This window comes from Phyllobates terribilis, unplaced genomic scaffold (genome assembly GCF_046119375.1).
Source record: "Phyllobates terribilis strain yellow unplaced genomic scaffold, ASM4611937v1 Scaffold_5__5_contigs__length_657084704, whole genome shotgun sequence".
Classification (NCBI taxonomy): domain Eukaryota; kingdom Metazoa; phylum Chordata; class Amphibia; order Anura; family Dendrobatidae; genus Phyllobates; species Phyllobates terribilis.
In genome coordinates this window covers 549,124,072-549,268,250 of record NW_027362765.1, presented here as the reverse complement: position 1 = coordinate 549,268,250, position 144,179 = coordinate 549,124,072, and the positions used below count along the sequence as shown (strand labels likewise).

The window sequence follows — 144,179 nt, the reverse complement described above, 5'->3', positions numbered from 1 at the left end:
GCCGGGCTGCAGCATACTTTTTATGTGGGGCTAGGATACATAGCCCTCTGGAAGGTGGCTGAAGCCCCCTGAAGTCCGAATGGCATCCGAGTGTATTGGAAGCACCCATCAGGTGTCGAGAAAGCCGTCTTCTCCTTGGCCGTCTGGGACATGGGGATCTGCCAGTAGCCCTTCATCAGGTCCAGAGTGGTGATGTATCTCGCCGGTCCTAGCCTCTTGATGAGTTTGTCGACGCAGGGCATCAGGTACGTGTCACACTTGGACACCTCATTCAGCTGACGGTAGTCATTACAAAACCTCCACTCCCCATTGGGTTTTGGTATGAGGACAATTGGGCTCGACCACCCACTCTTTGACTCTTCTATCATCCCAAGGTCTAACATCTTCTTCACCTCGGCCGAGATCACCTCTCGGCTTGCTTCTGGAATCCGGTACGGCTTCAGATTCACTTTTACATGTGGCTCTGTTAGCACGTCATGCTCTACCACCTGAGTATGCCCCAGCAACTCTAAGAACAGCTCCCGATTCTGCTGCAGCAGTTCTCAACACTGTTGCTTCTGGGCCGGCGATAGAGTTTCTGCTATAGTGACTACCTCCACCTTCCCTTCGGGAACGTCTCCCAGGCAAGGAGTTTCCCTATCCTGCCACGGCTTGAGCAAGTTCACATGGCATATTTGGTGCAGCTTTCTTCGGCCAGGATGGTGGACTTTATAATGAACTTCACTGATTTTCTCCACCACCTTGTACGGACCTTGCCATTTGGCCAGGAACTTGCTCTCGACTGTAGGGATTAGCACCAAAACACGGTCCCGTGCTGGAACAGCCTCAGCCTCGCCGTTCGGTTATAGACCCTTCCCTGGGCGTCCTGCACCTGGAGGAGATGCTCTTTCACAATCGGCATCACTCTCGGTATTCTTTCCTGCATCTGGGCGACATGTTCAATGATGCCCCGATGTGGCGTAACCTCGGCTTCCCATGTTTCATTAGCAATTTCCAGGAGGCCTTGCGGATGTCGTCCATACAGAGGCTCAAACAGAGAAAAGCCGGTAGAGGCTTGCGGAACCTCCCTTACCGAGAAGAGCAGGAATTGCAGCAGGTAGTCCCAGTCACGTCCATCCTTCTCTACGACTTTCTTGCTTTCAGGGTCTTATTAAAGCGCTCTACTAAGCTGTCTGTCTGGAGATGATAAACAGATGTTCGCAGCTGGGTAATCTGGAGGACATTGCACAGCTCCTTCATTACCTTGCTCATGAACGGGTCCCTTGATCCGTTAGAATTTCCTTTGGCAGCCCGGTCCTGGCAAATATATGAACCATTTCCCTGGCTATGCATTTGCTCGAAGAGTTTCTTAGCGGTACCGCTTCTGGATACCGGGTCGCATAGTCCATGATTACTAGAATGTATTTGTGGCCTCGGGTTGATTTGACTAAGGGCCCTACTAGGTCCATAGCAATCCTCTCAAAGGGGACCTCTATCACAGGTAGTTGAACTAGAAGACTAAGGAAGTGGGAGGAGGGAGCGGTTATTTGGCAGGTGGGACAGGACCTACAATAGTTCAGAATTTCTCGGTAACATCCTGGCCAATAAAAACTTCTTAATATCCTCTCCTGAGTTTTCTCGACCCCTAGTTGTCCCCCCAGAACATGTGAATGGACCATATCTAGTACCATCTGGCTATATGGCCCGGAACAAGCAGCTGTTCCACTATCTCACTGCCCCTTAGTTTGGCTACCCGACATAACAACTCCCCTTGAACTGCAAAGTGGGGGAACCTGGGTCGGCCCCCGGCTCTTGGGCAACCCCATTACATACAGTAACTTGGTCAAACGCCCCTTTTAATGTCAGGTCCCGAACTTGAGCAGTCCCAAAGTTCTCTCTGGACACATCTAACTCAGGGAGGTCGGCCTCCTCGATCACCTTCTTGCCTTCATCGCTGACAAGGATGCACTGTGGGAACTAATCCACTTGAGATTTCGTTGGGGGTTCTTCTCAAGGGACCTGGCATTTGCTCAAACTTAGTCCGGTTCCCTTGACCCACAAGTCCCAAAACAAAGAAAAATCACGGCCCAGTATGGTGGGATGTATCAGGTCCTTAACCACCCCGACCTCGTGGGACTGGGCACCACAGCCTGTTCCCACTGTCACTGTGGCCATGGGGTAGTGCTTAGCGTCTCCATGGATGCACCGAACGCCCACAGTTTTGGAAGGGAGCAACTGGTGGGGAAGGGTAGCTCTGATTAAAGTCACCAGACTTCCAGAGTCTAACAGCACAAGCACCTTTACGCCATTTATGGACACTGCACATGCCTGCGGCCCCTCGCCGGGTTAACAGTCCCCACTTAATTTTGGATACACATAATAGGAACACCGTCTGCCTAGGCTGCAGTCCATTGGCTCAGGGGACATATGACAGCGGGCGGCTATGTGTCCAGGGTTGTGACACCACCAACAGACTATATCCTTAACAACAGCCATTGTGGCACCTTCAGTGGAAGTTGTACGCCCCCCAGTGGTTGCTCTAAACCCATTCCGTGGTGAACCCGCCCCCTTTTGGGTATCCCAGTACGGAGCAGTGATTATATCTGGTTTCCCAAGGGATTTCTCGACCACCTGGTACCTCTCTATCAGGCCAATGAAGTCATCTGCGTTATGGGGATCACCCTGGGCAACCCAAGTCTGTACCGATTTGGGAAGGGAGTGCATGAATCTATCAATCACCACCCGCTCGACCATCTGGGCCGGAGTGGTGGACTTTGGCTGCAACCACTTCTGAACGAGATGCAGTAGGTAAAACAACTGCGAGCGAGGGAGTTTGTCGCTGGCGTATGTGCAGTGGTGGACTCGTTGGGCTCTCACAGCCATATTCATTCCCAGGCATGCTAAGATCTCTGTCTTTAGCTTGGCATATTCATTGCATCCTGCAGTGCCAAGTCATAATAAGCCATTTGGGGTTCACCCGACAAATATGGCGCCAGAACCTCTGCCCACTGTTCTGGTGGAAGTTTCTACCGATCAGCCACCCTCTCAAAGACTGTCAGAAAGGCTTCTACATCATCCCCGGGGGTCATCTTCTGCATGGCCCATCTTACCGCCTTCCGAACATGTGAATCATCAGTAAGGCCCTGGGGGTGGGGCACTCGCTCTGCCCTGGATGGTGTCCGCCAGAAACTGTATCTGATGTTGCTGCTGCTGTGCCTTTGCTGCAACTGGATCTGTCGTAATAACAGTTCGGTCGTCTCTTGTTGAGCTTGCTGCTGCTGCAGGATCTGCTGCTGCTGTAGCTTCCGGTGTTTCTGTAATTGTTGCAGTTGCTGCTGATGTTGCTGCTGCTGACTCTGGACGAAATGCTCAATAAGCTCCTCCATGTTGCCGGACATCTCTGGCTGGCTGACGGCCTTCACTCAGCACTCTCACACCAACTGTGGTAAAGCGACTTGCTTGGCTCTTCAGAGGTAGACACAGGACACATGGTTTGGGTTAACTTCCTGCTGGTTTATTCAGTGGCATAAACTCCAGCAGTGTCCCATAAAAATAAACAAACCCTCTTGGGGTTAAAGGGAAAAACAAAAAGATAAGGTATGACAGAGTCCAATAGTAAGCGAGGCTCTGCTCATTGCAGTTAGCACAGTGAAGTCTTCAGCAACACCAGTCCTCCGGTGTTGCTCTGTGGTTTCACCCAAACACAGCATGGAGACTTCACTCTCCAGACCACATACTACAGATAAACAAAGCTGACTGAGTATTTAACCCTGCTCAGCCACACCCTGAGGGGAGGTAGAGGAATGACTTTCCTCCTATCTCTACGTCATTCCCATAAAACCACACCCTTCCAAAGAGTTAACGTCCAGCATATAACATGCTGGCAGAAAGTTTATTGGTTTTAGTTCACACAGGCTAGCAACCTGTGTGACACATATCTCCCCTCATATATTATACCAGTGACTCTGTCACTGCTGCTTCTGCCCACTCTGCCAAGGAAATGAGCACACCAAAGCCAGCTCAAAGGAGCTCGCTGGCGTGGGCTTTCTTCAGGCCGTGTCCTGATGACAAGCGACAGGTGGTTTGCAAGCTGTGCCAGCAGAGCCTAAAACAAGGCATAAATCTGAACCTGAGCACTAACTGCATGATTAGGCATCTGAAATCTAAGCATGAGCTGCAATGTAGTACACATGTTAAAAAGCATGACAGATCAGAGCCTCCTCCTGTTCCCTCTTCTACTGCAGTCTGGGCCTCTTCCTCCCACTCACAATCAACAGGGCCACCTGCCTCCCCGTGATGTGACCACGACCACCACCAGTCACCGAGCATCTCCACACCATCCCATGGAAGTATTCAGCTTAACATCCCCCAAACCCTGGAGAGAAAGAGGAAAGACCCCTTACCCACGCACAAGCCATGGTTCTGAATGACAGAATCTCAAAATTGCTCGCCTTTTAAATGTTTCCATACTGGCTGGTGGAGACAGACCGTTTCAAAAAACTGTTGGCGGTGGCTGTCCCACAATATGTTGTTTACATCCACTAAAACTGTTCCAGGAAGGCCATCCATGCCCTGCACACACATGTGGCAGACAAAATCAGGTGTGCACTGTGCACTGGATAAATCTAGTGGTGGCTGTGCAAGAGGCGGAAGGCGTTGCAGCGCTCACCTCACCACTGAGGATTTCTGGATGTTCCTCTGTCCAGGTTGCCTCTTCCTCCTACTCCGCTTCCTCCACCACCTCATCATTCACTCACAGTAAGACCTGCACGACCAACTTGAGCACAGCCAGCGCTGATGACACCATCATCAGTGTAAAGATACCACTTGTATGCCTGCTGGAAACAACACTTCAGGCAATGATGCATGAGGTAGTGGCAAAAAAGGAACAGGGACCATTTTCAAATTTATCAGACCTGTCGTCCACACATGGCTCGGAGGGTGGGTTGTTGTACCAAGAGCGGCCAGGTACACAACTCCAGTCAGGGGACAGTTTTGAAGGAGGAGGAACAGCCGTGTTCACAGCAGGGTGGCTCTCAGAGCAGCTCACAGGCATCACTGGAGCGTGGCTGGGGGGATAGTGAGGACCCAGACGATACACCTCACACCGAGGACAGCTTGTAGTTGCCTCTGGGTAGCCTGACACACATGAGCCAGTATATGCAACAGCACCTACGCAATGACAGTCAAGATTCCCGTATTGTTATCAGTGTAGATTACTGGGTGGCCACCCTGCTGGATCCCCACTACAAGGACAATGTACCATCATTGCGTCCATCACTGGAGAGGGATCAAAAAATGCATCAAAACAAGAACGCGCTGGTAGAGAAACTAGTGATGGCTTTCCCACCTGACAGCGGTGACTCAGTGGAAGCAGAAGCAGCAGTATAGTTTGAAGGATAAGCAGGTTGCGTAGGCAGGAATTAGCCAGAGGTTGGTACATAGGAGCAGCAGTATAGTTTGAAGGATAAGCAGGTTGCATAGACAGGAATTAGCCATAGGTCGGTACACAGGAGCAGCAGTATAGTTTGAAGGATAAGCAGGTTGCGTAGTTAGGAATTAGCCAGAGGTCGGTACACAGGAGCAGCAGTATAGTTTGAAGGATAAGCAGGTTGTGTAGACAGGAATTAGCCAGAGGTCAGTACACAGGAGCAGCAGTATAGTTATGTACAAGCAGCAGGTGGAAGAAGAGCTTGCCTAAAGTCTGGGAGCTCAATAATCTCACCAGAAAGGAAGTGCAATGCGAGGTTTAAGTAGAGTGTTCAAGTAGGAGATTACAGGGTGGAGCCAATCAGGAACTCAGGGTGGAGGGAATCAGGAACAACACTGGTACTAGTATCTGGGTTAGCAAGGAAATGTCCAGCGAGATGAATAGCTCAAATGGAAGAGCTGCCGTCTGGTGCACAAATGCTGATAGGTTTGAGTCCTGACAGTAGTCCCCTCCTTCCAGGATGGCCTCTTGACATCTCAGGAGCTGGCTTTCCTGGATGCCTCTGATGAAAGGCTCTTGTAAGCCTGGGTGCATGAACGTTGCACTCCGGCTCCCATGATTTATCTTCTGTAACCCCTCCATTGCTCCAAATATTGTAATTTTCCTCTAAATCTTCTAGAGTCCAGAATTTTATCCACAATGTACTCTTCTTCACCATTGACTTTTTCTGGTGCAGGAGGTGGCTGAGTTCCTCCTGGAAACAAGTTCTCACTGAATGGTTTGAGCAAGGAAACATGGAACAAAGGGTAATTTTTCAATGTTAGAACGTTTTAAATGGAAAGCAACTTGGTTAATTTGCGCAGAAATTTGAAAAGGTCCTATGAATTTTTGACCCAATTTAGAAGACATAATTAGTTTTCAGATTTTTTATACATAGCCAAACCTTGTCACCGACTTGAAGAGTAGGAGGGGCTTTGCAATGCTTATCTGCTGCTTCTTTGTAATCTTCTTGGGCCTTTTGTAACATCAAAATTAGTTCTTTCTGAGATTTCTACAATTTTGTAGGTCTGTCAGTAACAGCAGGAACCAAAGCATTAAATGGAAGATTAGGAATAAATACTGGATGCAAGCCATAGTTAGCAAAAAATGGACTTTGGGATGTAGAACTGTGTTTGGAGTTATTGTAGACAAATTCTTCTGTTGGTAAATAGTCCACCCAGTCATCCTGCAGGTAAGAAATAAAACAGTGCAGGTATTGTTCGAGAGTTTGGCTAGTTCTTTCATTCTGGCCATTGGAGTGTGGAAGGTAGGCAGTAGATAAATTGACAGTAACTCCTAAAGCAGTACAGAAGCTTTTCCAAAATCTTGATGTAAACTGAATACCTCTATCAGAAATTACATTATCAGGAATTACATGCAGACTAAATATCTCTCAGATCATTAATTCTACGGTTTGTTCAGCGATATGAATACCTTTAGTTGGAATAAAGTAGGCCATCTTTGAGAGCCGATCCATCACAAAAAGGATAATAGTCATTTCTTTAGGTGGAGGTAGGCCCACGATAAAATCCATTGATGTTGATCCCCAAGGCCTGGATGGAACTGGAAGAGGTTGAAGGAGTCCTAAAGGAGAAGATTGGGGCGTGTTATTCCGTGCACATGTTAAACAGGAGGAAATATATTTTCTCACATCCTTCCCACAATTAGGCCACCAAAAAGAATGAAGCAGTAGTTCTTGAGTTTTCATGACTCCAGTGTGTCCAACAAGTTTAGAACCATGTACTAGTTTGAGGACTTCAAGTCGAGCAGATTCGGGGACATATATTTGGTGGTTCTGCATCAAAAAATCCTCCTGAAAAGAAACATTAATGTCTTTAGAAGGATGGTTAAGAAAAAAGTCAGTTTGGTATCCCCAAGAAATATTTTGCATGTAGAATGGTACAGTCAGTGTTAGACCTCTCCTGAGATTCGGTAAACATCCTGGACAGAGCATCAGCCTTGTCGCTTCTTGAACCAGGCCGATAAGAAATTATAAAGTTAAACCTGGAGAAAAGTAATGCCCACCGTGCTTGTCTTGCAGACAACCTCTTAGCTGTACAGATGAATTCTAAATTTTTGTGATCAGTAAGGACAGTCACTGGATGATTGGGTCCATCCAAAAAATGTCTCCAACCAGAGAAATCAACTTCAATAGTTAAAAGTTCTTTATTTATAATGTCATAGTTCTTTTATTCAGATGACATGGTATGAGAAAGAAATGCACATGGATGAAGCTGCATCTCCAAATCGCTTTGATAAAATGGCTCCCACCGCAGAGTCTAAGGCGTCTACTTCGAAACAAACGGCAGTTCAGGATTTGGATGGACTAGTAATGGTGTAAAAGTAAAAAGAGTCTTTAGTTTGTCAAAAACCACTTGTGCCTCTGGAGACAAGAAAAACACTTTTGTTTTTTTTTTGAGTGAAGTAATTGGTAAAATAATGTTTGAAAAGTTTTTAGGAATCTTCTGTAAAAATTTGCAAATCCTATAAAGCGCTGAACATCTTTTAAATTTCTTGGTGTAGGCCAGTCAACTACTGCTCTGATTTTAATAGGATCCATGCTCAGACCTCATCGAAATTGACTCCTCTGGGCAGCTATATTCCATGTGGTATCTGCCACCAAGCGGCGGAATTCTGAAGTATATTCAGCTACAGAGTGCCGCCATTGACGTAAATTATGCAACTTAGTTTCAGCTGTAGCACAACGATTCGGGTCATCAAACACTTGATCCATAGCTGTGATGAAGGAAACTAAGTGATTTAGGATGTCACAATACTTTTCCATATTAGGTGAGACCCATGCAAGAGCCTCATCAATTAGGAGATTAATGATGAAAATAACCTTTTTCCTGTCACTGGTAAACAGAGAAGGTTGCATCTGGAAATAGATATGACATTGATTAAGGAATCCACGGTAATGATGACGATCCCCACTGAACTTTGCGGGCAGGGGCATGCATGCATTTGATTCCAAGCCTGAGTTTGCAAATCCAGAAGTTGCCTCTGTAACTCAATAATTTATTTTTGCTGATCCAACACCAGTGTTTGAGACACCCCCATTACTAATCCCATAGTCAAAAGTAATAAAGACACACGCAGAGAAAAGTTCTTTAATTGAAAAAACACTCTCCCACAATAACCCTCTTTTAGTCATTTATTAACAATAAAATAAAAATAAAAAAATCAAAGTATTCCTGAACTGTCCGCCGATAATCCATACTGCATATGTTCCACGCCAATCCAGATGGTTTGATGAGCGGTCACATCAGTGATGCGATCTCTCACCATGCCAGCCGGCTCACACTGAGCCGAGTGTGAGAATTGCTGCCTGTGAACACCGGTAACCTTAAAGACATCACTGCCGGTCACACGCAGCGGCTTTCTCACACTCAGCTTAGCGTATCCTGCATGCAGGGCTGAGCCATCGCATCATGCCACCGATCAGCAATGCATTCAGATGTAGTAGAGTTGGAGGACGTCAAGGGACATATGGATTATTGGCAGATAGGTGAGGAATACTGTGATTTTTTATTTTTACATTAATAAATGGGTAAAAGAGGATTTATTGTGGAGAAGTGTTTTTTTTTCATTTAAAGGACTTTTTCTGTGTGCGTCTTTCTTAGTTTTGATTATGGGGTTAGTAATAGGGGTGTATTATAGACACCTCTTCATTACTAACCACTGGGCTTGGTGTCAGCGGACATAAAACAGCTGACATCAACCCCAAAACTATTACCCCACTTGTCACAGCACCAGGGCATGTCCAGTATAACTATAAGAAATTCAGCTGTACCACAATATTCCTGAACCTCATCATGTTACAGGTTTGTATTATAAGCATTGATATGCCCTTTTTTTTATAACAGAACTTCTGTAGTTAACGTGAAATTTTATGTATAGACAATCTGCAAAAGGTTATTCCCCTCTTAGCAAGTTATCACTTGTCTAGAGGATAAGTGGTAACTTGCTGCTGGAACCTCCACCTTATCCAGTAGACTATTGAGTGCGGAACCTAAGGGGTTTAATGACCAGGGTAAAAGTTCGATCTTAGCTGTTGCGATCATGATTACTTACAGATATAGCAATCTCCGGCAAGCAGATGTAGCAGATGACGTTACATTTTATGCCAAAGGGATAAATTAGGTGTCCCATGAAGGCAACTCTTGTTTGAATAGAAACCTGCAGGTGGTGACACAGTGTATTGAACACTGACAATCAGCAGTTATCGGCAGGAGAAGGTAAACAAACCATCTCCTTTATCAGTGTAAGGCTGTGTGCCCACTATGCGTTTTTTAAGCGTTTCCGCAGCAGCAATTCCACTGCAGAAAAGCTTAAAACACACTTGGTAGAAGGTCTGCTATGTTCCCCAATGATAATCCGAATGTGCTGTGCACAGGTTGCGGAAATTTCCGCTGCGGAAAAATCCGCAGCACTACCAATTATTTTGCGTAATCATGGTGTTTTCGCCGCCATTGACTTGCATTGAATCGCTTAATATCTGCATGACTACATGTTCACATGCAGATATTAAGCGATTCAGTGTGCGGATGGTACCCGGGTCTGGAGAAGAGGAGACTCTCCTCCAGACCCGGGTACCATAGTACTTGTAAAAAAAAAAGAATTTAAAATAAAAAAATACATTATACTCACCTTCTGATGGCCCCCGGTCTCCATAGGGATGCATCCTGGCTTCCCGGCGGCTCGCGATGGTCTAACGTCGGCGGTCGCGTGACCTGTCACATGAATAAATGACGTCATGGAAGGTCTTTTTAGACCACCGCGAGCTGCCCAACACACCGGACGCACCGGAGGAGACTGGGGGCCACCGGAAGGTGAGTATAATGTTTATTTATTTATTTTTTTTACCATTCTTTTACTATAACTTGGTCACACTATATAAATTCATGCCGGTTGCATGGATTTATATAGTGTGACCAAGTTGTCAAGCACTTTCCAAGTGATGCTAAAATCACTTGGAAAGCGCTTGTCAACCCGCATGCGGAAATCGCATGTGAAAAACGCTTCACTTACGCTTGTCCCTGACAGGAAAAACGCATGTACAATCCGCATGTACAATCCGCATACGTTTTTTCTGCCAGGTAGATGCAGAAAGGCTCAGGAAAAATCCGGAACATTTCTGCATCGTGGGCACATAGCCTAAGACTGGGTTCAGATGAGCGTATGTAAAAAAAAATTAGATTTTTACATCCGTATTGCCTCAATAAAACCATTTCTTATGTCTGTGTGCTATCTGTATGCTAGTTTTTGTCATCTACATGGTACATGTATTTTAGATGTGTTTTAAAGAAAATCCTCCCACTTTGGCCCAAAAACTGTTAAAAATCCCCATTCAAGGTCACCTGATTGCATAAACACCATTTTTTTTTGCTATAGAGCATTTAATAGCGTTGTTTATTTGTATGAGAAAATAACTGGCACCAGGAGCTGGGCTTAAGTGATAGCCAAGATCCAGCTTTCACAGCCAAGAGCAGTGCCTGCACCGACCCGGGCCATTTACACCCTTAAATGCCACGATCAATAGAGATCCCAGCGTTGGAAGGCTGGGAGAGGGAGGGGGCTCTTTCTCCCACGTGTCATTGCAAGTGCCCGATCGTCATCATGGCAACCTGAGGTCATCATGACGACCTCCAAGTCTGCCAGCTATGAAGGTCTGCATAGGCCGTGCCCTTAGCATGGTCTAATAGGCTTCTGTCAGTGCAGCACTGACTGACAACTATAATGCATTGCAATGTACTATACCAGCGATCAGAGTAATAAAAGTTAAAGGACTAATAATAAAAGTTAAAGGACTATGTGTAACGGGTCTGGGAGGTGGAACCTCTGAGCAATGATACAAAGGGGCAGTCCTTGTAAGGAAGCGGGTGGCTCCCAGGGTAGGCGGGCAGGTAGTCACGGCAAGTGACGGGGACAGTCACTGGGTAGAAGGGCAGGAGGTCACGGCAAGTGACGGGGACAGTCTCTGGGTAGAAGGGCAGGAGGTCTCGGCAAGTGACGGGAACAGTCTCTGGGTAGAAGGGCAGGAGGTCACGGCAAGTGACGGGAACAGTCTCTTGACAGGCGGGTGGTCACGGCAAGTGACGGCTAAGCCTCCAGATAGGCTAGCAGGCAGGTAGCAGGTGGACGCTCCCAGGTGAGCGGGCAAGAGTCTCTGGACAGGCAGGTGGTCACAGCAAGTGATGGCTAAGCCTCCAGGTAGACTAGCAGGCAGGTAGCAGGTGGACGCTCCCAGGTGAGCGGGCAAGAGTCTCCGGACAGGCAGGTGGTCACAGCAGGTGACGGCAGAGCCTCCAGGTAGGCTAGCAGGCAGGTAGCAGGCGGATGCTCCCAGGTGAGTGGGTAACAGTCTCTGGACAGGCAGGTGGTCACAGCACGTGACGGCAGGGCCTCCAGGTAGGCTAGCAGGCAGGTAGCAGATGAGCGCTCCCAGGTGAGCGGGTAAGAGTCTCTGGACAGGCAGGTGGTCACAGCACGTGACGGCAGAGCCTCCAGGTAGGCTAGCAAGCAGGTAGCAGATGAGCGCTCCCAGGTGAGCGGGTAAGAGTCTCTGGACAGGCAGGTGGTCACAGCACGTGACGGCAGAGCCTCCAGGTAGGCTAGCAGGCAGGTAGCAGATGAGCGCTCCCAGATGAGCGGGCAATCAGATCCATACACAGACTGGCAGGGCTGGTAGGCAGACTGTAGGACTGCAGGAATGCAAGTAGATAGACAAGTATCAGGCAGGTATCAAGCAGGAATCTGGCAGGTAACTGGCAGGTATCTGGTAACGGGACCTGAGGGCTGAAGCAGAGTGATAGGCTATGCAACAACATTGCTCGGGCACCTCCATTTTGGAGGAGGTGCCTTATATATGGTGAGGTCCTCCGGCCATTGGCCGGGGACTCCTTAGGATGGCGCGCGCGGCCCCTTTAAGAGAGGGAGAGCGCGCGCGCGCCCTAAGCACAGTGGCTGGGAAGCAGCGCGCGCTGCCAGCAGAATGGGAGGAAGACGCCGGGCACGGAGCGGAGAGGTGAGGGGAACAGCGTCCCTGCCTAGCAGGAGGCAGGGATGCCGACGCTACACTATGTAAGAAGGACTAAGTAAAAAAGTTAAAAAAGTTGAAAAAAATTGTAAAAATATTTTTTTTAAATCACAAACTAAAGAACAAAAACAATGAAAAAAATATTATACCAACAAATACACATATTTATGTAAAAAAAAATAAACAAAACAAGTACACAGATTTGTTATCACCGTGTCCAGAACGAACTGATCTATAAAACTATCACACCAGTTAACCCCTTCAGTGAACACAGTAAAAAAATTGAATAAATAACGTGCCAAAAAAAACTATGCTTTTCATCATACCGCTGAACAAACAGTGGAATAAAACACAATCAAAAAAGTTGAATGGAAATAAAAATGTTATCACTGAAAACGTCAACTTGTCTCGCAAAAAACAAGTCACCATACAGCTCCATCAGCGGAAAAATAAGCTATAGCTATCAGAATAAGGCAATGCAAAAACAATTATTTTTTCTATAAAATAGTTTTTATTGTGTAAAAGTGGCAAAACATAGAAAAATATATAATGTGGTATCGCTGTAATCGTACTGACCAGAAGAATAACGCTGCCTTATCACTTACTTGCTGGATTTTGTTCCAGCTGCCTCGCAAAAATCTGAATAGAAATGAATCAAAAAATGTCATGTGCCCGAAAATGGTACAAAAAAAGTCAACTTGTTTGATAAAAAACAAGCCCTCACATGACTCTGTCGGCAGAAATATGGAAAAATTATAGCTCACAGAATATGGTGATTAAACAATTTTTTTTTGCAATATAAAGCATTTTTTTTAGTCTGTGATAGCAGACAAACATAAAAAAAGATATAAATCTGGTATCATTGTAATCACACCGACCCAAAGAATAAAGTCATCTATTCACTTATACTGCATGAGGAACAGCGTAAAAAATAAATTTGAACCAATTCTTCACCACCTGTTGATTTGTTCACTCCCAAAGATCGCAGTAAGGCTCTGCACACATTTATCCTGTGCTCTGCACTGAGGGCTTACACCGGGGTTTCCGTGTAAATCTCTAAAATACATGATTTAGACGGAACATCCGACAGAAGATTCCCTATAAGGAAGCAGATAGAGACACTTTGGTCAGTCCTATGATTCGGCTTTGTCCGTCTTTTTAAGCGTGAATAAAAGCGTGGTCGGCCACAGTTTTGTGCACCTCTGAAAAGAAAGATACTGCTAAACAGAGGCCAGACAGAGTCTAGAACAGTGTTTCCCAAACCCCATCCTCACAGGTCATGTTTTCAGGATCTCCATGGTATTGCACAGATGATTGAAGTATCATCAAGGCATCAGGAATTCTCTCACCTGTGCAATACTAAGGAGATCCTGAAAACATGACCTGTGGGGGGTCGTGAGGATGGGGTTTGGGAAACACTGGTCTAGAGTAACTCTGCAGCCTCATTATAGTGAATGGATCCCTCAAGGGTTTCATCTGAATCATGTCATTTGGAGATTTAGATGGAAACCCCGATATAAGTGCTCAGCGTAGAGCGCTGGATAAATGTGATCCCAAATGTTATGTAAAATGTTCCCAACAAAAGCTTCAACTCAATCCGTAAAAAAGCATGTCCCCACTCAGGTCTGTCATCTGTCAATGGAAATATAGGGGGCTTCCATGTTACTGGTAGCACAAAGGCTCTGGAAAAGCGAAATGGCTCCTCACGCCCCAAAAAAGAATAGATCAAATTCTGCGCTCCCAAATCCTAAAGCCCCTCTCTCTTCTGATCCCCAATATGCCTAACCCACATTCAGTGTCCACATGTTTAGCATTTCTGTAGCGATGAGAGCCCGCTTAATTTACAAAGTCTTCAAAAGCACGAGCTGGGCACAATGTTTTCACTCAGCAACATCCACTGCTGCTTGTTTCTAGACAACACACATGGAGTCAAAATCGTCACTACACCTGTAGATAAATTCCCAGAGGGGTGTCATTTCTAAAATGAGGTAACTTGAGGGGGGATTCTGCTCTTCTGGCACTTAGGGGCTCTGTGTATGGAGTCCGCAAACTATTCTACAATAATTTGTTCTTCAAGAGTCAAATAGCGCTCCTTCCCTCCCGAGTCTCTCTATGTGGCTAATCAGTACTGCACAGCCACATATGGGGTATTGCCACGTTCAACAGAAATTGTGTGACAAATTTTTTTGTACGTTTTACCCATTTCCCCTTGTGAAAATTTTAAATCTGAGGCTAAAGCAACATTTTTGTGGTAGAAATGTAATGATTTTATCTTCACTGCCCAATGGTATAATATTCTGTGAAACACCCATGGTGTCAATGTGATCACTGCATCCTTAGATTAATTAATTGAGAGGTTTAATTTGTAAAGTAAGGTCACGTTTTGGGAGTTTTGCTGCTTTGCCCCCTCAGGGGCTCTTCCAGTGAGTCATGGCAACCGCAAACCATTACAGCCAAATCTGCACTATAATATGGCGCTCCTTCCCTTCTGAGCTTTCCACTGTGCCTGAAATGTATTTCCCGATTACATGTAGGGTATTAGCGCACTCAGTAGAAATTGCACAACAAACTTTAAGGTACATTTTTTCCTACTAGCCCTTATAAAAAATAAAAAACTTGGGACTCAAACAACATTTTAGTGGTAAAAATGTAAGTATTTTTTCTTCACCGCCCAATGGTATGAAATTCTGTGAGGCACATGTGGTGTCAATATGATCACTGCACCCCTAGATGAATTCATTAAGATCTGTAGTTTGTAAAATGTGGTCACTTATGCAAGGATTATGCTGTTCTGGCACCTCAGGGGCTCTACCAATGTGACATGGGACCCTCAAACCATTCAAGCAAAATCTGAATTCCAATATGACACTTAATTCTTTCTGAACTTTCCACCGTGCCTCAAAAGTAGTTTTCGACCACAAATGGGGTATTAACATATTCAAGAAAAATTGCATAACAAATTGAATGGTTAATTTTCTTCTATTATCCCTTTTGAAAATTAAAAACTTGAGGCCAAAGAATCAATTTAGTGGAAAAAAAAATTAATTTTCCATTGATTGAGCCCAATGTTATACAATTCTGTGAATCTCCGGAGGGTTAAAAATGCTCACTACACCACTAGATGAATTCCTCAAGAGGTGTAGTTTCCAAAATGGGGTAACTTGTGGGGGTTTATGATGTTTTGACATGTCAGGGGCTCTTCAAATGTGACATTGCACCTGCAATCTATTTCAGCCAAAATTGGCGCTCCTTCCCTGGCGACCCCTGCTGTGTGCACAACAGTTATTTTCCACCACATATAGACTATTGGTGTACTCAGGAGAATTCGCACAACATATTTTGCTGTCCATTTTCTCTTGTTGGCCTTGTGAAAAGGAAAAATATGGGTCTAAAGAAACATTTTTGCTGAAAAAATGTAGTTTTCATTTTCACGGCTCAATATTATAAAATTCTGTGAAGCACATGTAGATTCAAGGTGCTCACCACACCTCTAGATAAGTTCCGTGAGGGGTGTAGTTTCCAAAATGTGTCGCTTCTTGGGGGTTTCCACTGTGTAGGTACATTAGGGGCTGTGCAAACACAACATGGTGTAAGCTATCTATTCCAGCCAATTTTGCGCTCCCAAAGTCATTAGTCCTCCTTCCCTTCCAAGCTCTGTCATGTGCCCAAACAGTAGTTTTCCACCACATATGGGATATTGGTGTACTCAGGAGAAATTGCATAACAAATTGTATGGTTCATTTTCTCCTGTTACCCTTGTGAAAATGAAACATTTGGGGCTGAAGCAACATTTTTTCTGGAAAAATGTATGTTTTCATTTTCAAGGCTCAACGTTCTAAAATTCTGTGAAACGCCTTAGGGTACAAGGTGCTCACCCCACCACTAGATAAGTTCCTTGAGGGGTGTAGTTTCTAAAATGGGGTCACTTGTGGAGGATTTCCACTGTTTAGGCATATCAGGGGCTCTGCAAATGGGACATGGTGTCTGATATCAATTCCAGCCAATTTTGCTCTCCAAAAGTCAAATGGCGCTCCTTCCCTTCAAGCCCCCCCGTTCGCCCAAACAATAGTTTTCCACCACATATAGGATATCGGTGCACTCAGGAGAAATTGCACAACAAATTGTATGGTCCATTTTCTCCTGTTACACTTGTGAAAATGAATAATTTGGGGATAAAGCAACATTTTTATGGAAATAATGCAATTTTTTATTTTCACTGCTCAACATTATCAAATTCTGTGAAACACCTGCAGGTTCAAGATGCTCACTAAACCTCTAGATAAGTTCCTTGAGGGGTGTAGTTTCAAAAATAGGGTCACTTGTGGACATTTTCCATTGTTTAGGCACATCGTAGGCTCTGCAAACACAACATGGCATGTGCTATCTATTCTAGTCAATTTTAAACTCCAAAAGTTGAAGAGTGCTCCTTCCCTTCCGAGCCCTGCTTTGTGGTTAAACAGTAGTTTCCCACCACATATGGTGTATCGGTGTATTCAGTAGAAACTACACAACAAATTCTATGGTCCATTTTCTCCTGTTATTCTCTTGAAAATGCAAAATTTAGGGCTAAATCAATATTTTTGTGGGATAAAGTAAAATTTTAATTTTTTCATTCCACATTCTTGAATGTGGTTTTGAGCACTTGGAGGGGTGTTGTTTTTAAAATGCTGTCACTTTTGGGAATGTTCTATCACAAAGAACCCTCAAAGTCAATTCAAAAGGGATGTTGTCCCTAAAAAAATTGGTTGTGTAAATTTTGTTGGAAAAATAAGAAATTGCTGATTAAATTTTAACCCTTCTAACTTCCACACAAAAAATTATGTTTTAAAAAGGATGCTTATATGAAATAGAATGTTATTTATTATTTAGATTATGTATTATAACTATCTGGTTTAAAGCAATAAGAATTCAAAGTTTGAAAATTGCTAAATTTTCAATTTTTTTTTTCAAATTTTCGATATTTTAATAAATAAACGCAAATCATATCAAACTAACTTTAGCAATAATATGAAGTACAACATGTCATGAAAACAACAATCTCAGAATCACCGAGATATGTTGAAGCGTTCCAGAGTTATTAAGTGATCCTGGTCAGAATTGAAAAAATGGCCTGGTCAGGAAAGTGAAAACAGACTGGGGTGTGAAGAATTTTTTTTTCATTTCAGAATACCCCTGTCTCTTCGCTACAGTTTGTTAAAAAAAAAACTGCTTTACTCACTGTCCTCTGATCCAGAGCGGAGTTCCCACCACTGCTCCTCGTATCTGCTATTATATGCAGCGCTGATGTCATGTCAACAGAGCTTCACATAATGAACACCCATCACTAAACGACAGTATGAATAAGACCCTGGCAGGGTCGAAACGTTGTTTATAATTTTTGTCTCATATTTACTGCACCTTTTCTATATCAGTGCCTATGTCTTACTCACTATATGTCAAATAAATTATCTGCAAATTTCATCGAGAGTCTGCGGTGATTCATTGCTTACGAATAACAGAGCTTCAGCCAACAACTAAGCTGAGCAGCTCTGAGAGACTTGTGCTTTCAACTTGGGTATAGCCACTGAGCTTAGTGTTTGGCTGCAGTGCCATCAACGTGATGTCAGTGCTGCAGACAATAACAGACATTAGGAGCGGTGGCAGCGAGGCACAGCACAGGACTCAGGGAGGGTGAGTAAATCACAGTTTGTCTATTTACAAACTGCAGTCCGGGGACAGGTGTTTTCCAAAACCTCAAATCCAATTTCAAAGTTTTAGAAAGACATCGTTAAAGGCTTTGCAACATGTCGTTTAAAGTATTTCCCTATCATAGGTTATGGGACAAATTATTGATCTCTGGTAGTAGTAGTAGTAGTAGTTAATACAAAACAAGGTATTGAACATAACAAAAAATCTGAAAGAAACATAAAATTAATTTGTAAATGTAAAAAATGAGAACAGTACAAGATTTATAAAGTCAATAAAAAATTGCAAAAAAAATCTTCATTTTTGTTCACAGCTTTACTGCGCACGCGCGGGGAGGCGATGCACAATGCGCAAGCGCGGCTTAAAAATACACATTGCGCAAGAGTGGACTATGGCACACACACTGCGCAAGTGCGGAATTTGAATGCGAGGATTCAGGTGAAATCGCCGCAAACACGGGGAGAGAATTCAAATTGAGCGGGCGGTGACCAGCATGACTGAATGCAGTGAAGAACACCCCTATGACTACAACGAGCAAGTAAGATATAACTATATAAAGAGGTTTTGACATATGATTATAGCGACGATTTTCAAGAAAAAAGAATGTTAGTGATGCACATTGCAGCACTAATTATGACCTGGAGACAGTTTACATTATACAAATGACATGACAGGTTTCCTTTAATGAATTTGGCACAACTGGCTCCAGGGATCCCTTCATTAAAAAAGTAGTAGATCAAACCTGTTAAGGGAATGGATAGAATAATAAAAAAAATGTCTGCTTTATTCCAAAAAGAACACCACTTCAGCCTATTGTATTTGATATTGTAGCTCAGCTCCATTAAAGTGAATCTGTCACCACATTATGTGGGTAGACAGGCTATAGACAGCTGAGGAGAGTGATCCCTGTATGTCTCATATCAGATTATCATCTTTTATCACTTTCATGTAAAATAAGCTCTGGAGGCAGAGTTCTCTTCCAGACGGCATTCTCCCCAGAACCTGGAAGTTGTCCTTTATATAAAGTGATAAAAGATGATTTCCCAAGAACAAGGCATCTGATGTGAGGCATACAGGTATGGCCTCTTCAGCAGTCTACAACCTGTATGCCCATATTAATAGATTAGATAGGTCAAATGTGGTGACAGATTCCCTTTAACCACTTCACGACATCCGTCGTACATGTACGGCGCATGTCGGAAGCGAGACCACCCCATACCTGGCAGTAGATGGCTATTACCTGCGATTGGTAACCTGTTAAATGCCACTGTCAATCTCTGACAAAAATTATATCAATGGGGGAAAAAAGGGGTTTATTTGAACTTTTAGTTTTTTTTATTTCTTTCACATTTTTTTTAAAAAACATTTTTTTTTACTTTTCACTGTTATTGTTAGAATATGCGATTGTCCGATCGCTTGTGCTTTATACAGCGATACCACAGCATCTCTGCATATAGTAGAAATGATGGTCTTCTTTGAAGCCCTGCCACAGGCAGGGTTTCAAAGGATCTCCATGTTAGAACCCTCCTGTTTGTTTTTTCCATCTTGTGCTTTGCGGGCACTTGACCATCTGCCTTTATATTCCAGCTCCGCCCTTTTGGCTGTGCTGGACTTCAGTGTTGTTTGACTATTTTGCTAGCCAGGTGCTTCTGTGCCTTTCTCTGTCAGTTCGCTTGGTCCTTCTGGGACCTCTAGTACCTTTTTGTCAGTTTATCTTTTGGTGTTCTGCAACAACTTTCACGTGTTGCTGGAGCTCGGCCACCTCCAGAGACAATCCCTGCAAGCGTTGAGCCAAATCCCGGACGGAAGCCATACTGATCCCCGAATTTCTTTCCTTTAGTTTTTTTGGGCTGGACTTACTGTTATGATCTGCAACAAGTACTAAGGAAAGAAAGGGGAAAGCTATCCCTACAGTAAGACTAAGCTGAATCTCTACGATGTAGCGGGCTGCCTGTTCCTTGCGAACAGACCCGCCTTAGTCCTCGGCTAGTCTGAAAGGAGACCTATAGCATAAAGGGAAGGGGTCCCTAAAAGAACTAAGGACTGGGACAAAAATGGGACACCTCCTAAACAGAGAAAGTTGTTGCAGAACACCAAAAGATAAACTGACAAAAAGGTACTAGAGGTCCCAGAAGGACCAAGCGAACTGACAGAGATAGGCACAGAAGCACCTGGCTAGCAAAATAGTCAAACAACACTGAAGTCCAGCACAGCCAAAAGGGCGGAGCTGGAATATAAAGGCAGATGGTCAAGTGCCCGCAAAGCACAAGATGGAAAAAACAAACAGGAGGGTTCTAACATGGAGATCCTTTGAAACCCTGCCTGTGGCAGGGCTTCAAAGAAGACCATCATTTCTACTATATGCAGAGATGCTGTGGTATCGCTGTATAAAGCACAAGCGATCGGACAATCGCATATTCTAACAATAACAGTGAAAAGTAAAAAAAAAATGTTTTTTAAAAAAAATGTGAAAGAAATAAAAAAAACTAAAAGTTCAAATAAACCCCTTTTTTCCCCCATTGATATAATTTTTTTAAAAAAAATAAACATGTGGTATCGCCGAGTTCAGAAAAGTCCGATCTATCAAAATATAAAAACAATTAACCCGATCGGTAAACACCGAAACGAAAAAAATTCAAGAACGCCAAAATGATGTTTTTGTGGTCGCCGCAAAAAAGGCTGTAACTAAGTAATAAAAAATTCACATATATTCCAAAATGGTACTAAGAAAAACCTTGTCTCACCTTGCAAAAAATAAACTATTGCACAGATCCATCAGCCGAAAAATAAAAGTGTTATGGGTCTCGGAAAATGGCGACACAACCCAAAAACCTTTTTTTTTGCAAACTTCAGATTTTTTTTTCACCACTAAAATAATAAAAAATCTGGACATGTTGGGAATCATCGTAATCGTATTGATGAGGAGAATCAAATTCCAAAAATGGAAATTGGTCTTGGCGTGAAGGGGAAGAAGTGCGCGGGACTAAAATGCAATGCCGCATACAACCAGAGGACAGGTGGGCACTGCATATGAAAGAAAGCAGCTACCATTCTCTAACACTACAACTGCCTACATATATTATAAAATAATATAATCTACAAATAATGGAATCTTACTGACATTTCTCCTTTAAAATACAGGGTCATTCCAAGGCTGTTATGCAACTGGCTTACTTCTCATCAGACTCAATGATCCAATCATTTATCATGCTTAGTGGAGGAAAACTTTCATTCCAAGGGTCCCTGATCCAAAACATTAAGGTTCCTATCAGGCTGTAGAGCAGAACAGGTGTGCGCAACCAGAATAACATTTACTTGAAAATATTTCCTATGATAAGAATTAATATATTAAAGGAAAAAAGGTCAGTGAGTTTATAAGTTCATAGGTTTGTTAAGATTTCATGTTTCTTGCGCTAGAAAAGGTTATAGCAATAGCGCTGCACTGTACATAAGGAATGCAGAATGTGTGAACTCTTCTTACTTAGCTACCTGTAAAAATGAAATATGATGTTAAATGATAACTTTGTGGGTGATCATCTATACTGTACAATTACTTGCTAATACAAAATCAGCCAATCATGCAGTAGAAAAAGTAACAAAGCCGATGTACATCAGACCACTCACCAGAATAGGAAAGAAATGTGAGCTTCAAGACATTACCCATAGAATGACTGTGGGAGCCAGTGAATGGCATACAGCACACCACACCAGGCTTCACTTGGATCAGAGCAAGTTAAAGATATTTTAAGCATTGGCCAAGCAACACTGGTCAGTAAAAATTGGAAATGTTTCTTTCAACCGGATGGTTCAAGATAAATCACATACACCCTTATAACCCATCCTGCCTTTGACAATTTTCTGTCGGCAAGTAATGCTGAGAATATTTTCTTGTACTAATACCCTTAATGACTGGGTGATTTTCATTTTTTTCCTCCCCCTCTTCCAAGAGTCAAAACTTTTTTATTTTTTCCTCAATATGGTGATACCAATTTTTATTTATTTTTTATTTATTTTGAACTGACAAAAGTGTGTGTTTTTAGATTTTTAAAAACATTTTCATTTCACTCCCATGGATATAAGTTTAACTGAGTCTTACTCTGCCGTACAAACTTCATGTGAATGTTGTTTCTATATACCGTATTTTTCGGACTATAAGACGCACCGGACCATAAGATGCACCTCAAATTTTGAGATGGAAAATAGGAAAGACAATATTTTTTATAAGATGGGGGTCCGTCTTATAGTCTGAATAAATATCTTACCTGGGGGGGCGGTGGAGCGGGGGTCATAGGAGGCAGTGTCCTTCAGGAAGCCGGCGGAAGTGGAGGAATGCTGCGGACCCTGGATGCGAGAAGGCGGTGCTCCAGCAGCGGGGAGTTACGGTGGTGATGAAGCAGGATCGCAGGGCCCTCCGTTCCCTCCCTCAGGAACCCAGCGGCTGCAGCAGAAGAGTTGAGATGCTGCGGAGCCGGTGCCTGGCTGGGGGCCGTGTCTGGCTGGTGCCTGGGGACCTGGTGCCTGGGGCTGGCGGCCTGGTGCCTGGTGCTCGGGGCCTGGCGCTGGGGGCCTGATACCTGGGGGCCTGGTGCCTGGCGCTGGGGGCCTGGTACCTTGGGCTGGGGGCCTGGTGCCTGGCGCTGGGGACCTGGTGGCTTGGTACCTTGGGCTGGGGGCCTGGTGGCTGGGGGCTTGGTGCTGGGGGCCTGGCACTAGGGGTCTGATACCTGGGGTTGGGGGCCTGGTGCCTGTCGCTGGGGGCCTGGTACCGCGCCGGCTCTGGCCATTTTCCTGTAGATCACAGCTTCAGGAACATGGCCGCGGACACCGGAAGCCGCTCACGCCACTCTGCCAGATTTTCCTGTGGAAGAGGGTGTGTGGGAGTGGGAAGATATCTCCATTGTTGATTCATCAGGCCCTAACAAGGCTTGTATGCTAGTCTTGGGGCCTACAGATCTCTTCACCTCTAAATGGCATTAGCAGTCACATAGAACAGAATATCACAAGAGGCCATAATGTGCTGAGATGGGTGTAGAAGCCATGTCTTCTTTTTTTTTTAATTTTTCAGCAGACCACCAACAAATGCCACAGGATTGTTTTTTATTGCAGGCGTAAGCCACCATATACATGTTGTTATGCACACGCCCGGGCTAAGCGGCGTGTGCGTGTGATTGGTAGTGATTCCACTGGACCGTGCCGGAGAGTGAATGCCTGGAGGGGCGTGACTAAGTATTCACCCGATCCGACCAGGGTCGCACGACGGCATACGACGCCAGTGCACCAAGGAGGAACCGAGCAGAGGGACCAGGTGCTACTCCAGGACAGACCCCGGACACGGCTGTTGACCCACACAGGGGAATACAGGAACAGGCTGGTAGGCTGGCACACAGACTGGTGGGTATAGGCAGGCACGACTGGTATGCAGGCAGGCGGGTATGCAGGCAGGGGGGTAAAGGCAAGCACAGCTAGAGTGCAGACAGGGAGGCACTAGCAGGTAGGAACACAGGCGGGATAGGACCCAGTACACACCGGGACTCAGGAACAATACAGGCAGAGGGTTACAGGCAAGCACTGCTAGAGTGCAGACAAGGCTGAGCAGGGAGGACAGGGCTCTGTTCACACGGAACAGACAGGAAGGGAAAGACAGAGCCAGATACTCACACAGTACTTGCAGAGAAAACAAGCAGGAGTTAGGTACGAGTTCAGACTCTGCAGAAAAAGGAAGGGAACGGACATAGAGGCAAAACAGGTAAAGGACAGGAGAGTGTTCAGACTGGAACTGAGTGTACGGAGGAGACCGACACTGCAGCGGGATACAGGAGCGGGTCTGGGAATACGGCCCCCAGAGAGGCGGAACGAACAGGCAAGGAGCGTGTTCAGACAGGACAGACCAGAAACAGGAGCGGGTCTAGGAAAACGGCCACTAGAAGGCGGAACGAACAGGCAAGGAGCGTGTTCAGACAGGACAGACAAGAGAACACAGAAAGGACTCAGTTCAGACACGGGAACTAATACCGCAAAGCAGGAGACATACAGGACTTAGTTCAGACACGGGAACTAATACCGCAAAGCAGGAGACATACAGGACACAGTTCAGACACGGGAGCTGATACCGCAAAGCAGGAGACATACAGGACTCAGTTCAGACACGGGAACTGATACAAAAAGCAGGAGACATACAGGACTCAGTTCAGACTCGGGAACTGATACAAAAAGCAGGAGACATACAGGACTTAGTTCAGACACGGGAACTAATACCGAAAAGCAGGAGACATGCAGGACTTAGATCAGACAGGCCTGGAAATACAGCCTCCAGGAAAGGCAGACAAGGAAACACAGAACGGGACCTGGCACCTTCAGAGTGCAAGCACACACTGAAAGAAACACTTATGCTCAGGCAGGGATAGAAGGGAGCTGCTGAGCTATATACCAAGTGACAGACAGCAATAGGCTGAGGACGCACAAGGGGAGTGACCCACAGCAGGTACAAAAGGCAGGAAGTGATCGGGCGCCGCCCTTAAGCAGCAGAAACAGACACAAACAGACAGCATGGAGGGAAGCCAGAGAGACATTCTGGACAGGAGATCAAGTGCGCCCTCTTGCACAGTGGGAGATGGACCACTATGCAAGGACGCCGCCAGGTATGTTACAGTACCTCCCCCCTTACGCCCCCTCTTCTTCAGACCTGCCAGAATCTTCCGCAGGGAATTCGAGGACCAGTCGTTCACTGGGTTGGAGGGGGACAGAGACTTGAGGGTAATCTCTGCTTCGAGGTACATCTTGTCAAGCTCACAGGAAAAAATAGACGGGTTATCAGGTACATAATGAGGAAAAGTCACTGTCTCTTTGTTATCTGGTGGTACCCCGGAGGATTCAGGAAACAACTGGAGGTCCTCCGCCGGGTCAGAAGAGTGCAGAGGCTCAGAGAAAACAACTGCTTCAGAGTACACTAGGTCGGACTCACTGGAGGAAGCAGGCGAGGTATCGGGTACCGAGTATAGGAAAGTCTCTGTCCATTCACCACCAGGTGGCACCCCGAAGGGTTCTGAACACAACTGGAGGTCCTCCGCCTGGTCGGAGGGGTGTAGAGACTCGGGAGTAACCTCTGCTTCGGAGTACACTAGGTTGGACTCACTGGAGGAAGCAGGCGAGGTATCGGGTACCGAGTATAAGAAAGTCTCTGTCCATTCACCACCAGGTGGCACCCCGAAGGGTTCTGAACACAACTGGAGGTCCTCCGCCTGGTCGGAGGGGTGTAGAGACTCGGGAGTAACTTCTGCTTCGGAGTACACTAGGTTGGACTCACTGGACGAAGCGAGCGAGGTATCAGGTACAGAGTATAGGAGAGTCTCTGTCCTTTCGTTACCAGGTAGCACCCCGAAGGGTTCAGGAGACAACTGGAGATCCTCCGCCTGGTCGGAGGGGTGTAGAGACTCGGAGGTAACTACCACTTTGGGGTACCCATTGTCAGGCTCACAGGACGAAGCGGACAAAGTATTGAGTACCGGGTGTAGAGAAGTCTCTCTCCATTTGTCATCGAGTGGTATCCCGGAGGATTCAGGAGGCAACAGGGGATCCTCCGCCAGGTAGTAGAGGTGCACAGACTCAGAGGTAACCACAGCTTTGGAGCATCCTTGGACATGCACACCGGTTAAAGAGAGAGAAGCATCTGATGCCGGGTGCAGGAAGTTCTCCTGTGTGGAGTCTGGATGGGCAGAAGTCTCTTCGGGCAGGAGAACTGGTGCACTACCCACGCACATTACCCATTGGGGTTTCTCCGGGATACAGGGAGATGAAGCTTCAGTAGGGACTTCAAGGTTGGGGTCAGGAGGTCTCAGGGAGGACAGACCCTGGCGTGACGGCTTGCCTCTACGTCTAGCACGTCTGGACTGCCTCTTGAGGTTGAGAGAAGTATTCCGGAAAGCGTAGTCACCCTGTGAGGATTCTGGGTGGGCAGTAGTCTCATTGGGCTGGAGGACTATTGCGCTACCCACACACATTACCCATCGGGGCTGCTCCGGGATATTGGGAGGTGAAGCTTCAGCAGGAGCCTCCGGGTTAGGATCATCGAAGACCATTAGAAAGGCCACCAGGAAGGCCATTAGGTCCCGGAGGATCGGATCCTGTGTTTCATATAGGGGGTTGATCCATTCCAAGGCATCACCCGCCAGGTAAGACATCATAAAGGCCACTTTAGCCCAATCGGAAGGAAAGTAGAGAGGGTAGGCCTTAAAGTGTAGCATGCATTGCTCCACAAATGCACGACACTGTCTTGGATCCCCATAGTAACGTGGCGGATCCGCAGGAACGAGAGCTGATAGATCCATCTGGACGGGTGCGTAACCCGCCTGGAACTCAGCTAAAGGGGGAAAAAAAATTATTTATTTATTTTAATGCATATATTCGCTGGAAAACTTCTCAGAGGGCGAAGGCCGTGGGGCTCAACGGGAACCATGGCCTGAGCATGCTGTTATGCACACGCCCGGGCTAAGCGGCGTGTGCGTGTGATTGGTAGTGATTCCACTGGACCGTGCCGGAGAGTGAATGCCTGGAGGGGCGTGACTAAGTATTCACCCGATCCGACCAGGGTCGCACGACGGCATACGACGCCAGTGCACCAAGGAGGAACCGAGCAGAGGGACCAGGTGCTACTCCAGGACAGACCCCGGACACGGCTGTTGACCCACACAGGGGAATACAGGAACAGGCTGGTAGGCTGGCACACAGACTGGTGGGTATAGGCAGGCACGACTGGTATGCAGGCAGGCGGGTATGCAGGCAGGGGGGTAAAGGCAAGCACAGCTAGAGTGCAGACAGGGAGGCACTAGCAGGTAGGAACACAGGCGGGATAGGACCCAGTACACACCGGGACTCAGGAACAATACAGGCAGAGGGTTACAGGCAAGCACTGCTAGAGTGCAGACAAGGCTGAGCAGGGAGGACAGGGCTCTGTTCACACGGAACAGACAGGAAGGGAAAGACAGAGCCAGATACTCACACAGTACTTGCAGAGAAAACAAGCAGGAGTTAGGTACGAGTTCAGACTCTGCAGAAAAAGGAAGGGAACGGACATAGAGGCAAAACAGGTAAAGGACAGGAGAGTGTTCAGACTGGAACTGAGTGTACGGAGGAGACCGACACTGCAGCGGGATACAGGAGCGGGTCTGGGAATACGGCCCCCAGAGAGGCGGAACGAACAGGCAAGGAGCGTGTTCAGACAGGACAGACCAGAAACAGGAGCGGGTCTAGGAAAATGGCCACTAGAAGGCGGAACGAACAGGCAAGGAGCGTGTTCAGACAGGACAGACAAGAGAACACAGAAAGGACTCAGTTCAGACACGGGAACTAATACCGCAAAGCAGGAGACATACAGGACACAGTTCAGACACGGGAGCTGATACCGCAAAGCAGGAGACATACAGGACTCAGTTCAGACACGGGAACTGATACAAAAAGCAGGAGACATACAGGACTCAGTTCAGACTCGGGAACTGATACAAAAAGCAGGAGACATACAGGACTTAGTTCAGACACGGGAACTAATACCGAAAAGCAGGAGACATGCAGGACTTAGATCAGACAGGCCTGGAAATACAGCCTCCAGGAAAGGCAGACAAGGAAACACAGAACGGGACCTGGCACCTTCAGAGTGCAAGCACACACTGAAAGAAACACTTATGCTCAGGCAGGGATAGAAGGGAGCTGCTGAGCTATATACCAAGTGACAGACAGCAATAGGCTGAGGACGCACAAGGGGAGTGACCCACAGCAGGTACAAAAGGCAGGAAGTGATCGGGCGCCGCCCTTAAGCAGCAGAAACAGACACAAACAGACAGCATGGAGGGAAGCCAGAGAGACATTCTGGACAGGAGATCAAGTGCGCCCTCTTGCACAGTGGGAGATGGACCACTATGCAAGGACGCCGCCAGGTATGTTACACATGTATATAAGGAAAATCTACAATAAATACGGAAGCATAATTGAAAAAAGCTGTGCACTTAGAAATCAGCAAAACAGGTCAATTTCTCGCTGAAAATAAAAGCAAAGTGTAGATTAGATTAGTTAAATCTCAACAATTTTGTTATGAAATTATTGCACTACAGATTATCCATCTGAAAATCTCTAATATGTCAACATACTTTTAGTATTTTTTTTTAGAAATTTTGAAGTGCCTTGTCAAACCCTTATATTAGCATAGGTATTGGAAATTGTGATAAGGATCACTTTACTGGGAACTAGTCCCAGAAAGATTTAAGAAATGTAATCACCAATGTAAATTTGAATAATTGGGTCAAGATTTGCATTGACTTCTATATATAAGCAACAATGTCAATGTTGTAGTCACACACAGCAATTATTCAGTCAGCTGTGAATTTTGGCTCCAGATTCCAGGAATGTGGCATCACAAAATTTTTTAATGTTAGATTCGCAAGCCATATTTATCAACCTGAAGAGATCCAACAATTCTCTTAACATATTGTTATTGAATGCAAAAGAAGAAAAATGCAAACCCGTCAAACAGGCTTGACCATACAGTAGCTTTTGGCAAATGAACTGATGGAAGCCTTTCAGCAGTAAAACTAGGTTAAAACTATATACGAGTATATCAGTGTAAGATTGAAATTATTTTGGAGGGTGGGAGAAGAAAACTGTCCTTCTCTGAATATCAGATTATCTGCTGTGCAAATAGAGCCAGAACCTGGGAGCCTTCTGACTGTGGTGCATGTGAGACACATGACCGTGTACTGCCAACACGGGTTCCATGGATCAACATGCCCCCACCTTCCAGCACTCACCTTCCCCCACCAAATAAAAACACTGCACCTGTATTTCTTTGGATAAATTTGGCCACAGCGGCCATTTTATTAACAAACAACATTAACATATTAACAGTGTTATAAAATAAATAAGAAGGGAGGGTTCTTGGAGTTAAAATTAGATCTGGCATAAATTAAACCGAACTCGAACCACCATATTACCCTCAGCCGTCCATCACCAGCTCAAGGGCACCAAAAGCTCCCAGGGTAAAACCCCGTCCAGAGCCCAAAACCAAATGCCAGATCACCCCGGTTAATCAAGGCACTGGCTGTGATTATCCAATATTCTTTCCACCGACACTTCTGTGCCAACTCCAAGAACCCCACCACCCGCCAAGCCACTGCGACAAACCCTCATAAAACTTTACATGTCCTTTTTTAATATAACCCATCGATAATACACAATAGTAATAACTCCTTTATCTCCTCTTCAGTAAAACCACCCTTTCACCATTAACTTCACAGAATACCAACAGAAAGAAGGGGTGGGTGGGTGGGAACTTTCCCCGCTGACTTCCTTCCTGGACTGACCGTTTTCCCGCACTTTTCCTTATTATATCTCCCCAGCCCCTTCCAATGCCCGCCCCTCCAGGCTTATAACCAATCCGGATATTGGGATTAAAATTACACCCTCCTGGCACATCCCGGTCATGTGGGGCTTCCTTCTAGTTACACTTGCTTCCAGCCCCCTTCTTGACCGTGTACTGCCAACACGGGTTCCATGGATCAACATGCCCCCACCTTCCAGCACTCACCTTCCCCCACCAAATAAAAACACTGCACCTGTATTTCTTTGGATAAATTTGGCCACAGCGGCCATTTTATTAACAAACAACATTAACATATTAACAGTGTTATAAAATAAATAAGAAAGGAGGGTTCTTGGAGTTAAAATTAGATCTGGCATAAATTAAACCGAACTCGAACCACCATATTACCCTCAGCTGTCCATCACCAGCTCAAGGGCACCAAAAGCTCCCAGGGTAAAACCCCGTCCAGAGCCCAAAACCAAATGCCAGATCACCCCGGTTAATCAAGGCACTGCCTGTGATTATCCAATATTCTTTCCACCGACACTTCTGTGCCAACTCCAAGAACCCCACCCCCCGCCACCAACGAACAGCCCTGACCACCTCAGGCTCGTGAGCGCCCCAACACCGCAAAAGCCCTTTCGATCCCCTCCTGTATGGCCAATGCCCATAAATCAATGCCAATATCATTCAAATGTACGCCGTCCTTTTCCCATAAATCTCCAACTCCCGCTTCCAGATCAAGATGCCGCACGCTTACTCCCCCGTTCCTGGTAACAAAAGCTGATATAGCTCTGTTCAACTTTATACGTGCCCTATTAATTCCCTTCAATGATCTGGCCTCCCTCCATTTTCCTCTGGGCACAATGTCAGACCACACTGTTAACACCTCAGGAAAAGATGTCCATAACCTTAACAGATCGATTCGAATGTCCCTCATCAATTCCCTGACCGGCCGAGCCCTCTAAATCATTTCCCCCCATATGCACCACCAAAATATCCGGCGCCCGATCCAAACGAGCTGCTTTATGGAATTCTGGCAGCACCCTTCTCCAAACCGTCCCTCGAAAACCCAACCACCGAACCACCGCTTGCTCCCTGCTAAAAAACCAATTGCCTACCGTCCGGCCTCAAGTCCGCCCTCACCGCTCCCAATGGACGAAAGAGTGTCCTAGCATCCAAACTAACAACGGGACGCCACCAGCAACAAGACAACCAAAAGGTATTTGAATCTCAAAAGGCAAATTACCTAAGACCGCATACCTAATGCCTTACATAAGACAGGTAACGATCAGAACTCCACCTCCCAATACGTTTTATCACATCCTTGCCTAACCCCAAGCCATCCGCTTCTGATGCCGCACTAATTCTGAATGAATGTGACCCGTATACCTCAGGGCTAAGGTCCAGCTCAGCAATCCCCTTTTTAAACACCGCTATGAATTGAAAACGTGACAAAAAGTCTCCATTTTCATGACACAATAATGGGCCCTTCCACCCTGACCAAACCTGCCAATAAGCCAATAAACATCTCCTAGGACAAAGAAAAGATCCCATAACCTCACCCAATATTACTCGTTTACCTTTGCCCAATTGATCCGTCTTTTCCCCCCCTAATCCAAAATTCAATACCCCCATCTCGACCACTCATATCCAAACAAACCCCCAACCTTATTTCTGCTTGGTGCCACCAATTCACCTACTCTCAGAGCGCCAAAAAACGCCAATGAAAAAGCCAACCTAAATAGTGTGGCTTCAAAAACTGAACAACAAATCTTATCCAATACAAAACCCAAACGTTCCAAAATACTAAAGGTTACCGGTCTCCGTTTATCCAACTCTTTACCTCTTGTCCTAAAGCCCTTGAGAGCTTGCTTCACTAAAAAGGACTTCGTAACATCCTTCATCCCCTGCAATTTAAAACCAAACGCTAAACCTGCAACAAACTTCCCAACTTTTGAAACCGACCAACCGCTCTCCGCTGCCCTTCCCACGAGAAACAACACCGCCATCTCTCTATCTCCATCACTCTCCATCACACCCCACTGCATAATCCAACTTTGCCATACTCGCCACGATGCCTCGTATGATGCCCAGGTCTGCCTTGTGATGGACTCCCGTATTAACCGTCCCGCTCTTCCATAACCAGCTGCCACAAACGCGAAGGGCATTCCTGTCCCACGTCCTCTGCCTCTGGAGCTAGCGTCCGAAAACGATCCCACTGAAAACGAGACAAGGCATCTGCTATGGAATTTTGTACACCTGGAACATGTACCGCTGTAATCCAAGTGTTCAGCTTAAGACAACAAAGTACTAGTTCCCTCAGCAGCCTAATCACAGGCGGAGACGAGGCCGACAAACTGTTGATGACAGACACCACTCCCATGTTATCGCAGTGAAACCAAATTCTCCTGTTGGCGAAACACTCTCCCCAAATAGTAACCGCAACAACAATAGGAAACAATTCCAAAAATGCCAAGTTCCTCGTAAGACCCCTCTCTTTCCACACCTTCGGCCACTCGCCAACGCTCCACCGCCCTTTCCAGTAGGCCCCGTAACCAGCACCTCCTGCCGCATCCGTAAATATCTCACAATCAAAACTGTTCAAGAACTCCTGCTGGATTACTGACCTGCCTTTATAACTTTCCAAAACAATTTCCAAACTTTTAGATCCTCCTTGTGGTCCTTATTAAGGCGAATGAAATGATGCGGCGCGCGCACTCCTGCTGTCGCTCCTGACAATCTGCGACAAAATAATCTGCCCATTGGCATAATCCTGCAAGCAAAATTCAAACGCCCTACCAGCGACTGTAGCTCCCTCAGGGTAACCTTGCGCAACTTCCTGATCCTATCAACCTCCTGCTTAAGCAAACTCAATTTATCATCCGGTAACCGACACTCCATTCTTTCGGTATCAATTACAATGCCCAAAAAACTTAAAATGGTGCCAGGTCCTTCCGTTTTTTCTTCTGCTAACGGCACGCCAAAATGCTCCGCTACCCACACCATAGTACCTAACAAATTCCTACACAACAACGATTGCGGGGGGCCTATAAACAAGAAGTCAGCCAAATAATGAATGACTGACTTAACAGAAGCCAGGCCCTTCACTACCCATTCCAAAAAGGAGCTAAACGTTTCAAACAAAGAACACGAAATCGCACAACCCATTGGCAAACACCTATCCACATAGTACTCCCCTTCCCAAAAAGAACCTAACAACGGGATGCTATCCGGGTGAACTGGCAACAACCTAAAGGCTGACTCGATATCAGTCTTAGCTAGCAACGAGCCTGGCCCATATCTCCGTACCCAATGCACCGCCGCGTCGAATGATGTATATTCAACCGAATACAACTCCTGCGCAATACCATCATTAACCGAAAGCCCCTTCGGGTACGACAAATGCTGAATTAAACGAAACTTATTCAGCTCTTTCTTGGGCACAACCCCCAACGGCAAGATAATCACCTTGCTAATAGGCAATTCCTGAAACGGTCCAGCCATCCTGCCCAATTCCACCTCCTTAGCCAACTTCACACTAACCACTTCCGGATGAAGGGAAGCCGACGTCAAATTTTTAACTGAAAAAGGGGACCTCATGATCAGGAGGAGGGATTCTAAACCCTTCCAAAAAAAAAAAAAAAACATCCGCAATGACCTTAGCCTTCAACTGATCCGGATACCTACTTAGAAAGGGGGCCATCGCGTGAACCCTCACCGGAGTCACCCCTTTGACCGGTACCCACTGTCGGCTTTCCCTTCTTAAAGCATTTTGATGCTCCGTGCGAACTTCCGTTACAATGGGAGCACACATGTTTAAATTTACAGGAGGTCCCGAACTTGCATTGGCCGTCATTAAATTGCCAGCAAGTTCCCGCTTCTTTTTTTTGTGCTGTGTGCCCCTTGACTACTTCCCCCGTGTCCTGCTGACTGATTCCCGCTACTGTTGCTCCCGTGAAAGGACTGCCCATACCTCAGTGGGGCCATAACCTTCAACCACAACCCAATGTCCTTTTGATCCCATCTGATCTCCGGGCGGACAGCTTTCCTCTGCCTAAATTGCTCGTCATATCGTAACCACACCTGACCCCCATAAGTACGATGAGCCTCCCCAATAGAATCAAGGTAGCAAAATAAACCTGAGCAATTATCCGGAGCTTTTTCCCCAATAACGCTAGCCAATATTGCAAAAGCCTGTAACCAATTAACAAACATCTGAGGAATCAACCTCCACCTACGTTTCTCTTCTTCCTCTTTTTTACTATCGTCCTTTTTACCCTTATCCAGATTAAACTTTTCCAGCGGAAGAAGGGAAAAAATTTCAACTTAGTCATCCCGCCAAACTTTTCCTTTACCTCTCTTTTTTTTTTTTTTTTTAAGTGTGCCCCCAACGGCCCCTCAAAGCACACATATACCTCCCCTTTTGCCCTATCATCCAGCTTTACGGTATCCGCTTTGTCCTTCTCTGTCTGTACGCAAACCGATGCCCCAGAAGGTGTCCCGGCTGCATTCACCGCCGACCTGGCCGACTCGCTCCCCACCTGCGACAACACCGGTTGACTAGGTACCCACGCCGCCGCAGGTAACAAACCTCCTTGATTAACTCCACCACCGTCTATTCTAGCCAAAATTTGCGATATGCTAAACAAAATGTCCCTAAGACCCACTACATCTGACCCACAACCTCCCCTAGTATTTTCCCCGCTGGGCCCAGCCAACTGCCTATCACCTCCCCCATCCACTAATGACCCAGCGGGCGACAAACAATACATGGACGCATGCTCACCAAGCTGCGCAGGTGCTGTGTCCCTGCCAGCCGAACGTCCCGAGTCCTGATGAATCCTGGATTCGCTTTGATCCTCGCCACACTCCGATTCGCCAGACTCCTGCTGCTGCTCAAGGCCCGCGCCCCTGGCCTCCTCGTCACCAGGGGGGACCTGAGCATGTGCCGATGTCCCCGCCGATCGTCCCCCGTCAGTCCCGGCTCCGGTCCTCCCCGCCATCCGTGGCACTCCGCGACTTCCAGACCCGGACTCCCTAGCCCGATCCGTGGTGGTCCGTGGGTGACTGCCAGGCAGCCCCATGCTGCTTCCCGCCGCTCCACCGCCCTGGATGTGCCGACTCAAGCCTGGCAGCAGGTCCTCGAATTACTGCTGCCTGCCCGTGCACCTGCGCTGCTGTATCCCTCGGCTGATGTTTCTGGCAGGCACCCCGACTGGTACATCGCCAGGTGCGCCTGCCGTGCTGGTGGTCCCTCTGGTCCCCTCATCTGCTCTGGCACTCCGTTTTCTTATGGGCAAGCGGTGTCGTGAATCGCCGACTCCTGCTGCGGGGGGTGTGTCCATGCGCCCACTGTTCACTTCCTGAACGCCCCTGTCACATGACGCCGGGGCCGGAAGTGACGTAGGCCGCACTTCCGGTGAAGCCCCGCCCCCCGGATGATGACGCGGCTGCAGCGTGGCCCGGGCTCTGGTATTGAAGCGCGCCGCCGGAGCAGGCCGCACTACAGCTGAGCGGGGCACTTCAGTCGCGGACCGCGACCCGATGCTGGAGGAGCCCGCAGGCTGGCTGGGCGGATTCCTGCCGCGGCGGGCGCGCTGGCGGGGGGTTCCGCCAGCATGCTCACCGGACGCAGGGTCCCATGAGGGGCTCCGCAGCCTGCGCCTGCTGCCCGTACTAACCATCTCCGGGGAAAGCCTCTCGGGGGGGGCTGCGTCCTCCTGCCGCTTCTTCCGGATCCCAACGGAGAATCTTCTGCTCCGGCATTCCCCAGCAATCCAGACAGCTGGGACTCAAGCCACCCTCCACGCCTGGATCTGGCAGCCTCCCTCAGCTTGGTGATCAGGGAATCAACGGTTTCCATAAGATTGGTAAGTGTACTCAAACAATGGGAAAGTTGTAGGTTTTTTTTTTTTTTTTTGAGTTCTGCAACTTTCCCCGCTGACTTCCTTCCTGGACTGACCGTTTTCCCGCACTTTTCCTTATTATATCTCCCCAGCCCCTTCCAATGCCCGCCCCTCCAGGCTTATAACCAATCCGGATATTGGGATTAAAATTACACCCTCCTGGCACATCCCGGTCATGTGGGGCTTCCTTCTAGTTACACTTGCTTCCAGCCCCCTTCTTTACTGTTTTCTTCTGAAGAAGTCGGCAGGCAAAATGGATTGCAGTATACCAAGTGAGTTGTTGTTGTTTGTTTATATGGACTTCATTTTGCTTTTATTTTGGTCCTTACTGACTGCTTGCAGTGCCCAACAAATACTTTCACTACCAATGTGTACAACCCCCAAAAGTAATACAGTTGAAAAAACATCAAATCCATCATGTTCAACCGAGGAATGGGAGAGGATAAGGGGGAGGAGTATATGTACAACCATAATGCATGATCCGGTCCGCCCTAAAAGAACTAATCCTTCCCCCTTGATCCCAATTGTTGACCTACTGGATCAAACTTTCAGAAAATAACTTTACATATTTATATCATTTATTTTCTTCTAAAAAAGTATTCAAACTTTTTTGAAGCCATCAATGGTTCACACTGTGACTATCTCCTGAGGTAGACTATTCCACAGATTAACCCCTTCACTGCCGAAGCCTGTTTTCACCTTCCAAAATGTTTAATTTTGACCAGTGTCACTTTATAAGATAATAACTCTGGAACGCTTCAACATATCTCACTGATTCTGAGACTGTTTATTTGTGACACATTATACTTCCTTTCAGTGGTAAATTTTGGTCAATATGATTTGCGTTTATTTATGAAAATTTTTATGCCTTTACACCAGATAGTTATACCACACAAAATAGTTCATAAATAACATTTACCACATGTCTACTTTACATCAGAATCATTTTTGAAAAATATATTTTTTTTGTTAGGAAGTTAGAAGGGTTAAAGCGTGTGTTGTTAACCCTTTCAGCGAGCACGCTTGGGTGCTCGCTGAGTATTTTCGACGTGCTCGGCATCTATGTTAATGCCGCCGCGGCTGCATGTGTCACGGCTGTTAACCCTTTTGCCCTCGAAGGTGGTTTGCACGTTAATGACCGGGCCAATTTTTACAATTCTGACCACTGTCACTTTATGAGGTAATAACTCTGGAACGCTTTAATGGATCCCATTCATTCTAAGACTGTTTTTTCGTGACATATTGTCCTTCATGATAGTGGTAAAATTTCTTCGATATGATTTGCATTTATTTGTGAAAAATCGGAAATTTGGAGAAAATTTAGAAAATTTTGCAATTTTCACATTTTTAATTTTCATGCCCTTAACTCAGAGATACATGTCACACAAAATAGTTAATAAATAACATTTCCTACATGTCTACTTTACATCAGCACAATTTTGGAACAAACATTTTTTTTGTTAGTAAGATATAAGGGTTAAAAATTGACCAGCGATTTCTCATTTTTCCAACAAAATTTACAAAACCATTTTTTTAGGGACCACATCACATTTGAAGTGACTTTGAGGGTCCTTTATGACAGAAAATACCCAAAAGTGACACCATTCTAAAAACTGCACCCCTCAATGTGCTCAAAACCTCATTCAAGAAGTGCTTCAGGTGCTTTACAGGAATTTTTGGAATGTGGAAGAAAAAAATGAACATTTAACTTTTTTCCCCAAAAATGTTACTTTAGACCCCAATTTTTTTATTTTCGCAAGGGTAACATGAAAAAATTTACCCCAAAATTTGTTTTGCAATTCCTCCTGAGCACGCCAATACCCCATATGTGGGGGAAAACAACTGTTTGGGCGCACGGCAGGGCTCGAAAGGGAAGGAGCACCATTTGACTTTTTGAATGTAAAATTTGCTTGAATAATTAGCGGATGCCATGTTGCGTTTGGGGAGCCCCTGATGTGCCTAAACAGTAGAAACTCCCCACAAGTGGCACCATTTTGGAAACTAGACCCCCCCAGGGAACTTATATAGATATGTGGTGAGCACCTTGAGCCCCCAGGTGCTTCACAGAAGTTTATAATATTGAGCCGTAAAAATAAAATTTTCACATTTTTCACACAAAAATATTTTTCAGCGCCCAATTTTGCATTTTCATAAGGATAACAGGAAAAATTGCACCATACCATTTGTTATGCAATTTCTCCTGAGTAAGCAGATTCCCCATATGTGGGGGAAAAACACTGTTTAGACGCACGGCACGATTTGGAAGGGAAGGAGCGTCTTTTGTCTTTTTGAATGTAAAATTTGCTTGAATAATTAGAGGACGCCATGTTGCGTTTGGAGAGCCCCTGATGTGCCTAAACAGTGGAAACCCCCCACAAGTGACACCATTTTGGAAACTAGACCCTTCAAGGATTTTATCAAGGGTTAGAATAAACATTTTGAACCCAGAGGTACGACACAGAATTTGATAACATTAGGTCAACATATTGAATAAGTTGTCATTAGTCTTGAGCACAAGTACTCGCTACTTGAGTTTGCATCAGGTACTCGGGTATGCACCTGTCACGGGTGTGTCAGAGGTGACAGACAGTTATCCTGCAGTTGGTTGCAGGAGATCTCTATGTTTGGCATTACAGATATCTTCTCAGAGGCTGTCTCTAGGACCCAGAGGCTACCTCTCTTTGGCTAATTATCTCCCTGGCCTGGGTGTATAAATGCCTGGTGCATTCTAGAGGGAGGCGCCGGCGATATTCATTATTAATTGTGAAGGCTTAGAAAGAGCAGCACCTTTTCCTCTCTGGAGCGTGAGGACGTGTTTGTACATTTGTCTGGAGTCATCTAATGCTAAGCACTTTTCCCCTGTTTGTCCTTCCTTGTTGTGTATAGTGTTTAGTAGATATCGACTAGTGCTCATCTCCTCCCTTCCGTAGCTTGAGCGAAATGCCAGAGAAAGATAGGGTGAGGTACGCATGCGGCGATTGGTTAAGAGCTAATGCAGGGACGTTAGGGGAGACAGGGTGACACTGGATCAACCTAGGAGGTCTCCACTTTCCCCCCTTTCCCTAGAGTCTGGGCTCCCTTTCCCTCTTCACTTTGTGTTGCAATAAGTCTTTCCCACACCTTGCGTGACAGCACCATATATCACGGGTACTTGAGTGACATGCTCGAGTCCCCACCCCGCATGTTTCACGGCTGTTAGACACCCAAAAAAACATGCGGGGATCGCTCATGCATGGCAGACAATCCTTGCAAGGTTTTTTTGGCCACAAAGCATATAGAGCGGAGACTCGAGCATGTCACTCGAGCATCCGCGATAGTCAGTGCATACCCAAGCACCCAATGCAAACTCAAGTAGTGAGCACTTGGGCTCAACACTAGTCACAATATCGTCATCATTTTTTTTTTCTTTATGTTTGAAAAAATCCCAACCCCACTGCAACCCTAACCCTAGCACACAACCCTAACTCTAACACAACCCTAACCCTAGCATAGCCCTAACCCTAGCATAACCCTAACCCTAGCATAACCCTAACCCTAGCACAACCCTAACCCTAGCATAACTCTAGCACAACTCTAACCCTAGCACAACCCTAACCCTAGCACAACCCTAACCCTAGCATAACCCTAACCCTAGCAAAACCCTAACCCTAGCACAACCCTAATGTCACGGGTGTGTCAGAAGTGACAGACAGTCACCCTGCAGTTGAATGCAGGAGATTTCTACATTTGGCATTACAAACACCTTCTTAGAAACTGTCTCTCTAGGACCCAGTGGCTACCTTCCTCTGGCTAAATAACACCCTGGCTTGGGTGAGTGAGGGAGGTGCCAGCGATACTCATTACCCTTTGTGAAGGCTCGGAGCAAGTGCATTACTTCATTCTCTCTGGAGTAATGAGGACGAGTGTTCATCCCTCTGAAGTTGACTAAAAGCTAAGCTATCTTCCCTTGTTTGTTCCCCCTTGTTGTCTTTAGTGGTCAGTGGGGATCGACTAGCGCTCATCCCCCTCCCTTCCCTAGCCAGGGCCAAACGCCAGGGAAAGACAGGGCGAGGTTCACGTGCGGCGATTGGTGAAGAGCCAATATAGGGACATTAGTGGAGACAGAGTGATATTAGATCAGCCTAGGAGGTCTCCACTTCCCCCTTTCCCTAGAGTCTGGGCTCCCTTTCCCTCTTCCTTTCGTGTTGCACTAAGTCTTTCTCACACCTTGCGTGACACCTAACCCTAACACAACCCTAAACCTAGAGTTTATTTTTTACGCCGTACCTCATGCAGTAAGTTATTAGATGACTTTATTCTTTGAGTCGGTGCAATTACAGCGATGCCAGATTCATATCGGGTTTTTATGTTTGGCAGCTGTCATACACTAAAAGAAATTTTTTTTTGCAAAGACTAGTTTTTGCAATCATTTTTCCATATTTCGGCCGACAGAGTCATGTGACGGCTTGTTTTTTTGCAGAACAAGTTCACGTTTTTATTGGTATCGCTTGCGGGCACATGACATTTTTTGATCACTTTCTATTCCGATTTTTGGGAGGCAGAATAAACAAAAACCAACAATTCAGGAATTGTTTTTTGAGATTTTTTTTAGGCCGTTCCGCATATAGTAATATTGATAAGGTAGCTTTATTCTTTGGGTCAGTACGTTTACAGCAATATCACATTCATATTTTTTTTAATGTTTGCCGATTTTACACAATAAAAACTATTTTATAGAAAAAAAAAATTTTTGCATCGCTTTATTCTGAGAGCTATAACTTTTTTATTTTTCGGCTGATGGAGCTGTATGGCAGCTTGTTTTTTGCAGGACAAGATGTCATTTTCAGTGGTACCATTTTTATTTACATTCGTCTTTTTGATCACATTTTATTCCATTTTTTGTTTGGCGGTATAATGATAAAGCATCGTTTTTTGCTCTGTTTTTTATTCATTTTTTTTACCGTGTTCACTAAAGGGGTTAACTAGTGCGACACTTTTATAGGTCAGGTCGTTCTGGACACGGTGATACCAAATATGTGTACTTTTATTGTTTTTATTTTTCCATAATAATAATTATTTATGGGTACAGTATATTTTTAATTTTTTTCTGATTATTTTTTTCATTTTTTTAAATAATTTTACAACTTTTGTTTTAATTTTTGTTTCACTTTCTCTATGCTATGCTGTGTGTCAGCCCTGCACAGGCAGAAGTTACTTTGATCGCGCACTGCTCATGATCAAAGTAACTTCCTGATGCCTAGTGACCCAACATCGGGTCACCATGACAACTACCGGGACCCGGCACAGACAACGCGGGACGATGGAGAGGAGGTAAGTAGGTCACGCTTACCTCCACTTGTTCCCGCTTGTGTGTGGGCACGATCGCAGTGCGCATAATAGTACGTACCTGGTCCAAAAGTACTATTACTGAGCACGTCAGAAAGGGGTTAAACAGCTGTGACACATGCAGAACTATATCCCTCAAGGAATTTATTTAGAGGTGTGGTGAGCATGAACCTGCAGGTGCTTCACAGAATTTTATAACATTGAGCTTTCAAAATGTAAAAATGCATTTTCCCACAGCAATGTTACTTTAGTAACAGGACAAAATGGACCATACAATTGGTTGTACGATTTCTCCTGAGTACACCAATACTCCATATGTGATGGAAAATTACTGTTTGGGCGCACAACAGGGCACGGAAGGGAAGGAGCACCATTTGGGTTTTGGAGAGCACAATTGGCTCGAATAGATAGCGGACGTCATGTCACATTTCCACAGCCCCTGATGTGCCTAAACAGTGGAAACCCCCAACAAGTGACCCCATTTTGGAAACTACACTTCTTGTGGAATTTATCTAGGGGTCTAGTGAGCATTTTTAACCTCAGGCAATTTACAGAGTTGTATAACATTGGACTGAATAAATGGAAAATTACCATTGTTTCCTCTAAAATGTTGCTTTGGCCTCAAGTTTTTAATTTTCAAAAGGGATAAGGATAATGAGAGAAAGTTAAATATACAATTTGTTACTCAATTTCTCCTGAGTACGCCAATACCCCATATGTTGTCGAAAACAATTTTGAGACACAGTGCATAGCTCAGATGGGAAGGAGCGCCATATTGACGTTCAGATTTTGCTGGAAAGATTTGAAAATGCGATGTCACATTGGCAGAGCCCCTGAGGTGCTAGAACAGCAGAACCCTTCCATAACTGACCCCATTTTACAAACTAAACTCCCCAATGAATTCATCTAGGGGTGCAGTGAGCTGTTGACACCACATGTACCTCACAGAATTATATACCATTTGGCTGTAAAGAAAGGATAATTACATTTTTACCACTAAAATGTTGTTTTAGCTCCAAGTTATTAACTTTAATAAGGGCTAATAGGAAAAAATGGACCTCACACTTTGCTGTGCAATTTCTTCTGAGTGCACCAATACCCTACATGTAATTGGGAAATACTTTTCAGGCACAATAGAAATCTCAGAAGGGAAGGAGCGCAATATTGTAGTGCAGATTCTGCTGTTATGGTTTGAAGGTGCCATGACTCACTGAAAGAGCCCCTGAGGTGCCAGAACAGTAGAACCCCCCATAAGTGACCCCATTTTACAAAGTACACCTCAATGAATTCATTTAAGTGTGCAGTGATCATATTGACACCATAGGTGTGACAAAGAACCTTATAACATTGGGCGGTGAAAAAAATAATAATAACATCATTACCACAAAAAAATTATTTTAGCCCTATTTTTTACATATTCACAAGGGGAAATGGGTAAAAATGACTTAAAAATTGGTCACACAATTACTGTGAAAAGTGGCAATATCCCATATGTGTATATCTGTACAGTACTGCTTAGCCATACGGCGAGGCTCGGGAAGGAAGGAGCGCTATTTGACTGTTGCAGAACAAATTTTTGTAGAATAGTTTGTGGACTCCATATGCAGAGCCCCTAACTGACAGAAAAGCAGAATCCCCCCTCCAGTGACCCCATTTTAGAAATCACACCCCACTGGGAGTTTATCTACAGGTGTTGTGACGATTTTGACTCCATGGGTGTTTTCCAGAAACAAGAAGTAGTGGTTGTTGCTGGGTGAAAATTGTAAATCTGTTATTATAGTGCCCAGCACATTATGCCCAGCTCATGCTTCTGAAGAATTGTACCCTGTACATTAAGTGGGCTCTCATCGCTACAGAAATGCCAAAAATGTGGATACTAAATGTGGGTTATGCACACTGTGGGGGTCAGAAGGGAGGGGAACATTTGGATTTGGGAGCGCAGAATTCACTTGGTTTCTTTTAGGGGGCGAGGAGCATAGCGCTTTTCCGGAGTCTTTTTTCTATCAGTAACATGGAAGCCCCCCTATATATTCATTGACAGATGATGGACCTGAATGGGCACTTACTTCTTTTGTGAATTGAGTTGAAGCTTTTATTGGGAACATTTTGGAACACGTTTATTCTGTGCTCTGCGCTGAGCACTTACATCGGGGTCTCCATTTAAATCTCAGAATGATGTGATTCAGATGAAACCCCTAAGGGATCCATTCACTATAATGAGGCAGCGAAGCTACTCTGGACTCTGTCTGGCCTCTGTTCAGAGGTGTCCTTTTCAGAGGTGCATAAAACTGTGGCTGACCATGCTTTTATGCACACTTAAAAAGACGGATGCTGCCATATCACAGGCCTCATTATAGGGAATCTTCCGCCAGGGTTTCCGTCTGAATGACGTATTTCAGAGATTTACATGGAAACCCCGGTGTAAGCGCTCAGCGCAGAGAGCAGGATGAATGTGAACTGAGCCTCACTGCGATCTTTGGAAAGCAAAATGAACAAATCAACAGCAGGTGAAGAATTGTTTTTATTTATTTTTTATGCTGTTCCTCATGCGGTATAAGTGATTAGACAACTTTGTTCTTTGGGTCGGTGCGATTACAGTGATACCAGATTTAGAACTTTTTTTAATGTTTGGCTGCTATCACTTTTTTTGCAAAAAAAAGTTTTTGCACAGCCATATTTTGAGAGCTACGATTTTTCTATATTTCAGCCGTCAGTCATGTGACAGCTTGTTTTTAGCGAGATGAATTGACATTTTTATTGGTACCATTTTCAGGCACATAACATGTTTCGATCATTTTCTATTTTGATTTTTGGGAGGCAGAATGAATAAAAGACTGAAATTCAGGAATTTTTTTAATGCCATTTATCATGTGGTAAAAATTGATACGGTAGCTTTATTCTTTTGATCACTACGATTACAGCGATACCACATTTATATAATTTTTAATGTTTTGCTGCTTTTGAACAATAAAAACAATTTTATAGAAAAAAATAATTGTTTTTGCATCACTGTATTCTGGGAGCTTTTTTATTTCTCCGCTGACAGAGCTGTATGGTGGCTTGTTCTTTTTGCAAGACAAGATGATGTTTTCAGCCATACCATTTTTATTTACATTTGACCTTTTGATCGTGTTTTATTCCACTTTTTTGGTGATATGATGAAAAACCATAGTTTTTTGCCACGTTTTTTATTTACTTGTTGTTTACGGTGTTCACTGAAGGCTTTAACTAGTGAGACAGTTTTTTAGGTCAGGTTATTCCAGATGCGTCGGTATGAATTACCGGTATATGTACTTTTTTATTTTATTTTTGTTTTTATAAAAATATACGTATTTATGGTTATGTGTTTTTTTTTTATTTTTTTATTATTCTGTGATTTTATATATATATATATATATATATATATATATATATACAGTACGGACCAAAAGTTTGGACACACCTTCTCATTTAGAGATTATTCTGTATTTTCATGACTATGAAAATTGTACATTCACACTGAAGGCATCAAAACTATGAATTAACACATATGGAATTATATACTTAACAAAAAAGTGTGAAACAACTGAAAATATGTCTTATATTCTAGGTTCTTCAAAGTAGCCACCTTTTGCTTTGATGACTGCTTTGCACACTCTTGGCATTCTCTTGATGAGCTTCAAGAGGTAGTCACCGGAAATGGTCTTCCAACAATCTTGAAGGAGTTCCCAGAGATGCTTAGCACTTGTTGGCCCTTTTGCCTTCACTCTGCGGTCCAGCTCACCCCAAACCATCTCGATTGGGTTCAGGTCTGGTGACTGTGGAGGCCAGGTCATCTGGCGTAGCACCCCATCACTCTCCTTCTTGGTCAAATAGCCCTTACACAGCTTGGAGGTGTGTTTGGGGTCATTGTCCTGTTGAAAACGAAATGATGGTCCAACTAAACGCAAACCGGATGGAATAGCATGCCACTGCAAGATGCTGTGGTAGCCATGCTGGTTCAGTATGCCTTCAATTTTCAATAAATCCCCAACAGTGTCACCAGCAAAGCACCCACACACCATCACACCTCCTCCTCCATGCTTCACGGTGGGAACCAGGCATGTAGAGTCCATCCGTTCACATTTTCTGCGTCGCACAAAGACACGGTGGTTTGAATCAAAGATCTCAAATTTGGACTCATCAGACCAAAGCACAGATTTCCACTGGTCTAATGTCCATTCCTTGTGTTCTTCAGCCCAAGCAAGTCTCTTCTGCTTGTTGCCTGTCCTTAGCAGTGGTTTCTTAGCAGCTATTTTACCATGAAGGCCTGCTGCACAAAGTCTCCTCTTAACAGTTGTTGTAGAGATGTGAATGCTGCTAGAACTCTGTGTGGCATTGACCTGGTCTCTAATCTGAGCTGCTGTTAACCTGCGATTTCTGAGGCTGGTGACTCGGATAAACTTATCCTCAGAAGCAGAGGTGACTCTTGGTCTTCCTTTCCTGGGGAGGTCCTCATGTGAGGCAGTTTCTTTGTAGCGCTTTATGGTTTTTGCAACTGCACTTGGGGACACTTTCAAAGTTTGCCCAATTTTTCAAATTGACTGACCTTCATTTCTTAAAGTAATGATGGCCACTCGTTTTTATTTACTTAGTTGCTTTTTTCTTGCCATAATACAAATTCTAACAGTCTATTCAGTAGGACTATCAGCTGTGTATCCACCTGACTTCTGCACAACACAACCCAATTTATAAGGCAAGAAATCCCACTTATTAAACCTGACAGGGCACACCTGTGAAGTGAATACCATTTCTGTTGACTACCTCTTGAAGCTCAACAAGAGAATGCCAAGAGTGTGCAAAGCAGTCATCAAAGCAAAAGGTGGCTACTTTGAAGAACCTAGAATATGAGACATATTTTCAGTTGTTTCACACTTTTTTGTTAAGTATATAATTCCACATGTGTTAATTCATAGTTTTGATGCATTCAGTGTGAATGTACAATTTTCAAAGTAATGAAAATACAGAAAAATCTTTAAATGAGAAGGTGTGTCCAAACTTTTGGTCTGTACTGTATATATTTTTTTTACTTATGCCCTCTATGGGACTTTAACTTTTATTTACTCTGATCGCTGGTATAATGAATTGCAATGTATTACACTTGTCAGTGTTACCTTGACAGAATGCTTCTTAGACCATGCTCCTGGCATGGTCTAACAGGCCACCGTAGCTGGCAGACCCAAAGGTCATCATGACAACCTCAAGTTGTCATGAGAACCTCGGGTTGTCATGACTTCCATGGGGCGCTCGCGATGACGTCACAGGAGTGCCATTCGGAAGGGAGCCCCATCCCTCTCCTAGCCTACTAAATGTTGCGATCCATATTGACCACAGCATTTGGGGGGTTAAACATCTGGAGGCGGTGCTGACACTACTCATGGCTGTGAGAGCTGGATCTCGGCTATCACTTAAACAGCTCCTGGCAGCAATCGCGCTTGCACAGCACCTGTGCTACACATGATCGCCATGACGTACCTATATGTCATTGGTCGGGAACCCTTTCCCACCCATAACATATAGGTACTTCAAATGTTGTGAAGGGGTTAATAGTTCTCTTGTTAAGGAAGGCATGTTTCCTCTGGAGATTTAATCTTTCTTTCTCAGAAGGTAGGATTGACCGCTTGCCTTTTGAGGGGGGGGGGGGTGGGTTACATGAAACAACTTTTAACTATTCTTTTTGTATGGGCCATTTATGTACTTGTACAAGTTAGTCATATCCTGCCCTTGATGTGTCTTCTGAAGATTAAATAAATGTAACTCTTTAAATTTTTCCTCATAACTAAGGATCTCCATGCCTTTTATCAGTTTTGTGGCTCTTCTTTGTAACTTTTGTAACTCCAGGGTATTTATTATATGACCTGTCCAGGACTGAACTGCATTTTGCAGATGGGGTCACGCTAATGCTCTGCAAAGTGGTAATATTACACCCCTATCCCACAAATATTTGCCTTTTTAATGATAATATCCTGCAGGCTTTAGAAAGTGCTGATTGACATTGCATGTTATTATTTAGTCTGTGATCTACATGTACACCCAGATCCTTCTCTACATATTTTCATACATATAGAGATGTACAAAAGCATGAACAACAAAAAGATGACAACATGATCATATGAGAGGAAACAGCATGACAAGCTACTTAGATGCGAACACAATATTCCCATCTGTGGTGTGCGCCTCTTAATGGATTCGGTGCATATTACCATGCCTTTCCTCTTAAGACTAAGACTGATGAGTACAGTGCTTTTCTTAATGAATCAGACCCTAAGGGCACGTTCCCATGATCAGGATCCGCTGCTGCCCCGACGCGGCAGAACATCCGCACCACTTCCGCCCCCATTATACAAATGAGCGGACACGCTTTTTTTTTTTTCACATGTGGATTTTCCTCATTGATGTTAGTCTATGGGGAAAATCCACATGCGGACCCGAAAGAGAAATTGACATGGTGTGGATCTGAAAGACGCGCCACATGTCAGTTTCCGCGGGTGATCCGCAGGTGTACAGAGACGCATAGTGGACAAGGGATTTCTAGAAATCCATCCACTATGCTGTAACATCTGGCCGCTGCGGGTTTGACGCTGCATAAATACACAACATCAAAACCACAGCAAATCCTGAACGTGGGAATGCACCCTTATTGTTATCGCATTTCCTTGATGTGGGTCAGCGGTATGGTGTAGTTGGCAACCTTCTGTTCATTATCAGGTGTAAGGTCTGGGAGAATCTACCCTGACACCATGTTGTAGGAGGCCAATGTTGCCGAGCCCTCCGTTTGGGAGAGGTGTACTGATCACATGCTTAGGGAACCGGTCAGCTCCCTCACACCTAACAAACCGCCACCATTGCTTTAGTATAATAATGCATCATGAAAGCATTGACAATGACTTTTAAAGAGATCCTGTGTGCACGATGTTGTAATGTAAAGACATGGCTGTAATGGCGATGTAATACTGAAATCTAATTATCAGAAAACTTCTAATGGTGATTACAGAAGAACAACAAAGCGGATTTCTTCACCAGAGGTACCATTGTAATCAGTATTACTGCGCCATTACAGCCATGTCTTTACTTTACATTACAAAATCACCCTGACAGGTTCGCTTTAAGTCAGGCTTGTAATACACAAATGAGGAAAGACTAGTCCGGTGGGGTGTTGATTCCTCCAGACGGGTCTGACCTCGGACCCTGTAATACCCCCATGACAGCAGAGCTGACATTCTCCGCACATTGCCTCCATTACCACGCAGCCGCAATCTCTCACATGCGCGTGACTTTGTGCCTGCCTGAGAACGCACAATGAATCCGGGTGTCTAGGGTTTCTGTAAGATGTCAACCCTTTAATGGAGATGACCGCCAATGCAGAATTCACAATTGCAGAAGACAATGGTGAAGTCAGGTGACTCCTATCAGAGGGCGATCGCTACTTTGGCTGAGAAATGGCAGCCTGTGGGTGTGAATGATGACGTGAGAGTCGGGAGAGTGGAAAGTAACTGTATAGTCTGAAGCAGGCCCTGAATTAAAGGGGATTTCCATTACACCAATATTGTTGGCCTTTCTCTAGAAGAGGTCATCAATGTCAGATACGTAGGTCGTAACACCCGACACCCCACCGATCAGCTGCAACCAGTTGCATGTTTTTAATGTAGAGTGGAGCTCCACCGCCCGTCACACTGCTTACTGGCCGCTCCACATTCATTGAATAGTATCTGGGCAGCATGGTAGCATCTGGGCAGCATGGTGGCTCAGTGTTTAGCACTGCAGCCTTGCAGCACTGGGATCCTGGGTTCAAATCCCACCAAGGACAACATCTACAAGGAGTTTGTATGTTCTCCCTGTGTTTGTGTGGGTTTCCTCCGGGTTCTCTGGTTTCCTCCCACATCCCAAAGACATACTGATAGGGAATGTAGATTGTGAGCCCCAATAGAGCGCCCACAATGTCTCTAAAGCATTGTGGAATTAGGGTATGTGCACACGATGCAGAAATGAAGCAGAAAATTTCTGCATCATTTCTGCATCTCCCTGGCAGAAAAAACGCATGCAGATTGTGCATGCGTTTTTCCTGCAGAATACATGCGGATCCACATGCAGATTCACATGCGTTTCCGCATGCAGATTGACAAGCGCTTTCCAGGCGATTTTAGCATCACCTGGAAAGTGCTTGACAACTAGGTCACACTATATAAATCCATGCAAACAGCATGGATTTATACAGTGTGAACCGAGAGAGTGTATATACTTACCTCTGATGGCCCGCGCTGTCCTGCTCACTCCGTTCTCCCGGCTGCCGGCAACTTTGAATTGAAAGACCTGCCGACGTCAGCGTCACGTGACCCGTCACATGACTCTGACGTCACCGCAGGTCCTACAACTCACTGCAAGTGCCGGGAACCAAGCGGGAGCGCTGCGCGGGCCGACAGAAGGTAAGAATACATTTATTTTTTATTTTATTCTTCTTTTTACAGCTTTTTTAATGGTACCTGGGTGTGGATGAGACTCTCCTCTCCTCCACACCCGGGTACCATCCGCACATTAGAACGCACCAATTACGCAAGTACAAATGCTGTCTTGCGGAATTGGCGCGTTCTAATGCAAGTCAATGGCGGCGAAATCGCCGCGTTTCCGCAAAATTAATTGACATGCTGCGGATTTTTGACCGCAGCGTTAACGCTGCGGAAAAATCCGCATCATGGGCACAGCACATGCGGATTTCCATTGGGGAACATTGCTGCCCTTCTACCATGCGTTTTTCATGCGTTTCCGCGGCGTTTACGCAACTGCAAAAACGCCGCGGAAACGCATGAAATACGCATCGTGTGAACACAGCCTGAATGGTGCTGTATAAGTGAGTAAAATAAACAAATAAATAAAATTTGATCTGCTGTGCCCAGGAGTGGCCCCTAAACTGTGACTGAGTGGGGTCTTCCACATTGTGGCCAAGTCGTGATCACGCTACATGGCAGTGAGTGGTGCACACACTGTCATGATTTCCCAGTATGAGCAGGCGGTTACATGACTGTCATATGCCAACCTGTGCTCATGTGCTCATGTCTTATTTGAAGAAGGATGAGATGTGTTGCCATGTAACCGCAGGTGTGCAAATCACATCCCCTGTGGCCCCCACTCGCACAAGAACCACAGGGGATCCTGACAGTGTGAGCGTTGCATGCTTAAAATGGAGGGTCTGCACACATCTCTCCAAGCCTGGACAACCCCTGGACGTTATCAGAGGTCTTCGATATAGGTCACAGCAACCTTCAAAAAGGCCCCTCCCTGCTCAGCACCACCTGTGGAGAACAGCTATGGGGGTCTTCACACACAAGTAGCATTTTTGGCTGGGAAGAAATGAGCCCTATTCCTTGTCCTCACAGTCTTATGACTGTCCTGTCCCCGGCTCTCACTGACACCATGAGACCGGTCACAGCGAGACCCTCGGGCCTGCACGACCCCAGCTGTGCGGGACTATAGGGCAGCTCGGCAGGTGGCAGACGAGCTGTGATGTGCGCTGTGTCCCGATGTGACATCCCCGCTGCACGGCCGCTTCCTGAGGTGACTGCACCGTGGGCCGCACCAGCCGCCGCTTCTCCGCCCAGTCTGAGAGGAAAACAGGAAGGAGGAGGCGACGTGAGGCCGGTACATGAGCACCGAGCTACCGACAGCGACAGCCGGCCCGGATATATGAGTCCTCCCAACGAGTAAGTACGGAGGAGCCGGCTCTGCAGGGCAGGCTGTGCGGTGTGTGCAAGGGATGTGTGCTGTGTGTTTCTGCGATGTGTGTTCATGTAGTGTATGTGTGTGTGTGTGATGTGTGTTCTATGTATGTGTGTACACAGTGTGTGTGTGATGTGTGTTCATGTAGTGTGTGTGTGTGTATGATGTGTGTTCTATGTATGTGTGTACGCGCAGTGTGTGTGTATGATCTGTGTTCTATGTATGTGTGTACGCGCAGTGTGTGTGTATGATGTCTGTTCTATGTATGTGTGTACGTGCAGTGTGTGTGTATGATCTGTGTTCTATGTATGTGTGTACGCGCAGTGTGTGTATGATGTGTGTTCTATGTATGTGTGTGTATGATCTGTGTTCTATGTATGTGTGTACGCGCAGTGTGTGTGTATGATGTCTGTTCTATGTATGTGTGTACGTGCAGTGTGTGTGTGATGTGTGTTCTATGTGTGTGTGTGTGTGATGTGTGTTCTATGTATGTGTGTGTGTGAAGTGTGTTCTATGTATGTATGTGTGTACGTGCAGTGTGTGTGTGATGTGTGTTCTATGTATGTGTACGCGCAGTGTGTGTATGATGTGTGTTCTATGTATGTGTGTACGCGCAGTGTGTGTGTATGATCTGTGTTCTATGTATGTGTGTACGCGCAGTGTGTGTGTATGATGTCTGTTCTATGTATGTGTGTACGTGCAGTGTGTGTGTATGATCTGTGTTCTATGTATGTGTGTACGCGCAGTGTGTGTATGATGTGTGTTCTATGTATGTGTGTGTATGATCTGTGTTCTATGTATGTGTGTACGCGCAGTGTGTGTGTATGATGTCTGTTCTATGTATGTGTGTACGTGCAGTGTGTGTGTGATGTGTGTTCTATGTGTGTGTGTGTGTGATGTGTGTTCTATGTATGTGTGTGTGTGAAGTGTGTTCTATGTATGTATGTGTGTACGTGCAGTGTGTGTGTGATGTGTGTTCTATGTATGTGTGTACGCGCAGTGTGTGTGTATGATGTGTGTTCTATGTATGTGTGTACGCGCAGTGTGTGTGTGAAGTGTGTTCTATGTATGTGTGTGTGTACGTGCAGTGTGTGTGTGATGTGTGTTCTATGTGTGTGTGTACGCGCAGTGTGTGTGTGATGTGTGTTCTATGTATGTGTGTGTGTGATGTGTGTTCTATGTATGTGTGTGTGTGAAGTGTGTTCTATGTATGTATGTGTGTACGTCCAGTGTGTGTATGATGTGTGTTCTATGTATGTGTGTACGCGCAGTGTGTGTGTGAAGTGTGTTCTATGTATGTATGTGTGTGTGTACGCGCAGTGTGTGTGTATGATGTGTGTTCTATGTATGTGTGTACGTGCAGTGTGTGTGTGATGTGTGTTCTATGTATGTGTGTGTGTACGTGCAGTGTGTGTGTGATGTGTGTTCTATGTATGTGTGTACGCGCAGTGTGTGTGTATGATGTGTGTTCTATGTATGTGTGTACGTGCAGTGTGTGTGTGATGTGTGTTCTATGTATGTGTGTATGATGTGTGTTCTATGTATGTGTGTACGCGCAGTGTGTGTGTGATGTGTGTTCTATGTATGTGTGTACGCGCAGTGTGTGTATGATGTGTGTTCTATGTATGTGTGTACGCGCAGTGTGTGTGTATGATGTCTGTTCTATGTATGTGTGTACGTGCAGTGTGTGTGTGATGTGTGTTCTATGTGTGTGTGTACGCGCAGTGTGTGTGTGATGTGTGTTCTATGTATGTGTGTGTGTGATGTGTGTTCTATGTATGTGTGTGTGTGAAGTGTGTTCTATGTATGTATGTGTGTACGTGCAGTGTGTGTGTGAAGTGTGTTCTATGTATGTGTGTGTGTACGTGCAGTGTGTGTGTGATGTGTGTTCTATGTATGTGTGTACGCGCAGTGTGTGTGTATGATGTGTGTTCTATGTATGTGTGTACGCGCAGTGTGTGTGTGAAGTGTGTTCTATGTATGTGTGTGTGTACGTGCAGTGTGTGTGTGATGTGTGTTCTATGTGTGTGTGTATGCGCAGTGTGTGTGTGATGTGTGTTCTATGTATGTGTGTGTGTGATGTGTGTTCTATGTATGTGTGTGTGTGAAGTGTGTTCTATGTATGTATGTGTGTACGTGCAGTGTGTGTGTGAAGTGTGTTCTATGTATGTGTGTGTGTACGTGCAGTCTGTGTGTGATGTGTGTTCTATGTATGTGTGTACGCGCAGTGTGTGTGTATGATGTGTGTTCTATGTATGTGTGTACGTGCAGTGTGTGTGTGAAGTGTGTTGTATGTATGTGTGTGTGTACGCGCAGTGTGTGTGTATGATGTGTGTTCTATGTATGTGTGTACGCGCAGTGTGTGTGTATGATGTGTGTTCTATGTATGTGTGTACGTGCAGTGTGTGTGTGATGTGTGTTCTATGTATGTGTGTGTGTACGTGCAGTGTGTGTGTGATGTGTGTTCTATGTATGTGTGTACGCGCAGTGTGTGTGTATGATGTGTGTTCTATGTATGTGTGTACGTGCAGTGTGTGTGTGATGTGTGTTCTATGTATGTGTGTATGATGTGTGTTCTATGTATGTGTGTACGCGCAGTGTGTGTGTATGATGTGTGTTCTATGTATGTGTGTACGCGCAGTGTGTGTGTGAAGTGTGTTCTATGTATGTGTGTGTGTGTGTACGCGCAGTGTGTGTGTGTATGATGTGTGTTCTATGTGTGTGTGAAGTGTGTTCTATGTATGTGTGTACGTGCAGTGTGTGTGTGAAGTGTGTTCTATGTATGTGTGTACGTGCAGTGTGTGTGTGATGTGTGTTCTATGTATGTGTGTGTACGTGCAGTGTGTGTGTGAAGTGTGTTCTATGTATGTGTGTGTGTACGTGCAGTGTGTGTGTGATGTGTGTTCTATGTATGTGTGTGTGTGATGTGTGTTCTATGTATGTGTGTACGTGCAGTGTGTGTGTGATGTGTGTTCTATGTATGTATGTGTGTACGTGCAGTGTGTGTGTGAAGTGTGTTCTATGTATGTGTGTGTGTACGTGCAGTGTGTGTGTGATGTGTGTTCTATGTATGTGTGTACGCGCAGTGTGTGTGTATGATGTGTGTACGCGCAGTGTGTGTGTGATGTGTGTACGTGCAGTGTGTGTGTGATGTGTGTTCTATGTATGTGTGTACGCGCAGTGTGTGTGTATGATGTGTGTTCTATGTATGTGTGTACGCGCAATGTGTGTGTATGATGTGTGTTCTATGTATGTGTGTACGCGCAGTGTGTGTGTGAAGTGTGTTCTATGTATGTATGTGTGTGTGTGTACGCGCAGTGTGTGTGTGTATGATGTGTGTTCTATGTATGTGTGTACGTGCAGTGTGTGTGTATGATGTGTGTTCTATGTATGTGTGTACGCGCAGTGTGTGTGTGAAGTGTGTTCTATGTATGTGTACGCGCAGTGTGTGTGTATGATGTGTGTTCTATGTATGTGTGTACGCGCAGTGTGTGTGTATGATGTGTGTTCTATGTATGTGTGTGTGTGATCTGTGTTCTATGTATGTGTGTACGCGCAGTGTGTGTATGATGTGTGTTCTATGTATGTGTGTACGCGCAGTGTGTGTATGATGTGTGTTCTATGTATGTGTGTACGCGCAGTGTGTGTGAAGTGTGTTCTATGTATGTGTGTACGCGCAGTGTGTGTGTGTGAAGTGTGTTCTATGTATGTGTGTACGCGCAGTGTGTGTGTGAAGTGTGTTCTATGTATGTGTGTACGCGCAGTGTGTGTGTATGATGTGTGTTCTATGTATGTGTGTACGCGCAGTGTGTGTGTGATGTGTGTTCTATGTATGTGTGTACGCGCAGTGTGTATGTGTGATGTGTGTTCTATGTATGTGTGTACGCGCAGTGTGTGTGTGATGTGTGTTCTATGTATATGTGTGTGTGAAGTGTGTTCTATGTATGTGTGTACGCGCAGTGTGTGTATGATGTGTGTTCTATGTATGTGTGTACGCGCAGTGTGTGTGTGAAGTGTGTTCTATGTATGTATGTGTGTACGTGCAGTGTGTGTGTATGTGTGTGTGTTCTATGTATGTGTGTACGCGCAATGTGTGTGTGTGATCTGTGTTCTATGTATGTGTGTACGCGCAGTGTGTGTGTGAAGTGTGTTGTATGTATGTGTGTACGCGCAGTGTGTGTGTGTGTGTGTGTTCTATGTATGTGTGTACGCGCAGTGTGTGTGTGTGTGTATGATGTGTGTTCTATGTATGTGTGTACGTGCAGTGTGTGTGTATGATGTGTGTACGCGCAGTGTGTGTGTGAAGTGTGTTCTATGTATGTGTGTGTGTACGTGCAGTGTGTGTGTGATGTGTGTTCTATGTGTGTGTGTACGCGCAGTGTGTGTGTGATGTGTGTTCTATGTATGTGTGTGTGTGATGTGTGTTCTATGTATGTGTGTGTGTGAAGTGTGTTCTATGTATGTATGTGTGTACGTGCAGTGTGTGTGTGAAGTGTGTTCTATGTATGTGTGTGTGTGTACGTGCAGTCTGTGTGTGATGTGTGTTCTATGTATGTGTGTACGCGCAGTGTGTGTGTATGATGTGTGTTCTATGTATGTGTGTACGCGCAGTGTGTGTGTGAAGTGTGTTCTATGTATGTATGTGTGTGTGTACGCGCAGTGTGTGTGTATGATGTGTTTTCTATGTATGTGTGTACGCGCAGTGTGTGTATGATGTGTGTTCTATGTATGTGTGTACGCGCAGTGTGTGTGTGAAGTGTGTTCTATGTATGTGTGTACGCGCAGTGTGTGTATGATGTGTGTTCTATGTATGTGTGTACGTGCAGTGTGTGTGTGTGTATGATCTGTGTTCTATGTATGTGTGTACGCGCAGTGTGTGTATGATGTGTGTTCTATGTATGTGTGTACGCGCAGTGTGTGTATGATGTGTGTTCTATGTATGTGTGTACGCGCAGTGTGTGTGTATGATGTCTGTTCTATGTATGTGTGTACGTGCAGTGTGTGTGTGATGTGTGTTCTATGTGTGTGTGTGTGTGATGTGTGTTCTATGTATGTGTGTGTGTGAAGTGTGTTCTATGTATGTATGTGTGTACGTGCAGTGTGTGTGTGATGTGTGTTCTATGTGTGTGTGTACGCGCAGTGTGTGTGTGATGTGTGTTCTATGTATGTGTGTGTGATGTGTGTTCTATGTATGTGTGTGTGTGAAGTGTGTTCTATGTATGTATGTGTGTACGTGCAGTGTGTGTGTGATGTGTGTTCTATGTATGTGTGTACGCGCAGTGTGTGTGTATGATGTGTGTTCTATGTATGTGTGTACGCGCAGTGTGTGTGTGAAGTGTGTTCTATGTATGTGTGTGTGTACGTGCAGTGTGTGTGTGATGTGTGTTCTATGTGTGTGTGTACGCGCAGTGTGTGTGTGATGTGTGTTCTATGTATGTGTGTGTGTGATGTGTGTTCTATGTATGTGTGTGTGTGAAGTGTGTTCTATGTATGTATGTGTGTACGTGCAGTGTGTGTGTGAAGTGTGTTCTATGTATGTGTGTACGCGCAGTGTATGTGTATGATGTGTGTTCTATGTATGTGTGTACGCGCAGTGTGTGTGTGAAGTGTGTTCTATGTATGTATGTGTGTGTGTACGCGCAGTGTGTGTGTATGATGTGTGTTCTATGTATGTGTGTACGCGCAGTGTGTGTGTATGATGTGTGTTCTATGTATGTGTGTACGTGCAGTGTGTGTGTGATGTGTGTTCTATGTATGTGTGTGTGTACGTGCAGTGTGTGTGTGATGTGTGTTCTATGTATGTGTGTACGCGCAGTGTGTGTGTATGATGTGTGTTCTATGTATGTGTGTACGTGCAGTGTGTGTGTGATGTGTGTTCTATGTATGTGTGTATGATGTGTGTTCTATGTATGTGTGTACGCGCAGTGTGTGTGTGATGTGTGTTCTATGTATGTGTGTACGCGCAGTGTGTGTATGATGTGTGTTCTATGTATGTGTACGCGCAGTGTGTGTGTATGATGTCTGTTCTATGTATGTGTGTACGTGCAGTGTGTGTGTGATGTGTGTTCTATGTGTGTGTGTACGCGCAGTGTGTGTGTGATGTGTGTTCTATGTATGTGTGTGTGTGATGTGTGTTCTATGTATGTGTGTGTGTGAAGTGTGTTCTATGTATGTATGTGTGTACGTGCAGTGTGTGTGTATGTGTGTGTGTTCTATGTATGTGTGTGTGTACGTGCAGTGTGTGTGTGATGTGTGTTCTATGTATGTGTGTACGCGCAGTGTGTGTGTATGATGTGTGTTCTATGTATGTGTGTACGCGCAGTGTGTGTGTGAAGTGTGTTCTATGTATGTGTGTGTGTACGTGCAGTGTGTGTGTGATGTGTGTTCTATGTGTGTGTGTACGCGCAGTGTGTGTGTGATGTGTGTTCTATGTATGTGTGTGTGTGATGTGTGTTCTATGTATGTGTGTGTGTGAAGTGTGTTCTATGTATGTATGTGTGTACGTGCAGTGTGTGTGTGAAGTGTGTTCTATGTATGTGTGTGTGTACGTGCAGTCTGTGTGTGATGTGTGTTCTATGTATGTGTGTACGCGCAGTGTGTGTGTATGATGTGTGTTCTATGTATGTGTGTACGCGCAGTGTGTGTGTGAAGTGTGTTCTATGTATGTATGTGTGTGTGTACGCGCAGTGTGTGTGTATGATGTGTGTTCTATGTATGTGTGTACGCGCAGTGTGTGTGTATGATGTGTGTTCTATGTATGTGTGTACGTGCTGTGTGTGTGTGATGTGTGTTCTATGTATGTGTGTGTGTACGTGCAGTGTGTGTGTGATGTGTGTTCTATGTATGTGTGTACGTGCAGTGTGTGTGTGATGTGTGTTCTATGTATGTGTGTATGATGTGTGTTCTATGTATGTGTGTACGCGCAGTGTGTGTGTATGATGTGTGTTCTATGTATGTGTGTACGCGCAGTGTGTGTGTGAAGTGTGTTCTATGTATGTATGTGTGTGTGTACGCGCAGTGTGTGTGTGTATGATGTGTGTTCTATGTGTGTGTGAAGTGTGTTCTATGTATGTGTGTACGAGCAGTGTGTGTGTGAAGTGTGTTCTATGTATGTGTGTACTTGCAGTGTGTGTGTGATGTGTGTTCTATGTATGTGTGTGTACGTGCAGTGTGTGTGTGAAGTGTGTTCTATGTATGTGTGTGTGTACGTGCAGTGTGTGTGTGTGATGTGTGTTCTATGTATGTGTGTGTGTGATGTGTGTTCTATGTATGTGTGTACGTGCAGTGTGTGTGTGATGTGTGTTCTATGTATGTATGTGTGTACGTGCAGTGTGTGTGTGAAGTGTGTTCTATGTATGTGTCTGTGTACGTGCAGTGTGTGTGTGATGTGTGTTCTATGTATGTGTGTACGCGCAGTGTGTGTGTATGATGTGTGTACGCGCAGTGTGTGTGTGATGTGTGTTCTATGTATGTGTGTACGTGCAGTGTGTGTGTGATGTGTGTTCTATGTATGTGTGTACGCGCAGTGTGTGTGTATGATGTGTGTTCTATGTATGTGTGTACGCGCAGTGTGTGTGTATGATGTGTGTTCTATGTATGTGTGTACGCGCAGTGTGTGTGAAGTGTGTTCTATGTATGTATGTGTGTGTGTGTACGCGCAGTGTGTGTGTGTATGATGTGTGTTCTATGTGTGTACGTGCAGTGTGTGTGTATGATGTGTGTTCTATGTATGTGTGTACGCGCAGTGTGTGTGTGAAGTGTGTTCTATGTATGTGTACGCGCAGTGTGTGTGTATGATGTGTGTTCTATGTATGTGTGTACGCGCAGTGTGTGTGTATGATGTGTGTTCTATGTATGTGTGTGTGTGATCTGTGTTCTATGTATGTGTGTACGCGCAGTGTGTGTATGATGTGTGTTCTATGTATGTGTGTACGCGCAGTGTGTGTATGATGTGTGTTCTATGTATGTGTGTACGCGCAGTGTGTGTGAAGTGTGTTCTATGTATGTGTGTACGCGCAGTGTGTGTGTGTGAAGTGTGTTCTATGTATGTGTGTACGCGCAGTGTGTGTGTGAAGTGTGTTCTATGTATGTGTGTACGCGCAGTGTGTGTGTATGATGTGTGTTCTATGTATGTGTGTACGCGCAGTGTGTGTGTGATGTGTGTTCTATGTATGTGTGTACGCGCAGTGTGTATGTGTGATCTGTGTTCTATGTATGTGTGTACGCGCAGTGTGTGTGTGTGATCTGTGTTCTATGTATGTGTGTACGCGCAGTGTGTGTGTGATGTGTGTTCTATGTATATGTGTGTGTGAAGTGTGTTCTATGTATGTATGTGTGTACGTGCAGAGTGTGTGTATGTGTGTGTGTTCTATGTATATGTGTGTGTGAAGTGTGTTCTATGTATGTGTGTACGCGCAATGTGTGTGTGTGATCTGTGTTCTATGTATGTGTGTACGCGCAGTGTGTGTGTGAAGTGTGTTGTATGTATGTGTGTACGCGCAGTGTGTGTGTGTGTGTTCTATGTATGTGTGTACGCGCAGTGTGTGTATGATGTGTGTTCTATGTATGTGTGTACGTGCAGTGTGTGTGTGTGTATGATGTGTTTTCTATGTATGTGTGTACGCGCAGTGTGTGTATGATGTGTGTTCTATGTATGTGTGTACGCGCAGTTTGTGTGTGAAGTGTGTTCTATGTATGTGTGTACGCGCAGTGTGTGTATGATGTGTGTTCTATGTATGTGTGTACGTGCAGTGTGTGTGTGTGTATGTGTGTTCTATGTATGTGTGTACGCGCAGTGTGTGTATGATGTGTGTTCTATGTATGTGTGTACGCGCAGTGTGTGTATGATGTGTGTTCTATGTATGTGTGTACGCGCAGTGTGTGTGTGAAGTGTGTTCTATGTATGTGTGTACGCGCAGTGTGTGTGTGAAGTGTGTTCTATGTATGTGTGTGTGTACGCGCAGTGTGTGTATGATGTGTGTTCTATGTATGTGTGTGTGTGAAGTGTGTTCTATGTATGTGTACGCGCAGTGTGTGTGTATGATGTGTGTTCTATGTATGTGTGTACGGGCAGTGTGTGTGTATGATGTGTGTTCTATGTATGTGTGTGTGTGTGATCTGTGTTCTATGTATGTGTGTACGCGCAGTGTGTGTATGATGTGTGTTCTATGTATGTGTGTACGCGCATTGTGTGTTCTATGTATGTGTGTACGCGCAGTGTGTGTATGATGTGTGTTCTATGTATGTGTGTACGCGCAGTGTGTGTGTGAAGTGTGTTCTATGTATGTGTGTATGCGCAGTGTGTGTGTATGATGTGTGTTCTATGTATGTGTGTACGCGCAGTGTGTGTGTATGATGTGTGTTCTATGTATGTGTGTACGCGCAGTGTGTGTGTGATCTGTGTTCTATGTATGTGTGTACGCGCAGTGTGTGTGTGATGTGTGTTCTATGTATGTGTGTGTGTGTGATGTGTGTTCTATGTATATGTGTGTGTGATGTGTGTTCTATGTATGTGTGTACGCGCAGTGTGTGTGTGAAGTGTGTTCTATGTATGTATGTGTGTATGTGTGTGTGTTCTATGTATGTGTGTACGCGCAATGTGTGTGTGATCTGTGTTCTATGTATGTGTGTACGCGCAGTGTGTGTGTGAAGTGTGTTCCATGTATGTATGTGTGTACGCGCAGTGTGTGTGTGTTCTATGTATGTGTGTACGCGCAGTGTGTGTATGATGTGTGTTCTATGTATGTGTGTACGTGCAGTGTGTGTGTGTGTATGATGTGTGTTCTATGTATGTGTGTACGCGCAGTGTGTGTATGATGTGTGTTCTATGTATGTGTGTACGCGCAGTGTGTGTGAAGTGTGTTCTATGTATGTGTGTACGCGCAGTGTGTGTATGATGTGTGTTCTATGTATGTGTGTACGCGCAGTGTGTGTGTATGATGTGTGTTCTATGTATGTGTGTACGTGCAGTGTGTGTATGATGTGTGTACGCGCAGTGTGTGTATGATGTGTGTTCTATGTATGTGTGTACGTGCAGTGTGTGTGAAGTGTGTTCTATGTATGTGTACGCGCAGTGTGTGTGTATGATGTGTGTTCTATGTATGTGTGTACGCGCAGTGTGTGTGTATGATGTGTGTTCTATGTATGTGTGTGTGTGATCTGTGTTCTATGTATGTGTGTACGCGCAGTGTGTGTATGATGTGTGTTCTATGTATGTGTGTGTGTATGATGTGTGTTCTATGTATGTGTGTACGCGCAGTGTGTGTATGATGTGTGTTCTATGTATGTGTGTACGCGCAGTGTGTGTGTGAAGTGTGTTCTATGTATGTGTGTACGCGCAGTGTGTGTGTATGATGTGTGTTCTATGTATGTGTGTACGCGCAGTGTGTGTGTATGATGTGTGTTCTATGTATGTGTGTACGCGCAGTGTGTGTGTGAAGTGTGTTCTATGTATATATGTATGTGTGTACGCGCAGTGTGTGTGTATGATGTGTGTTCTATGTATGTGTGTACGCGCAGTGTGTGTGTGAAGTGTGTTCTATGTATGTATGTGTGTGTGTACGCGCAGTGTGTGTGTGTATGATGTGTGTTCTATGTGTGTGTGAAGTGTGTTCTATGTATGTGTGTACGTGCAGTGTGTGTGTGAAGTGTGTTCTATGTATGTGTGTACGTGCAGTGTGTGTGTGATGTGTGTTCTATGTATGTGTGTGTACGTGCAGTGTGTGTGTGTGATGTGTGTTCTATGTATGTGTGTGTACGTGCAGTGTGTGTGTGAAGTGTGTTCTATGTATGTGTGTGTGTACGTGCAGTGTGTGTGTGATGTGTGTTCTATGTATGTGTGTGTGTGATGTGTGTTCTATGTATGTGTGTACGTGCAGTGTGTGTGTGATGTGTGTTCTATGTATGTATGTGTGTACGTGCAGTGTGTGTGTGAAGTGTGTTCTATGTATGTGTGTGTGTACGTGCAGTGTGTGTGTGATGTGTGTTCTATGTATGTGTGTACGCGCAGTGTGTGTGTATGATGTGTGTTCTATGTATGTGTGTACGCGCAGTGTGTGTGTGATGTGTGTTCTATGTATGTGTGTACGTGCAGAGTGTGTGTGATGTGTGTTCTATGTATGTGTGTGTGTGTGTATGATGTGTGTTCTATGTATGTGTGTACGCGCAGTGTGTGTATGATGTGTGTTCTATGTATGTGTGTACGCGCAGTGTGTGTGTATGATGTGTGTTCTATGTATGTGTGTACGCGCAGTGTGTGTATGATGTGTGTTCTATGTATGTGTGTACGCGCAGTGTGTGTGTGAAGTGTGTTCTATGTATGTATGTGTGTGTGTACGCGCAGTGTGTGTGTGTATGATGTGTGTTCTATGTATGTGTGTACGTGCAGTGTGTGTGTATGATGTGTGTTCTATGTATGTGTGTACGCGCAGTGTGTGTGTGAAGTGTGTTCTATGTATGTGTACGCGCAGTGTGTGTGTATGATGTGTGTTCTATGTATGTGTGTACGCGCAGTGTGTGTGTATGATGTGTGTTCTATGTATGTGTGTGTGTGATCTGTGTTCTATGTATGTGTGTACGCGCAGTGTGTGTATGATGTGTGTTCTATGTATGTGTGTACGCGCAGTGTGTGTATGATGTGTGATCTATGTATGTGTGTACGCGCAGTGTGTGTGTGAAGTGTGTTCTATGTATGTGTGTACGCGCAGTGTGTGTGTGTGAAGTGTGTTCTATGTATGTGTGTACGCGCAGTGTGTGTGTGTGAAGTGTGTTCTATGTATGTGTGTACGCGCAGTGTGTGTGTGAAGTGTGTTCTATGTATGTGTGTACGCGCAGTGTGTGTGTATGATGTGTGTTCTATGTATGTGTGTACGCGCAGTGTGTGTGTGATGTGTGTTCTATGTATGTGTGTACGCGCAGTGTGTGTGTGATGTGTGTTCTATGTATGTGTGTGTGTGATGTGTGTTCTATGTATATGTGTGTGTGAAGTGTGTTCTATGTATGTGTGTACGCGCAGTGTGTGTATGATGTGTGTTCTATGTATGTGTGTACGCGCAGTGTGTGTGTGAAGTGTGTTCTATGTATGTATGTGTGTACGTGCAGTGTGTGTGTATGTGTGTGTGTTCTATGTATGTGTGTACGCGCAATGTGTGTGTGTGATCTGTGTTCTATGTATGTGTGTACGCGCAGTGTGTGTGTGAAGTGTGTTGTATGTATGTGTGTACGCGCAGTGTGTGTGTGTGTTCTATGTATGTGTGTACGTGCAGTGTGTGTGTGTGTATGATGTGTTTTCTATGTATGTGTGTACGCGCAGTGTGTGTATGATGTGTGTTCTATGTATGTGTGTACGCGCAGTGTGTGTGTGAAGTGTGTTCTATGTATGTGTGTACGCGCAGTGTGTGTATGATGTGTGTTCTATGTATGTGTGTACGTGCAGTGTGTGTGTGTGTATGATGTGTGTTCTATGTATGTGTGTACGCGCAGTGTGTGTATGATGTGTGTTCTATGTATGTGTGTACGCGCAGTGTGTGTATGATGTGTGTTCTATGTATGTGTGTACGCGCAGTGTGTGTGTGAAGTGTGTTCTATGTATGTGTGTACGCGCAGTGTGTGTGTGAAGTGTGTTCTATGTATGTGTGTGTGTACGCGCAGTGTGTGTATGATGTGTGTTCTATGTATGTGTGTACGCGCAGTGTGTGTGTGAAGTGTGTTCTATGTATGTGTACGCGCATTGTGTGTGTATGATGTGTGTTCTATGTATGTGTGTACGCGCAGTGTGTGTGTATGATGTGTGTTCTATGTGTGTGTGTGTGATCTGTGTTCTATGTATGTGTGTACGCGCAGTGTGTGTATGATGTGTGTTCTATGTATGTGTGTACGTGCAGTGTGTGTGTGTGTATGATGTGTGTTCTATGTATGTGTGTACGCGCAGTGTGTGTGAAGTGTGTTCTATGTATGTGTGTATGCGCAGTGTGTGTGTATGATGTGTGTTCTATGTATGTGTGTACGTGCAGTGTGTGTGTGTATGATGTGTGTTCTATGTATGTGTGTACGCGCAGTGTGTGTTCTATGTATGTGTGTACGCGCAGTGTGTGTATGATGTGTGTTCTATGTATGTGTGTACGCGCAGTGTGTGTGTGAAGTGTGTTCTATGTATGTGTGTACGCGCAGTGTGTGTGTATGATGTGTGTTCTATGTATGTGTGTACGCGCAGTGTGTGTGTATGATGTGTGTTCTATGTATGTGTGTACGCGCAGTGTGTGTGTGATCTGTGTTCTATGTATGTGTGTACGCGCAGTGTGTGTGTGATGTGTGTTCTATGTATGTGTGTGTGTGTGATGTGTGTTCTATGTATATGTGTGTGTGATGTGTGTTCTATGTATGTGTGTACGCGCAGTGTGTGTGTGAAGTGTGTTCTATGTGTGTATGTGTGTACGTGCAGTGTGTGTATGTGTGTGTGTTCTATGTATGTGTGTACGCGCAATGTGTGTGTGATCTGTGTTCTATGTATGTGTGTACGCGCAGTGTGTGTGTGAAGTGTGTTCCATGTATGTATGTGTGTACGCGCAGTGTGTGTATGATGTGTGTTCTATGTATGTGTGTACGTGCAGTGTGTGTGTGTATGATGTGTGTTCTATGTATGTGTGTACGCGCAGTGTGTGTATGATGTGTGTTCTATGTATGTGTGTACGCGCAGTGTGTGTGAAGTGTGTTCTATGTATGTGTGTACGCGCAGTGTGTGTATGATGTGTGTTCTATGTATGTGTGTACGCGCAGTGTGTGTGTATGATGTGTGTTCTATGTATGTGTGTACGCGCAGTGTGTGTGTGAAGTGTGTTCTATGTATGTGTACGCGCACTGTGTGTGTATGATGTGTGTTCTATGTATGTGTGTACGCGCAGTGTGTGTGTATGATGTGTGTTCTATGTATGTGTGTGTGTAATCTGTGTTCTATGTATGTGTGTACGCGCAGAGTGTGTATGATGTGTGTTCTATGTATGTGTGTACGTGCAGTGTGTGTGTGAAGTGTGTTCTATGTATGTGTACGCGCACTGTGTGTGTATGATGTGTGTTCTATGTATGTGTGTACGCGCAGTGTGTGTGTATGATGTGTGTTCTATGTATGTGTGTGTGTAATCTGTGTTCTATGTATGTGTGTACGCGCAGTGTGTGTATGATGTGTGTTCTATGTATGTGTGTACGTGCAGTGTGTGTGTGTGTATGATGTGTGTTCTATGTATGTGTGTACGCGCAGTGTGTGTATGATGTGTGTTCTATGTATGTGTGTACGCGCAGTGTGTGTGTGAAGTGTGTTCTATGTATGTGTGTACGCGCAGTGTGTGTGTATGATGTGTGTTCTATGTATGTGTGTACGCGCAGTGTGTGTGTATGATGTGTGTACGCGCAGTGTGTGTGTGAAGTGTGTTCTATGTATGTATGTGTGTACGCGCAGTGTGTGTGTATGATGTGTGTTCTGTGTATGTGTGTACGCGCAGTGTGTGTGTGAAGTGTGTTCTATGTATGTGTACGCGCAATGTGTGTGTATGATGTGTGTTCTATGTATGTGTGTACGCGCAGTGTGTGTGTATGATGTGTGTTCTATGTATGTGTGTACGTGCAGTGTGTGTGTGTGTATGATGTGTGTTCTATGTATGTGTGTGTGTGATCTGTGTTCTATGTATGTGTGTACGCGCAGTGTGTGTATGATGTGTGTCCTATGTATGTGTGTACGCGCAGTGTGTGTATGATGTGTGTTCTATGTATGTGTGTGCGCGCAGTGTGTGTGTGAAGTGTGTTCTATGTATGTGTGTACGCGCAGTGTGTGTGTATGATGTATGTTCTATGTATGTGTGTACGCGCAGTGTGTGTATGATGTGTGTTCTATGTATGTGTGTACGCGCAGTGTGTGTGTGTGATCTGTGTTCTATGTATGTGTGTACGCGCAGTGTGTATGATGTGTGTTCTATGTATGTGTGTACGCGCAGTGTGTGTGTGAAGTGTGTTCTATGTATGTATGTGTGTACGTGCAGTGTGTGTGTATGTGTGTGTGTTCTATGTATCTGTGTACGCGCAGTGTGTGTGTGAAGTGTGTTCTATGTATGTATGTGTGTACGCGCAGTGTGTGTGTGTTCTATGTATGTGTGTACGCGCAGTGTGTGTATGATGTGTGTTCTATGTATGTGTGTACGCGCAGTGTGTGTGTATGATGTGTGTTCTATGTATGTGTGTACGCGCAGTGTGTGTGTATGATGTGTGTTCTATGTATGTGTGTACGCGCAGTGTGTGTGTGAAGTGTGTTCTATGTATGTGTACGCGCAGTGTGTGTGTATGATGTGTGTTCTATGTATGTGTGTACGCGCAGTGTGTGTGTATGATGTGTGTTCTATGTATGTGTGTGTGTGATCTGTGTTCTATGTATGTGTGTACGCGCAGTGTGTGTATGATGTGTGTTTTATGTATGTGTGTACGTGCAGTGTGTGTGTGTATGATGTGTGTTCTATGTATGTGTGTACGCGCAGTGTGTATGATGTGTGTTCTATGTATGTGTGTACGCGCAGTGTGTGTGTGAAGTGTGTTCTATGTATGTGTGTACGCGCAGTGTGTGTGTATGATGTGTGTTCTATGTATGTGTGTACGCGCAGTGTGTGTGTATGATGTGTGTTCTATGTATGTGTGTACATGCAGTGTGTGTGTGTATGATGTGTGTTCTATGTATGTGTGTACGCGCAGTGTGTGTTCTATGTATGTGTGTACGCGCAGTGTGTGTATGATGTGTGTTCTATGTATGTGTGTACGCGCAGTGTGTGTGTGAAGTGTGTTCTATGTATGTGTGTACGCGCAGTGTGTGTGTATGATGTGTGTTCTATGTATGTGTGTACGCGCAGTGTGTGTGTGATCTGTGTTCTATGTATGTGTGTACGCGCAGTGTGTGTGTGATGTGTGTTCTGTGTGTGTGTGATGTGTGTTCTATGTATATGTGTGTGTGAAGTGTGTTCTATGTATGTGTGTACGCGCAGTGTGTGTGTGAAGTGTGTTCTATGTATGTATGTGTGTACGTGCAGTGTGTGTGTATGTGTGTGTTTTCTATGTATGTGTGTACGCGCAATGTGTGTGTGATCTGTGTTCTATGTATGTGTGTACGCGCAGTGTGTGTGTGAAGTGTGTTCTATGTATGTATGTGTGTACGCGCAGTGTGTGTGTGTTCTATGTATGTGTGTACGCGCAGTGTGTGTATGATGTGTGTTCTATGTATGTGTGTACGTGCAGTGTGTGTGTGTGTATGATGTGTGTTCTATGTATGTGTGTACGCGCAGTGTGTGTGTGAAGTGTGTTCTATGTATGTGTGTACGCGCAGTGTGTGTGTGAAGTGTGTTCTATGTATGTGTGTACGCGCAGTGTGTGTATGATGTGTGTTCTATGTATGTGTGTACGCGCAGTGTGTGTGTATTTTGTGTGTTCTATGTATGTGTGTACGTGCAGTGTGTGTATGATGTGTGTTCTATGTATGTGTGTACGCGCAGTGTGTGTATGATGTGTGTTCTATGTATGTGTGTACGCGCAGTGTGTGTATGATGTGTGTTCTATGTATGTGTGTACGCGCAGTGTGTGTGTGAAGTGTGTTCTATGTATGTGTGTACGCGCAGTGTGTGTGTGTATGATGTGTGTTCTATGTATGTGTGTACGCGCAGTGTGTGTGTGAAGTGTGTTCTATGTATGTGTGTGTGTACGCGCAGTGTGTGTGTATGATGTGTGTTCTATGTATGTGTGTACGCGCAGTGTGTGTGTGAAGTGTGTTCTATGTATGTGTACGCGCAGTGTGTGTGTATGATGTGTGTTCTATGTATGTGTGTACGCGCAGTGTGTGTGTATGATGTGTGTTCTATGTATGTGTGTGTGTGATCTGTGTTCTATGTATGTGTGTACGCGCAGTGTGTGTATGATGTGTGTTCTATGTATGTGTGTACGTGCAGTGTGTGTGTGTGTATGATGTGTGTTCTATGTATGTGTGTACGCGCAGTGTGTGTATGATGTGTGTTCTATGTATGTGTGTACGCGCAGTGTGTGTGTGAAGTGTGTTCTATGTATGTGTGTACGCGCAGTGTGTGTGTATGATGTGTGTTCTATGTATGTGTGTACGCGCAGTGTGTGTGTATGATGTGTGTTCTATGTATGTGTGTACGCGCAGTGTGTGTGTGAAGTGTGTTCTATGTATGTATGTGTGTATTCTGTGTATGTGTGTACGCGCAGTGTGTGTGTGAAGTGTGTTCTATGTATGTGTACGCGCAGTGTGTGTGTATGATGTGTGTTCTATGTATGTGTGTACGCGCAGTGTGTGTGTATGATGTGTGTTCTATGTATGTGTGTACGTGCAGTGTGTGTGTGTGTATGATGTGTGTTCTATGTATGTGTGTGTGTGATCTGTGTTCTATGTATGTGTGTACGCGCAGTGTGTGTATGATGTGTGTTTTATGTATGTGTGTACGCGCAGTGTGTGTATGATGTGTGTTCTATGTATGTGTGTGCGCGCAGTGTGTGTGTGAAGTGTGTTCTATGTATGTGTGTACGCGCAGTGTGTGTGTATGATGTATGTTCTATGTATGTGTGTACGCGCAGTGTGTGTATGTGTGTTCTATGTATGTGTGTACGCGCAGTGTGTGTGTAATGTGTGTTCTATGTATGTGTGTACGCGCAGTGTGTGTGATCTGTGTTCTATGTATGTGTGTACGCGCAGTGTGTGTGTGATGTGTGTTCTATGTATGTGTGTGTGAAGTGTGTTCTATGTATGTGTGTACGCGCAGTGTGTATGATGTGTGTTCTATGTATGTGTGTACGCGCAGTGTGTGTGTGAAGTGTGTTCTATGTATGTATGTGTGTACGCGCAATGTGTGTGTGTGATCTGTGTTCTATGTATGTGTGTACGCGCAGTGTGTGTGTGAAGTGTGTTCTATGTATGTATGTGTGTACGCGCAGTGCGTGTGTGAAGTGTGTTCTATGTATGTATGTGTGTACGCGCAGTGTGTGTGTGTGTGTTCTATGTATGTGTGTACGCGCAGTGTGTGTATGATGTGTGTTCTATGTATGTGTGTACGCGCAGTGTGTGTGTATGATGTGTGTTCTATGTATGTGTGTACGCGCAGTGTGTGTGTGAAGTGTGTTCTGTGTATGTGTGTACGCGCAGTGTGTGTATGATGTGTGTTCTATGTATGTGTGTACGTGCAGTGTGTGTGTATGATGTGTGTTCTATGTATGTGTGTACGCGCAGTGTGTGTATGATGTGTGTTCTATGTATGTGTGTACGCGCAGTGTGTGTATGATGTGTGTTCTATGTATGTGTGTACGCGCAGTGTGTGTGTGAAGTGTGTTCTATGTATGTGTGTACGCGCAGTGTGTGTGTGTGATCTGTGTTCTATGTATGTGTGTACGCGCAGTGTGTGTGTGATGTGTGTTCTATGTATGTGTGTACGCGCAGAGTGTGTGTGAAGTGTGTTCTATGTATGTATGTGTGTACGTGCAGTGTGTGTGTTCTATGTGTGTGTGATCTGTGTTCTATGTATGTGTGTACGCGCAGTGTGTGTGTGAAGTGTGTTCTATGTATGTATGTGTGTACGTGCAGTGTGTGTGTATGATGTGTGTTCTATGTATGTGTGTACGCGCAGTGTGTGAATGATGTGTGTTCTATGTATGTGTGTACGCGCAGTGTGTGTGTGAAGTGTGTTCTATGTATGTGTGTACGTGCAGTGTGTGTGTGTGATGTGAGTTCTATGTATGTGTGTACGCGCAGTGTGTGTGTGTGTGTGAAGTGTGTTCTATGTATGTGTGTGTGTGTGTGATGTGTGTTCTATGTATGTGTGTGTGTGTGATGTGTGTTCTATGTATGTGTGTACGCGCAGTGTGTGTGTGATGTGTGTTCTATGTATGTGTGTACGCGCAGTGTGTGTGTGATGTGTGTTCTATGTATGTGTGTATGCGCAGTGTGTGTGTGAAGTGTGTTCTATGTATGTGTGTACCTGCAGTGTGTATGTATGTGTGTACGCGCAATGTGTGTGTGTGATCTGTGTTCTATGTATGTGTGTACGCGCAGTGTGTGTGTATAATGTGTGTTCTATGTATGTGTGTACGCGCAGTGTGTGTGTATGATGTGTGTTCTATGTATGTGTGTACACGCAGTGTGTGTGAAGTGTGTTCTATGTATGTGTGTACGCGCAGTGTGTGTGTATGATGTGTGTTCTATGTATGTGTGTACGCGCAGTGTGTGTGTGAAGTGTGTTCTATGTATGTGTGTACGCGCAGTGTGTGTGTATGATGTGTGTTCTATGTATGTGTGTACGCGCAGTATGTGTGTATGATGTGTGTTCTATGTATGTGTGTGTATGATGTGTGTTCTATGTATGTGTGTGTGTGATCTGTGTTCTATGTATATGTGTACGCGCAGTGTGTATGATGTGTGTTCTATGTATGTGTGTACGCGCAGTGTGTGTATGATGTGTGTTCTATGTATGTGTGTACGCGCAGTGTGTGTGTGAAGTGTGTTCTATGTATGTGTGTACGCGCAGTGTGTGTGTATGATGTGTGTTCTATGTATGTGTGTACGCGCAGTGTGTGTGTGATGTGTGTTCTATGTATGTGTGTACGCGCAGTGTGTGTGATCTGTGTTCTATGTATGTGTGTACGCGCAATGTGTGTGTGATGTGTGTTCTATGTGTGTGTGTGTGATGTGTGTTCTATGTATATGTGTGTGTGAAGTGTGTTCTATGTATGTGTGTACGCGCAGTGTGTGTGTGATCTGTGTTCTATGTATGTGTGTATGCGCAGTGTGTGTGTGAAGTGTGTTCTATGTATGTGTGTACGCGCAGTGTGTGTGTGTTCTATGTATGTGTGTACGCGCAGTGTGTGTATGATATGTGTTCTATGTATGTGTGTACGTGCAGTGTGTGTGTGTATGATGTGTGTTCTATGTATGTGTGTATGCGCAGTGTGTGTATGATGTGTGTTCTATGTATGTGTGTACGCGCAGTGTGTGTGTGAAGTGTGTTCTATGTATGTGTGTACGCGCAGTGTGTGTGTATGATGTGTGTTCTATGTATGTGTGTACGCGCAGTGTGTGTGTATGATGTGTTCTATGTATGTGTGTACGTGCAGTGTGTGTGTGTGTATGATGTGTGTTCTATGTATGTGTGTACGCGCTGTGTGTGTATGATGTGTGTTCTATGTATGTGTGTACGCGCAGTGTGTGTATGATGTGTGTTCTATGTATGTGTGTACGCGCAGTGTGTGTGTATTTTGTGTGTTCTATGTATGTGTGTACGCGCAGTGTGTGTGTATGATGTGTGTTCTATGTATGTGTGTACGCGCAGTGTGTGTGTATGATGTGTGTTCTATGTATGTGTGTACGCGCAGTGTGTGTGTGAAGTGTGTTCTATGTATGTATGTGTGTGTGTTCTATGTATGTGTGTACGCGCAGTGTGTGTGTGAAGTGTGTTCTATGTATGTGTGTACGCGCAGTGTGTGTGTATGATGTGTGTTCTATGTATGTGTGTACGCGCAGTGTGTGTATGATGTGTGTTCTATGTATGTGTGTGTGTGATCTGTGTTCTATGTATGTGTGTACGCGCAGTGTGTGTATGATGTGTGTTCTATGTATGTGTGTACGCGCAGTGTGTGTATGATGTGTGTTCTATGTATGTGTGTACGCGCAGTGTGTGTGTGAAGTGTGTTCTATGTATGTGTGTGTGTGAAGTGTGTTCTATGTATGTGTGTACGCGCAGTGTGTGTGTGAAGTGTGTTCTATGTATGTGTGTACGCGCAGTGTGTGTGTGAAGTGTGTTCTATGTATGTGTGTACGCGCAGTGTGTGTGTGAAGTGTGTTCTATGTATGTGTGTACGCGCAGTGTGTGTGTATGATGTGTGTTCTATGTATGTGTGTACGCGCAGTGTGTGTGTGATGTGTGTTCTATGTATGTGTGTACGCGCAGTGTGTATGTGTGATCTGTGTTCTATGTATGTGTGTACGCGCAGTGTGTGTGTGATGTGTGTTCTATGTATGTGTGTGTGTGTGCTGTGTGTTCTATGTATATGTGTGTGTGAAGTGTGTTCTATGTATGTGTGTACGCGCAGTGTGTGTGTGATGTGTGTTCTATGTATGTGTGTACGCGCAGTGTGTATGTGTGATCTGTGTTCTATGTATGTGTGTACGCGCAGTGTGTGTGTGATGTGTGTTCTATGTATGTGTGTGTGTGTGCTGTGTGTTCTATGTATATGTGTGTGTGAAGTGTGTTCTATGTATGTGTGTACACGCAGTGTGTGTGTGAAGTGTGTTCTATGTATGTATGTGTGTACGTGCAGTGTGTGTGTGTGTGTGTTCTATGTATGTGTGTACGCGCAATGTGTGTGTGTGATCTGTGTTCTATGTATGTGTGTACGCGCAGTGTGTGTGTGATGTGTGTTCTATGTATGTGTGTACGCGCAGTGTGTATGTGTGATCTGTGTTCTATGTATGTGTGTACGCGCAGTGTGTGTGTGATGTGTGTTCTATGTATGTGTGTGTGTGTGCTGTGTGTTCTATGTATATGTGTGTGTGAAGTGTGTTCTATGTATGTGTGTACGCGCAGTGTGTGTGTGAAGTGTGTTCTATGTATGTATGTGTGTACGCGCAGTGTGTGTGTGTGTTCTATGTATGTGTGTACGCGCAGTGTGTGTATGATGTGTGTTCTATGTATGTGTGTACGTGCAGTGTGTGTGTGAAGTGTGTTCTATGTATGTGTGTACGCGCAGTGTGTGTATGATGTGTGTTCTATGTATGTGTGTACGCGCAGTGTGTGTGTATGATGTGTGTTCTATGTATGTGTGTACGTGCAGTGTGTGTGTGTATGATGTGTGTTCTATGTATGTGTGTACGCGCAGTGTGTGTATGATGTGTGTTCTATGTATGTGTGTACGCGCAGTGTGTGTGTGAAGTGTGTTCTATGTATGTGTGTACGCGCAGTGTGTGTGTATGATGTGTGTTCTATGTATGTGTGTACGCGCAGTGTGTGTGTGAAGTGTGTTCTATGTATGTATGTGTGTGTGTACGCGCAGTGTGTGTGTATGATGTGTGTTCTATGTATGTGTGTACGCGCAGTGTGTGTGTGAAGTGTGTTCTATGTATGTGTACGCGCAGTGTGTGTGTATGATGTGTGTTCTATGTATGTGTGTACGCGCAGTGTGTGTGTATGATGTGTGTTCTATGTATGTGTGTGTGTGATCTGTGTTCTATGTATGTGTGTACGCGCAGTGTGTGTATGATGTGTGTTCTATGTATGTGTGTACGTGCAGTGTGTGTGTGTGTATGATGTGTGTTCTATGTATGTGTGTACGCGCAGTGTGTGTATGATGTGTGTTCTATGTATGTGTGTACGCGCAGTGTGTGTGTGAAGTGTGTTCTATGTATGTGTGTACGTGCAGTGTGTGTGTATGCGCAGTGTGTGTGTATGATGTGTGTTCTATGTATGTGTGTACGCGCAGTGTGTGTGTATGATGTGTGTTCTATGTATGTGTGTACGCGCAGTGTGTGTGTGAAGTGTGTTCTATGTATGTATGTGTGTACGCGCAGTGTGTGTGTATGATGTGTGTTCTATGTATGTGTGTACGCGCAGTGTGTGTGTGAAGTGTGTTCTATGTATGTGTACGCGCAGTGTGTGTGTCTGATGTGTGTTCTATGTATGTGTGTACGCGCAGTGTGTGTGTATGATGTGTGTTCTATGTATGTGTGTACGTGCAGTGTGTGTGTGTGTATGATGTGTGTTCTATGTATGTGTGTGTGTGATCTGTGTTCTATGTATGTGTGTACGCGCAGTGTGTGTATGATGTGTGTTCTATGTATGTGTGTACGCGCAGTGTGTGTATGATGTGTGTTCTATGTATGTGTGTGCGCGCAGTGTGTGTGTGAAGTGTGTTCTATGTATGTGTGTACGCGCAGTGTGTGTGTGAAGTGTGTTCTATGTATGTGTGTACGCGCAGTGTGTGTGAAGTGTGTTCTGTGTGTGTGTGTGTGTGTGATGTGTGTTCTATGTATGTGTGTACGCGCAGTGTGTGTGAAGTGTGTTCTATGTATGTGTGTACGCGCAGTGTGTGATGTGTGTTCTATGTATGTGTGTACGCGCAGTGTGTGTGTATGATGTGTGTTCTATGTATGTGTGTACGCGCAGTGTGTGTGTGTGTGTTCTATGTATGTGTGTGTGTACGTGCAGTGTGTGTGTGTGTGTGATGTGTGTTCTATGTATGTGTGTATGTGCAGTGTGTGTGAAGTGTGTTCTATGTATGTGTGTACGCGCAGTGTGTGTGTGAAGTGTGTTCTATGTGTGTGTGTACGTGCAGTGTGTGTGTGTGTGAAGTGTGTTCTATGTATGTGTTTACGCGCAGTGTGTGTGTGATGTGTGTTCTATGTATGTATGTGTGTACGTGCAGTGTGTGTGTGTGTGTGTTTTATGTATGTGTGTACGTGCAGTGTGTGTGTGAAGTGTGTTCTATGTATGTGTGTACGCGCAGTGTGTGTGTATGATGTGTGTTCTATGTATGTGTGTGTGTGTGAAGTGTGTTCTATGTATGTGTGTACGCACAGTGTGTGTGTGAAGTGTGTTCTTTGTATGTGTGTTTGTGATGTGTGTTCTATGTATGTGTGTACGCGCAGTGTGTGTGTATGATGTGTATTCTATGTATGTGTGTACGCGCAGTGTGTGTGTGATGTGTGTTCTATGTATGTGTGTACATGCAATGTGTGTGTGTGATGTGTGTTCTATGTATGTGTGTACGTGCAGTGTGTGTGTGTGAAGTGTGTTCTATGTATATGTGTGTGTACGTGCAGTGTGTGTGTGTGTGTGTGTGTTCTATGTATGTGTGTACGCGCAGTGTGTGTGTGATGTGTGTTCTATGTATGTGTGTACGCGCAGTGTGTGTATGATGTGTGTTCTATGTATGTGTGTACGTGCAGTGTGTGTGATGTGTGTTCTATGTATGTGTGTACGCGCAGTGTGTGTGTGAAGTGTGTTCTATGTATGTGTGTGTGTGATGTGTGTTCTATGTATGTGTCTACGCGCAGTGTGTGTGTGATGTGTGTTCTATGTATGTGTGTGTGTTCTATGTATGTGTGTACGCGCAGTGTGTGTGTGTGATGTGTGTTCTATGTATGTGTGTACGCGCAGTGTGTGTGTGAAGTGTGTTCTATGTATGTATGTGTGTACGTGCAGTGTGTGTGTGTATGATGTGTGTTCTATGTATGTGTGTACGCGCAGTGTGTGTGTATGATGTGTGTTCTATGTATGTGTGTACGCGCAGTGTGTGTGTCTGATGTGTGTTCTATGTATGTGTGTACGCGCAGTGTGTGTGTATGATGTGTGTTCTATGTATGTGTGTGTGTGATCTGTGTTCTATGTATGTGTGTACGCGCAGTGTGTGTATGATGTGTGTTCTATGTATGTGTGTACGTGCAGTGTGTATGATGTGTGTTCTATGTATGTGTGTACGCGCAGTGTGTGTATGATGTGTGTTCTATGTATGTGTGTACGCGCAGTGTGTGTGTGAAGTGTGTTCTATGTATGTGTGTGTGTACGTGCAGTGTGTGTGTGTGTGTGTGTGTGTGATGTGCGTTCTATGTATGTGTGTACGCGCAGTGTGTGTGTATGATGTGTGTTCTATGTATGTGTGTGTACGTGCAGTGTGTGTGTGTGTGTGATGTGTGTTCTATGTATGTGTGTACGCGCAGTGTGTGTGTGAAGTGTGTTCTATGTATGTGTGTGCGTTCTATGTATGTGTGTACGCGCAGTGTGTGTGTGTGATGTGTGTTCTGTGTATGTGTGTACGCGCAGTGTGTGTGTATGATGTGTGTTCTATGTATGTGTGTATGCGCAGTGTGTGTGTGATGTGTGTTCTATGTATGTGTGTGTGTACGTGCAGTGTGTGTGTGTGATGTGTGTTCTATGTATGTGTGTACGTGCAGTGTGTGTGTGTGATGTGTGTTCTATGTATGTGTGTAAGTGCAGTGTGTGTGTGTGATGTGTGTTCTATGTATGTGTACGTGCTGTGTGTGTGAAGTGTGTTCTATGTATGTGTGTACGCGCAGTGTGTGTGTGAAGTGTGTTCTATGTATGTGTGTGTGTTGTGTGTTCTATGTATGTGTGTACGCGCAGTGTGTGTGTATGATGTGTGTTCTATGTATGTGTGTACGCGCAGTGTGTGTGTGAAGTGTGTTCTATGTATGTGTGTGTACGTGCAGTGTGTGTGATGTGTGTTCTATTTATGTGTGTACGTGAAGTGTGTTCTATGTATGTGTGTGTGTACGTGCCGTGTGTGTGTGACGTGTATTCTATGTATGTGTGTACGTGCATTGTGTGTGTGTGTGTGTTCTATGTATGTGTGTACGTGCAGTGTGTGTGTGTGTGTATGTGCAGTGTATGTGTGTGTGTGATGTGTGTTCTATGTATGTGTGTACGCGCAGTGTGTGTGTATGATGTGTGTTCTATGTATGTGTGCGTGTTCTATGTATGTGTGTACGCGCAGTGTGTGATGTGTGTTCTATGTATGTGTGTACGCGCAGTGTGTGTGTATGATGTGTGTTCTATGTATGTGTGTATGCGCAGTGTGTGTGTGATGTGTGTTCTATGTATGTGTGTGTACGTGCAGTGTGTGTGTGTTTGAAGTTTGTTCTATGTATGTGTGTACGCGCAGTGTGTGTGTGAAGTGTGTTCTATGTATGTGTGTGTGTGATGTGTGTTCTATGTATGTGTGTACGCGCAGTGTGTGTGTATGATGTGTGTTCAATGTATGTGTGTACGCGCAGTGTGTGTGTATGATGTGTGTTCTATGTATGTGTGTACGCGCAGTGTGTGTGTGAAGTGTGTTCTATGTGTGTGTGTACGTGCAGTGTGTGTGAAGTGTGTTCTATGTATGTGTGTACGCGCAGTGTGTGTGTGATGTGTGTTCTATGTATGTATGTGTGTACGTGCAATGTGTGTGTGTGTGTTTTATGTATGTGTGTACGTGCAGTGTGTGTGTGAAGTGTGTTCTATGTATGTGTGTACGCGCAGTGTGTGTGTATGATGTGTGTTCTATGTATGTGTGTGTGTGTGAAGTGTGTTCTATGTTTGTGTGTACGCACAGTGTGTGTGTGAAGTGTGTTCTTTGTATGTGTGTGTGTGATGTGTGTTCTATGTATGTGTGTACGCGCAATGTGTGTGTATGATGTATGTGTGTACGCGCAGTGTGTGTGTGATGTGTGTTCTATGTATGTGTGTACGTGCAGTGTGTGTGTGTGTGTGATGTGTGTTCTATGTATGTGTGTACGTGCAGTGTGTGTGTGTGAAGTGTGTTCTATGTATGTGTGTGTGTACGTGCAGTGTGTGTGTGTGTGTGTGTGTTCTATGTATGTGTGTACGCGCAGTGTGTGTGTGATGTGTGTTCTATGTATGTGTGTACGCGCAGTGTGTGTATGATGTGTGTTCTATGTATGTGTGTACGTGCAGTGTGTGTGTGTGTGATGTGTGTTCTATGTATGTGTGTACGCGCAGTGTGTTTGTGAAGTGTGTTCTATGTATGTGTGTGTGTGATGTGTGTTCTATGTATGTGTCTACGCGCAGTGTGTGTGTGATGTGTGTTCTATGTATGTGTGTGTGTTCTATGTATGTGTGTACGCGCAGTGTGTGTATGTGTGTGTATTCTGTGTATGTGTGTACGCGCAGTGTGTGTGTGTGATGTGTGTTCTATGTATGTGTGTACGCGCAGTGTGTGTGTGAAGTGTGTTCTATGTATGTGTGTACGCGCAGTGTGTGTGTATGATGTGTGTTCTATGTATGTGTGTACGCGCAGTGTGTGTGTCTGATGTGTGTTCTATGTATGTGTGTACGCGCAGTGTGTGTGTATGATGTGTGTTCTATGTATGTGTGTGTGTGATCTGTGTTCTATGTATGTGTGTACGCGCAGTGTGTGTATGATGTGTGTTCTATGTATGTGTGTATGTGCAGTGTGTGTGTGTATGATGTGTGTTCTATGTATGTGTGTACGCGCAGTGTGTGTATGATGTGTGTTCTATGTATGTGTGTACGCGCAGTGTGTGTGAAGTGTGTTCTATGTATGTGTGTGTGTACGTGCAGTGTGTGTGTGTGTGATGTGTGTTCTATGTATGTGTGTACGCGCAGTGTGTGTATGATGTGTGTTCTATGTATGTGTGTGTGTACGTGCAGTGTGTGTGTGTGTGATGTGTGTTCTATGTATGTGTGTACGCGCAGTGTGTGTGTGAAGTGTGTTCTATGTATGTGTGTGTGTGTGATGTGTGTTCTATGTATGTGTGTACGCGCAGTGTGTGTGTATGATGTGTGTTCTATGTATGTGTGTACGCGCAGTGTGTGTGTGATGTGTGTTCTATGTATGTGTGTGTGTACGTGCAGTGTGTGTGTGTGATGTGTGTTCTATGTATGTGTGTGTGTACGTGCAGTGTGTGTGTGTGATGTGTGTTCTATGTATGTGTGTACGTGCAGTGTGTGTGTGTGATGTGTGTTCTATGTATGTGTGTACGTGCAGTGTGTGTGTGATGTGTGTTCTATGCATGTGTACGTGCTGTGTGTGTGAAGTGTGTTCTATGTATGTGTGTACGCGCAGTGTGTGTGTGAAGTGTGTTCTATGTATGTGTGTACGCGCAGTGTGTGTGTATGATGTGTGTTCTATGTATGTGTGTACGCGCAGTGTGTGTGTGAAGTGTGTTCTATGTATGTGTGTGTGTACGTGCAGTGTGTGTGTGTGTGATGTGTGTTCTATTTATGTGTGTACGTGAAGTGTGTTCTATGTATGTGTGTACGTGCAGTGTGTGTGTGTGTGTGAGAAGTGTGTTCTATGTATGTGTGTATGCGCAGTGTGTGTGTGAAGTGTGTTCTATGTATGTGTGTGTGTACGTTTCGTGTTTGTGTGTGTGACGTGTATTCTATGTATGTGTGTACGCGCAGTGTGTGTGTGATGTGTGTTCTATGTATGTATGTGTGTACGTGCAGTGTGTGTGTTCTATGTATGTGTGTACGTGCAGTGTGTGTGTGTGTGTATGTGCAGTGTATATGTGTGTGTGATGTGTGTTCTATGTATGTGTGTACGCGCAGTGTGTGTGTATGATGTGTGTTCTATGTATGTGTGTACGCGCAGTGTGTGTGTACGCGCAGTGTGTGTGAAGTGTGTTCTATGTATGTGTGTGTGTACGTGCAGTGTGTGTGTGCGTGTGTGTGTTCTTTGTATGTGTGTGTGTACGTGCAGTGTGTGTGAAGTGTGTTCTATGTATGTGTGTACGCGCAGTGTGTGTGTGAAGTGTGTTCTATGTATGTGTGTGTGATGTGTGTTCTATGTATGTGTGTACGCGCAGTGTGTGTGTATGATGTGTGTTCTATGTATGTGTGTACGCGCAGTGTGTGTGTATGATGTGTGTTCTATGTATGTGTGTACGCGCAGTGTGTGTGTGAAGTGTGTTCTATGTATGTGTGTGTGTGTGTACGTGCAGTGTGTGTGTGTGTGTGTGTGATGTGTGTTCTTTGTATGTGTGTACGCACAGTGTGTGTGTGATGTGTGTTCTATGTATTTATGTGTGTACGTGCAGTGTGTGTGTGTGTTCTATGTATGTGTGTACGCGCAGTGTGTGTGTATGATGTGTGTTCTATGTATGTGTGTGTGTACGTGCAGTGTGTGTGTATGTGTGTACGCGCAGTGTGTGTGTGTGAAGTGTGTTCTATGTATGTGTGTGTGTTCTATGTATGTGTGTACGCGCAGTGTGTGTGATGTGTGTTCTATGTATGTGTGTACGCGCAGTGTGTGTGTGTGATGTGTGTTCTATGTATGTGTGTGTGTACGTGCAGTGTGTGTGTGTGTGTGATGTGTGTTCTATGTATGTGTGTACACGCAGTGTGTGTGTGAAGTGTGTTCTATGTATGTGTGTGTGTACGTGCAGTGTGTGTGTGTGATGTGTGTTCTATGTATGTGTGTACGTGCTGTGTGTGTGAAGTGTGTGTGTGAAGTGTGTTCTATGTATGTGTGTGTGTGATGTGTGTTCTATGTATGTGTGTACGCGCAGTGTGTGTGTATGATGTGTGTTCTATGTATGTGTGGACGCGCAGTGTGTGTGTATGATGTGTGTTCTATGTATGTGTGTACGCGCAGTGTGTGTGTGAAGTGTGTTCTATGTATGTGTGTGTGTACGTGCAGTGTGTGTGTGTGTGTGTGTGAAGTGTGTTCTATGTATGTGTGTACGCGCAGTGTGTGTGTATGTTGTGTGTTCTATGTATGTGTGTGTGTACGTGCAGTGTGTGTGTGATGTGTGTTCTATGTATGTGTGTACGCGCAGTGTGTGTGTGAAGTGTGTTCTATGTATGTGTGTGTGTTCTATGTATGTGTGTACGCGCAGTGTGTGTGTGAAGTGTGTTCTTTGTATGTGTGTGTGTACGTGCAGTGTGTGTGTGTGTGTGAAGTGTGTTCTATGTATGTGTGTACGCGCAGTGTGTGTGTAAAGTGTGTTCTATGTATGTGTGTGTGTACGTGCAGTGTGTGTGTGTATGATGTGTGTTCTATGTATGTGTGTACGTGCAGTGTGTGTGTGTGTGTGAAGTGTGTTCTATGTATGTGTGTACGCGCAGTGTGTGTGTGAAGTGTGTTCTATGTATGTGTGTACGCGCAGTGTGTGTATGATGTGTGTTCTAAGTATGTGTGTACGCGCAGTGTGTGTGTATGATGTGTGTTCTATGTATGTATGTGTGTACGCACAGTGTGTGTGTGAAGTGTGTTCTTTGTATGTATGTGTGTACGTGCAGTGTGTGGGTGTGAAGTGTGTTCTATGTATGTGTGTACGTGCAGTGTGTGTGTGTGTGTGAAGTGTGTTCTATGTATGTGTGTGTGTACGTGCAGTGTGTGTGTGTGTGAAGTGTGTTCTATGTATGTGTGTACGCGCAGTGTGTGTGTGATGTGTGTTCTATGTATGTGTGTGTGTATGTGTGTGTGTGTATGATGTGTGTTCTTTGTATGTGTGTGTTCGATGTGTGTTATATGTGTGTTCGATGTGTGTTCTATGTATGTGTGTACGCGCAGTGTGTGTGTATGATGTGTGTTCTATGTATGTGTGTACGTGCAGTGTGTGTGATGTGTGTTCTATGTATGTGTGTGTGTACGTGTGTGTGTGTATGATGTGTGTTCTTTGTATGTGTGTGTTCGATGTGTGTTGTATGTGTGTACGTGCAGTGTGTGTGTGTGTGTGTGTTTGTGATGTGTGTTCTATGTATGTGTGTACGTGCAGTGTGTGTGTGATGTGTGTTCTACTGTATCTGCTAATCGGATCCCAAATTAGGGGACACATCCTCCACGTAATGTGTACATCATTGAATGGTGGCCAGGATCCATGCTAATTACAGATTTTGTTTGGGGACTTTTTCCTTTTTATACCTGTTGCTAAACATTTATTGAAAAAAATCCTATTCGGAATTATGTGCCCTAACGGCGGCTGTGTGCCCTTCTTTCACGGGCGAGATCTCCAGGGAAATTTCGGGCATACAATAAACTAAGTGAAAAAGCTGCAAATTTCTTTCCTAATCTCCACCTGCTCGTTCCTCGGCCATTGCAGCCCTTAATGAATTTGGCAGAAATCTTAGTGAATCCGGGCAGTTATTTTTGCTTTATGATGTCTGTTGGTTCTTAGAGATCCCTGAGACGTCAGTCATCTGCCTAAATGTTAATTATTCTCGATTTAGCTCGACTTGTCGCTTTTTATATCTCCTAATGGGGCGTATGGATCTCAAAGAGGCGCTTTAAATAAGGGCATGTGTAGGGAAAATGATTAAAATCAGTTATTCACCTGTATGCTGCCCCTGGTCTTTGCTGACCAGCTTCAGCGGTGACGTCATACTTCAGCGCACGTGACCTCTGCAGTCAATCACTGGCTGGGATGCCGATGTAGATGGCACAAGCCCATGAGCACAGTACTTTCCAGCTGTAGTAGAGAGGTCACCACTGCAGAGGCAGAAAGGAATCGCTGGACCTGCGAAGGGCGAGTATCTCTGAGAGTTCAAAGGGCTAAGATTGATGACTGAAATCTTCAAGGTCAGAAATAGGTAGGTTTGTGAGCAGACTCGTCCATCAGCGACCTCGATGGAATAACGCTGACTACAATGTATGGATTACCCGCGGGGCTTCGGACCTGCACTCAACAGCCTCTTATGCTTTTATGAGGCTGTTGACTTTGGGTTGGGAGATCCGCGGGCAGTCCGCACATTGAGGTCTGTGCTCGGACCAAGTCTCACAGGGCCCTTATTCAGTGAAGGAGTCTGGTAATGCTGCGTGCCTGTCAATCAGCAGCCATGTTTAGGTCCAGAGGCCTGTATAGTCTGGGGGGCATGTACTTATTAGGGGGGGGCCTTCTTCTTAAAATTCTCACTTCTTACCTTTATTTCCTATAATAATTAAATTGCGTTCTGTAATTTTTTTTTTTGCAGTGTCCGAGAACCCTACAGGCAGCTCAAACTCTCTTTATGGGTCATCGGATAGCAAATGTTCAGAGGAAGAAGACCCCCTCATAGGGGAGCACCAAATAAACAATTGCCATACTCATAAGCCAGTGGACCATTATAATGGGACGTATATTATATTTTTTATGCTGGGAGTGGGTTCCTCACTCCCCTGGAATTTTATCTGCACCGCAAAACACTATTGGATCTACAAGCTAAGGAACTGCTCAGATCTCCCCATCATAGAGGGTGCTGGGGTGTCAGACTTGGGCGTGAGTATCAATGAATATGTTTGACATGACACCTGGGCTAATTTAACATCACAATACAAAAGTAAACTGTTAAAGTGGTCCTAGGTCCTAGTGTTCAGCCGGATATGCCTGAACTAACCTCATCCCCCTATATACATGATCACTTCAGCTAAGCATGCATGTGTTGTGTATGGGGAGAGGGGAGTAAGCTGCTGCCAGACCCCCGGGAGAACAAAAGGGTCGAGCATTGTACATGCCTGATCCTTTCCCCCAAAATCTGTGGAGGGAGAGTTAGCCGACCCCATATATATTAGACTCTCCCGCCTAAGTTGCAAGTTTTTGACACTCCCTCTCCTGGAGCCTCAGTCTTCGGCCTTGGCCCCACTATCAGTATTTGGTCAGTATTCGGTCAGTATCTTTTCTCAGGAGTTGGAGCCAAAACCAGGTGAGGAACAATCAGAGAAAAAGTATAATAAAAACAAGTCACCAATTCTGCATTTATCATCCACTCCTGGTTTTGGCTCCCACTCCTGAGAAAAAATACTGACCGAATACTGACTAAATACTGATAGTGGGGCCGTGGTCTTAAAGGGATCGTCCAGCTAGATAAAAAGTTCTTTAGTTGTAAAATAGTAAAACTAATGTACTTAAACCCCTTAAGCAGCTAATTTTCATTTGTGCATTTTCCTATTTTCCCACCTTTTTTCGCAATCCATACCTTTTTATTTTTCGATCTACATAGCCTCATAAGGGCTAGTTTTAGTGGGATGAGTTGTAGTTTTGAAAGACACCATTCACTTTACAATACAGTATGTGGCAAAGCTAGGGCGACATTCCAAGTCAGGCGAGATGTTACAATAATAATAATTATTATTATATAGGTGAGATGTTGCAAACAAACCTCGCAATTCCAGCTTTGTATTTTTGGGATTTGTGATGAAGCCTTTCATTGTGCAGTAAATATGACCTGGTAACATGACTTTCCAGGTCAGTATTACTTTTGACTTGTATAGTCTTTTTCTGACTCTTTGAGTCTGCCGTCCTCCTGAGCACTGAGAGGAGGGTACCCGGCCACACTTCTCATTGTCAGGGAGGCAGAGAGGCTTAGAGATGGCGGTGATCTCTCTTGCAAATCAGGCTACTCACACGCACATGGGTGGGATAACATAATTAGTGGGACGATTAGTCTGGAGAAAAAAACACTCCCACGGCTAGTCACCCACTAATTAGCATATCACCACAATAGTTAGAACATACGTTTTTGCTATATTCAGTAATCAGACTATAAAAAGGCTTGTTAGGTAGGGTAGTCACATAGCAATAAATACACAGTTGTGGTTTGAGGAAAAGCAAGAATAGATTGGAACCCCCGTTACTAAGCATTTCATCAGTCTGATACTATGGAGCCTCTGCTGAGAGGGAGAACATGTCCACGGCGTGCAAGGATCTAGGCTGAGATGTAGCCTGTAGAGCATACTGAGGAGCTGCGTAGACAAATGCCAGGACACGAGAAAGTGAGCATAAAATAACCTACTTATTTGCACTGAAAATAAGACCCCATCTCTGATACTGTGCAAATGATTATCTGTTACCCAGAGGTCGTGGGCCTGGTGCAGCGGGATTTGTCAAGATCATGTATCACAAGTTTGTTTTGTGAATTGGAATTTACAAAGGCTAGTACTTTAAAGGGAACCTGTCATATAAAAAAATGCTATTAGCCTGCAGGTATGGGGTTAATCTGCAGGTTAATAGCGTTCTGATGCTGTGTGGCCACTGCACTGAGAGCCCCACTGCCAGGAGGAAATGAATGTTATAATCTCGGCAGTCTCGCTCTTTCAGTCATAGGGATGGCACCGGCGCGGTTTAAGCCACTTCTCTGTGCTTAGTGAGCGGCAGCTGTAAACACACCCCCGGCACTGACTGACAACCGGCCCTAATGCTGAGTCTGCTGACAGTCAGTGTCAGGGGCGCGGTTACAGCTGTCACTTTCTATGCACTGAGCGGTGACTGAAACCGCGCTGGCCCAACCCTATGACTGAAAGCCGGAGACTGCCGGGAGGAATAAAGTTCATTTCCTCCTGGCAGCGGGACTCGCCGCGCGGTGGCCGCACGGCATCAGCATGCTACTAACCTGTGAATCAACCCTATATCTGCAGGCTAATAGCATTATTTTCCATGACAGGTTCCCTTCATATCTTTCATTTAACCAGCCTAAAATGCAAACTGTGTGGTGTAGACAGGCTGTTATGACATGACTGAAGTCTATTGTGTCCATCCAGCATGTTATCTGCAGTCCTATGCAATTTCTCTAAATCTCTGATTGTAGCCCATGAATTGCTGATTTAGGTGAAATGATTTGCTCATCACTTGTCACAAGTTGGCTGCTAAAAATTGTAGTGAAAGTTCAAGATTCAGTTCCAACATCCTCAAACTTTCCCTATCAGGAGGCTGTAAATTTTCTTCTTGGTCTACAACCTCTAAGTGTGACGTGCACCCTGTGACACACAATGCCGATCCCTGTCCCCCCAATTACATGCTCTAGACATGTTTGTCTGTATGCTGGCCGATCGCATGGATATTCCATATTGCACAGAATAGGAGTGGCACATAGAGAGTCAGTGGGGATGGGTGAATAATAAGGATGCCCTGTGTGACCACCCATTGGGTCACCGCGTATCGACAGAATGGGAATCTTCTGACCCTTGTGTGGCCCTTTAAAGAGGGGTAGGGTGGCCTTATGTGTGCTGTTATCTTAAGTAGTTCTTTGGGAATAGTGAAAAACTAGAGCTAAAGAGTTGATGGCTCTCAGTGTTGTGAACATGTAATATATTACAGCATAGTAATATACGAAAGACATGGTAAACTTATATTGATACATAGAAAATGATTATATTGTAAATATCATAGAATCATAGAATGGTAGAGTTGGAAGGGACCTCCTGGGTCATCTGGTCCAACCCCCTGCTCAAAGCAGGATTCACTAGATCATCTCAGACAGATGTCTGTCCAGCCTCTGTTTGAAGACGTCCATTGAAGGGGAACTCACCACCTCTCGTGGCAGCCTGTTCCACTCATTAATCACCCTAACTGTCAAAAAGTTTTTTCTAATATCTAATCTGTGTCTCCTCCCATTTAGTTTCATCCCATTGCTTCTAGTCTTTCCTTGTGCAAATGAGAATAAAGATGATCCTTCTACAATGTGACAGCCCTTGACATATTTGTAGACAGCTATTAAGTCTCCTCTCAGTCTTCTTTTTTGCAAGCTAAACATTCCCAAATCCTGCAACCGTTCCTCATAGGACATGGTTTGCAGACCAGTCACCATTCTGGTCGCTCTTCTCTGAACTTGCTCCAGTTTGTCTATGTCTTTTTTAAAATGTGGTGCCCAAAACTGTACACAGTATTCCAGATGAGGTCTGACCAAAGAGGAGTAAAGACCGATAATGACTTCACGTGATCTAGACTGTATGCTTCTGTTAATACATCCCAGAATTGTATTTGCCTTTTTTGCTGCTGCATCACACTGTTGACTCATGTTCAGTCTATGATCTATTAGTATACCTAAGTCTTTTTCACATGTACTGTTGCTTAGCTCTATTCCTCCCATTCTGTATATGCTTTTTTCATTTTTATTGCCCAGATGTAGTACTTTGCATTTTTCCCTGTTAAAAACCATTCTGTTGGTTGCTGCCCACTGCTCCAGTTTATTTAGGTCTTTTTGAATCCTCTCTCTCTCTTCTCTAGTATTAGCTATCCCTCCTAGCTTTGTGTCATCAGCAAATTTAATCAGTTTACCCTCAATTCCTTCATCTAAATCATTGATAAAGATGTTGAACAATACAGTTCCCAGGACGGAGCCCTGTGGTACCCCACTTGAGACATTCATCCAGCTGGATGTGAAGCCATTTACAACCACCCTTTGAGTCCGATCACTAAGCCAGTTATGAATCCACCTAACAGTTGCCTGGTCCATTGCATACTTGGTCATTTTTTCAATAAGGATGATGTGAGATACTTTGTCAAATGCTTTGCTGAAGTCAAGATATACTATATCTACAGCATTTCCTTGATCCACCCAGTCAGTGATTCTGTCATAGAAGGAAATTAAGTTAGTCTGACATGACTTGTTAGTTACAAACCCATGCTGACTCTGGTTAATCACTTCATTCTTATCCATGTACTTACATACATGTTGTTTAATAATTTGTTCAAAGATCTTTCCTGGTATAGAAGTCAGACTCACCGGCCTATAGTTCCCTGGGTCCACCTTCTTCCCCTTTTTGAAGATAGGAACAACATTTGCTCTTCTCCAGTCTTCTGGGACTTCTCCTGTTCTCCAAGAATTTTCAAAGATTATGGAGAGTGGTTCTAAAATTTCTTCTACAATCTCCTTCAGTACTCTGGGGTGTAATTCATCTGGACCTGGAGACTTGAACTCATTTATGTTAGCTAAATATTCCCTCACAATCTTTCTGTTTACTGATAACTTGGATTCCTCTATTCCTTTAAAAGGACAGTGAAGATCAGTTGATGTTACATTTTCTTTCTGAGAGAAAACAGATGCAAAATAGGAATTAAAAAGTTCGGCCTTCTCAACATCCTCTCTTACCATTTCTCCATTTTCATCCTGTAAAAATCCTATAGCATCTTTTGACTTTTCTTTTACTTTTGACATACCCCCAAAATCCTTTTTTATTGCTTTTGACATCTCTTGCAAGCCTTAATTCATTGTCAGCTTTAGCTAACCTGATACGTGCCCTGCAGGATCTGCAGACTGCATTATAATCTTCTTTAGATATGCCTCCCTCTTTCCATTTAATAAACATTTCTTTCTTTCTTTTTAGCATGTGTTTAAGTTCTGTGTTCATCCATCCTGGTTTCCTTAAATGCTTCCCATTCTTCCTACTTTTCGGGATTGTTAACGATTGTGCTTTGAGAATCTCATTTTTAAAAATTTCCCATCCTTCCTGGACATTTTTGTCCTTAAGGACATCCAGCCATTGGATCCCTCCTATTCTCTTTCTGAGTCTCTTAAAATCTGCCTTTCTAAAATCTAACCTTGAAGTTTGAGTCTTCACATGTCTTCCTCCTCTAGTTATCCAAAATTCTATAATAGCATGATCGCTGCCTCCTAGGGTCCCAGCCACCTTTACCTCCTCAACCATTTCCTCCCTGTTTATAAGGATTAGATCCAAAGTAGCAGATCCCCTTGTTTTCTCCCCTACCTTTTGGAAGATAAAGTTGTCAGCAAGAGAGGATAAGAATTTGCTTGACCTGTTAGTTTTACTTGAGAGAGATTCCCAACAAATGTCTGGATAGTTGAAATCTCCCATGACCACTACGTCATATTTTTTGGAGAACTTGGTCATTTGATACATAAAGAGTTCATCCATGCTGTAAATATAATCTAATATAACCTAGATCTAGTTCAAGGGAAAGATATAAAAAATAGTGAATATTAAAAAATAAAAATCTTAGAAAATATTTAAAATATATGACGGAACCCTTGCAAATATATATGAATTGGTATTCCAGCCAACCAATCACAATTTAAATCCAGAAACCTCATTATTGTTGCAGTGTAAAGCAGTGGTGCGATAAGGTGTAGATTGTGGATTTAACAACTCCTAATTCCACATTTGGGTGCACGGCATAAAACCACATCACAATGGTGAACTCTGTCACTCTGTGGCATCAGTGGCCCTGACTCGGTGAACTACAGAGTTGTTTCTGGATCCAGTAAGCAAAATCCGTTTTACGTAGACTTCAATGTTAAAAAAACACATTTGGCAGAGATCCGTTATTTAAAACCAGACTAAAAAGTTGTGTCTGCATAACTTTTTTACCAACGGATTTCTACTGGATCCGTTCTAACTGATCACTACTGGACATGTGAACAGACTGTAGCCTAAGGCTCTGTTCACACTTTGCGTTTTTGCAGTGTCTTTTGATGCTTTTTTTATTTCAGAAATCTCATGCGCACACCTTGTTTTTTTTTCCTGACTGTTTTGTGAAAGAGCTGCGTTTTTGCAAAATACAGCATGTCACTTCTCTCAGCGTTTTTTCAGGGTTTTTTCAGCATTTTTCAACCATAGAAAGCAATGGGTAGTGCAAAAACGCAGGTATCAGGTTTTGCTGTATTGTTGGTGCCAAAACCTGCTGAAATTAAATTAGGTTATTTTTTCTGCACTAAACTTTATCAGTATGCACAAGAGACAAATAAACACTGACAAAAACGCAGTATAAAAACACAGCAAAAACGGAACGTGTGAACATAGCCTTGGTGGTTTGGAGACACCACAACCTTTAATGTGCCATGAAGGTGCTGCAACTTGTAGATCCACAGTTTCGGAAGGAGTGTATGAGAAAATAATTGCATTGGAAATACACTCAAGGACATGGCAGCTTGTAGTTCAACGGCTGGATCAATTTCTCGCCAAACTCGTTTTGGAGTATGCTTTCGCTCCATCCTTAATGGCATATAGTTTCAAAAACTCATATAAATTACAATGAAGATAGCCGCATGCATGAGCTCATATCTTCTGGAGTTTGAACAGGCATGGAGGACTCCCTCCTTCTCCCGACAGGTTGTAGTCCAACAATGTGCAGCCATCATATGTAAGGCATATACTGATAGAATGCCATAAATGTGATTATAATACCTCTTTCAGTTTTATTGCACCCTCTAGGATTGGGTAATGTGACAATGTGGATCAGAAAGAGCTGTGAACCCATGTTCCACATGCCTGCATGTACTGGTGTCCTGATTTCCCCGCTCTTCTGTACGAATATTCTTAGCACTGGATCTGGTAATTGATTATTGGTATTTCTTGAGTGCAGTGGAGATGATGGCACCTGTTTTAGGTTGCCATGTTTCACAGAAAGCATGCAACACAGTCCCAGAGATCACCACATAGTTGGATGAGAGTGGTGCAAAATCCATACAAGAAAACTCAAACAATAGAAAACCCAGAGATCACCACATACTTGCATCAATGGGTTGAGCAACCAACACTTTAAGGTAGAAGTAGATTCAATGGCAAGTATATGAATAGACTAGATGGTGGCCCGATTCTAACGCATCGGGTATTCTAGAATATGTATGCGGCCGACCGGGCGCAATCAGCAGAGCTTTGTTTAAATTTGCCGCCAAAATAGCTGATTGGTCGTGGCTGGCAACCGTGGCCAATCAGCAAAGCAGTGTTTAAATTTGGCGGCAATATCGCTGATTGGTCGCGGGCGCCGGGCGCGACCAATCAGCGAACTGTGTTAGTGAGGACCGGAGAGCTTGTTTAAATTTGGCGCCAAAATCGCTGATTAGTCGCGACCGCGACCAATCAGCAAAGCGGTGTTTAAATTTGGCGGCAATATCGCTAATTGGTCGCGGTCGGCGGTCGTGACCAATTAGCAGAGCGGGGTTTAAATTTGGCGCCAATAATGCTGATTGGTCGCGGCCGGCGACCGCGACCAATCAGCAAAGCTTTGTTTAAATTTGGCGCCAATATCGCTAATTGGTCGCGGTCGGCGGTCGCGACCAATCAGCAAAGCTTTGTTTAAATTTGGCGCCAATATCGCTGATTGGTCGCGGTCGGCGGTCGCGACCAATCAGCAGAGCGGTGTTTAAATTTGGCGCCAATATTGCTGATTGAGGACCGGCTGCTCGCAGCAGAAGTAACCCGACCGGCGGCGCCGCTTCCCGGTCCTCCCTTCACACATGCCTTCGGGAGATCAGCGGCCCTAGGCGCTGATCTCCCAACGGTAGCCGCATGGAGGGCAGCGGCACCGCCGGTCGGGCTCCTTCTGCTGCTAGCAGCCGGGAGATGACCGGCTAGCGCCGGGAGATGACCAGCTGCATCGCCGCTGACCTCCGTGCGGCAGATGAGCCGCTAACGGCCGCCATCTTTTTCTGAAATCCCGCGTCGCTGATGGTCCGGTCGCGGCCAATCAGCGACCGACGCGGGATTACCTGGACAGAAGGACAGACAGACAGACGGGATAAGACAATTATATATATTAGATGGGATGAGCAGAAAGCAGATTCATTGGCCTAATTCCTCCCTTCTTAGGTGCCATAAACAGTAGCGGCAGGATAAACAGTGGTGTGAAAAAAATATTTTCCCCCTTCCTGATTTCTTATTCTTTTGCATGTTTGTCACACTTAAATGTTTCAGATCACAAAACAAATTTAAATATTAGACAAAGATAACACAAGTAAACACAAAATGCAGTTCTTAAATTAAGGTCTTTACTATTAAGGGAAAAAGAAATCCAACCCTACAGGGCCCTGTGTGAAAAAGTGATTGGCCGCCCCCCCCTAAAAACATAAAATAACTGTGGTTTATCACATCTTTGGGAAGCTGAGATCAATTCCCCTAGTCATACACACGCCTCATTACTACCACATCTGTTCTCAATCAAGAAATTACTTAAATAGGACCTGCCTGATAAAGTGAAGTAAACCAAAAGATCCTCAAAAGCTAGACATCGTGCTGTGATCCAAAGAAATGAGAAACAAAGTAATTGAGATCTATCAGTCTGGAAAAGGTTATAAAGCCATTTCTAAAGCTTTGGGACTCCAGTGAAACACAGTGAGAGCCATTATCCACAAATGGCTAAAACATGGAACAGTGGTGTATCTTCCCAGGAGTGGCCGGCCGACCAAAATTACTCCAAGAGCGCAGCGACGACTCATCTAAGAGGTCACAAAAGACCCCACAGCAACAACCAAAGAACTGCTGGCCTCACTTGAGATCAGTGTTCATAACTCCACCATAAGAAAGGAAACTAGGCAAAAACGGCATGCATAGCAGGGTTCCAAGACAAAAAACACTGCTGAGCAAAAAGAACATAAAGGCTTGTCTCAGTTTTGTCAGAAAACATCTTGATGATCGTCAATACTATTGGGAGAATACTCTGTGGACTGAAAAGACAAAAGTTGAACTTTTTGGAAGGTGTATGTCCCATTATATCTGGCGTAGAAGTAACACAGCATATCAGAAAAGGAACATCATACCAACAGTAAAATATGGTGGTGGTAGTATGATGGTCTGGGGCTGTTTTGCTGCTTAAGGACCTGGAAGACTTGCTGTGGTAAATAGAACCATGAATTCTGCTGTCTGCCAAAAAATCCTGAACATAACCCAAAAGAAAAAAACGAACACCCAGGTCATAGAATACAGAAGATAAAGAATTAGCCAAACAATGTGTTAGACTAAGAAACATTTATTAAACACATAAATTGGTTCTTGGTGGCACTAAAGAAAAAGTACACACACGGATCTATAGTAAACACATACTGCCTTCCTGTGAAGTACAATTATAGAAAAACAGGACCAAACTACATCATAGTATATTAATGCTGCAGATGCAATATGTGATATATATTGTGTTGAACCCACATACTTAGCATATAAGAGTACAAAAATGCAGAACAGTGCAACGTAGCCCTATCAAAATTGAATTGTATATAAGGTCAATGACCAAATAAGGCTACAAATCTCATATACCTAAACCATTGCTGATGCAGGTACAATTGCTAAGAGTGAAGCTAAAGTTTATACATCTTAACGAATTGGAAAGTCCAAAGAGTATACATACAGACTACTAGATACATCAGCCCTATAGTTCAATCATACACAGCATGAAATAAAGATATCTCAATACCTAGTGGTCCGTCACTCCGTGTGCTGCACGCCGACCCCGACGCGCTTTTCGGCACACCTTTGTCAGGGGGTGGCGTCCCCCCTTGTCACCAGCTGGTCATTTGGTCATTGACCTTATATACAATTCATTTTTGATAAGGCTACGTTGCACTGTTCTGCATTTTTGTACTCTTATGTGCTAAGTATGTGGGTTCAACACAATATATATCACATATTGCATCTGCAGCATTAATATACTATGGTGTAGTTTGGTCCTGTTTTTCTATAATTGGACTTCACAGGAAGGCAGTATGTGTTTACTATAGATCCGTGTGTGTACTTTTTCTTTAGTGCCACCAAGAACCAATTTATGTGTTTAATAAAGTTTTCTTAGTCTAACACATTGTTTGGCTAATTCTTTATCTTCTGTATTCAATGACCTGGGTGTTCGTTTTTTTCGTTTGGGTTATGATTAGCTTTCCGAATGGTCGTTCTATAGTCTTGTACATATATATGTCGTAAAATGCATCCCGTGATTGAAGTGTATGGGGTATTTATTGCATGGACATATATTATATGTGAATTTCAGGAATTGTTCTAACAAAAAATCCTGAAGAAGAATGTCCGGCCATCTATTCGTGAACTCAAACTGAAGTACACTTGGGTTATGCAGCAGGAGAATGATCTAAAACACACTAGCAAGTTCACCTCTGAATGGCCTAAGAAAAACAAAATTAAGACTTTGGAGTGGCCTAGTCAAAGTCCTGACCTTAATCCGATTGAGATGCTGTGGCATGACCTTAAAAAGGCGGTTCATGCTCTGAAATCCTCCAATGTGGCAGAATTACAACAATTTTGCAAAGATAAGTGGGCCAAAAGTCCTCCATAGCGTTGTAAAAGACTCACTGCCAGTTATCGCAAACGTTTGATTGCATTTGTTGCTGCTAAGGGTGACCCAACCAATTATTAGGTTTACGAGGCAATCACTAATTCACACAGGGCCCTGTAGGTTTGGATTTCTTTTTCCCTTAATAATAAATGCCTTCATTTAAAAACTGCATTTTGTGTTGACTTGTGTTATCTTTGTCTAATATTTTAATTTGTTTTGTGATCTGAAACATTTAAGTGTGACAAACATGCAAAAGAATTAGAAATCAGGAAGGGGGTAAACACTTTTTCACACCACTCTAGTTTGTCAGGTGCGTACTTTGCTGTCTGTATAGTTACACTACACTGGTATGGAGTGTGCCAGAAGTATATTAGTATTTTAAATCCAATAGCTAAATGCCCAAAAAATCCCATTTTAACCAATCCAAATTAAAACATAACTCTTTAATTGTTAAATGAAAAAAATATAAGTATCCAGTGCAAATCATATGCTAAGGTGCACATTATAGTTATATACTCTGTCCTTCCTATTTTTAAATGTATCACAAGCGGTACAATTACTAAGCTAGTTGAGTCATTCAATTGTAATACAAATATGGATACATCTGCCTATTTGTCTCTACATACACAGCTCCAATAGCTTCAAATTGTATACCTAGCATAAAGCAAAAGAACTGCTGTCCATTATCTAACCATCAGGGATTGTATCCTATTTTGTAACTTCTAATGACCAGGGGGAACAAGATGCTATTACAATAGAAAAAGGGCCTCCCCACCATTTCACCCTTACTGGCTTCATCAGCAGGGTTGTGGAGTCTGTAAGCCAAACCTCCGACTCCTCAATTTCCTTGACTTCCGACTCCACAGCACTGGTTGGAGGAGCTTCACTACTGAGCGTGTACATAAAGTGCAGCACAGATTCATCTCAGCTAAAAGCCCAGATCCTTAGATCAGGAATAGAACCAACATTTATAGGACATTTCACAACTTTCCCAAATTCTTATGAAAACATTTCCAGCACATCCTGCATTGTACTACTGTACCTAATTTATTATATATTTTAGGAGTCGGTCCATTTTATACCGACTCCACCAAAATAGACTCAAACTCCACAGCCCTGTTTTTCATAGTCATTGCCTTCACCCTGGTGAAGCTCATAAGGGTGAAACAAGTTGGCTAAATGGAGGCAATTGTCTTCTATTTACTGCAGGTAATTGTGATTTTTTGAAAAGTAAAAAAGTAGACTTTTTACTGTACTATGATTGCTGCATGTCGGACAGACATTTTTTGCGACGGGCACATGTGGTCTTTTAAAAGTCTGAAGACTAGGGAAGAAAGTCAGCATAGAAGATCTTGTGTCTGCTTTAGGCCTGGGCTACACTGGGACTTTTTGTAGTGCTACTGATTTGATTTTAACTCTTTTGTCGCAGATCCAGTACATTGAGTTGTATGCATTGGATGGACTGCAGCTGCCACTTCATAGTTAAAATCAATCAGTAGTGCTTCAAAAAGTCGCAGTGTAGCCTAGGCCTTACTGTGACAGAATACAGGCTGCTGTAAATATCACCGTACTGTTTTGATAACTTCTAAGTATTTTCTTCTCTTATTTACTTTAGTTTCTTTGATCTTATAGAGGAACCGTCACCATGTCAAAAATAGCCAGTTTTTTGCCCATATTGTTTTCCCACTACACCCCATAGATTTTGTTTATTTGCCATATGACCCTAGAGATATGGACCTTTTTATTTTGTGCTAATTTTTATGGTGTTTGCCAAGGAGGTGTGGCTCACATGATTCTCTGGGGGTGTCTTTAGTCTGCTTTGCATAATTACCCCGTGAGGCACGCCCCCTTGTAGACAGCAGAAATAATTAGCACTGCATTGAAATGCCTGTATGTCTGTAACCTTATGGATTGAAAAAAAACCCTGCATACTCAGAGGAGCAGCAAAGAGAAAAGTCAGTCCACCTTCAGATTCTTATATATAGATGTACAGTTTGCTCAGTACAGCCACAGCGAACCATAGAAAATGTAACCTTGAGAACTCTATCTGACATCGTACATGGGGACGGGAACGCTCCGGTAGAGCACAACTAGGAGCATTTGTCTTTTCCACTAGAACAGTCCAGATCTCCACGGCTGAGACACAACGTGCTGCAGTATATAAGAAGCTCCTTCAACTTATACGGAGAGAGCACAATTATAACTGCGTTTTATCTAGAAGTCTGATTTTATAGAATGGCTCACTCTACAACTGCAGTTGATCTGTCCCTGACCAAGGTAAAAGGTGGTGCCAATGCCCATGAATGCATGGCCGCACCAAATAATCCAGTGCTGGAGCTCTCCTTTTCTAGCCACTTTCCGTTCTGGTACCTATAAACAAAAAAGACGGACCGTCACTTACAAAACAAGAAATGGGTGTGTACAGGCGCTTACTAGGAGCAGCCATCTCCATATACAACTAACAAATAAAGTAGCACCTGGCACGCTAAGTATGCAAATATGAAATCTATGAAATTTGAATAGCATTACTGCTCTAGAAAATAGAAATAAATGAGAAATCTTGGCACATAAATTGGCCAATTCATGTGTACCTGGTAGCCACAGTAAGGGGTTTTGTCGATACCAGGACCCTGCCAATGTGTATCCTCTCCTAGAGACTAAAGTCTGCATGTGTATGGGAAGGCAAGATCCTGCTGCAATTAAAACCGCCTGTGCAGAGTGCTACTCTATTTGTTAGTTGTATATGGAGATGGCTGCTCTTAGTAAGCACACGTGCACACCTATTTCTTGTTTTGGAAGTGACAGTCAGTCTTTTTTGTTTATATGCATAGGTCTTCTGAGTGAGCTCTCCGCCTCAATCCACAGGCGGTTTTAATTGCAGCAGGATCTTACCTTCCCATACACATGCAGACTTTAGTCTCTAAGAGAGGATACACATTGGTAGGGTCCTGGTATCGGTAAATTTATGCACAAAGATTTCTCAGTTATTTCTATTTTCTAGAGCAGTAAAGCAGTTCAGATTTCATGTATTTCATGTTCGCATACTTAGCGCATAGAAAGCGATCCCATATAGTGAATTTATGGTCTACTCAGCAAAACTCATTTAATGCAGTCACAAGTGGCTAATGGGACAATAGGGCCTGTGTTCTACTGGATTAAAAGATCACAAGACTAAAGACGTTCACACACTATCACTAAGTGAAAACATATATATATATATACTCGTGCGTGTGTGTGTGTGTATATATATAAGAATATATCAGGATACAAAGAAACAACTGGTACATTTATCTTCCATGGTCTGTTATATAACAACACCCAGAAGCCCCACAAGAGTCCTGGAAACTCACAGGATAGGTCATCAATGCTTTCCCCAAAAATAGCAACACACTTGTCCACATGTAGAGTTTGATATTGCCATTCCGGCCCACTCACTTCCATGGAGCTCAACTGTAATATCACACACAAAACATGGGCATGTGTGGCACTGTTTTTGTTTTTTTTTTTCTCCTAATCCTGGACCGCCCCTTGAAAGAGTTGCTGTCATCAGCTGAAAAGTAGCCAGTTTATGCTTGTTTTATTCCCACTGCTCTCCTATAGTACGGTATTCTGTTATTTTTTTTTTTTCTTTTTAAAATCCACCATACGTTCAAGAGATAATGGCCATTTTATTTATTGCTACTTTTTATGGTCTTTTTGAAAAAGGAGAAAACATGAGTATAAAGGCATAAAAAACATTATTTTACTCAATAAAGGTTACATAACAAAGTATACAAAAGATCACATCACAAGATGGGGGGATATGAAGTGCGAGGTGCCATGCATAATAGAGACACACGGGTAATGAGCCAAGATATAAGTATCTGTATAGCTCCTTATGAATATTAATGGTGGGTGTGGGAACATGTGTCGTGGGAATCACCAATTCATAATAGGCTGCTTAATGCTCTAATGTGCCAAGGTATATAGGTAATCCCATCTCACATGCCACAAATCCCCCTAACCTGATTACATCACAGACAACACTCACCCGGAGATTCAGAGTATGAGGCCCTCAGACCACTGTGACCATTATGCAATCGTGGTGATGATGACAACACGCCCCAACGCGCGTTTCGCCTGTCTTTCTCAAGAGGCGCATGACCTATAATCAGGTTAGGGGGATTTTTGGCATGTGAGATGGGATTACCTATATACCTTGGCACATTAGGGCTCCACTAGCATTAAGCAGCCTATTATGAATTGGTGATTCCCACGACACATGTTCCCACACCCACCATTAATATTCAAACGGAGCTATACATATACCGTACTTATATCTTGGCCCATTACCCGTGTGTCCCTATTATGCCTGTCACCTTGCACTTCATATCCCCCATCTTGTGATGTGATCTTTTGTATACTTTGTTATGTAACCTTTATTGAATAAAATAATGTTTTTTATGCCGCTATACTCATGTTGTCTCCTTTTTCAACATGTTTATTGTTTGAGTAGGCAACAACCGGTCCATGGTCTGGCACTTGTGACCAGGTACCATGGTCTGTTTAGCAAATATAAGGTGGGCCATTGTTTGTTCATTTTTTTATGGTCTTTACAAGGGAGCGATGTTCACAGGATTTTCTTAGGGCATGTCTGTAACCTTCTCTGTTTTATTACCCTGTGAGAAACACCTTCTTGTAAGAGCTTTGAAATTAGATCCCACTGAGAAGCCTCTCATACAGCCAAATCAGATCTTGTACTTTGCACTGTTGAGGGGCAGTACCCCAAAACGTCTTTTCTGCAAATTGAGATTTTGGTTTTGGCTCTTATCTTAAGTCCTATGGCAAGGCTCGTTAAAGGGTCGATATTGACTTTTAGGATCGCTGCTTCCAATAGGTGGCACTAGAGGTCAAATCCTCTTCCTCTCTGAAGAGACAATTTCCTTATTTAATTTCCCTCACACTGGCATGCCAATCATGAGAATTATATATTTCTAAGATGTCTACAATGCTTAGTTTCTGTTACATGATATTAGATTTCTGCCTCTATTATATAGAGTAGATATACACAGTCTTACTAAAACAAATTGCTGACCGTAGCATAGTAATAGAAAAATCTCCATATCTAGTATAACTTTTCTTAAACCTTTATCTTCCAGGACTACTTTGAAAGCTACTTTTCTATTGCCTCAGCCGTACCGTCGGTGCCATGCCTCATCCTGAATTTCTACCTTGTAAACAGGTAAAGTCTACACACACACACACACACACACACACACACACACACACACACACACACACAGCGTTGCTACATATGCACATATAAGCACACACAGCTCTGCTACATATGCACCTATAGACTCACTTACAGCTCTGCTACATATGTACATATAGACACACACACAGCTCTGCTACATTTGCACCTATAGACGTACACACACCTTTGCTACATTTGCACATGTAGACGCACACACAGCTCTGCTACATAAACATTTATAGACGCGCACACAGCTCTGCTACATGAACATTTATAGACGCGCACACAGCTCTGCTACATGAACATTTATAGACGCGCACACAGCTCTGCTACATGAACATTTATGGACACACACACAGCTCTGCCACGTGCACATAGATTAGTGTGGGGCAGGAGGGAAGAGAACATTTCTCTCTGTGATCGGGAAGGACGCAGTGTCAACGTTCTCCTCCATGACCGGAAGCTGCCTTCCACACATACAGTTTTTAGCAAGCGTTTTTCTTGCTAAAAAGTGCATTTTAGGGTACGTTCCCACCATGAGCTTTTGCTGAGGTTTTGACAATCCTTATTTTTTCTGCATAAAAAATAAATGCAGCATCTTACAGTTCCATCAAAGTGGATGGGATTTCTAGTAATATCATGACCACTGTGCTTTTTTTTTTTTTTACTAAGCGTAAACTGACCTGTGGCGCGTTTCAAATCCGCAGCGTGTCAGTTTTTCTTGCAGTTACTCTGAGTTTTCTGTGCGGATTTCCCCCATAGATTTGCATTAGATTCAGAAAATTCACAGGTAAAATGCGCACATGCACTTCCACTACAGAAACGCATCAGAGACCTATGTAATCCACACATGATTATATCAATAAAGTTTTGTCAAAGTCAGATACCAGTAAGTGTCAAAAACACAGCAGGTTTATTTAAAGCATGACACAACAAAAACCCCAGCATCAAAAACACGATAAAAACGCGTGTTAAAAAAATGCACACAAAAACACAGTGAAAAACCGCAAGTAACCTAATTTAAATAATAGATGAAGAAATGGTGCAGAAATTCTGCAGTGTCAAAAACTCACCAAAAGCTCATTGTGGGAATGTAGCCTTATGGTCCGAGTAATGCGATCTGTGCCGATACATAAGCAGTGAAGGCAGGAGTGCGGCCGGATACACACATTTCATGTCCAGCCTGTATTCATGGGAGAGACACTCCCAGAAAAGAAAAGTCTGAAACTTGGATCATACTGCAAGCTACATATCAGGGGGCTGAAAATGACAAAGTTGTGGTTTTAATCCATGAAAAAAAAATGTTTCTGCTATTTTCCAATTTCTCTGAAAAACTATATGTAAATGTATTGCTTAGTGCCTCAGTACAGTCCTAAAAGGTAACGCACGGACGTGTGTAGCTGCTGCTTTGGCAATAATGTATTTTCAGCTCCGGGTAAAGTAAATAAGTGAGATGTTTATCACCAAATTATAAAGTAGAAGAAAAGTGTAATCTTGTTTTATTTCCCTCTTCTGCCTCCTTGGTAAGTCCCATCTTCCTTCCAGCGTCTGATCGGCCTGTATCAGTGCTCAGACATCTAATTAGCCTGCACTGATGGGAGACGTGGCATTGCACTTAGACCTAGGTCTGTATTCCCCCGAGCACAGGTTATTAACATCCAGCTGCTGTCACAGGAACAAATGGCTTAACATAGGCATCTAACCCAGAAGTGGATGGAGGCGGCTTAAAAATAACACTAAGGAACAATGTGATTGCAGCAAAGCAGAAAATCAAGATTTGGCCTAAAGTTTTCCCTTCACCCAGGAACCTAGACAAGAAAGAAGACTATTTATTTACCAGCCATAATTGGCTGTCATTAAAATGATGGAGGTGTCATTGTGTACTGAGGCACTGACTCACCAGAAAGGTATGAAAATACCATTAACTCTTCACTACATGGCAGAGATCAGCTCTAAGATTTCATCACCATTCAGACACAAAACTGCTGCGTGACATGCAGAAATCAAGAGTATGACACTGGTGACATGTCAAGGCTGTTTAAATGGGGTGTTCTAGGATATGGCAAATATTGCCCAGGGCTGGTGGTGGGGTGAGTGGCATGAAATAATAAAAGACCGACTACTCGCCTGGTATCTCTCCAATGCAGCGCTACCACTTGATTTTCTATTTTATTCCATTTCCTCCCCTTATGCAAATGTTCCACATTTTATGAAAATCTCTTTAATGTGTTGAGTATTTAAAGGATTGTCGTGTGAAGATAAGTAATCACCCATCCATAGGATAGGTAATATCTTATAGGTCAATGGCCTACCGATCGGCAAAATAGGACCTATTATACCCATTATAACGGAGCGGCAGTGCACATGCTGGACCGCCAATCTAATCATTCTCTATAGGATCGCTCAGCTTTTCCCGGCAGCTCCATAAGGTATGAATAGAGTGATGGTCAGGCATGTACACTCCTATTCTAATGGGTATAAAAGTGCCCCAAACTGCCGATCAATGCAGCTCTCAGCCACCAGACCCCCTCCGATCTATAAGTCCTGGGGCTAGGTGATAACTTATTTTCACTGGAGATCCCCTTTACCTTGCAGGATAGCTGTAGACGGACTTTTCCTTCTGGAGGCAAGCTAATTGGCATCCTTTTTCCAGAGATCATTTTCGGTAGAAGTCTGTGTGATATTCCCAATTGCTACCTGTAGCCATAGAAGATCTCCGGTTCCCTTGTAGCACTTTGAGCTGAACACTTGGAGGGTATATGCAGATTTCTATAAGGTTTTTCTTGCCTATCTCATTTAAATATGTTTTCCTCTCTTTTTTTCTCTTGTAGGATTTCCTCCCAGGCCAGAATACTGTCCTCATTGGTGGTCATGCTGCTCATCTTTATATTCATCACGGTGCTGGTGAAAATAGATACTTCTTTCTGGACTCAGGAATTCTTTGCTGTAATGTTGATATGTGTAGCCGTCCTCAGCGGGGCATCAAACATCCTCACCGCCAGTGTATTCGGTGTAACTGGACGTTTCCCAATGAAACACTCACAGTCATTAATATCAGGTACATACATTTTGATATAAAGTGAAAGCGCTTTGAGAAGACCACCCAAAACTACTTCATAAAGTAGTCTCCTAAGGGATAGGGTTAGTGTCTTCTCAGTGTTGCTGCATAGTATATATCAGAGCTGAAAACCTGTCACAGGAAATCTGGTCTGAACAAAGGAGAGGTTTTATGGTATTGATTTACAGAAAGTCAAGGTGGCTCTGCACTACTGGACAGCCCTTCTCAGTGCTTCCAATGTACGCAGTAAAGTAAGAAAAAAGCACAGCTCCTGTAGCGGCACTGTTCCTGACACTGTGTCATTGTCACCTGAGACCTGCAGCGGGTGGAAAGTATACATTTTTTTTATTTTGAGGGAGGAAAAGTGACTGAAAAGTTTAGAATGGTCTTTACCAAGTAGGTGAAAGAGTCTTAGTGGGCCTCTTTAACACATACCACGATTCATGATGGACAGATACGGCAGAGAAATATAGGCATACTAGATGGAGGCCCGATGCAATAGCATCGGGAGGGCGGTAATGTCATGATGGGCACAGGCTTTGCAGCGTTGGGAATCCCTCCCCCATGTGCTCACCCACCTATCCACTCTCTCTTTCCCCCATGTACTGACTTCTCCCGTCTGTGCTCTCTTCTTTGACCTGTCTACCCCATGTGCTATCCCCCTTGTCTGCTGTCTCTCTCCTTCTTGTGCTGTCTTCTCCCCTTATGTGCTGTCCTATTTGAGCTGTCTCCCCCCTGTGCTCCGTCTCTCTCCCCCGTGTGCGCTTTCTCTCTCCCCCATTGGCTGTCTTCTCCTCTCATGTGATCTCTTCTTTGAACTGTGTACCCCATGTGCTCTCCCCCTTGTCTGCTCTCTCTCTCCACCCCTGTGCTGTCTTCTTCCCTCATGTGTTCTCTCGTTTGAGCTGTCTCCCTGCGCAGTAAAGCAGACCGCCGCCATCTTTGTGCAGGCAGATAGCGGCGGTCAAATTAAAACTGCACATGCGCTCCTCCTGTACAAAGATGGCGGCGGTCAGTGAATCATTCACGACCGTGTTCCGCTGGTGGTACTGCGCAAGAAGCTGCATACGGCGTATACAATGTGTGTGTGTGGTGCGTACGGCGTATACAGTGTGTGTGTGTGTGTGTGGTGCCTACGGCGTATACAGTGTGTGTTTGGTGCCTACGGCGTATACAGTGTGTGTGTGGTGTGTACGGCGTATACAGTGTGTGTGTGGTGCGTACGGCGTATACAGTGTGTGTGTGGTGCGTACGGCATATACAGTGTGTGTGTGTGTGTGTGGTGCGTACGGCTTATACAGTGTGTGTGTGTGGTGCGTACGGCGTATACAGTGAGTGTGTGTGTGTGTGGTGCGTACGGCGTATACAGTGAGTGTGTGTGTGTGTGGTGCGTACGGCGTATACAGTGAGTGTGTGTGTGTGTGGTGCGTACGGCGTATACAGTGAGTGTGTGTGTGTGGTGCGTACGGCGTATACAGTGTGTGTGTGTGGTGCATACGGCGTATAGTGTGTGTGTTTGTGGTGCGTACGGCGTATACAGTGTGTGTGTGTGGTGCGTACGGCGTATACAGTGAGTGTGTGTGTGTGGTGCGTACGGCGTATACAGTGAGTGTGTGTGTGTGTGTGGTGCGTACGGCGTATACAGTGTGTGTGTGTGGTGCATACGGCGTATAGTGTGTGTGTGTGTGGTGCCTACGGCGTATACAGTGTATGTGCCGTGTGGTACGTACGGCGTATACAGTGTGCGGCGTGTTCGCGACGGTGTTCCGCTGGTGGTATCGCGCAATAGGCTGGTACCACCAGCAGTTTCCATATTGAGACACCCATCACTTGGGTGTCCCAATATGGCGGTCGGCGAACTTCCACCGCTTGGAATTCTGGGATCCGGACACATCTGGACGGAACAGGATGTGAAGACATTACAAGGTCAGTATATATTAGATTATAATGCCAAAGATTCACTTACTTCTTACATTACATGAGTGATATCTATTATAAATTCTACAATAGCTCAGAAACCGGCAAATCCTCACAGCGCACAGTGCATGTCCTGGGGGGGATTCTAAAGTTTTCATTTTAGACCGTATAGTCCTCCATACAGTATTATGGGCACCACATAGTCCTCCATACAGTATTATGGGCACCACATAGTCCTCCATACAGTATTATGGGCACCATAAAGTCCTCCATACAGTATTATGTGCACCACATAGTCCTCCATACAGTATAATGAGCCCCATATATTGCTTCATACAGAATAATAAGCCCCATATATTGCTTCATACATAATAATGGACCCCATGTAATGCTCCATACAGAATAGTGGACCCGATATAATGCTCTATACAGAATAATGGGCCCCATATAATGCTTCATACAGAATAATGGACCCCATATATCGCTCCATACAGAATAATGAACACCATATATTGCTCCATGCAGAATAATGAACCCCATATAGTACTCCATATGGAATAATGGGCACTATATAGGACTCCATACAGAATGGGCCCCATATAATGCTCCATACAGAATGGGCCCCATATATTGCTCCATACAGAATGGGCCCCATATATTGCTCCATACAGTATGGGCCCCATATATAGCTCCATACATGAAAAAAAAAACTCTCCTCGCTGGCCGCTGCTCCGGACTCCTCCGCATCTTCTGGCTCTGCACTGCTCAGAGCAGAAGCCTTATGCCCTGAGACGTCACAGAGTCAGAAGATGCGGAAGACACCAGAGTTACGGAGGAACGAGGGGAGGTAAGTATTGCAAACAGTTTAAAGAACGGGAGAAAACCCGACTCACGGGCCCCATAGCGTGCCGATGTCCCTGATGGCTTGTGGGCCCCCCCGCTTGCTCAGGGCCCTGGGTGCTCTGCGTGGTGACGCTGCCCTGGCCACGCACCTTTGATAAAGACCGTGAAAAGTAGCATTAAATAAAAAGGCCCATGTAACTATATGGTGGATATATAAAAAAAAAACAAGAAAAGCAGAATACTCAGGAGGGGGAATAAAAGAAGAGCAAAAAAACAAGTCTCCTTTTAAGAATTTTCTCAACAATATGACTAGTCAAAATTGCAAAGTGCTTGTGAAAACTCTGTGTCTCTGTCTCTCTCTCTTTGTGTCTCTCTGTCTCTGTGTGTGTATGTCTCTCTCTGTGTGTGTATGTGTCTCTCTCTGTGTGTGTATGTGTCTCTCTCTGAGTGTGTGTGTCTCTCTGTCTGTGTGTGTCTCTGCCTGTGTGTGTCTCGCTCTCTCTGTCTGTGTGTATCTCTCTCTCTGTTTGTGTGTGTCTCTCTGTATCTGTGTGTGTCTCTCTGTGTGTGTCTGTGTGTGTCTCTCTGTGTCTCTCTGTGTCTCTCTGTGTCTGTGTCTCTCTCTGTCTGTGTCTCTCTCTGTCTGTGTCTCTCTCTGTCTGTGTCTCTCTCTGTCTGTGTCTCTCTCTGTCTGTGTCTCTCTCTGTCTGTGTCTCTCTGTCTGTGTCTCTCTCTGTCTGTGTCTCTCTCTGCCTGTGTCTCTCTCTCTGCCTGTGTCTCTCTCTCTGCCTGTGTGTCTCTCTCTCTGCCTGTGTGTCTCTCTCTCTGCCTGTGTGTGTCTCTCTGTGTCTGTGTCTCTCTGTGTCTGTGTCTCTCTGTGTCTGTGTCTCTCTCTGTCTGTGTCTCTCTCTCTGTGTCTCTCTCTGTCTGTGTCTCTCTCTGTCTGTGTCTCGCTCTGCCTGTGTCTCTCTCTGCCTGTGTGTGTCTCTCTCTGCCTGTGTGTGTCTCTCTCTGCCTGTGTGTGTCTCTCTGCCTGTGTGTGTCTCTCTGCCTGTGTCTCTCTCTCTGTTTGTGTGTGTGTCTCTCTCTGTTTGTGTGTGTGTCTCTCTCTGTTTGTGTGTGTGTCTCTCTCTGTTTGTGTGTGTGTCTCTCTCTGTTTGTGTGTGTGTCTCTCTCTGTGTGTGTGTCTCTCTCTGTATCTGTGTGTGTCTCTCTCTGTATCTGTGTGTGTCTCTCTGTATCTGTGTGTGTCTCTCTGTATCTGTGTGTGTCTCTCTGTATCTGTGTGTGTCTCTGTGTGTGTCTGTGTGTGTCTCTGTGTGTGTCTCGCTGTGTGTGTCTCGCTGTGTGTGTCTCGCTGTGTTTGTGTCTCTCTGTATCTGTGTGTGTCTCTCTGTGTGTGTCTGTGTGTGTCTCTGTGTCTGTGTGTGTCTCGCTGTGTGTGTCTCTCTGTGTGTGTCTCTCTCTGTGTGTGTCTCTCTCTGTGTGTGTCTCTCTCTGTGTGTGTGTGTCTCTGTGTGTGTGTCTCTCGCTGTGTGTGTCTCTCGCTGTGTGTGTCTCTCTCTGTATGTGTCTCTCTCTGTATGTGTCTCTCTCTGTATGTGTCTCTCTGTATCTGTGTGTGTCTCTCTGTATCTGTGTGTGTCTCTCTGTATCTGTGTGTGTCTCTCTGTATCTGTGTCTGTGTGTGTCTCTCTCTGTGTGTGTCTCTCTCTGTGTGTGTCTCTCTCTGTGTGTGTCTCTCTGTATCTGTGTGTGTCTCTCTGTATCTGTGTCTGTGTGTGTCTCTCTCTGTGTGTGTCTCTCTCTGTGTGTGTCTCTCTCTGTGTGTGTCTCTCTCTGTGTGTGTCTCTGTGTCTGTGTGTGTCTCTGTGTCTGTGTGTGTCTCTCTCTGTGTGTCTCTGTGTCTGTGTGTGTCTCTCTGTATCTGTGTGTGTCTCTCTGTATCTGTGTCTGTGTGTGTCTCTGTGTCTGTATGTGTCTCTCTCTGTGTGTGTCTCTCTCTGTATGTGTCTCTCTGTATCTGTGTCTGTATGTGTCTCTCTCTGTGTGTGTCTCTCTGTGTGTGTCTCTCTCTGTGTGTGTCTCTCTATCTGTGTGTGTCTCTCTGTATCTGTGTGTGTCTCTCTGTATCTGTGTGTGTCTCTCTGTATCTGTGTGTGTCTCTCTGTATCTGTGTCTGTGTGTGTCTCTCTGTGTGTGTGTCTCTCTGTATCTGTGTCTGTGTGTGTCTCTGTGTCTGTATGTGTCTCTCTCTGTGTGTGTCTCTCTCTGTATGTGTCTCTCTGTATCTGTGTCTGTATGTGTCTCTCTCTGTGTGTGTCTCTCTCTGTATCTGTGTGTGTCTCTCTGTATCTGTGTGTGTCTCTCTGTATCTGTGTGTGTCTCTCTGTATCTGTGTCTGTGTGTGTCTCTCTCTGTGTGAGTCTCTCTCTGTATGTGTCTCTCTCTGTGTGTCTCTCTATCTGTGTGTGTCTCTCTCTATCTGTGTGTGTCTCTCTGTATCTGTGTGTGTCTCTCTGTATCTGTGTCTGTGTGTGTCTCTGTGTCTGTGTGTGTCTCTCTGTGTGTGTGTCTCTCTGTATCTGTGTCTGTGTGTGTCTCTCTCTGTGTGAGTCTCTCTCTGTATGTGTCTCTCTCTGTATGTGTATTTAAGTACTGTATGTATATGTGCCACCAGGAGCTCTGGCACATTGTGGTTAGTGACTCTTATTTTTTGCCTTTGTGCATTTTTTAAGTGTTGAGCAACGAATTATTGTGAGGAAGCGAAAGTTGTAAAGAAACCTAGATAAACAAGTTTTCATGTGTTAAGCAACATAGCCAGTGCCATGAGCCTGATCTCTGGGTCACAGCTATTAACCCTGTCACAGGATCTCTGTTCATTACTAGGGAACGAGACATTGCTGTGATTTCATCTTTTGGGCACGGACCTTTAGCTTGAGTGGCTGGAATCTTATTAAAGCCATAACTTCCGTCTTACTTTTGTTACCGCCGTATAATAGAATTTTGTTGTTTGGTGGCGTTTCTCCTGACCTTTTGTTGCATGTGCTATTTTCTGGAGATGTTCAGCCTGCCTTACAGCACAGCTCGGACACAGTATTGTAGTACTTATTTAACATTACAGGGTTATCCAAAATATTTAAAAAATGACCAGAGAGCAGGGCATGGATTAAAATAACTTCTGCTCAGCAGGTAAATCCGCCCCTGCTCCAGCGCCGCCACTCTGTCAGTTGTCATGCAGTGCTGATGTTATCGCTGCCCTCGGGTAAGTACTGCAGCACAGGGCTGCCACCAGGAATTTCAGGGCCTCATAGTGGCAACATTTTTGGGCCCCCTTGAGACTCAGCCCAGGCTCCACCTCAGCTGCGCCTCCACCCCTCGAACCTTTCACAGCCCCACCACCAACTTTTGGAAAAACTCAGTTCTGCACCTCGTCCTCACCAGACACACATTAACAGTTCCCATCAAACACCATATCACATACATAGCCAGTAGATTTTGTTTTGATCAAAAGATTTTTTAACCAGCCGCCACCACAAGGTAAACTCTTCTGTCAGGGCCCTACTCTACTCTAACCTATTAAACATTTCTTAAAATATCCAATATTCTTTTTAGGTATATTTTTATTTATTTTTCTTTAAGCGAATGTGTCACATACATTTTTTAAAATGACCAGTAATATCACATACGAGGGACAAATACTGTCACACCATCACCAGACCATATATTACTACCACATAGTGACCGAATAATACCACATACAAGGAACAAATACCACCACACCATGACCAGACCACATATTACCACCACACAGGGACCGAATACTGCAATACTGTTCATTAATAAAAAAAAACACAATACTAATATTACCATAAGTACCATTATACACAGGAGCTCTGTACATAGTATACCATGTATAGTGTAAGTGTACAGGTAGTACTGTGATCACCAGTGACATTATACACAGGAGCTCTGTAGATTGTGTATAGCAGGGTTCCCCAACTCCAGTCCTCAAGGCCCACCAACAGGTCATGTTTTCAGGATTTCCTTAGTATTGCACAGGTGATAATTCCATCATCAGCACAGGCAATAATTCCATCACCTGTGTAATAGGAAGGAAATCCTGAAAACATGACCTGTTGGTGGGCCTTGAGGACTGGAGTTGGGGAACCCTGGTGTATAGGGTATTGATAGTACAGGGATCACCGGTGACATTATACACAGGAGCTCTGTATATAGTGTATACTGTACAGGTAGCACAGTGATCACTAGTGACAATATACACAGGAGCTCTGTATGTAGTGTATAATATACAGGTAATATAGTGATCACCAGTGACATTATACACAGGAGCTCTGTACATAGTCTTCGCTTTTCTTCTTCATCTGGCATAGACCGCCATCACTTCTTCCAAACGAGACTCGTCTCTGCATAAAATAACACAGTTATCTAGAGCACCACTGCCAGAACACATACCCAACTTCTACACTATGCAGCTGAATACAGATGTGCACCCACCATTATTATATATTTAGGTATTATGAAACCCACCATTCAAAATATAAACTGTAATCGACCACTGTGCCCCCTTAACTATACAGTGGGGAAAAAAAGTATTTAGTCAGTCACCAATTGTGCAAGTTTTCCCACTTAAAAAGATGAGTGAGGCCTGTAATTGACATCATAGGTCGACCTCAACTATGAGAGACAAAATGAGAAAACAAATCCTGAAAATCACAGAATTGTCTGATTAGGAAAGACATTTTTTTCAAATTTTAGTGGAAAATAAGTATTTGATCAATTACAAACAAGCAAGATTTCTGGCTCTCACAGACATGTAACTTCTTTAAGAGGCTCCTTTGTCCTCCACTCATTACCTGTACTACTGGCACCTGTTTGAACTTGTTATCAGTATAAAAGACACCTGTCCGCAACTTCAAACAGTCACACTCCAAACTCCACTATGGTGAAGACCAAAGAAGCTCCTCCCCCCACTCCCTATTCATCATTTGCTCCTCCCACCACTCCCAATTTGTCATTTGCTCCTGCTCCCCACTCTCAATTTGTCATTTGCTCCTCCCTCACTCTCAATCCGTCATTTGCTCCTCCCACCACTCTCAATTCGTCATTTGCTACAGCCCCTCACTCCCAATTCGTCATTTGCTCCCCCCATTCCCAATTCATATTTTGTGGCACCCCCCCCATTCCCAATTCATAATTTGCTCCTCCCCACTCGCAATTCATCATTTACTCGCCCCCCATTGCCAATTCATCTTTTGCTCTCCCACCCACTCGCAAATCATCATTTGCTGTCCCTCCTACTTGCAATTCATCATTTGCTGTCCCCCTCCCACTCACAATTCATCATTTACTGTCCCCCTCCAACTCGTAATTCATCATTTACTGTCCCCCCCACTCACAATTCATCATTTGCGTTCCCTCTCCACTCCCTATTCATCATTTGCGGCACCCCCCCACTCCCAATTCATCATTTGCTCCCACTCCCAATCCTTCATTTGCTGTCCCCCAAGACCATTTAATTCTATTAAAAAATTTTTTTTTATATACTTACCTCTCATATGATCCCCTGCAGCTCCACTTCTGGACTAGCATCGTGGCGCTTGATGCCGGCGCGTACACGATGACGTTCAGTTTTGCGGCCGTGAGAGCTCCAAGGCTCCCCACGTGGAGGAGATGTACGCTGCCAGTGGTGCCTCTCCGGCACAAGATAGCCCAGGGCCCGGTGAGCAATAGCACAAGAGGTGGGGGCCTGCACTGGGTCCGGGCCCTTCCTCTTTACTTCTGTTCACCGGGCCCCATACAGCAGTAAGGGCAGTAATGCCTTGATGGCGGCCCTGCTGCAGCCAATCAAGGTCCTATGGAAGCATAGTTGCCATATAAGGCTACATATGAGTTTTTGGTGCGTTTTTGACGCTGCACATTTTTGCTGCGTCAAAAACGCAGTGTCTTATAGTTCCAGCAAAGTGGATGGGATTCATAGAAATCTCATGCCCACTGTGCTTTTATTTTACTCATCGTAAACTGGCTACTTTGAAGAACCTAGAATATAAGACATATTTTCAGTTGTTTCACACTTTTTTGTTAAGTATATAATTCCACATGTGTTAATTCATAGTTTTGATGCCTTCAGTGTGAATGTACAATTTTCATAGTCAAGAAAATACAGAAAAATCTTTAAATGAGAAGGTGTGTCCAAACTTTTGGTCTGTACTGTACATGTACAGAAACCTACACACGCAAAGCATTGATTAAATATTTCACTGACATCTATCTACCTATGTATCTATCTAATCACTTTATAAGTTTGAAAACTAAAAGATGGTGTTAAAAATGCATGTCATATGGATGCTAGGAGAGAAAAATCGCATGACATTCATATGACACTCATCCTACTTTTCTGGGTCAACATCGGACCGATTTTTTTCTTTATATATACGCTAGTGTGACTCCTAATCGTTCTGGCCAGTAATTGGCTGCAGCAGTAATCACTTCAGGAAACTAACAAAGATTGGTAGGACCACCAGAGTCGTGGAGGATTTACTCTTGTGAAGGAAAGCTCTTTGTTATTTTATTGCATCCAGACTTTTTTTTTACTAAATTTTGGAAAGCCCACTTCATTTAGTTTATTGACTGAAATTTTGATGTGGTAAATGTTTTAGTCTCTTGCCTGGGATGAAAGGGTGGTGATAGGAGTGACTGTAAATTACGGTGTAACCAGACTGGGGATGGCAGAGAGTCACGGCAGGAGTGGGCCAGCCATCGGCGTGTGTGCCGCCATCGGCATGTGTGCCGCCATCGGCGTGTGTGCCGCCATCGGCATGTGTGCCGCCATCGGCATGTGTGTCGCCGCACTCATCCTCGTGCGTTTGTGATGACATGGACTTTTCTAAGATCTGCTTCATTTGCATGTTTGATAAGTTGGCAATCCATTTCTGTGAATGATGAGTCCCCTGCAGGATGTTACATGGTGTTGTTTTGTTCTGTGCTTCCTTTTCCACTCTACATTTGTCAAGTTAACAGACACTTATGTTATTTATTACTTGTAAATGTCTCCCTTAGGAAAGAAATGGGACGTTTTAATGCATTTACTTTAGATTTTTGGCACGCTTCGTATTTGCCCCATGTCGTGAATATTTATATATATTTTTTTAATGACTACAAAAAGAAATTCCCTGGAATACAGAACCATTTCTATGCGGACAGTCGTATAAATATCTATGATCCATATGTGCCTAGTGGTAGAGCTTTTTCCTGCATATAATAAGATGTATTTGATGCCTAACTTAATAACAGCCATAAAGGCATGGCATGTGTTAAAAGCTTATGTACCTGGATGTACAAGTGGCATGTAGGATCCATTCACATTGTCACTTCCCATTGTAATGATAACCTGGAGTGATGGCCGCTGTCAAGGCTGCTCTTCAGTCATCTATGTCGTGGGGATAGATGAATAAATGGAACTACCAAATGATTGCCGAAGCTACCATTTATCCTGGTGCAGCTCCAGTCACAGGTCATGTTAAGGGCTTCATTACACTATATTTTTTTAGTGCTTTTAAACGGCAGAAATCTCAAACGTTTTTCATAGATAAAGGGGCATAAAGCAAAAAAATGCCATTATTGTAGCATACTGCAATAAAACAAGCCACAAGTATGCTCTATATCTAGTACATTTTGTATTTTATTTTAAAGTAACGGTTGGCTACTTTTTCACTTAACACTGGTAAAAATGCAGACAAAATACTGAAAAATGGCCTGCAAAGCTCTGTGGGTTCACTGGTGTGATGTAAATGAAGCATATTCTTCTATTTTAAGGTCCCATTCACACATCCTTGCGTCCTTAACGTGTTCTATCCATTTTTTTTTTAGAAACATTATACCCATTATAGCATTATAGTCTTCGGGCTCACATGTCCTTGTATTTATTCATTTTTTGGATGGATCAGGTGTCCACAAAACAGATATGGAGACCTGAACGATACTTATCCAATGCATGGATTAAATTTGCCAATTCATGTCAATAGGCCTGTGAAAAAAATGGAGAGCATGCGGATGCCATCTTTGTTTCATCCAAGTGTTTTCCGGTTTTTTGAAACATCTTAAATTTTTTAGTTTTTTTTCTAACTTGATGTCGCATTCATGATAAGAATGTACAAAGAGACAAAATATGAAAAATGGATGCAAAGTGGATGAAAAACTGCTCACTCAAAATCAATCTGTTTTTTTTTTCATACTTAAAAACAATGACATGTCAGGGAGGCCTAATATAAAATCATGCAACCCTCCAATAAATTTTGTGTTTGACCTCAAAGCACAAAGAGCTGCCGAAATATTTGTGCTGCTTATTTATTGTTGCAAATTCTCAGCTGAGAAAACCTATTAGACTGGATCTGCTCTGGTTTCAGATAGAAACAAGAATGTTCCTATTTACTGGAAGCAGTAATTCCAGAGATCATGAGAAAATGATGCACAAATTATCCAAAAAGGTGCATTTTTTTAAAATAATATAAGATTTAAGCGTAAAGGGTTTGTCCAGGCATGGGTATTAAATGGGTTGTCCAGGTTTATTACAAAAGTCTGCTGTCACTGTGTGTAACTGCAGATTTGTGAACCCTCTGTGACAAGGTCACTGGTAAACTACTGGAGGGGAGATATGTGTCACTCAGGATTTTAGCCTTAGTGATGTGAGCCTGGAAAAGTGATCCAGCATACTAAGTGCTGAGAGGGGTTAGATGACTATATTAAGGGCTGGGTTTTTGTGAACAGCTGAAGAGTGGGTGGGAGGCTGTTCACCATATCTCCACCTCAGGGTGTGGTCCAGAAGGTAAATGTGGAGCCTTGGGATTAATTCAGTATTCTATGTGTCTGGAGATGAGAGCTCCAGAGCTGTGCTCATGTTAAAGAGAACTGAACCTTGTTTTTGTTCCCCTTAGCGGGCGGATCTCCACAGCCAGCCACACAGATTGTACTGTATGCTATTTTGTTTTTCCTGGACTGCCAGAAGGGATGGGGTGGTTTACCTAATTTTGGACTGGTTTATGCAGTACAGTTTTAATAAACCAGTTGAAAACTTAAACGGAAACTGTTCCTATGACTACCTCTTTAAGCAGCCGAGTGATATACGATATACCACACCTCATATGCATGCTCTGAGGAGCCTCCGGTGCCAGCGGTGAGACCGAGTGATCATGTGACCGTAGGTATGCAATATGCATAATCCCAGTCACATTCCAACTAGACAGGTGCGACAATACAAGTGAATTGAATGAGGCCACACAGGTCTAGTCGGAATGTGGTTTGGATTATATATATCACATACTTACAGTCACTTGTAATTCGCGGCGGAAACGCCCGAACAATGGTCATGCTGCAGTTTTTACCGCAATGGTAATCCTGAGCGGAAATTTCAGCACATCATTGCTATAGCTGGCAGACCTATTAACAAGCGTTTTCGCAGCGTTTCCGTGGAGGAAAACCGCCACAAAAACGCATCAAAAACGCTTTGTGTGCCTTAAAAAGAACAGGAGCTGTGCTGCAGTATCTGGCCGTGGCCGATACGCTGTGCACTCAGCGGCACCATTCAAAATGTTTATATCCAGCTACTGCTGGAGTAAACAGCTCATTGGTGGGGTGCAGGGTGTCGGACTCCCATTGATTAAATGCTAATGTCCCCCAGATAAACTAAAAAACATTTTCTCACCTCCCTGAGCCATTGTCACTTGACTGCCTGCAGACTCAGTGCCAACATTGCTGAAATGGCGCCAGTGCAGGAGGTGAGTTTGTTTGTTTTTTTGTATCTGGGAGGTTTTTAAGATTTTATAATGGGTTGTCCGGTATTGGACAACTTATTTTATGGTAGATATGCCATAGGTCATAGACTTATAAGGTGTGGCTATACGCTGATTTTACTCACACAGCAGCAAGATTGCAGTGTGTGGTAAAGAGACTTGCTCGGCTCTCCGGAGGCAGACACAGGACACACGGGTTGGGTAAACTTCCTGCGGGTTTATTGTGCAGCATAAACTCCAGCAGCATCCCATAAAAATAAACAGTCCCTCTTGGGGTTAACGGGAAAACAAAAGATGATATATAGCAGAGTCCTCTAGTCAGCAAGGCCTTTGCCGGCTGCAGATAGTCCTGTGAAGTTTCAGCAACACCAGTCCTCCGGTATTGCTCTCTGGCATCAGCCACACACAGCCTGGAGACTTCAATCTCCAGACCACACACTCCACCCAGGAAAACAAACTGACTGAACATTTAAACCCTGTTCAGCCACACCCTGAGGTGGAGGTATGGGGAATGACTTCCCTCCCATCTCTAGGTCATTCCCATAAAACCACACCCTTTTAAAGAGGTAACCCTCAGCATACAACATGCTGGCAGCAATTCCGTAGGTCTTAGTTCACACAGGAGAGCATCCTGAGTGACACATACCTCCCCTCGCACATAAAACCAGTGACTCTGTCACAAGTGTCACATTGCGACATTTCTTGTAACAATTGCCAGTGTGATCCTGTTGCAACTCAATGCTAGTACACCACAACAGCAAGAAAATCCAAAGCTGCTGTATTTTTGGTTGCAAGTACACCACCTGGGCAGCTTATATATACATGTAAGTCACATGCAATATGCTTCTGATGTGGTTGTGATCTTTCTTTTAACAGCAAAAGCATATTGTTAAAATGGTTGCAATTGCAGGCATTTTTTGTCTTCGGCTACGTTCACATGCATTGCTTTTTTTTATGCAAATAAGCAGAGTTTTACTGTACCAGCAAAAGCTATGAGATTTCAGAAATCTCATGCACACGCTTATTTTTTTTATCTGACTGAATTTGAGAACTGCAGCATTTTGTAAATCTGCAGCATGTCAATTCTTTCATGAGAAAGTGAAAAAATGCGACAAACATTTCCGTTGCGTTTTTGCAAGGTTTTTGGTGAATAAATCTAACTCTATTAAACATTTACTGTGGATAAATCACACAACAAAACTAGTGTTTTTAATACAGCATTTTTACTGCCAAGAGAGCAGGTTTTGTCTGCCAAAAAAACTGTTTAAACTTGATAAAATACCATTACCGTCACCTTCTACAACTGTTGATGATCAGAGTTATTCAGCCTTCGCAGATCCAACAATGTCGTTCCGATGCTGTCTGTTAACTGCCTGTAGCAATGACATCACAGCTACATCACATGTGACTGTTGCAGTCAATCAATGGGCTGAGTAGCTATGGTCTTCTACGTCAGCAGAGCCACTGAGCCCTATGATTGGCTGCAGAGTTCACTTTCACAGTAGTCGCGATGTCACTGCTACAAGTAGTCAACAAAGACCAGTAACAGCGGCAGAGAGGCATCCTTGGACCTGTGGAGGGTGGGTAACTGCGATTTTATTATTTTTCCCTATGACAAGTGTATGAGCATAAAAAAATGTAACAGAAAATCCTTTTCAGAACAATAGTGTTAATACAGATTATAGACCTATCTACACACTGAGCAGGGCTTTTTACCAGCACTTACTTGTTATTAGATTATTATTTCAGAGGCTTAACAGATTAATGCACAAGAAAAGACATCAAAGTTCACAGAATAACAATGTTTTCTTTGATTGCCCAGTACTCCATGTTCTAGAATAAGAGACGGCAACACTAATGTTCATTGTGTTCTACAGAATGAGCTGCAGCGATAAAGAAAAATGTCCGGATTTTCCATTTCCACTGTGCTAAAGTACTTACCAGAAAAGTAGCAGATGACATGAATAATGCATATTGTATCATCTGCCAAGTTTGGGCCTGCAAGAAACTTTTAATCCAAAAGCACATATTAGATTAAAGTCATCTGAACCCGCTCATTTCGGCAGGATCGACCTATAAACTAAGGCTACATTCACATGTTATGGCTGCCGTGTAGCTTTTTTGCAGAGATCACGGTAAAACCGCATAATTTTTGCTGCGATTTTTGAAAGTTGCAACAAAGCAATGCATTTTCCCCATAAATACCCCACAAAACAACAAATTCCTTATATGGATATAAAAAACAGGTGATGTGAATTTAGACACCTAGTCCTTTGTTCTCTAGTCAGATAAGCTGCATCAGGTCTTCTCTGGCCTAGGCTTACTCTTTTTTTCTTAATGATAATACATAAATTATTATCATTATGCGCCTGGATGTGACAATATTCCAATAAAGCTAATAAAGTCATCTGAATCAGCAGTTAATGTCATCACACGCCTGTGTCAACAGACATGGACAACTGGTAAATGGCCCAAGGACTGGACAAGATCCGTGTTTATTCCTATTCCGAAGAAGGGAGATACTACTGACTGGGGAAACTATCGGACTATTGCTATTGCGCTCATACGTCATACCAGCAAAATACTACTCAAGATCCTACAAAGACGGCTACACCCTTACTTTGACAAAGAACTGCCAAGGGAGCAAGCAGGATTCATAAAAGGCAGAGGAACAAGAGATGTGATTGCTAATATTAGATGAATGATAGAAAAGGCCAAAGAATACAACAAGGAGATCTATTTTTGCTTCATTTACTAGAGCAAAGCCTTTGACTGTTGATCACCAGAAACTTCGAAATACAGAAGAATATAAGTGTGCCAAACCATCTGATCAGCCTCATTTGGAACCTTGCATTGACCAAGCAGCAACAGTCCTAACGGAACACAGTGACATGGCATAGCTCAAAGTAGAGTGAGGCGTAAGACCAGGTTGTATCTTGTCACCATTTCTCTTCAATATATATGCAGAAGCTATTTTCAGGAAGACTTGATTTGCCAAAAAATAAGAGGTAATCAAAATTTTAAATTGTATATGAAGCTTACCATGCCTGCATTAGAATAAACACACTGAAAGAATCCTCCGAAGGGTGCTGAATCCAGCTAAAAGAGCACAAACAAAAAACGTTTTCTTTATTTAGTTGTCTATAAAAATAGGCGGATCCATTTAATCGATTAAAAAACTTGCTTTTATTCAAATGGCTGTGCCACAAACTTCCCTCTATTTCCTCTTGATGTAATCAAAATTGCCGGACGAATCATCAATAATCTCATATAGGCAGACGATACAACATGGCAACAAATGTAGATGGAATGAAGGGCTTATTACTGAGTGTCAAGATGGAAAGCTCAAACATGAGACTGCTACTCAACACATAGAAGACAAAGATATTGACTACTGCCAGGTACGACCGGGACTCATTTGAGATTTACGGCAATGAACTTGAAGTTGTAAAGGGCTTCCACCTACTCTGAAAGATAATTCAAGAAGCAGCGACGACACCAAAATTCAATAGGAGAATAGCTATGGGCAAAGTCTTCAAATCGAGAACATTTCACTAGCGACGAAGATATGGCTTGTACATAGTTTGGTCTTTTCTGTGGTAACATACGGATGTGAAAACTGGACAATAAATAAACAAGATAGAAGAAGAATCAACGCCTTTGAAATGTGGCGCTGGAGAAGGAGATTACCAATACCATGGATGGCAAGAAGAACAAACAAATACATTTTAGAGCAAATCAAGCCAGACATGTCACTTGAAGTAAGGATCACTGGCTACGACTTGCCTACTTTGGACATATCATACAAAATCACTGGAGAAGGACAATGGTCGGAAGTATAGAAGGAACAAGGCAAAAATGAAGAGCAGCAACCCAATGGCTTCATCCTATCAAGACAATGGCAGAGAAGATCCTGGTGGACCTATCTAGTCTTGCACAAGATCGATTTTCCTAAAGAGCATTCATCCATCAAGTCGCCATGGCTTGATATCAAGCCGAAGGCCGATAAATAATTAAATACATGAATGATCAGCTGAGTCAATCATTCAAGTTTATGAGGAAGTCATGAGAGTGTCATGTCTGTCAGTCAAACAAGTGTACAGCCAACAGTTATCTGAGGCTGAATTCAGACGTCCATGAAGCACGGTCCGTAAGTGTCACAAGGAGGTTTTCTCAAATCATCACCAACTGTCTTGCATCAGGATCGGTGGATTCCACAGATTCTTGCATTCCTCCTTGTAACTCCATTGATTGCTATGATCAGCGCAGTGTGACTCGGGCGTCGACTCTTAGAGCTGCAGCTCTTAGACAGGGTAGCAAGAGTTAATCTTTGCTGAGGTTGTTGAATGCGTTTGGTCACATGCTGCGGGAGAGCCAGTCATGTCTGCTCTTTCCCTATTTATGCTGGCTCTGCTTTTCAGGTGATGCCAGTAATAGTTTCTCTATCCTGGTCTGGAGACCAGGTCTGGAGAACACGTCTTGGTTATTAGTGGTTATTTCCAAAGTTGTTGTGAGCCATGTTTGATTTACCCTTTCATTTTTCCCTAGGTGTCTCTATATTACTTTGTTGCCTCTCGGGCTTTACATTTTATATTCCTTTTTGTATTTCCCTGAGAGAATGCTGAGTGATTGTTTGTGCTTCCGTTTTACCCTGTCTGTCTTGTTTGTATTCCCCCTTTACACTATACAGACTAGTGCTACTTCGGAGCATAGGAAGGAACGAGGCCAAGGCATCCCCACCTTCAGGAGTAATCCTGGGGATAGGGATAGCTAGGGACCCCTAGCCTGAGGGTTAGTATAGGTGCACATCTTCTATCCCACAATCACACTGTGACAGTAGGAACCTAATGGATGGACTGGCCTCGGGTCTGCTGACCCAAACTCAACAGCTTCATATAAGGCAATGAGGCTGTTGAGTTCAGGTCAAGAGACCCTCGACCGGTCCATCCATCATGGCCCATACACAGAAGTCAGGATTCAGCCTAAGTGTATGGGCACCCCTAGTCATATATGTTTAAATGACTTTTGTCAATGAAGGTTTTAAACCAGTTTAAATCTAAACTAAAACATCTGGAAAAAAACAAATAAAAATCAGACAACTAACTAAACCACAAAAGACAGCTTTAAAAAAGGCGCAAATTGTTTAATGAATTTGGCACAAATCACAAAGTCTACTAATTGAGAGGTATTCACACAGAAAAACTAGTGGAAATGCAATGATAAATCGGGCCTATATTTACACAATCATGATCCTGTCGTGGATTCCACTTTTAAATCCTGAAAGAATCAACAATGATATTCCACAGTAAATGCAAATTAACTTGGTTGGCCACAACTTTTCTTTCTAAGGCTGTGTGCCCACTATGCATTCCGCTGCAGAAACGCTTAAAAACCGCTTGGTAGAAGGTCTGCAACGTTCCCCAATGATAATGCGCATGTGCTGTTTACATGCTGCGGAAATTTCCGCTGCAGATTATCATTGCGGAAAAATCCGCAACACTACCAATTATTTTGCGTAAACGCGACATTTTCGCCGCCATTGACTTGCATTGAATCACTTAATATCTGCATGACTACATGTGCACATACGGATATTAAGCGATTCAATGTGCGGATGGTACCCGGGTCTGGAGACGAGGAGACTCTCCTCCGGACCCGGGTACCATTGTACCTGTAAAAAAAAAGAATTAAAATAAAAAATACATTATACTCACCTTCGGATGGCCCCCGGTCTTTTCTCCGCTGCGTCCGCTCTCTTCTACGGCTCGCGATGGTCTAAAAGGACCTGCCTTGACGTAATTTAGTCATGTGACGGGTCACGCGCCCGCTGACCTGTCACATGACTAAATGACGTCATGGCAGGTCCTTTCAGACGAACGCGAGACGCCGGGAAGACCGGACGCAGCGGAGAAAAGACCGGGGGCCATCAGAAGGTGAGTATAATGTTTTTTTCTATTTTTTACCATTTTTAATCTTTTTTTCAACTATTAACTTGGTCACACTATATAAATCCATGCCGTTTGCATGGATTTATATAGTGTGACGAAGTTGTCAAGCACTTTCCAAGTGATGCTAAAATTGCTTGAAAAGCGCTTGTCAACCCGCATGCGGAAATGCATGTGAGAAGTGCTTCACTTACGCATGTCCCTGGCAGGAAAAACGCATGTACAATCCGCATGAGATGCAGAAACGCTCAAGACAAATCCAGATCATTTCTGCATCTTGGGCACTTAGCCTAAAATAGGGGACATGGATAGTCTACAAAATAAAAAATATGATCTGCTCACCTTCCTGTCCTGCGAGGGACGGACATGTCACTGCTGCAGCCAATCTGAGGCTAACGGGGACCCGTCAGCATTACAGAGAAGCATTGGGGCGTCTGGGGATCTGTATAGAAAAAAAAATGCAGTCATTGAGCTCATCACATGCAGAATTTAAAATGCACAACTGATTATTCTATTCATTATTTGCGCACATTCTGCATGGAAAGAGCTGATCTACGTAGAGGAAACAAGCTGTATGGATGAATGGGATTACATTTTATCAAATGCTACTCATTAAAGCAGCCAAAAAGAAGTCCCACCATTACTAAACACTGTTACAAAGAGCAAACTGCTGGCTATTAAAGTCACACCAGAACCTACTGTGACAGCCCAACTGTTTATAATAGGGCTTCTAGTCCTCAGCCCCCCACCGAGTTATAGGCAGGTGCGAAAACTTCTCACAGGTCTTCATCTCTTGGTCACATGACAATATTTAGGACATGTACTCACTTATACGTGTAAGCTCCTCTTTAATATACAGATGTCATTCTTTTCATCTATAGCCTGTTGTTTGCACATCTGTCACTTTACAAAATTATTCATAGAAAGGGAATACAACATATTTTTCTTTTTTGTTCCTTATTTTCAGGCCAAGCAATGGGAGGCACAGTGAGTGCAGTGGCCGCAATTTTGGACCTGTCGATTGCATCCAACGTTACTGATAGTGCCCTTGCTTATTTCCTGACTGCTGACTTCTTCCTTCTGATATGCATCTTTTTGTATCTGATCCTTCCCAGGATAGAGTACTCCAGGTAAGATCTTTATGTTGTTGCAGATTCATTCTTCCTAAGTTTTAGATAAAGCTAGATCAGTAATCTGAGGTTACAACACTGAGCTCCGCACTTTCTACTGTTCCATTAGTAACTGGCTCATCTAATCTGGCCTGATCTAAAGCTGTTAGAACTGTAGCTCATTAGTGGACAGACTCTTTTACGACCTATGCTGCTCCGGACTAGATAGTACTCATCAGTGGGGATATAGGTCAGCGTAACTTTCCCTATACTTGTGTGTGTAACTTGGGGAATTTGGCGCCAGAGTATTTTATTAATTTCTAATAAAGCATTGTTTTATATTTTACAAATAATCAGTGACGGGTGATTAATTTGCGATTGCCAATCTAACTCCAGTTTGAGAATCAGTGATTTCTACCATATCTGTAAAGCCATTCTGAGTAATAGCCAAAATCTATGAGGGGGTGCATAAATTCAACAGCTTTTCATCATCTTACACTGTATCCTGATGATCCATTGATTACACTATTCTGTCACATTTAAAGGAACAGTAAAAGTAAGCTCATGTCAAAATGAGAAAAATTCGCTGGAAATTGGTGAAACATTTTCATTGTTGAGGACAAGAGTTACTGTCTCTGAGTTGCAGTTCCGTCACCTTTTCCTGGTGTCCAGGTCAGCAGGTCACATTGCCTAAGTAGCAGGTAGAGGGGCCGTACATGTCATATATTAGAGGTAAGGCTAGGTTCACAAATATGTAGTGCTCTTCTCTGAGCAACCACATTGGAGGTTTCATCGTAATCCCCCTGGAAACGCCAACAGAACCATTGACTAATATGAGGCTGACAGGGTCAGTCTGGACACTGTCTGCCCTCCGTCCCAGCAGATGTGCAGAAAAACATGGTAGACCACATGTACGTCTGAAAAAGACGAACACTGCCTGGATGTGGAGGCAAATCGGTGTCCCTGGTAACTCTTGTTAGCCTCATAACAGTCAATGGCTTTAGCGGGGTTTCCATTCGAATCTTCTTTTGTTTGGGGATTCCAACAAAAACCCTGATGTAGTGCTCAACGGAGAGCACTATAATTGTGTGAATCTAGTTTAAAGGGTAATATAATATGGCTATATAGTATAGGAGGTGCAGTATGTGTACATGGAGATGGCGGCAGTACAATGCATGTAATACTGCTATATTTAGTGTGTTTATGTCTGTGTGTTTCAAATACTTATTTCCCTACTGTATATATATAATGTAGAGAGCAGTACAGTATATGTAGTATGGATAAAGGATAGTGTAAGATAATGTAGTTCAGTTAGTTACCAGTGTAGTACATAGATAGAGGACAGTACGTTAAGAACAGGTAGGTATTTGTATAGATGGAGGGTTATATTACATATAAAAACATGTAGTGAGGAGTGTAGTAGTTCCGGTAGACGGCCATACAGTACATGTAGTAATAATAATCTTATTTATATAGCGCCAATGATATTCCGCAGCGCTTAACAATTCACAGGTTCATATACAACAGTCATAAGTAACATAGCTAAAGATAATACAATTACAACAAAAATAATGGCGACCCTGCTCGTAAGAGCTTACAATCTACAATGAGGTGGGGGTGACACAAAGTACAATGGCTTATTTACAAGGATGGTCCAGCCATCTTGAGGGGTTGAGGGATAGATAAAGGCTGCATGAGCTCATCACCAGCCAGTATCTGTAGTGCTTTTGGGTTCGGTGGAGATTTATGTTTGGAGAAATAAGGGATGGGCTATAAGAATATAAAAGGATTTCGATTAGGGAAGGTGATAGGCTGCTTTAAACAGGTGTGTTTTTAGGGAGCGCCTAAAACTGTGTAAGTTGTGGTTTATCCTAATTTCTTGGGGTAGAGCATTCCAGAGAATAGGTGCAGCTCGGGAGAAGTCTTGAAGCCGGGAGTGGGAGGTACGGATTAGTGCGGATGTTAGTCGAAAGTCGCTTGCGGAGCGTAGAGAACGGGTAGGCCGATAAACAGAAATGAAGGAAGAGATGTAGGGGGGTGCCACACTGTGGAGAGCTTTGTGGGTGAGAACAAGCAATTTAAATTGGATCCTATAATTCATGGGCAGCCAGTGCAATGACTGGCACAGAGCGGTGGAGTCTGAGTAACGGTTAGCCAAATAGATGACCCTGGCTGCAGCATTAAGGATGGACTGGAGGGGGGAAAGTCGAGTGAGGGGGAGGCCAATTAATAGAGAGTTACAGTAGTCAAGGCGGGAGTGGATCAGGGCAACAGTGAGGGTTTTTGTTGTTTCCAAGGTGAGAAAGGGGCGGATTCTAGAGATGTTTTTCAGGTGCAAGCGACAAGAGCGGGCAAGAGATTGTATGTGGAAGGTGAAGGAGAGATTGGTGTCAAACACAACGCCCAGACAACGCGCCTGCTGGCTCGGTGTTATTGTGGTGCCACACACGGAGAGAGAGATGTCAGATTTAGAGAGGTGAGTAGACGGCGGGAGTAGAAGAAGTTCAGTTTTGGAAAGGTTGAGTTTCAGGTAGAGAGCGGACATGATGTTAGAAACTGCGGCCAGACAGTCACTGGTGTTCTGTAGTACAGCGGGGGTAAGGTCAGGGAATGAGGTGTATAGTTGTGTGTCATCAGCATAAAGATGGTACTGAAAGCCAAATTTGCTGATGGTCTGTCCAATTGGGGCTGTGTAGAGAGAGAAGAGAAGAGGGCCAAGGACTGAACCCTGAGGAACCCCAACAGTGAGAGGAAGAGGGGAAGAAGTGGAGCCAGCGAATGATACACTGAAAGAGCGGTCAGATAGTAGGAGGAGAACCAGGAGAGAGCAGTGTCTTTTATGCCGATTGAGTGGAGCATAGAGGTCAAGAAGAATGAGCAGAGAGTGATCGCCATTATGTTTTGCTGTCAGAAGGTCGTTGGTTACTTTGATGAGTGCAGTTTCTGTAGAATGTAGGGGCGGAAGCCGGACTGTGATGGGTCTAGAAGAGAGTGAGTGAAGAGGTAACTGGTAAAGCGGGAGTGGACCAGGCGCTCCAAGAGTTTAGAGATGAAGGGAAGATTGGAGACTGGTCTGTAGTTGTTTGTGCAGGAAGGGTCAAGAGAGGGCTTTTTTAATAATGGAGTAATGATGGAGTGTTTGAAGGAGGAGGGGAAAGTACCAGAAGAGAGGGAGAGGTTGAAGATTTTAGTTAGGTGAGTAGTGACGACTGAAGAAAGAGACTGGAGTAGATGTGAGGGGATGGGGTCAGTGGTACATGTAGTGGGATGAGAAGAAGAGAGGAGCCTGAAGACTTCATCTTCTGTGACTGGGTCAAATGTGGAGAGTGATCCAGAGGGGATGTGGGGGGGGGGGATGGGAGTCACAGCACTTGGTGGCTGGGAGCGGATTTCCTGACGGTGTCTATTTTCTCTGTGAAGTAGGAGGCCAAGTCCTCGGCACAAATGTCTGCAATGGGGGCCTGCGCTTTAGGACTGAGGAGGGAGTGAAAGGTATCGAAGAGTTTTTTGGGGTTGTTGGATAGTGAGGATATCAGGGTGGTGAAGTAGGTCTGTTTGGCGAGGTGAAGGGTAGAGTTATATGTTTTTAACATAAATTTGTAGTGGATACATTTTTCTGGTGTCAGAGTTTTCCTCCATAGGCGTTTGGCACTTCTAGAGCAACGCTGGAGAAATCGGGTTTGCGGTGTAAGCCAGGGCTGTTTTACTCTGTGTTTGGAGGTTCTGGGGGTGAGGGGCTCTACTTTGTCCAGTGTGCATCTGAGAGTGTTATTGTAGTGGTTTACAGTGAGATCAGGACAGGAAAAAGAGGAGATTGGGGACAGTGATGAGTGAAGGGAGTCTGTAAGTGTATGAGGGTTAATGGCTTGTAGATTTCTGAATGTGTGATAGGTAGGAGTGTGCTGGGGCGGGCGAGGATTTGTGAGAGAATGTTATGATCAGAAAGGGGAAGAGGGGAGTTATTTAGGTGGGGGATTGAACTAAGCCGGACAAAGACCAGATCAAGGGTGTTTCCATCTTTGTGTGTCTCAGAGGTTGAAAGCTGTGAGAGGCCAAGAGAAGTGGTTAAAGATAGAAGCTGGGATGCAGATGAGAAGGTGGGGCTGCTTATGGGGATGTTGAAGTCTCCCAGGATAAGGGTTGGTAAATCTGAGGACATGAAGTGCGGCAGCCAGGCAGAAAAATGGTCAAGGAACTGGATGGCTGAGCCTGGGGGACGGTATATGACTGCTACTCTGAGGGAGAGGGGATGGAAGAGCCTGATAGTGTGGACCTCAAAAGAAGGAAATGAGAGTGATGGTACTGGGGGGATGACCTGGAAGGTGCAATGTGGGGACAAGAGTATGCCGACCCCACCACCAAGTCTGTTTGCAGGTCTTGGGGAATGGGAAAAATGCAAGCCGCCATGAGAAATAGCGGCAGGGGAGACCGTGTCAGAATCCTGGATCCAGGTTTCAGTGAGGGCCAGCAGATTGAGAGAGTTGGTCAGAAAGTAATTGTGCAGGAAAGGAAGCTTGTTGCATACAGACCGTGGATTCCACAGTGCGCAATTGAAGGAGGGAGATGAAGGAGTACAGCTGATGTTAATAAGGTTAGCAGGGTTTCGATGTGAGGTGGGGGAGAGGTTGAGATTGGTGGAGGGTGGTCCGGGGTTAGGAGAGATGTCCCCTGAAATGAGTAGTAGCAGTAAAAAGAGAAAGAGCAGATAGTTTTTGGATTTGTGACATGGTTTCTTGTGCACTACCTTTGGATGGGACAGAGTGAGATTTGACAGGAAGTTCAGAAGAGCTGGGAGCTGTACATGGGAGAGGGAAGGAGTGAGGGGCAGATATGGATGAGTGGTGATGGAGGGGGGATAGGGCGGTGGATGTGGATGAAAAAAGCACACAGGAATATGGACACAGGAATAAAATACATAGTTAGAAGAGAGTACAAAGTGTGGGTTACCTGACTCCTGCCCTGAATGACTGCCGTTGAAATGACTGTCAGACACTTGTCGAATAGGACACTTTGCTGAAGAGGACACGTGCATGCACCCCACACCACATGCACCCCTTATGAGGCATTTAGATTTATAGGAAGGACTATAGCATCAGGTGAGAGGGATTGTGGGAGCTGCTTGTGACTAAATTGCCAGCTGCTCAGCTCACCAGGGGGGTGGAGGGCTGATCAAAGAAACAGGCCTAGCTCACTATGCCTGACACAGAATAACACCTTTCGCCATCAGATAAAGTCTACAATGATGGCAGGACAGACAGTGAATACTGAGTACAATGCATCAAATAACAGAGCACAGATACAGCAAGCAGAGATGTTATACCATAGAAATAGTTTCAAGATGACAGTTCAGCAGATGACATAGATCACAGCAAGAAGACATGTGAGTAAAGGGCAGTACAGTGCATATAGCACAGGTATAGAGCCGTATGTTATACAGGTAGAGTGTAATACAGTATGTGTGTATGTATGTGTCCGCGTGCATATGTGTGTAAATATATAATAGTGTTATAAAGGTACTATTGACATTAAATTCTTACCAGATGTCAGTAACAACCCATCCAATCCACATAGTTATGTGTAATAATGGGGCAGCATGGTGGCTCAGTGGTTAGCACTGTTGCTTTGAAGCACTGGCTTCAAATCCCACTAAGGTCAACATCTGCAAGGAGTTTGTTTGTTCTCCCCGTGTTTGCCTAGGTTTCCTCCCACACTCCAAATACATGCTGATAGGGAATTTAGATTGTGAGCCCCAATGGGAACAGCGATGATAATGTATGCACTGATGATGATGTAAAGCACTGCGGAATATGATTGCACTATGTAAGCAAAGCATAATAAATACATATTGAGAAATGACACTGGGAGAAAGTATTAAACACATGAAGAAAGTCATGACACAAGATGAAATCGATCAATAATTACAGTAGCAATCCTGTCACTCAGTGAAAAAATCAGCTGGTTCAACTGATTACCTATAAAAAGGTGTCTCGTTACTAAGGCGCTACACAAGAAACATGTCATGATGAGTAAAACTAGTGAGCTGTCTCAAGACCTTTGCAACCTTATTGTTGCAAAACATACTGATGGCATTGGTTACAGAAGAATTTTTTCTAAACTATTGGGGCCATAATCCAGAAGTGGAAAGAACATAATTTCACCAGAAACTGCCTACAAACAGGTGCTCCCCGCAATATTTTAAACAGAGGAGTGAAAAGAATTATCAGAAGAGTTGTCCAATGGCCAAGGACCACCTGTGGAGAGCTACAAAAAGACCTGAAATCAGCAGGTACACTCACCATGCAACACTATATTTCTGAACAAAAAGCATGTTCAAGTGAATTTACAGTTTGCTCAACAACATTTAGACAAGCCTGTGAAATACTGGTAGAATACAGTCTGGTCATATGAGACCAAAATTGAAGTCTTTAAATGCCGTTATATATACCATGTTTGGAGGCCAAAAGGCACTGCATATCACTCTGAAAACACCATACCAACAGTGAAGTTTGGAGGTGGGAACATCATTGTATGAGGATGTTTTTCAGCAAACGGCACTGGCAAACTTCATATAATTGGAGGAGAGATGAACGGACAAATGTACTGAGACATTCTTGATAAAAATCTGCTGCCACCTATCAAGATGATGAAGTTGAAATGAGGGTGGACATTTCAGCAAGACAATGATCCCAAACAAACAGCCAAGGAAACTTAGTGATGAGCGAGCATGCTGGTTTAAACCTTTCGCCAAGCATGCTCGGGTGCTTTCTGAGCACTATCAATTGGTTTCAGAGAAAGAAAATAAAGCTGCTAGAATGGCCCAGCAAATTGCCTGACCTGAATCCAATAGAAAATTGGGTGGAATGAAATCTCAGAGTTCATAGAAGGAGCCCACGGAAACTTCAGGATTTGAAGAGTGTTTGTGTGGAATAATGGGTCAAAATCACACCGGAGCAATGCATGTGACTAGTTTCTCCATGCATGAAGTGGCTTTAAGCTGTCATCACCAACAAAGGCTTTTGTACAAAGTATTAAATAATTTCAGTAAGTGTGTTCAATAGTTTTCCCTGTGTCATTTCCCACTATTACTCATAACTTAATTTATGAACATCTATGGTTTAATTTCTTTGCCTGTGTGGATTGGATGGGCTGTTACCGACATCTGGTGAGAATTTCATGTCAATAGCACCTTTAGAAATACATTTAATTAGAAAATTGGTGACGTTTTCAATCCGTATTTCACTTGCTGTGTATGACAGAAGTGATTATATGCAGCATAGCATGTGTGGTGTGACCATAGGTAACTGAATGTGATGTTTGTCTCCTGTCTCCCTGGCACATTGTATTAAGCATGACTTCTGTCACCTGACTCCCCAACAATTCATGTGATCCCTTCATTCCCTTCTGGTAACTGTCACCTGAACACAATATATACTATGCTGTTGTGACGACCATAGTAGGCATCATGCCATGCTTGGTATTGTCCAGTAAGCTGCACATGTTTTTCCTCTAGCCCTATTGTCTTCCGGGGTTATAGTTGGGGGTCAGTATTTTACACTTACTAGCCATGTGACTAGATTTGTACGTTTAGTGTTAAAAAAAAAAAAAAAAAAATCAAAAACCACCTGGTGAAACTGCTGAGTTTCGGCTTGAGGTTACTTTTGCCACAGTTTGATCGTGCTTGTTCCGTCAGAAACCAAAAGAGAAGTAGCAGTGTCAGCGAGAAGCAGTGTCCTTCCAGGCCGGTTTCTCAATCTGAAGCATCTGAGCCAGCTTCCTTACTACATGGAGACAAAGCAGAAGACTTGCAGCGCCATAATTCTACTATTCTCTAGTTCACATTTTGGACATCTTTTATTGTTTTATAGTGGATAAGAAAATGACCACAGGTTCCCAAATCTTGTATTCCACTGACCGACCATCTTGTCACATTGCTCAGGTCCCTGGACAGTGCCATCTTCTAGGAAAACATATACCTTTCCATGATTATGCTGCTGAATTTGACGGCAAACACAAGATGTATATGGATGTAGATGAGGCTGTAACAGTGATTAGCTTTGGACGTGCTCTCATAGAGTAGGTATAGGGCCACTGTCAGGTAAATGCAGCCCTATGGATATGACCAGTGTGTATGGGGGGGCACTCCTGGTGTACACACTAAGCGTTCAACACACATGATGTGAACAAAGCCGTACCTATAGCTTTACTGTGTAGGACAGGAAGGGAGCCATTGTAGTTCTCTTAGTCATCAGTAGGTGGCGCTGTGCAGCTTCTCTTCTGAGACTGTGCGGCATAGAAAATGCAAAAGAAGCTGCAGTGTTAGGTGAGGTTCACACTCGGTGTCTCAGGGCAGTATGTTCCCACATAACGATGGCTTGTTTAGCCTATTTGCAGTAAAACTGTGTGCCTGCAAGGTTCTCTCCATGTTGTCAGATATTTGTGGTGTACATTGCTATGCCCTGATCCATATACATGTTACCAGGCAGACCTAGCACCCTGAATGACTCCAACATATACAAACTTTTCTGTAGCATTTCAGGATCAGGCAGTATTTTGTATTTTTGCGCTTTCGTTTTTCCTTCCTCTTGTACCAAGTGCCATACTTTTTATATTTTTCTGTCGATGTAGACATATGAGGATTTTTTTTGCTGCACCAGTTAGTTTCTCAAGTGGGATGAAATAATGAAGAAAAATGCAATCCCACCATTGTTTTTTAACGACTTTTGTTTTTAATTTGTTCATTGTCTCGTAAAAATGTCCTGGCATTATGATTTTCCAGGTCAGTACGATTACGACGATACAAAACTTACATAGATTTTTTTTTTTTCATTTAAGTGGTAAAAAGAAAATGAGAGAAGTTTGTATAAAAAAAATTAAAAAATAGTGGGATTTGTGTCCTTATTTTCTGAGATTGGATATGTTTTTATTTTGGAACCGTGAGGGCTTGTGTTTTTGTGTGGAGAGCTTTTACAGACATGGCAATGATGTTTCACTTAGTTACTGGGTGCTGCAGTTCTGACACAGAGTTTTTAGATTTAGAATGCAGCAGAGCTGAGAAAGCTGCGGTACCTGCTTACATGTGTGTGACGTCACTGATCTCCTCCCCTTCTGGGCGTTTGCAAAAGGATAAGAAAGGATGAAGTTTAGGATCACAGTGCACAGACATTTTGTTGGTAACTGCAAAGTGATGCAGCTCCACAAAAATCCAAAAAACTCTTCTTTATTGGTGTGAATGGAAATACTCCAGTTGGTGAATTTAAAATGCCATGGTAGTAGATGAAACAACTAGTTTCAGGTAGTGAAACCCTTAATCATGTCGTGGTAACATGATTAAGGGTTTCACTACCTGATTCTAGTTACCATGGCATTTTAAATTTACCAACTGGAGTGTTTCCATTCACACCAATAAAGAAAAGTGTTTTTGATTTCCGTGAAGCTGGATTTTTCTTTCTTTGCAATCATTCAGATCCAAGGCACGGATGCTTCATCTGCTCCGGATCTTCAAATAGTGCATGAGGGTGAGCTGGACTCTATCTTTTCACTGCAAGGTGATACTGACAAGTAGACCATGTCACCGAGGAGGGCCAGCAGCACCTATTATTATGTTAGTTCGTGCTGCTCACTGTATCATAAGCTGGGGTTAGATATGTGGAGTGTATCACATATTGCGATTAGATACGCTTAGAGTAACACATGCTGGGATTAGATACTGGGCTCAGTTTAGTGTATCACATGATGGGATTAGATATTGAGCTCAGCGGAGTGTGTCACACAGAATGGGATTAGATATGCATTATCTAATGTTTGTAATGTGTGACCCCTGTTCCGTCTACATCTATGCGAACAGTGGTGTACTGTGTGACCCCGCTCCGTCTACTTCTATACGAACAGTGGTGTAATGTGTGACCCCTGCTCCGTCTACTTCTATGCAAACAGTGGTGTAATGTGTGACCTTGCCCCGTCCACTACATTACTACTCCACGTGATACCACTGCTCCCATAGAAGTGGACGGAGCAGGGTCACGCATAACACCACTGTTCCCATAGATGTGGATGGAGCAGGGTCACACATTACACCACTTCTATGGGAGCAGTGGTGTAATGTGTGTTTTTGCTCTGTCCACTTCTATGGGAGATGTAGTGTGATGCGTAGACTAAGATGGAGCGGTTTCACAAATTGCACTACTACTCACTTAGAAATGTGTGACCCAGCTCTGTCTACTTCTATTGGAGCAGTGATGCAATGTAAGGGGCATTTGATACACAGCTCTGGGGGAAGAGGTAATATCATGATAGGAATTAGATACATGGCTCTAGGTGGTATCTAATTCCACATAGTGGGTGGCACCACATAGTGCACCATACAGTATGATGAGCCCCACATAGTGCACCATACAGTATAATGGGCATTACATACACAGCCCTGCCATGTCAGTTTGCAGTGGTATAGCTGTGCTCTGAATGTGGCGGTGAGTGGTGATCTGCTGCCTTGCGATCGCCGCTCACGGCCGCTGATACTCACCTCATCCAGGACCTCCGCGCCCCACATCTGCTGTCATCACTCCCTGCCTGGCTGCTCCTGTCACTGCTTGGCTCGCTCTGAGGGGTGACAGGGGGATAGTTTATACTCTGTGGGCTTCACAAAAATGGTGCAGATCTCCTCCCACAGCTGAGTATAGGGCAGCCCAGGGAACGTGCCCAGGTCACAGCAGAAGGCAGCCACAATACATGACATGTGGTTGGAGAGCGACCGCAGACTCCTATGTACAGGGCTGCTGTATTTGAGGTGTGTAAATGTCGTTATGCAACAGCTAATGCAAATGGCCTCCCCTAGTGCTTGAATAAAAAAAAAGTTAAAATAGTGAATTTAATTTTGTATTAAAAATAATTGATTATATAATCAATAGTTATTAATACAAAAAAAATATGCGGCACCTTCTTTTTACCTTGTTTTTTGGGAAACACTCTTTATCTTCTATCACATGGATACTGTATAACTTGTTTGCTGGAGTCCGAGTGCTGGAACCACCAATGACACAGAGATCAGCGTTTTGAAACCCCAAGAACTGGGCTCTGTAGAACCCTGTCTTGAATAGAGCGGAGTTGCGCATCCTTGGCCTCTGCTTCATTCATCATCTATTATATGGGTCTGCTGGAGAAAGTTTAGCGCTGCACTCTGCTATTTTTCAGCGGTTCTACTGACAATGAACGGAGCAGAGCCCGAGCATGCACCCCTCCATTCCAGACTGGGCTATAGAGCACATTCTCAGGATCGCTGGGGATCTCAGAAGTCGGGCTCTCAGCGATCCACATCATATCCTAGGGATAACTTGGTTTTTTGTGAATAACCCTTTACGCCTTAGCTGAATCACAAACTATGTTTATGTGCAGACATAATTTAAAAAATAAAGTGGACGATTTTTTGGTAGACTGTTTCTGCTGTGTATACATATAGAATGTTAATAACTCTTTTGTGTTTCTTTTAAGCTATTACTTGAATATAAAAGAAGAGAGGCCACATGTGTCTGAAGCTGATGATTCTGAGGAAACAGTTGACACCTCCTCAACAAAGACAAACTCTCCACCGATACTTCCAATCCTGAAGAAGGTCAAAGTGCTGGCTGCTTGCTTATTTTACACCTTTTTCATTAGTATCATCATTTTTCCGACAATCTCTGCTGGCATTGAGTCTGTTGAGAAATTATCTGGCAGTATATGGACCAATAAGTATTTCACACCCATGACATGTTTCCTCACGTATAACTTTGCTGACTGGAGTGGACGGCAGATCACTACATGGATTCAGAGCCCAGGACCTAACAGCAAGATGCTACCAACACTGGTTTTCCTCCGGACCTTTTTCATTCCCCTATTTATGTTCTGTAATTACCAGCCCAGAAAACATATATACCAAGTCTTCTTCCAGAATGATGTCTATCCAGTCATGTTTATCACTCTGCTGGGGTTTAGCAATGGTTATCTGGGAACACTCTCCATGGTGTATGGTCCTAAGGTCGTCCCCAAGGAATTCAGTGAGGGCACTGCAATAGTAATGTCATTCTTCCTAGGATTGGGGCTAGCGGTAGGATCTGCTTTCTCCTCACTCGTTCACTTGATTTGATGTATAAAAAAACACGAACTAGATTTTTATTAATTTTTATCCAGAGACTTCAAAATGAAACTAAATCAGTTAAATCGCATTAGAAGATGAACTTTTAATGTTTTTAAGTATTCAATTATTTGTACGTACTAAGGATCTAGTAGTCTAACCCTACTGAGTGCATGAAAGAGAATTTATATTTTTTCCTTTAAGGCAGATTTGTTATTAAGCTGCTCTGTTAAAGGGGTATTGTAAAGTTGTCTTTTGAGCAACTTGAAGCTATACAGTCTCATTAGTTCCAGGTTGCTTGTTGGGCAGAAACTCCTCCTTAAGTGACAGTTATGATCAGGAGCTCCATACTTAAATTACACATTAACAGTCTCAGTGCTTGATATCACTATATTCGAATATAAAGATAACAAGGCCTTCGAAAAAGCACACGGCTCAGGAAAGTGAGAGCCATGGTTAGGAGAACTGCTCTGGAAGTTGCCAATGCTAGGGGCTGCTGATCCTTGGAAACAAGCTGTACACTATGTAAGAGAAAAGCTCTCATAGACAGAGAATGACAGCCTATGGAAAAAAGCAAGTCAATTGCAAGCTTGCTTATTTTCATGCCATCTAACTAAAGCAATTTAATAACATGAAAATACACCTTTTATACGTCAGCATAGCATGGAAAACAGGCCCAAATAGTACAAAAATATTATGCCCTTTGGCTAATAGCAACTATCAATGTTTAGACTGGACAATTTTATAAAGAGTCTACGTATTCATTAGCTGGAGCATTTCATCTCCGCCAGCCGCCTCCTGCTGCTGTCATCAATGATTGATAGGCTGCCATGTATCAGTGTAACGGTTATACAGTATATTTCACATGTAGTTATACCTCTTCTATGTTTATTTACAAATATAGTAATAAAGGGGTTACTAACGATTATGATATTAATATTCCATCTGTAGGATATGTCATGAATGTCTTATCTTTGGGGTTCAGACATCCGGCTCCTCCACTGATCAGTTGTTACGAGCTGTGGCGGGGGGAAATGTAAACCGTGTACAGAGCGGAACAGAACAAGTCCATACACTGTTTATTGGGCGCTGCCGAGTACTGCCGATCTGCTCCTGTTCTTACGGATAGCTCATCAGTTTAGTAGTAGTGGACAAACCCTTTAATTCATGAATATGTGCGGAAAAGTAACAGTAAATATAATTGAGGTATTTGAGATTTATCATTACCTCTACTATAGGTTTTGTTATTCTTCAATTGGGGTTTTTATTTGGAGGGAGTAAAAACGAAATGTGGTGTTTTTAGAAAATTGCTGGAAACCTGTCTCTGAATTAAGGATTACAGTGTATATACTGTATCTATACATAAATCATGTCTTGTATATCTTTCATGATATTTGTACTAGTTGTGAAGAAGAAATAATAATATATGGTATTTTTTGATATAGTGTATCTCCCCTGAAAATGTTTCAGATATTCAAGCTTAAAGAGTACCTATCACCAATCTGGGGCTGCCCTTTTTATTTTAATAAAACATTGTGCACCTCCAGACTGGTGATTTTGTCTAATTATTATCTATCAACAAAACCATCCGAAGTAACCCAAATGTCCCCCCCAAAAGGGCTCCACTTTCTAGCAGTCAGGCTTAATCTCCCGCGTTGTGGGATCCCGCAGTCCTTTGCGGGTGCTCTGGCAGTGATAGAGCGAGATTTCACTCTTTCCACTAACCCAGCTCTACCTCATACTTTACTAATCTGTTACCGACTGTAATGATGTTACCATTTGGTAGCTTAGTAAAGTTTGCGACTTCACTAAGTTAGTAAAAAAAGCAAGATCTCGCCGTTTCACAGCGAGAGCAGCTGCGAAGGGTTGTGGGATCCCACTCTTCAAGTTTGGGCCTGACCTTGCTAGAAATTCGGACACATTTGGGGGACATTAAAAGCATACCTGAGCGGTTATGTTACTAGATTATATTGAGACAGATCACCAATCTGGGGCTACCACTGTGTTATTAAATAATAAGGGCAGCCCCAGATTGGCGAGAGGTCCTCTTCAAGGTTCAGATATAAAGTGAGTTTCAATATAGAAGTCATTGCTGTCTAATTAGGAGCAGTCGGCTTTCCTGACTTTCCACGTTTCCACAGTTCTACCGCATGATTTCATATTCTGCATTGGGCTTTTCTGCTGTTATTTTTCCTGGAAATATAGGAACTAGGCATTACTATTCTAATTAATAAAAGCATAGTGTCCCTCCCCTGTAGATTGTGAGCTCCCATGGGTCCTCTCTCCCATTGTACCCATCTGTTACTTATTTGCCTGTGTTTAGTTATACTTTATGTTCATTCGTTATGTACTGTAAACCCTGTTTTCACATGCACAGTGTTCAGGAATTAAGGGCGCTAACAAATAAAATATACAGTGTGTAACCAGTACTGACAGTATGGGAAATGCCCCATTAACTAGGGCAGTGATAGCATCCGGTTATCTATTTATGTGTACATTTCCAGGTAAAATAACAGTTGAACATAAGAACACAAAGTTCTTTAAAGACACCCTTGTCATTGGTTCGACACCCTGTTTGGGGCACAATGTAAGAGTGACTCCCTTTACGGCAGACCCAACATTCCCATGATTTTCAAGGTTGACCACCTGTTTGACTTTTCATCTTTATATTGCCGCAGCCGAGTAGTGTTTAACCAGATGTGGGATCCTTTAACTATATCTATAGTTTATATCGTAACTATATATATTTAAACTATATCAGCTATTCAGTGATGATTAGAGATGGACCAACTTCAATCATCCGAAGTCTCTAAGCTATAGACATCTGCTATACTCTTACGTTTGTAATTAATGCTGTGTTCACTTCTCGTATGGTTTTACTATTTGATGCAGAGTGATATCAGAAAGCCAAATGTCCAATTCTTATTTGTCCCAACACCATCACCCCTATTCATTAGGACTGGCATTTTGTAAGCCACCCTTAATGAAAGGAGCACTGGCGCACATTAATTCGCCTTTTAATGAATTTGGTACATCTTTCAACTGCTGTGCCCCACTGCCACATTCCTGTTGAAATTTACACCATTTTTGTAAATTATGAACTTGTCAGGCGTGCTTTGCCTCCCCTTCCCCCAACCCCCGACTTCCGCCAACTTTTTAAAAAGTTGTCAGAACTGTCCGGGACTTAGAAGCATCGAAGGTTGCAAAGTTAAATAAATGTCTGATGCATATTCATTAGTAATATCAATATGAAATAGAAAACAGGGACTTTAGATTGATGGAGCATGATATATGTTTTTACGGATAGGATTTTTAAAGTCTCCTACTTATAAAAGTAAATGTGCACATTTACTACATTAATTCTAGAATATTAAAAAGTAATAATTCATACTTTTATTTTGAGGCATCATTATTTTTTTTTTTACCAACTCCTTCCAAAACTGTCCAGAAGCCACAAGAACAAAATGTTATGTCTGCACAGTAGCATACGACCAAGCCGTACATCAGGGGTGTACATTGGGGAATACTGCTCATGTATACATCTGACGAGATGGGAACAGAGCCAGGTTTGCTTTTGAAAGTTGAACCTCCTGTCCATGAAAAGCTGATTTCAGTTCTCATTTTCGATGCTGCCTAAACAATATGCAATTTGCACTCGTCTGTCTTTCCACTGGTGTCTGTGGGGAATTTACCGCATCATGTTGGCATCACTTCTATTGTGTCAAGGAAGTACCTGCAGCTCTAGCTCTTTGAACGTAGTTGTGGTTATCATTTCTTTTTTTTACATCATGTACTCGGCCATATTTGTTTCTGCTGTAATACACGGGGTGCATTATGGTTCCTTATAGCTTTACTGATGACTTTTATCTGGGAACACTTTTTCTAAATAATTGATAGATATGAGACCAATACAAGCACATACATAAAAACAGATGTAAAGGAATATGTTTACAGGAATCTCCTCAAATTTGTACGTCTGATGTATACGTATAGTATTATTTTGGTGTGGTTATGGTCCAATGTTACAACCTACTACAATAAAAATGCTATCTGCTTTTATGTACAATGTAATGGATGGTCTGAAAATATTGCCAGGTGTCAATAGATGTGTTCACAGGAGGTAAGTCAATTCCAAAACCCCAATGTTCCTAAAGCACATCACATGGAGCAAGTCTTTCTTTTTTTATATTAGGACCAAGGTGAGCAGCAGATGTATCAAGATGCTGGACCCCAGAATTTAATTTCACTGCTCATTGCTGGAATGTGTGTTGAAGAGTAGCAGGTTCTCTTCAGCTTGGTTGGGTCAGATAAAGCAGGGTTCCCCAACTCCAGTCCTCAAGGCCCACCAACAGGTCATGTTTTCAGGATTTCCTTAGTATTGCACAGGTGATGGAATTATTGCCTGTGCAGGTGATGCAATTATCACCTGTGTAATACTAAGGAAATCCTGAAAACATGACCTGTTGGTGGGCCTTGAGGACTGGAGTTGGGGAACCCTGAGATAAAGTATTACTTTAGACAGAAGGTAATTGGATTGTGAAATAGGCTGCGGTGAGATGTAGCAGACACTCTGGCAGCATTAAAACGATTTTAAAGCAGTTTAGATAAGTACGGAACATCGAGATCCCTAACTAGAACTACTGCCACAGCAGAGGGATGACCTAGTCTTCTGGTGACCTTAACGGAAACTTGGGCATCTGAAATTCAACTTTAGCAGAGTTAACTGCAGATTTTCAGGTTGTTCTGGTGACTTTTCACCCTCCAAATACTTACTGGATAAATTATTAAGAGATTAAGAGCATGTTGTATTTTAGGACCAAATCATGTTCTGCGGAAATTAATATATTCCGTGTATGACTAATATGGTGAATTTACGCCCTGTAGAATTTTACAGGGGTGTTTTTTTTTTTAAAGGATCTAATCCTCATGTACAAAATAAAAAAACTACATGAGGGCATGTCAATTCTGCATGTAAAACATAGGTTTTGCCGTTGACTTGTGGCAAATAGGTTCCTGAAAAAGCATATGGCCCCAGTGTTCTAGCTGACCCTATCATAGAGTGCACAACAGCAAAACTTATACTGTGTTGTACAGCAAAATATTTGTTTTTACAGTTGGCTATTAGTTGTATTAAAGGGGTTGCCCACTACTAGGACAACCCCTTCTTAAACTAAATGTTTGGATAAAATAATGAAACCTATACTCACCTCCCTTGGCGGTGCCGTTCCAGCAGTGTCGGTACTCGTGGTGCCGGGGCTGTGATGGGACATACAGGTAAGTATAGGTTCACATTTCTATCACCTGTATGCCCATATTAGCGGTCTGATAAGTCCCAGGGGGTGACAGATTCATTCCCTTTAAGGTCTAAAACCTTGATCAAAGTTATCTGAGGAAACAAATCTCCAAGGGTGCCCAAACTTTTGCATCGGCCCATTTTCCTTTTTGGAATTTTTAAAATGTAAAAGATGAAAATGTATGAATATATTTTTTTTTTGCCTAAAATACAAAGGAAATGTGTCCTCTTTTAACTTTAGGCCTTTTAGAGATCATTTCTTCTTCAACTTTCTAACTGTTCACAATAACAGTAATTTTTACATGCCACTGTTTATGCATGTACAGTGGGGATAATAAGTATTTGATACACTGCCTATTTTGCAAGTTTTCCCACCTACAAAGAATGGAGAGGTCTAATTTTTATCGTAGGTGCACATTATATGATTTTTACATAATTAATTTGCATTTCATTGCATGAAATAAATATTTGATACAATAGAAAAACAACTTAATATTTGGTGCAGAAACCTTTGTATGCAATTATAGAAGCCAGACGTTTCCAGTAGTTCTTGACCATGCTTGCACACACTGCAGCAGGGATTTTGGCCCACTCTTACATACAGATCTTTCAGGTTTCGGGTCTGTCACTGGGCAACATTGAGTTTCAGCTTCCTTCAAAGACTTTCTATTGGGTTCAGGTTTGGAGACTGGCTAGGCCACTCCAGAACCTTGTATTGCTTCTTACAGAACCACTCCTTAGTTACCCTGGCTGTGTGTTTCGGGTCATTGTCATGCTGGAAGACCAATCTTCAATTCTCTTACTAAGGGAAGGAAGTTGTTGGCCAAAATCTTGCGATACATGACCTCATCCATCCTCCCTTCAATTCAGTGCAGTTGTCCTGTACCCTTTGCAGAAAAGCACCCCCAAAGTATGTTTCCCCCACCATACTTCACGGTTGGGACGGTGTTCTTAGGATTGTACTCATCCTTCTTCCTCCAAGCATGGCAAATGGAGTTGATACCAAAAAGTTCTATTTTGGTCTCATCTGACCACATGACCTTCCCCTATGCCTCCTTTGGATCTTACAGATGGCCAATGGTGAACTTCAAACGGGCCTGGACATGTACTGGTGTGAGCAGAGGGACCTTGCATGCCCTGCAGGATTTTAATCCATGACGGCATAGTGTGTTACTAACGGTAATGTTTGAGACTGTGGTCCCATCTCTATTCAGGTCATTGACCAGGTCCTCTCGTGTAGTTTTGGCCTGATTCCTGACCTTTCTCAGAACAATCCTTACCCCACAAGGCGAGATCTTGCATGGAGCCCCAGACCGAGGAAGATTGACAGTCATCTTGTGTTTCTTTCATTTTATAATAATTGTGCCAACAGTTGTTGCCTTCTTACCAAGATGCTTGCCTATTGTCCTGTAGCCCATCCCAGCCTTGTGCAGGTCTACAATTTTGTTCCTGAAAAACTTAGCTCTTTGATCTTGGCCATGATGGAGAGGTTGGAGTGTGATTGATTGAGTGTGTGGACAGGTGTCTTATATACAGGTAACAAGTTCAAACAGGTGCAATTAATACAGGTAATGAGTGCAGAGTAGGAGGACTTCTTAAATAAAAACTAACAGGCCTGTGAGAGTCAGAATTCTTGCTGGTTGGTAGCTGATCAAATACTTATTTCATGCAATTTAATTATTTAAAACTCATACAATGTGGTTTTTACTTTTAGATTCTGCCTATCACAGTTGAAATATACCTACGATAAAAATTATAGACCTCTCCATTGTAGGTGGGAAAACTAGAAAAATCTGCAGTGTATCAAATACTTATTTTCCCCACTATGTGTATGTGTGTATATATACAGTATATTTATTTATATATATAATGAGAGATAGATATACCTATAAATTTGCTGTATTTGCAGTTCCCTAGATTCCCCCAAGTAAACTTAAAATACTTGCATGCAACAGCTAAAAAGCTCCAGACGACAGATATCACATGAATGTAGCAGATCATCATTCTTTGAATGGAGTCACTCATTTTCTTAGAACTGTAACTTTCTGTGAACCTGTTGGGCAATACCAAAATTATTACATATTTTTTTTTGTGCTTTATCAGCACTAACAACACTTTGTGATGCCCTCAGTTTATTTCTGACTTTGATGGCAGATACAGAAGACTACTTTTAGTAATTTACTTGCAGACTGGTTTTACTTGTATAGTCTGTAACTTGGGAAATTAAAGTGAGCTTGTTGCTAATCTGCAGTGGAAGAAAGTGTATTTATGAGATCACTGTCTAATGTAAGAAGAGGAAATCTAAACATGACTGATAATATTATCCAGAACTTCATCTGTGACTGCAGCACTTCCTCTGTCACTTTTCTGTTTAGGAAGGTAGAGCTTTTGCTCCTAGATGGTCAGTTTTATAGTGTAGTGCCGCAAGACCCTTTTACTATTTTATTTTCTATGATTGCAATACTCCAGGCTGTGCTGTTTAGATCTTTCTTAGGGTATATGCAGCCGATGTCTTTAAGACAACGGCACACCTGCATCATTTTTGAAGTGGAAAACACCTGTAGTATTTTTCCAAAAGCGTCTTCTTAGACATCTCTTGCACCATTCTTGCTGTAGTTTTGCCTTCCGGCTTTTTTTAAAAGTGATTTTGTATACAAAATAGTGGAGGCTCCCAAGCGGAAGCCACATGAAGAATGGACCAGTCACTTCTTTTAGCCACTTCATGGCTTTCGAACCCTGAAGAGATTAAACGAAGTGAAAAAAGTCTGAACATATACACAAGTCATTTTGACATTGCTGTGCACATGCTCATGTCTTTTTGGCATTTTTTTGTGCTTTTTCAGGTAAATTCCAGGAGTGATCTTCCTGAAAAAGAAGCGGTGTACACATACCCTTAATTAGGCATTCAGCATCATATTCATGATGGTCAATGTTACCAGTTCTACATTCTGCATGTGCTCTGTGGCTTATATTTCGGTGAAAAATATATTTTAAAAAAGAAAAAATATGTAAGTATGTTATTTAAAAAATCAGCTTTACGATCTCCATTATACTGTATAATTCATTCAGATGCATCACTCAGGCCCTACCCAATTCATGAAGCCTAGCGTTTTGCATGCCAGTCATAATGGATTGGGTACACGTTTCAGCTGCTGTGCACCACTGTAGGAAATCTCCAGCTAGTAGTGGAAGTACATTACTGTCATAGTTTGTCAGCCGTACTAGGTCATGTCCCCTCCCCTAACTTCCACCCACTTTTCAAAAAGTTGGCATAGATGATCAGGACTGACATGAAAATGCCAAAAGTTGCAACATTTTTGCGCACCTCCAAGTTGTACAAAAAAATGGCATGATGTCAAAGACTTTTATGACTTGGCCTTAGTCTTGAGTGCAAGTACTAGTAGAGCACGTCACTCCTGACAGCACGTGCACAAGTAGGAGCCCAATCCATAGTATAATATCTATGGATGGCTTGGCACTCAATTGATGTAGAAAAAAGATGATTTGTTTTGCAATCCATAGTGAACATATATGATGTTTCTGACTCAGTTTAGACCTTCTTCAGATGTAGAGATTGCATAGAGCAGGGATGTCAAACTCAAACACACAGAGGGCCAAAATTAAAAACTTGGACAAATTCATGGGCCAACCAGTATACAGTATAATGTGCCCCACAAAGTCCTCTATACAGTGTAATGAGCCCCATATAGTCCTCCATACAGAATAATGGCCCCACATAGTCCTCCATACAGAATAATGGGCCCCACAAAGTCCTCCATACAGAATAATGGGCCCTACATACTCATCCATACAGAATAATGGGCTCCACAAAGTCCTTCATACAGAATAATGGGCCCCACAAAGTCCTCCATACAGAATACTGGGCCCCACACAGGCCTCCATACAGAATAATAGGCCCCACAAAGTCCTCCATACAGAATAATGGGCCTTACATACTCCTCCATACAGAATAATGGGCCCCACAAAGTCCTCCATACAGAATAATGGGCCTCACATACTCATCCATACAGAATAATGGGCTCCACAAAGTCCTCCATACAGAATAATGGGCCTCACATACTCATCCATACAGAATAATGGGCTCCACAAAGTCCTCCATACAGAATAATGGGCCTCACATAGTCCTCCATACAGTATAATGGACCCCACATAGGGGTGGTAGTTCTGGTGTCGTGGGCCAAAGAAAGACACCCTGTGGGCCAGAGTTTGACATGTATGCTATAAAAGAATATAGGACTCAATGCTGAGACTATACGGGGTGCAGTGCATCTCTGAAAGTGGGAATACCACTAAAGGTATGGCACCGATAGAAAAACCATAAGCAAGAGGCTAAATGAAGGACATGGGTTCCACTTATCAAACTAGAGCCATAGGCAAGACAAAAGAAACCCCTTAAAAATACTTTTAATGGATATATTTAAAAGTATCAATATCAATGTATATAAACAAAACCAATTAAAAGATATTGGGGGAATTTAAAGGGGATAATGAGGCACTGTATGTAGCCACCAGCATACAGACTGACCCTAGACAGTCCCTAATTATCTCATATCCTGCCTAACAGTGGAGGTTGACACCCTAAAGAATCGAAATGGCGCCCCCCGCTCAACATCGGCTCTCCCTCAGTAACCCTCTTCACCCTCCGATCAACATTCACACAAATATATAGAAAAACAACACCATCAAATGTTGATGGATACAGACAGTCCTGTTGCTATTGACATGCTGAGTGTCAAAAAAGGTATGATATACCAAACCTTCAATATCAAGGGAGGTACACCGATAGGCGTATATTAGGTCATTAAAAAGACAAAAAGATTTAGAGAAATAAGGTGCAACAATGTTCCAGATATTTCCACAACCAGGAGAATGCTATGTAATTAGAGAATTAGATGGATAAAGTTCAGCAGTGCTTCAGATAATCCCGCAAAGGGGACAGTATAATATAGTCAAATGAAAAAATTGATATGTGCTATTTATACATAGAAGAGCATTAATATGCCCAGATGTTCAACAGACCAATCATAATACAGCTGGACTACAAATACCAGTACAGCATTCATATAACAATATCAGCAATTCGTAGATCGCATATACTCCTAGCTCACAAGAGCATCCTATGTAGTCTGACAATGTATTTAGATTTATATCCCTTAGAATGCACCTTTTATAAACACATGTTCCACCAGAAAAGTTATTACCGGTATGTAATCCTCCAATTTATGAGACACTCTAAGCATTTCATATAGCAACAACCAATAAACTTATCAGTAAGTTGTGTAATAGAACGATCCCTTATGTCCCAACGCGTTTCACCCCCTCCTAAATCTGGGTTCATCATCAGGGGACCATGTTAGGAGACACCCACCAAAATGGGTCAATGGGCAGATTTAGGGTATGGATCGGTCCTGTCTGGTAGATATCCGTGCCCACATATACCCATTTTTATTTGCTGGTTGTTGTGATAGCAGAACACTTTTATGCAGCAGATACGGCAATCCATAGGAGACGACACAGTCGGTGGCCAACCCTATCTCCAATGCTGCGGCTGCCTTAGTTTTGAACTATGCATGCCCCCTGGGATGTGCAGTTCATTGTTGTAAGTGTAGCCCGGCACTGTTTTATTGTAGCCCTGCATAGTGCTGGGCTACTACAGTATTTCCATCTGCCATCGCTACTTACAGTGTTCAGAACGTATCTGTCAGATCAGTGCCAGCTACAGCGCTCTGATCACAGGACTAGCCATGAGCACAGGTCTGGGCATCAGGATTGTGGCTTTATCCAGTGGTGAGAACAAGTCACTGGATGAAGTCACCCTTCCCTCTAATGCCTCCTCCTGTGTTATTTGCTTTTTTAGCAGCTGTTAATTGTATCTGCTCTTGGGAAAGCTGGGTGGCAAGCTTTCCCATAAAATGCTTTTTGATTTCTGTGACCATTTTGTCCATTATGTGCAAGAACATATTTTTCCTTCCTTCTACCTTGCATATGACGTTCCCCCTGGGGCCGTGGGGTACTCGGTAGCTAGGTCCTTTTTGGGGTAGTCACGGTGGCAGTGACCCGGTCCGTGGCCCAGGGCGGTCAATGAGGAAAGTCAATT

General features: G+C 43.7%; 1 protein-coding gene across 1 annotated transcript; it reads left to right on the top strand.

The window, feature by feature from the left end:
• The first annotated feature begins 50,203 nt into the window (after window positions 1-50,203).
• On the top strand, window positions 50,204-136,827 carry SLC29A3 (solute carrier family 29 member 3). Its single transcript, XM_073685854.1, has 6 exons — window positions 50,204-50,464; window positions 81,953-82,236; window positions 97,884-97,966; window positions 100,813-101,039; window positions 120,521-120,683; window positions 132,147-136,827. Coding segments are annotated over exons 1-6 (1,392 nt in total). The 5' UTR covers window positions 50,204-50,463; the 3' UTR covers window positions 132,781-136,827.
• The last annotated feature ends 7,352 nt before the right edge of the window (window positions 136,828-144,179 follow it).

Coding starts and splice junctions, on each gene's coding strand:
- SLC29A3 (XM_073685854.1), top strand. Junction 82,237..97,883: donor CTGGGGTGTCAGACTTGGGC/GTGAGTATCAAT, acceptor TTTATCTTCCAG/GACTACTTTGAAAGCTACTT. Junction 101,040..120,520: donor CTCACAGTCATTAATATCAG/GTACATACATTT, acceptor CCTTATTTTCAG/GCCAAGCAATGGGAGGCACA.